The 121,896-nt window shown below is 42.7% G+C and overlaps 11 protein-coding genes and 3 long non-coding RNA genes across 23 annotated transcripts in view; 8 read left to right on the forward strand and 6 right to left on the reverse strand.

Annotated features, from left to right (window-relative positions):
* The window catches only part of ltb4r2b (leukotriene B4 receptor 2b), a 4,708-nt gene extending 1,860 nt beyond the window's left edge, over nucleotides 1-2,848 (forward strand). The window contains exons 2-5 of the mRNA XM_052088310.1: nucleotides 1-274; nucleotides 879-1,079; nucleotides 1,164-1,207; nucleotides 2,176-2,848. The exon at nucleotides 1-274 is cut by the window's left edge and continues 294 nt beyond it. Of these exons, the coding sequence (XP_051944270.1) occupies nucleotides 1-274; nucleotides 879-1,079; nucleotides 1,164-1,207; nucleotides 2,176-2,422 (766 nt within the window). The 3' untranslated portion in view covers nucleotides 2,423-2,848. The remainder of the gene's footprint in view (nucleotides 275-878; nucleotides 1,080-1,163; nucleotides 1,208-2,175) is intronic.
* Nucleotides 2,849-2,899: 51 nt separating this feature from the next.
* LOC127616635 (uncharacterized) lies at nucleotides 2,900-4,150 on the reverse strand. Its single transcript, XR_007967138.1, has 2 exons — nucleotides 3,483-4,150; nucleotides 2,900-3,389 (listed from the first exon to the last, which is right to left on the reverse strand). It is a non-coding gene; the product is annotated as an uncharacterized LOC127616635 (long non-coding RNA).
* Nucleotides 4,151-4,607: 457 nt separating this feature from the next.
* LOC127616581 (supervillin-like) lies at nucleotides 4,608-34,574 on the reverse strand. 9 transcript variants are annotated; one of them, XM_052088246.1, is made up of 39 exons: nucleotides 34,485-34,574; nucleotides 34,305-34,362; nucleotides 28,198-28,304; nucleotides 27,190-27,281; nucleotides 27,062-27,119; nucleotides 26,345-26,493; nucleotides 25,440-26,274; nucleotides 23,403-24,533; nucleotides 22,715-22,888; nucleotides 22,585-22,622; nucleotides 22,343-22,407; nucleotides 22,128-22,264; nucleotides 21,623-21,721; nucleotides 20,320-20,551; nucleotides 18,853-19,345; nucleotides 16,831-17,305; nucleotides 15,406-15,532; nucleotides 15,147-15,203; nucleotides 14,490-14,567; nucleotides 14,058-14,214; nucleotides 13,795-13,890; nucleotides 13,623-13,703; nucleotides 13,197-13,553; nucleotides 12,805-12,963; nucleotides 12,603-12,739; nucleotides 12,359-12,506; nucleotides 12,144-12,289; nucleotides 11,890-12,065; nucleotides 11,599-11,746; nucleotides 11,213-11,492; nucleotides 10,989-11,140; nucleotides 10,158-10,263; nucleotides 9,881-10,088; nucleotides 8,611-8,744; nucleotides 8,096-8,251; nucleotides 7,867-8,010; nucleotides 7,365-7,486; nucleotides 6,840-6,995; nucleotides 4,608-4,998 (listed from the first exon to the last, which is right to left on the reverse strand). In XM_052088246.1, the coding sequence occupies exons 5-39, from the start codon at nucleotides 27,067-27,069 to the stop codon at nucleotides 4,912-4,914; spliced, it is 7,248 nt and encodes a 2,415-aa protein (XP_051944206.1). In that variant the 5' UTR covers nucleotides 27,070-27,119; nucleotides 27,190-27,281; nucleotides 28,198-28,304; nucleotides 34,305-34,362; nucleotides 34,485-34,574; the 3' UTR covers nucleotides 4,608-4,911. The 9 variants fall into 9 exon arrangements, with proteins under 9 accessions (XP_051944206.1, XP_051944202.1, XP_051944203.1 ...); XM_052088242.1 differs by lacking the exons at nucleotides 34,305-34,362; nucleotides 34,485-34,574 and adding an exon at nucleotides 30,321-30,860 and having other exon boundaries at nucleotides 25,440-26,271; nucleotides 28,241-28,304; XM_052088243.1 differs by lacking the exons at nucleotides 34,305-34,362; nucleotides 34,485-34,574 and adding an exon at nucleotides 30,321-30,860 and having other exon boundaries at nucleotides 23,403-24,527; nucleotides 28,241-28,304.
* Nucleotides 34,575-41,113: 6,539 nt separating this feature from the next.
* On the reverse strand, nucleotides 41,114-53,209 carry LOC127616586 (junctional cadherin 5-associated protein). Its single transcript, XM_052088259.1, has 4 exons — nucleotides 53,050-53,209; nucleotides 49,070-49,482; nucleotides 43,498-47,214; nucleotides 41,114-43,006 (listed from the first exon to the last, which is right to left on the reverse strand). Exons 2-4 carry the CDS (start codon nucleotides 49,402-49,404, stop codon nucleotides 42,997-42,999), a joined length of 4,062 nt encoding a protein of 1,353 aa, XP_051944219.1. The 5' UTR covers nucleotides 49,405-49,482; nucleotides 53,050-53,209; the 3' UTR covers nucleotides 41,114-42,996.
* A 2,268-nt stretch (nucleotides 53,210-55,477) lies between these two features.
* kcnj9 (potassium inwardly rectifying channel subfamily J member 9) lies at nucleotides 55,478-63,690 on the reverse strand. The gene is made up of 8 exons (XM_052088296.1): nucleotides 63,436-63,690; nucleotides 60,932-61,317; nucleotides 60,649-60,862; nucleotides 58,397-58,598; nucleotides 57,993-58,185; nucleotides 57,572-57,769; nucleotides 56,729-56,859; nucleotides 55,478-56,487 (listed from the first exon to the last, which is right to left on the reverse strand). The coding sequence occupies exons 2-8, from the start codon at nucleotides 61,215-61,217 to the stop codon at nucleotides 56,224-56,226; spliced, it is 1,488 nt and encodes a 495-aa protein (XP_051944256.1). The 5' UTR covers nucleotides 61,218-61,317; nucleotides 63,436-63,690; the 3' UTR covers nucleotides 55,478-56,223.
* A 352-nt stretch (nucleotides 63,691-64,042) lies between these two features.
* On the forward strand, nucleotides 64,043-66,242 carry eif3f (eukaryotic translation initiation factor 3, subunit F). The gene is made up of 7 exons (XM_052088318.1): nucleotides 64,043-64,210; nucleotides 64,524-64,594; nucleotides 64,855-65,072; nucleotides 65,148-65,239; nucleotides 65,515-65,651; nucleotides 65,881-65,994; nucleotides 66,098-66,242. Exons 1-7 carry the CDS (start codon nucleotides 64,066-64,068, stop codon nucleotides 66,173-66,175), a joined length of 855 nt encoding a protein of 284 aa, XP_051944278.1. The 5' UTR covers nucleotides 64,043-64,065; the 3' UTR covers nucleotides 66,176-66,242.
* A 454-nt stretch (nucleotides 66,243-66,696) lies between these two features.
* LOC127616621 (MICOS complex subunit MIC26-like) lies at nucleotides 66,697-67,622 on the reverse strand. Its single transcript, XM_052088325.1, has one exon. The coding sequence runs from the start codon at nucleotides 67,490-67,492 to the stop codon at nucleotides 66,845-66,847; it is 648 nt and encodes a 215-aa protein (XP_051944285.1). The 5' UTR covers nucleotides 67,493-67,622; the 3' UTR covers nucleotides 66,697-66,844.
* A 74-nt stretch (nucleotides 67,623-67,696) lies between these two features.
* On the forward strand, nucleotides 67,697-70,131 carry dnaaf6 (dynein axonemal assembly factor 6). Its single transcript, XM_052088333.1, has 6 exons — nucleotides 67,697-67,938; nucleotides 68,021-68,087; nucleotides 68,150-68,255; nucleotides 68,398-68,494; nucleotides 68,995-69,080; nucleotides 69,299-70,131. The coding sequence occupies exons 1-6, from the start codon at nucleotides 67,843-67,845 to the stop codon at nucleotides 69,426-69,428; spliced, it is 582 nt and encodes a 193-aa protein (XP_051944293.1). The 5' UTR covers nucleotides 67,697-67,842; the 3' UTR covers nucleotides 69,429-70,131.
* A 114-nt stretch (nucleotides 70,132-70,245) lies between these two features.
* On the forward strand, nucleotides 70,246-77,960 carry ralbp1 (ralA binding protein 1). The gene is made up of 10 exons (XM_052088277.1): nucleotides 70,246-70,361; nucleotides 71,049-71,333; nucleotides 71,852-72,295; nucleotides 72,864-73,213; nucleotides 73,663-73,824; nucleotides 74,511-74,642; nucleotides 74,746-74,856; nucleotides 75,311-75,432; nucleotides 75,502-75,622; nucleotides 76,228-77,960. Exons 2-10 carry the CDS (start codon nucleotides 71,084-71,086, stop codon nucleotides 76,552-76,554), a joined length of 2,019 nt encoding a protein of 672 aa, XP_051944237.1. The 5' UTR covers nucleotides 70,246-70,361; nucleotides 71,049-71,083; the 3' UTR covers nucleotides 76,555-77,960.
* A 632-nt stretch (nucleotides 77,961-78,592) lies between these two features.
* On the forward strand, nucleotides 78,593-86,753 carry rab31 (RAB31, member RAS oncogene family). Its single transcript, XM_052088332.1, has 7 exons — nucleotides 78,593-78,823; nucleotides 79,937-80,016; nucleotides 80,886-80,967; nucleotides 82,057-82,128; nucleotides 82,381-82,487; nucleotides 83,162-83,271; nucleotides 83,732-86,753. Exons 1-7 carry the CDS (start codon nucleotides 78,788-78,790, stop codon nucleotides 83,827-83,829), a joined length of 585 nt encoding a protein of 194 aa, XP_051944292.1. The 5' UTR covers nucleotides 78,593-78,787; the 3' UTR covers nucleotides 83,830-86,753.
* On the forward strand, nucleotides 80,974-81,890 carry LOC127616641 (uncharacterized). Its single transcript, XR_007967143.1, has 2 exons — nucleotides 80,974-81,310; nucleotides 81,351-81,890. It is a non-coding gene; the product is annotated as an uncharacterized LOC127616641 (long non-coding RNA).
* Nucleotides 86,754-87,589: 836 nt separating the features above from the next.
* Nucleotides 87,590-97,036, forward strand: vapal (VAMP (vesicle-associated membrane protein)-associated protein A, like). The gene is made up of 6 exons (XM_052088323.1): nucleotides 87,590-87,793; nucleotides 94,702-94,854; nucleotides 95,186-95,289; nucleotides 95,577-95,657; nucleotides 96,127-96,351; nucleotides 96,688-97,036. The coding sequence occupies exons 1-6, from the start codon at nucleotides 87,736-87,738 to the stop codon at nucleotides 96,820-96,822; spliced, it is 756 nt and encodes a 251-aa protein (XP_051944283.1). The 5' UTR covers nucleotides 87,590-87,735; the 3' UTR covers nucleotides 96,823-97,036.
* Nucleotides 97,037-101,276: 4,240 nt separating this feature from the next.
* On the reverse strand, nucleotides 101,277-115,834 carry LOC127616598 (protein APCDD1-like). Of its 2 annotated transcripts, none has more exons than XM_052088295.1 (5): nucleotides 115,118-115,834; nucleotides 105,630-105,807; nucleotides 105,036-105,561; nucleotides 102,461-102,782; nucleotides 101,277-102,345 (listed from the first exon to the last, which is right to left on the reverse strand). In XM_052088295.1, the coding sequence occupies exons 2-5, from the start codon at nucleotides 105,719-105,721 to the stop codon at nucleotides 101,903-101,905; spliced, it is 1,383 nt and encodes a 460-aa protein (XP_051944255.1). In that variant the 5' UTR covers nucleotides 105,722-105,807; nucleotides 115,118-115,834; the 3' UTR covers nucleotides 101,277-101,902. The 2 variants fall into 2 exon arrangements, with proteins under 2 accessions (XP_051944255.1, XP_051944254.1); XM_052088294.1 differs by lacking the exon at nucleotides 115,118-115,834 and adding an exon at nucleotides 110,795-111,186.
* LOC127616645 (uncharacterized) lies at nucleotides 111,603-111,953 on the forward strand. The gene is made up of 2 exons (XR_007967147.1): nucleotides 111,603-111,702; nucleotides 111,835-111,953. It is a non-coding gene; the product is annotated as an uncharacterized LOC127616645 (long non-coding RNA).
* Nucleotides 115,835-121,896: the final 6,062 nt, after the last annotated feature.

Consider the following 121,896-nt stretch of genomic DNA (forward strand, 5'->3'; position numbering starts at 1 on the left):
CAAGGGCCTCTTCTACCTCTGCAATGTCAACATGTACGCCTCCATCTTCCTCATCACGCTGATGAGCGTGCACCGGCTGGTGGTGGTAGTGCTGCCCCGCAAGACGGCGGCCAGGCTTAGCAGGAAGCTGGTGCGCCGCGTCATTCTGGGCATGTGGCTGTTGGTGGCCATCACCGCGTTGCCCTCCCTGGTGTTCCGGGATGTACGGGAAGACAAAGACGACCGGAACAAGACGCGACACGTGTGCGTGCCCAACCACACGCTGCCTCGTTACGTAAGCACCCATAGCCAAAGTTGATAATGGTCGATGTTATTTTGTGACGGTTGCGACGGGCAGAACAGATAAGATTTTATCTTCGATTTTTAATATAGAAGGCAATTTTATCTTCAATGAACATCCATCCATCGTCCGCTTTATTCTCACAAGGGTGGAGGAGCCTATCCCAGCCGTCTTCGGGCAGTAGGCGGGGGTGGGGGGACCCTGAACCGGTTGCCAGCCAATCGCAGGGCACACAGAGACAACCATGTGCACTCACACTCACACCTAAGGACAATTTAGAGTGTTCAATCAGCCCGTCATGCATGTTTTTGGAATGTGGGAGGAAACCGGAGTACCCAGAGAAAACCCACACAGGCCCGAAGAGAAAATGCAAACTCCACACAGGGAGGCCGGAACGTTTTCAAAAATTTGACACTCTGATCCGGTGACGCGGGCCAATTTAGTTTATTTATTTATTTAGTTTATTAGAATATGCGGCGGGCCAATGATAAACGTACAGTGGCCGTACTTTTGTGATGTGTAGGAAAACCAACCCCATCAGTCAAACATACGAGCAGATCCATGGCATTAAAAAAAAATAAAAAATCACTGTGTGCAGGTGAGGTTCCAGTACTCCTTAGAAACAGTGGCGGGCTTCGTCCTGCCTTACGCCGTCATCATCACTTGCTACGTGCTCATTCTAAAGCGCCTAAGAGAGACCAAGTTCCGCCGGAAGGTCCGCAGCGAAAAGCTTATCCTGGCCATTGTGGTGATGTTCTGTCTCTTCTGGTTGCCGTACCACGTCATCAACATGATACAGGTTTGCCTAATAACTTTTACATCACGATCGTCAAAGCTTAATGGTGCATTCTTTTCAACAAACACTGTTTTGGTCTGGTCCAAGGTGGCGGCCGAATGGTACTCGGAGGGATCACGCAGACGAGAAGTGTGAGTTGAAAGAAATCAAAACATTTTTGACTGTGTGAAACCGTATAGCAAATCGCTTCTGTTGGTTTCCTCCCACATTCCAAAAACATGCCTGGCAGGCTGATTGAACACTCTAAATTGTCCCTAGGTGTGAGTGTGAGTGCGAATGGTTGTTCGTCTCTGTGTGCCCTGCGATTGGCTGGCAACCGATTCAGGGTGTCCCCCGCCTACTGCCCGGAGACAGCTGGGATAGGCTCCAGCACACCCCGCGACCCTAGTGAGGATCAAGCGGTTAGGAAGATGAATGAATGAATGGTTTGAGCGAAGGAATCGAAAGCATGATTTTTGCGAACACAGAGTTCTCCACAAACGTACCTTACATGTTTTATAAACCATTTTCTTGATTTGTCTCGGGCAAACTTCTCAGCTAACCTGACCCTCAAAACATTCATTCATTCATCTTCCTAACCGCTTGATCCTCACTAGGGTCGCGGGGGGTGCTGGAGCCTATCCCAGCTGTCTCCGGGCAGTAGGCAGGGGACACCCTGAATCGTTTGCCAGCCAATCGCAGGGCACACAGAGACGAACAACCATTCGCACTCACACTCACACCTAGGGACAATTTAGAGTGTTCAATCAGCCTGCCATGCATATTTTTGGAATGGGGGAGAAAACCCACGCAAGCCCAGGGAGAACATGCAAACTCCACACAGGGAGGCCGGAGCCGGAATCGAACCCGGTACCTCTGCACTGTGAAGCCCACGTGCTAACCACTGGACTGCCGGGCCGCCCCCTCAAAACATACTGTATATATACATACACACATACATATCCTTTTTTCTTTAAATCAAACCTAATTTGAACCTTGAACACAATTTGCAGTCAACATCTCAGATTGAGATGCTCCTTTCCTGAACATGTTAGCTTCCGACCAAGTACATCGCTTACCTTTGACCTCATGAACCAAGCCTGCTGCGTCTCCCTCGTAGTCTGGAGCACATCTACCAGACGAGCCGTGCCGTGACGTCAGCCCTGGCCTTCATCAGCAGCTGCGCCAACCCCGTCCTGTACACCTTCGCTGGCAAATCGTACATCAAGAAGAACGGCTTGGGCTTCATGGCGCGTCTCTTCGAGGGGACGTCACTGGATCAGACAGGGACCAAGCGGAACAAGGACGTGACGCTCAGCAACGTGGACTCCGGCGCAGCCTCGTCGCCGGCACAAAATGGACAATGACGAGCGTTGAAGGAACTGACGTGCTTGAAAGGAGAGCACAAATAGCGCATGTGGAACATGCAGACTTTTGTAACGATAACCAAACTGACCATTTAATTGTCATTTACAACTCGTCACGCAAGATCCTGGGACATACCAAGGGAAATTACCCGATTTCACTTAATTGCTTGAATTACCAGTTAATGTAGGCAATTTGAAATACAATATAAATTTGTTCCAGTTTACAGAATTGTAGATATTTGGTTCAATTGAACAAAAAATGCCGTTTGATGAAATGCATCTAATCCCATTTGTAATTGACGTTATGACATGATGCATGACACTGGAAGCAGAAATTTGTAAGAGCCGTTTTAGAGTTTGAACACTTCTGTCAGGTAGTGTACCACTGTACCTAATAACATGGTGGCATTCTGTCAACATTCTTCAGTATGTCATACGTCAGTCATGTGCAACAGTTCACAAATCAAACTACACACATTTAAACAAAATTATTTTATTAGACACGTTTGAGGTGTGTACACAAAATTCTAGACTATGCATGACTGAGGAGAAACATTGGGGTGAGGAATGCCACATTCACCTTAAACTTACCACCCGTCAAAAGGAAATTGTCACTTTCACACATTTCATATTAATGTCTTAGTACACAAGATGAACAGTGAAAAGTGGGGGAGGTTACAAAATTAAAGTTCTAATCTCAAGTCAATTTAAACTTAAAAACACCTTCACCCCAAAACAATCAATAGTCCACAATTTATGAGTGCCTTATTTCAAAATCTCAATTCACTTCTCCACCCCCATCTTTTCAGTGTATACTGCCACACAATTACACTTGTAAAGGTAGTATTTGTAAAACTCTTGAAGTGTTGACTAAATGTCATCGCTGTAGGTGGCACTGAAACTTTCAAAATTTATTTAAACTCTACTCAACGTTCTGGGGCAGCACAATACAGCTCAGGAACATCACCTACAAAGAAAAAACAAAAAAGACCTGCATGTAAAAGCTGTAATGTAGATCCATACGTGAATAATAGTGTGCGAAGGACAGTTCGAGATCCACCTTGGTATCAAGGTCACTGCAGAGAACCTAAAAATAAAGAATGGATTTTTCTTTGCATTAGAAACCGTTCAACCAATCATTTAAAAACAAGCACCACACCTCTCCGCGAGGTGTGGGGGTCAAACACATCAGTGCAGTGAATAATAATCATCAGACTCAGCTGAAACACGGACTCACATGCAACTCATCATTGAAAGCTTGACCCACGGGGTTAAAAAGACGACATTTTGTTTGACGAGGATCCAAACGAGCGCTAGAACAGGTGGCGCCTTACAAAAATGCGCTGGATAAATGAGCGGCACTGTACCCCACGTTCCAAGACTTCACTAAGGAGCCGTTTCACAACTCGAAATTACAGTCAAAAGTTGAAATGCATCACTTGGGGTTAAGCTGCCATTTTGTTAGGAGTGGCACAAGAACCACGCGGTGAGCTGCCCTAGCAGGAAGCTCGCCAACAATTCAACACGGAAATAACTTATTAAGCGCACCACAAGTGAACAACGAACAATAAACGGCTATTCGAAGACAGAGAGTAAAACTTGGACATACCATGTGAAAGTGTTGACAATTCGGTCAACCCAACAGTTGTCCACAACTGCGACCAAACAAGGAGGAGAGGGACCGGCGGGCCAGTGACGGCTCCTTTTATGTGGTTATCAGCGTCACGTGACTCCAGGCAGGGGGCGAAAAAGACTTCCTGGGTTGGAGTGGCGTACTTCCGTCGATGTAATTAGTTTTTTAATACTACTATTAACAATACTACTACTACTAATAATAACAGTACGACTAATAGTAATAATAATTATAATAATGGTGCAATAAAATGTTATTTTTATTTCATGGAACTGACAGCTTTTTTCTTCATAGACAATATTACAAAGAATGCATCCTCAATCAAAGAGGGGTTAAAAGTGTAATCAATATAGTGCACCCCTGTACAGTATACTCGTGGGCCAGCATCCATCACGTATTTACAGATTTTTTTTCAAATTGTATTCACTCTATTGTCATTTATTTATTCATTCATTCCACGGAAACGACATAATTTTGTTTAAAAAAAAATCCCAATCAGTTAAAGTGGGCTCAAAAGTGCTTTCATTTATGAAGTAGGACACACAAAATGACTCCATTTTGGATTCTCTAAGCTTTATGCCACCGTCTTTATATAAACTGTACACAAGAAAATTAAGCAAAGGCACTATACATGATTTTAAATCAAACATTTACATTGTAACGATGATGCCAAATCTGCACACTTGTGTAACGTGGTGTCAGCTCAGCTCCACAAAAACCAACACATTTGGTGTTGCGATTTCCCGACACACAACAGGAAGTGCCTTTCAAGTCTTCATGCCATTTCCCTGTAAATTTCCATCTTTCTCTTTCCCTCTTTTTGTGCTTTTCTTGTTCCATCTTTAATGAAACCTGCTTAAAACAGTCCTTTGGCCTTCTTCAAATTGACCTGTTTCCACCCTGGCAGACATTCATATTTGTCCCTCTTCATCTCCAGAGCCTCCTACAAAGTACACACACACACACAAGTGCATAGCAAAGTGAAAATCAAAACAGCAACTGTAACGCACAAGGAAAACAATTGGTAACCATAAATCCATTTGACAGCACCTCTGTCAAATAAAAAACATCCAACCAATTCTTTGTTTGTCAGTAGTGCTTGTCCTCTTTCGGGTTATACTGCACGTAAACTATCCGAGCCGACTTTGGGCAAGAGGCAGGCTACACGCTGGACTGGTCTCCAGCCAATGAGCAAGGGTATAAAAGACAAACAAGCATTAATGCTTATATTCACACCCACGGACACTATGGTGAAGGGAATGTGTGTTTGCGAAAGGTGAGATGGATGAATTACATCGAGAAAACCTACACAAGGACAGAGGGTAAAGCACATAGCATGGCCAGAGCCAAAATTGAAACTCCGAACCTCAGATCTGAGGCAAACATTCCATTGTGCTGTCAGGTAACAACCAATCAGCTTTCATGTTTTTTGAGTTAGGTCATGGGACACTGGAAAGCTGAGCCGTGACTGGTCATTAGCTGAGCTAACGACTCTAATGTCATTTGCAGTCGAAAGCAAGTGACAAAATAGCCGCCCATGTGAGATGGATAAAAACGAGTGGATTTTGCTGCTGGATTCACATTCCACAAACTCAATATGAATTAGAATAATGTGTTCAGACTAGTGGGACACCATACAACATAATAAAAATGTGAGCTTAATTTTACCTTTAAAGAAACTAATAATACGCACACAGTGATCGTGACTGACATGATATTTCTTTAATGTTACTATTTTTAGAATGGCTCAATCATTTTTAACACTTAGGTGCCGTTTAAGAAAAGTGTGAGAATTTTTGCGGTATGTGACATGCACCAACATGTGTGGCTAGCTGCTATTCACCATTCATTTGAATCATTGGTCATGCTTCACGTTGTACACTGTGAGAGTGATGCATTCATTTATTAATCTGGAGGAAAGTGAACATCAGGAAGAAAAAGAGTGACACGCATGTGTTTTTACGACAGTAGGGAAAACAATAGCGCAAAGAATGCGAGGAAATCCATAGCTGCAGACAATCACAATGCAACCCACCACACTTCCTTTCCTGTTCAGTTCTTATTTTTCAAGGGTGGTCGTCGTGCACAGAAAATGTGATTTGACAGTATGAGAGTTTAAAGGGTAATCTTACCTCAACACATTTAGTACTTGCTCTGAAAAGTGGGAGTTAAAGGGCACATATAATGGAAATGTGAGTCTTTAATAATAAATAATAACTTTTTTTCTGCCTCTTTGTCTCAAAACCTGTCTGTGAACAAATCTTTCTGAGTGATTTTACCAAATTGTGACATCGACGTCCACATCTAACGTTTATGTAATGAGGAGACGGGACCATGGAATGTTGTGTCATGGTGTGGTAGGAGGGTGTTAGCCAAAATAGCAATATGACTGAAATGTTTTTAAAAATTCTAATCGGGAGTGACATCAGACAGAACAACGTAAGAACTTGAACGCCTATATGAGCATTAGTCGTTATCTCGGGCAAGTTACTGAGTGATTATGACTAGGCCCATTTCTACTGCTACAGCAAAGAGTTAGCTAGCTCTGCCTTCAGTCCGATAATTCATCTTTCTTGGATGCAATAATTTCCTGAACGGCTACCTCTGCGTCGTTCTCTAAATTTCTAAGCAAAGAGTTGACGCCACACAAGCCTGTTAGCTCGTTGGCTAGCTGGTGGGATCTGTGGAGTTTGTCTAACATTAGTGATATAGAGTATCGTTGGCAACCATATGGGGTTTGCCCCATTTTTCATTAAAAGCAACATTAACGTCCATTTTCCTGACCTCGAAGTCACGGTCTGACAAGTAGATCTCCAGGCGTAGTGGGTCCACACCCTCAGGGAGCGGCCGGGCCCTCAGCTGGTCCAGCGGGAATGTGTTCCGACTGAGCCGGGCCAGTACGTCCTCGACCAAGATGATCTGGTTGCACACCTCTGCTTCCTGCAGACACAGCAATGGCTTTTTAAGGAGAAGCTCTTTGGTCCAAAATTTCATCTGTTACTTTGAAATGTCGGTACTGTTGTAAACGATAGACACATGTAATTGTAACCAGTCAACCCACTTTAGGTTCCCGACCCAACAGTTCAGAATCACTGATGTATTAGTTACAGCTGTAGCTGTTGTGAAAGCGCTATATCAATCAGGATGTATTGTATTGTATTGTAGTGTGTTACATCAGCCATGTCATGTTAGCTGATCACACTTTACACAACAATTTACTTGTTTGCTGTAGGGTCCTGGGGAATCCAAAAGGTGGGTTCTCATATAGGGCGCCATTCAAGCTAGGACTGCCATTGAACGTGACATTACCCTCTCTGAGATCTCGGCGACATCCTCCCGGTGCTCCCAGCTAGGAAACATGTTGGTGAAGGTGAGCGGTTCCAGTCCAGCGTGTATCAGGTAGGACTTCTGAGGTTTCCGGTCACTCTTCTCTGCCAAAAACACAACAGACTGCCATTGAAATCCACTGGAAGTTTATCGTGGGAGATAGGTTGTCAGGAGGAAACTTAAAAACGGAATTATTGTCAAGGTATCTGTTTGAACCCATGAACTGGGATCAATGTTCTATTTATTTCAGATTTTCTGTTTAGTATTTTTTTAAAATAAGTTTTAGATACCTGTAGCTTCTATTGGGTGTCTGTTTCACATATTGTTGAATGGTAAACCTTGGTTGCCCTTGTGTTAATTAAGTAAGCTGCTTTATTACTTGATGTGATATTTTAAAAAGCCATGCTAAAATAAAATAAAATAAAATATAGAAATTGGGTTAGTAGTATTGGGCTGGGGAAGGGGGGGGGGGGGTTAAGGTTACCCTTGCAGTACTGTAGCACTGTCTCCATGGCGCACTTCCTGTCCACATCCCAGCGCATGCGAGCTGATCCACTGCTCTCGCTGTCCTGTGGCCACCAGCCTTGCCACAAATAGACCTCATGGAAGTTGTCCACCAGGAACAGCGCTGGGAAAGCCACACATTCCAGTATTCTTTTGAGTCTAAACCCTGAACTAAAGAAGGAGAAAACTGGTTCTGAGACGAGCCTCACCCGGTTGCACCACGTTGTAGAGCTCCTCCTGCAGGAAGGGCAGCGAGCTGACAAGGTCCGGCACACGGGACGGGTGGAAGAACTCGGTCGCCACAAACTCTCCTGATGTGCTGGTCAATTGGAAGAGCCGTGGAGTGAAGTTGAATTTTCCAGGGTCTGCAGGAAGAAATATTTCATTGTTACTTTATCCCAATAATGTCCTCTGAATTCCACATGTTCACTCACTGTGTACAAATACTTTTGTCAAATTTCACTTTTTTTTTTTTTTACCTGCATGTGTCACAAAACTTTTGTCCTAAGCTCACATTGTCTTTACTTTTTGTCCTTACGGAGTTGTCCCAATATCGTTGATTTGGGAATTCTGATTCTGAAGCATGTTGCCTTGTGTTGGTCTGAGGTGTGAAACATGACCTTGTATAGGATTGTAAACTCTAAATTACCCTTTTAAGGACAAAAGATCAAAATTAATACTATGTATCATGAGAATACAGTTGTGTGAGGTGGACATTTGTCACCTTGCAGCATGCAGTCGTAGGCCTTCCTGTCCTTGTGTCCCAGAGCCTCCCAGAAGCCCGGCGGCTCCACGCCCTCATCGCACTCGTGGATGGTCACCTTACTGCTGCTGTGGAGTCCTGCTTCAAGAGGACACCTGAAGGGAAATATGTCCCAAAAGTATTTTGATATTATTTAATCATTATATTGAACATACTGTATTTAATCATCTTCTCTCTCTCTCTCTCTCTCTCTCTCTCTCTCTCTCTCTCTCTCTCTCTCTCTCTCTTCACACCTTAATTTATAGAATATTATTTGTATTTATTTATTTAACTGAAGTTTTATTTTTAAGGACATTGTGTCCCAGTGTGGGACGAATAAAGGATATCTTATCTTATCTTATCTTATTTTACTTCTGTTTCGATGTATTTATTGATGTATTAATGAATTTATCTGTATTGGCATTTGTATTTATTCAATAGTATTTGCATGTATTAAAATTTCTTTAGGGCGGCCCGGTAGTCCAGTGGTTAGCACGTCAGCTTCACAGTGCAGAGGTACCGGGTTCGATTGCAGCTCCGGCCTCCCTGTGTGGAGTTTGCATGTTCTCCCCGGGCCTGCGTGGGTTTTCTCCGGGTGCTCCGGTTTCCTCCCACATTCCAAAAACATGCATGGCAGGCTGATTGAACACTCTAAATTGTCCCTAGGTGTGAGTGTGGGTGTTTGTTCGTCTCTGTGTGCCCTGTGATTGGCTGGCAACCAATTCAGGGTGTCCCCTGCCTACTGCCCGAAGACAGCTGGGATAGGCTCCAGCACCCCCCGCGACCCTAGTGAGGATCAAGATGACTCGGAAGATGAATGAATGAATGAATAAAATTTCTTTAATAAGGTTTGCATTTATTCAATGACATTTGTATCCAGCAAATTTTATTTAGGGACATTTGTATTTATTTGAATGAATTTGACATCTATTACATGATAACTTTCATCATTAAATGAACAGTATTTTTCCATTGACAGGTATTTTGAACCAAAAAAATAGAAATTTTATTCATTCAAATGAAATTGTATTTTCCATTATTATTATTTTGTAATTATTGAAGGACATTTGATTTTTTTAATGGTATTTGGATTATTTCAGTAAAAGTTAATTTAATATTTGTGAGCATTTGTGTATTAAATTAATAGTATTTTATTTGCAGAAACATCTGTTTTGCATTTAAAAATCAATCCATAAAGATGGTGTGTTCATATCATACAATTAAAAGAAACAAAAAAAAAAACAACCCTTACTGTTCTTTGATCTTGAGCGCCGCCATGCTGGCCACACTGCGGGTATGCACCTGTGTCTTGCAGCCGTGCCACAGGTAGATGGCTGCCTTGTCGACACTTAGCAGGATCATGGATGTTCGGGAGCGCAGGCTGCTGCAGTGGCACGCCACTTCTAGCAGGTGGCCCTCTGCCAGCACCTCACCACGCACGCAGTACAGACGCCATTCGCCTAAAAAAAAAAGCCAGTGAATGCCACAAATCGATAGGCATGAATCATGAACTAAAAATACGCGTTTACTTTGGATATTCTCCTCCTCTTCTTCCCGCTTTCCGGCGTGGACGATCATCCCGCCGTTGAAACACTGCAGGAAACATGGAGGCTCTTTGCCCTGCTGTACTTGCACCTGATCAGCACAAAGAACAAATTTTCACACCCAGATCCTTAAAAAAATGTTGCATCATGAGTGCGAAGATCCACTTCATCTACAGAGAACTTCTATATAACACCAATCAGGAAAATCTATTTACAGTACGACTCTGCATTTTAAACAAAACGCAGCAAAGGTAACAATTGCATTTGGCCAATTTAATCAACAGGCCAGAAAAAAGCGGCAGACGTTAAATGGGACACGTCTGTCCCGGCAGCCGCTTCCACGCAGATGTTTCCGCGACTCTGATACGGCTCGGATACTACCTCGGAAACTTGGAAATTGCTAGGTTCCCTGTGTGCCCCACTTTGTGCAGGCAAAATAGCATCTTATACAGACACTAGTTTTACACAGAGATCCATAAAAAAGTTGGCGCATCAGAGCAAATGACAATCCTGACAGTCCGTTATAGAGAACACGGTGAACATGACAAATGCGTTTCAGCACAACAACGCGGACTGATTGGGCATGTAAATATTATTTATGGACCGATGAACCAGTCACAACTCTCGATGAACTCTGTCCGACAACAAGTGTCATGACCAGAAAAAAAAGCTGAATTGTTGTTGATGTTGAAACAGTGCATGGGTGTGGCCAGCACATTCCATTTTTTTAATGGACCAATAGGCTAATCACAAACCCTATGAACTCTACCTAGCAACAAGTGATGTAAAAAGGAAAAAAGATTCCTGTTTTTCTACCTGAGCCCCTCTCTCCTCATCCAGCTCAACCGTCATCAATGCCGACGTTCCTTTCTCGCCAACAGTGGAGTGTCGGCCTTGCCAGAAGAAATAGCAACATTTCTCCCGTCCCGGTCCAGTGCTCCTCACCTCTGGGTTATTTCTGCGTCCCACTGAGGCAAAACCAAGCTGTTAAAATCATCCACTGCGTGGAAACAGAACCCAGAGTGAAAGGCAGGACTTACCTGACGTGCTGACCATGTACTTCCATTTGACCACGTAGGCGTCACCTTCGTGGAACTGGCCGATGCTCTGCCGTGGTAGGCGGCTGTAGTCGAACTCCAAGATGTGCCACACGTCCACCGAAATGGTGCTGATCTCTTGAGTCCTCATGTGGTCCTCTGTCTCCACTGATCCATATCCGCGGCCCACATTCACGCCATCCAAGATAGTGGTGACAGATGACTGGAGGAGCGGCAGCATCAGGCTGGCGTCGTACGGCCGGCACTCACGCTTTGTGGACTTCTGGAAAAATGGCCCGGTGGTAAATAAGGCTGAAAAGCAATCACTTAGACTCCAAGTTGTGGTTTCTAAACCTGGCCGGTACAGTCAATCAGTATTCGATGCAAACCTGTTCTGATAGCTGATCGTTCACTTCTGTCGGTGACAGTGGCGGCTTCACTTCGGACCAGTCCCCAAACTTCTCCTTGAATAAGATGGTCTCATTGTACTCGGTGAGCCTGCCGAATATCGCCCATTCGGGACGGCCTCGGCCCTTCCTGTGGCAGATGATTACCGTATTGACGAAAAGTGGTTCAAGGCGAACCACGTCAGCTTGGGTAGTTTGCATCCTTTACATCAATTACAAATGTGTCCGGCGCCAGAGACTTCAAAGCTCCAAACAATAATCCAGGGTTTGTACCTTGGTATTAGGGTGTTGCAGCTTCCGGGGTCCAGGGGGTTGATGTCGCAGCAGGTGTAGTCAAAGGTACCATTCCAGAGATGTTTGGCCAGCTGAAAGGCCACCTTCCTCTGGGCCAGCGTCACTTCTTTGCCATGCCACACGTATACCTCGCTGCCAAAGTCCAACACCACCACCTGGTGCGCAGACCGTGAGCCACAGTGAAACTTCAACATATGTGATGTCCAGAGTGTTTTTGGCGCACCGGTGCTGACCTCGTTCGATGACAGCAAGGAGCAGCGAGGCACCTTCCCCCATTCATCATCATCAGGCATCAGTTTGTCATCGAGCAGGCGAAAGATGCAGTTGGTCTCCACGATGGCGTTCTCAAACCGGTCGTCCTCCTCTGGCGGACCAGCAACTAATCGCCCAGACAGGATGTGTGTCAAACTTTTTTCCATTCGTAGATAAAACTTGGATAATTTCTTACGTTGATAAGGAGTCTGTCCTCCGAGAATGGTCCAAAACTCTTGTGAATCTGGACTCTGCACTTGGGCGCCTTCCTCGATGATCTGTACCTTGGTTGCCCTGCAGCCCAAGTCTTTCTTCGTTTGGATGTACAAGGCCAGGTCCATAGCCTAAAAAAAAAAACAAAAACATCCATCCATATTTAGGACAGGGCTTATAGTCATGATGAATTAGACGTAACCACGTAATGTAGAACTAGAGATCACCTTGGCCCTCTCAATGACATTAGAGAACTCTCCTATCCACACAAAGCAGTGCTCGGGTGTCACGAGCAGGAAACAATCCCCGCTGTTCAGTGACGATGCTCTTGGCTCGACTAGTCTGGTCTGAACGTGGCGACGGCCTGAAAGAGAATATCGTAGATAAGACAAGAGCCTGGGTGGGTACCTCAGGTAAGAAACTTACTACCTTTGATGTGTAGAAGCATGAGGTTTTTGTACGGGACAGCGCTGTTGTTAGATGTGGGCGTGTCCGCTACGTTGACGCTGCGCAAACTCACAGTGCTGTAGTTCTCCTTACTGGACAAACCTGCTAGAGCTGCATCGGAATATTCTGATCTTTTAATCGCTGCAACATAGAGGAGGACCACTTTGAAGCAGATTGACACACAGCGGGGTTTTTAGGGGGGGGCGGGGGGGGGGGTTGTTGCTAATTTCATATAACAGCTAATCTAATTTAACGAAACCACTTTAGTAAGTAACTGACTAACTCAGATTGACAAACTAACTAACTCGCAGTAATATGAGAAGTTAAAAGATAATAATGTTGTAATGTCAGGAGTGTGTCTTCCATGCACTCACTCTTGTCGGAGGACATCCTCTTACTTTCCAGCTGAGCCACATTGAGCCTCTGCTCGGTATACTCGTGTCGTATGTCCTGGCGGGCGGCCAGCATCTTGACGGGATTGCGGGAGGCCTGCACGTTCCTGGATGGACGCACAGAGCGCTTGTGCTGCACCATGGCCGACGTCAACCTGCCAGAGCCCTGCTGTGAGCCGAAAATGGCGTCGAAGTCTTCGCTGAGCTCGATACGCGAGGGTATGTTTGGCAATTCAGCCACGCGGCGGTAGAAGTTAGAGAAGATCTCGTCGTCTAGCTTCATCACTTCCTTAACCGCCTTCTCTGTGACTGTCAGAGTGCTCTCCTGCAGTTCGGACACTATGGACACGAGAAGCCAAAATATTACGGACAGCTAAAAATGACCGCTGCCAAACAAAAAAAATGTACCTTTGCTGTTGAGGCGTCCCAAGAAGGTCTCCAACTTGTCCAACTTTTTATCTGACTCCATGTCTGCTCTGGCTTCAATGCCTACATAGAATGACCAGATACCAATCAAAGTCATCTTACCGAAGACAAATGCTCTTTAGTGAATATGATGTGTGACAAAATTCAAACGCACCCTCATGAGGTTTCCCAACCAGTGCGGTGCCGCTCTTGAGCTTGGTGGAGACGGGGGAAAGGATCGGCCCCATGACCGAGGAGGAGGCAGCCAGGCCTGCACAAAAAACAAAAAACATTTGACCAGGTCGGCCCTCATCCAAACAACGTGATGAAAAGCATATTGTTTCTAGCATAAAATGGGGTGTATAAAATATAACCAATGTAAGTGAGATACATTCCGTTTCACAAATTCTACAAACCAAAATCAAATTTTCTACGGACCTTTCTTCACCATGCGCGCTGCCACCGTGTACTGGCCGGAATCGTTGGCCGCACCCTTGCCCTTGCTCTTCCAGGCGTCCTCTCGCATTGAGATCATCTGTTTCCTCTCATCAATGGTCATCTGGGCTCCCTTGTCCTCCTTTGTGGCCGGCTGAGCCTGAAAACATAGGATAATGTCTGTCGACGTCTGCGAGGCTCACATTTAGCTTCGGTGGGATTTGGTTAACTCTAATCCCGAAACAAGTATGTCGCCTCCCTGTTAAGAACAATCACAGGAACGGCGTCGAACCAAGCAGAAAATCTGATGCACTCAAGCATGACAACAAAAAAAAATCGTTTCTCCGGGATCTCATCTCCACCAAAATAAAGAAATAATTTGAAAAAAAAGGTTGGATACCAAGCGAGGCAAATCAAAGCCGCCACCCCGCTTACCTGAGCGTGATGCTCAATGTACTGACACTTTTGTCCAAGGGAGAAAGGAGGAGAGAAAGTGGAGGAGAAGACAGGTTCCTGAGGATGGAGAGGTGGACGGATGAGTGAAAGGGAAAAGGAAGGAGGAAAGGAAAGAATGCACGAGCACGTACGTCAGAAACGTGAGAAGTTTCATGCCTCGCTAATTGGAAAATAGAAATCTTTTGGAGTCTTTTCGTGTATCTGGTCTTGACACTGTTACGGGTCCTCAAATTACACAAAGCCACCCTCACCACACCCCCACTTAAAAAAACAAACAAACATACAATTGATATTTTGCTCAACCCTTCATGACACGGAGTGCCACCCACCGACTCTTTGACCCAATCACAAATCACACTCATTCACCTTCACTGTCTCATAGTTGTTGGATCTGAGAGAACTCAAGCAACAATCCACGTAACATATTGCATAAGTGCAATAAATTATTAATATAGCATAGTACAGCAACAACGAGCGGCCCTGCTCCTTAATTTTCAAACTTGTATTGGCCTCTATTCCCAAAAAAGTCATGCCAGTGCTCTGAACAGCAAGCAAAGGAGGTGCAAACAATCTGCAAACGTGATTGGATGACACGGACGCCCATTTGAAGGTGATTGGCTGAAATGCGGGCCTTACCCACAGCTGATCTGACACGCACCCTCCCGAGTGGTCATGGATGACCATCTCTTCCTCCTGATGGGAGGGATGGGGTAGGGTGGGGGTGGGGGTTCAGGGAGGATACAAGGAATGGTAAGAGAGGGGGGCGATATTTGGAGAGGGTGATCTTGTCCACAGGGTTTATCATGTGACCAATTCAAAATGGCAGACAACATGAAATGCTTGTGGCAAGTGTGTGATGGGAGATCTGTATTGTCGCGGCGTGTTGACGTCACACCTTCTGATGCGTTGGCTCCGCCTCTTGTTGCCGGGGCGATTCGACGGATGCCACATTTGCCACTTCCTGTTTTTTGTTGATCCGATTCCTCCAGTCCTCCTCGCCGCTCTTCTTCAGCAGGGCCACTCTGACACAAATGCACAAATACTTTTGAATCATTACCTGTCAAGGTTAGTGGCTCAAAAACATCAAAAGCCATTACGTTACGCTTCCATCAGGGCCATGTTTATTCTCACTCGCCCTCCGTGAAAATTCTGCGGATAAGTCTACACACTCATTGTTCAAATGTTTGACTTTTGAGACATTAAAAAATGAGACTCTGATGGCAGATGATGTTACGTCAAATGCCTGTGTCAAAAACAATATATGTGTAAGAAAAACATCCACAATTTTCAATCAATTGGCCTCCAGACCATCAGGGGGCGACAATATGCCACAAACCACAATCTATTGAGCACATTCAGGATGTACTCCAAACCGGCAAAGGGTGATCACACTAACAGCTGATGGAACTAAAATCTCAGAAAGTGCTACCGCATAAAGGGAACCACGTTCATCTGTGCACCCGCTGTGAAAAGCATGGCATGAAATGTTTGCAAGCAGATCGGGTAGCCCTCTCAACTGCTCCTGCAAACAAGACATTACTGTAACTCTTGATGAATGACAAGACGTAACTTTTTGTAAAAATAACTTTGACTTTGGATGATTTGGTCCTTAAGACTTTAGGAAGTGCAATATAATGTTTAAAAATACTTTATTGAAACTTTGTGTGAACTTAGCACTCGAGTATGATGTGCCCGTGAATCGCCCCAAATAAAGATCAGTTGTTCTTGCAGCCTTTCCTGGCTTTGAAATTATTTTTCTTGGTGTATTAAAAAAAAAAACTGCCATTTGGGTGTGTAGACTTTTTAGATCCGTGGTATTTCTAGTACTACTAGTTCATGGAAATAGCAATCACTCAAGGGTGATAATTCAGGTCACATCAAGCACGCCTGAACGAAGAAAGATGATAGAAGAGAAAGTGTGTCATCACATCTCCTGAGTGAGTTTGTGGATGCATAAAAGCTAATGGAGCTCAAGTGTCTGATTCAGTCATTTTCAACTGCTTCTTGAACGGTCACAGACAGCAACATCGAAAATTCAGCCTAACACTAAATACATTTTAAACCAAACCGTAACCTTAATACGTAAAAATAACAGTCGAGCCTTCTCCCTTACGCTTAATCCTAACTTGTCAAATTCCAACACAACCTAGGAATGGTATTTTTGGAAACAATATGCAATAAATCCAGCGCCTCGACGCGAATCCCTTACGCCTTGAATGTTTTCCATTTCCTTTTGACTTGGCCCGTTAGTGGTCGCTACAGCGTTTCGTCCTTTTGATGACAATCGATGTATTTTGACCTACGGCATCTGGATACTCACCTCTCCTTGATGGACATTTGTTTGCTGGACATGCCGTAAGGTAGCCGGTCCGCGGAACCCGTGGGAGACAGCCTGCTGTAGTCGTCGCTGGGGCTCTGCTCCAGCGGCAACGACTGAGACTTGACCAGCGCGTGGCGGAAACCCTGTGGTTTTGGCGGCGTCGGCGGAGGCACTTGCAGTCTGGGTAGGGGCTGAGGGTCCGGTTGAAGGTAAGGCTTGGCGAGGACTTCCTGAATTTTGGCCTGGCTCTGCTGGGGCTGAGTGAATGGTTTGGGATAAATTGGCGGGGATTGGGATGGCTGTACGTATAAGTGGGGCTTTGGTGGCTCAGCGTGGGTTTGCGGCAGGAAGGATTTGGGTGGAGTCGGGGGAGGCTGAATGACAGGATGGGTCTGCTGGGCGCTTGAGACTTGAAATGTTGTGGAAGACACTGTGCTGATCAAAGGTCTTGGTGACACTGTGCAATCCCGCAGATCTGAAAGATTAATACACAAAATATGTGGCTGAGGTTGTAATACCACAGCAAATACTCCAACCCCTAATGCCTAACTCTACCCCTGATACCAAACCCGAAAACATGACATGAGTTTTTATCCATCTTCCCCAGAACCCAAAAATCTCCGAGGTGCTGCTTTCCTAGGTGCTGCTAGGCTGCTTCTGGGAATAAGGCTAGCTAACCCAAAGCCCAAACGCTGAAACAAAACCCAAACTTTGAACCCTAACCTGAATGCTTAACCCTAACCATTAAATCCCCGGCTACTGTAGCTGTATTATAATTGGAAAAAAAGACACGCAAGAAATAAAAAAGGTGTGGATACTTGAGAAACTACTGCCAATGATCAATCTTTGACTGCACTTGTGCAGAGACCCGTCATGTTATCACTTTTCAGACAGTAAATTATGAATATAGTACATAGTATTATTGTATTATTATTGAATATAGTATTATTGTAAAACACAATATAGCGTATAAACTGTTTTAACCGGCTTGGCAGTGGGCTTCTGGATTTCACTTCGGACCCAGAATCAAATTTTTTGTTTGCGAAAGCTCATCTGTGACATTGCAATGCTATTCATCTGCAATTTCAATTTCAAATTGCAGCAAAACTTGTTTCCGACTGTTGGCCACTCATGGATCCAAAAGTTACATCAATAACTATGGTTCTTACAAACCCCAAATACCTGCCAGAGCGTCTAGCCACTCGGAATTTTCATGTTAAGTGAGATTCCGTAGGAAATAAACTTCTGGTGACGCCGTAATTTACACCCGTCCAGGGTCATCCAAGGGTCACGGGTGACTATTTTCCATACAGAAATCCGACTGCACATGCGTGATGGGAACATTCAGCACTGCCTCAGGCGGTCAGTCGGGATGAACTAGTTACACCATCCCCAATAAACTGGACAACAATGAAGTTATGTTCGGTCATGTCACATTGTTTAGTGTTTGGGTCGAACCCTAACTCTGAACAATAAAGGGATGGGCCATCCTGGACTATTGGCTAGTAAATGGCATGACACATACAAAGAACTGTTGACACGTTGCTACACCATCAGCGACAGTTAATTGATGGGCGATTTCTCAAAATTGTCATCTGTTATGGTGCTGATCTTCCTTGGCGGAGGTTAGTCTGATCCAGTAAAATCTATTCAAGTCTGACTGATTCCCCTTCTAATGATATTCCATTTGTAAAACAAAGCCGAGATAACTCAGGTTTTACGTCTCTATTGTGTCCTTGCATAACCAGTTGGCGTAATCCGACTGACCGCAACTGGCTGCCTTAAGGATGAAACGTGTTGCTAGCACAGTCTTTTTGGGGACAAAGGGATCCACGCGGTACAGCGAATATTAATGAGATGCGTCCCAAATAAATACAACTGTCCCTCCGGCTCCTTTGCCGCCCACCTATAAGAGGCAAGCTCAGCGAGCAATAATGTGTGGGAGCACAATGAGGGTAATGAGGAGCGTCCACCGCCCTTTCTCGGCTTCCCTTTTGTTCAGTCACCAAACTGGTCTCCTACCTGAGAGTCTTTCTTGGTTGATGCTGCCACCATCTCCCGCTGCCTCTTCTCCCAGGTGGTGGCTTCTTCCTTCTTGTCTTCCTCCCTGCTCTGCGTTCTTCTCCTGGGTATCGCCGAAGGCTCTCGGGCTGGGTTGCGCCTCCTCCTTGTCGTCCGCCTCCGCCTGATGCCGGCGAAGAGTGCCGGAAGAAGGGGCGGGAGAAGGGAGTCCCCCCAGTTGTTGTTCAGAGCTATTGGGGCGGAGCTTGGGGTGGCCTGGGTCCCCCTTGCTTTGGGTAATTGAGAAGTACCGCGATGCCCTCTCCTGGTGGTCTGCAGTGGTGGTAGGGGTCTGTTGTTGGGTGATAGTGCCCCCCTCGTGGGTTATGTTGCTGCTGCTGCATGCAGGCGTCGCGGTTACCATGGTAATGGAGGCATGGGAGGGGGCAGCTGCCACAGAGCGGACCACGGAGGCGGGGAGGGGCTCTAGTTTGACTTGACTGCTGTGTTTTAACTATAGGGAAGGAAAAAAAAAATCATAACTCATAAATATGACCAAAAGTATTGGAACACCGACAATAAGTGAAGGGATGCTTTTTGGACAAAAGTATTGGGACACCTACAAGAACTAAAATGTGAAGTGTCAAAAGTATTGGGACAGGTGCAGGCAACAAAAAGTAGAGTTTGGACAAAGGTATAAAGGCAAATGTATGATGTAATTTTTTGTGTTAGGTCAAAAGAATATTGGGAAACCTGCATGAAGTAAAACGTTTTGAGACACCTAAAATATGTTAAACTAGCTGGTTCGCCGCCCTCCGGGCGGCTCATCAGCTAGTTCCTGCGGAAGGCTGGTAAGGTGGTGGTTCGCCGCCCTCCGGGCGGCTCATCAGCTAGTTCCTGCGGAAGGCTGGTAAGGTGGGCCTTAGGCCCACAAAAGTGTTGTTGCTTGGTTCAACTTTTTGTTCATCTTCATTGCTTATCGCGAAAATAAAGAGATGTTTAGCTCTACTAAATAACTAACAATTTCATTGCAATGCTTGTGGGTAGACAACATTTTTTCGCTAAGATGCCCGCGCGATCGTAGTGAGCCACTGCCTGAGCGGAGCAGTGGCGGCGCGGTGAAGTAGGTACGTTTTGAAAAGGGACAGACGGATGGACAGACCGCGTGCGGGACGACGCGCAATATATATATAAGAAGTGAAGTTTGGATAAAATTATAGGGACCCACAAGAAGTGAAAAGGTGAAGAGGAAAATGTGTGTTCTTCTTGCTTGGACTCAATAATGTCGACTGAGGAGCCACTGGAGGCTCAGTCACCTGTGAGGACACCATCTTATTCATGGCATAATTTGACATTATAATCTGTATTTAAAAGAAAAAAATTAAATCCATTGAAATGTTGACAGGTGAAATGAATTTTACTTCATTCAAGAAAGCCCAGTATCCTTAACTTTTTGCGAATAGTGTATTTAATGCATAGAGAGGGTACCCATTCCACTTCGCTCTGGGTAATGGGCTGCGTCTGAAAGCGGGCAAGAGCGCGGCGTTGGCGGGCGGTGTCACTCTTCGGCGACACATCGTCCGCCGGATGGGCGAGTTGGTTGAAGAGGGCCATCTTCTCGGCCAAGCTGAGAGTGGATAGGTGGTCCCCCTCCACTTCAGGGGTCTCGTCCTCCTGGGTCTCCTGGACCGTCTCCTGGGGGGCTGGAGCTGCTTGGATACTGAGGACAGGGTCCAAGTGTTAAGGCCAGGCAAATGTATTTATATTGCACATTTCATACACAAGGCAACTCAATGTGCTTCACACAAACAAAATACTATATAATAAGCTCAATACATAAAAAAAACAATCAAACAACGGCAGCTCATACAAATCACTGCAGCTCGGGTTCTGACCACAACAAAGAGATCAGAACACATTACTCCAGGCCTGAAGGCTTTACACTTACTCCCAATTAGCTGTAGAATAGATTTTCAAAATTCTGCGACTTTTCTACAAATCATTGAATGGTCCTGAATATGTTTAAAAAAAATCTGATTTAATATAAACCCTGTAGGAGAACTGTAGACTTGGGACAGTTAGTGCAGACCAGAGATCAAAGTAAGCATGGTGAAGCTGAAATTTAGCCGTTAAGATGCGCATAAATGGAATCAATTTTTTAAAGAAAAATTATATTCTTCATTAATTTTACGATACTTTTAAAACCTTTTGTTGATGTTTTTCATGGTTATCAATGTACATTTTCGTAATTTGTGAAAGCGGTCTCAAGCCTGGGTTACACTAACAAAATAGGTTAGGGTTTCAAATACAAATACTGGAAGACCAAGAACGGAGTGTCCGAGTGGGCATCATCCAGTTGCCCAGGATTTACGTCATATAAAGTTGCACTGCAAATCACTTGTTAAGAAGTGCGTGAAATGGCTCAAGAAGGATTCGTGTTTGTTTGTTTGTTGTGCCCAACTTCTGACATCTGAACCTTGTAAGAATGCAAAGAACGCAGGAAGCGGGAATGCTGGGGATCATCATTGGTGAGTTAGTGTGTAAACAGCAGCTTCTTTCCCCTATAAGGTGCAGAAAGGCGCTCATGCGTTGGGACAGCATATCAGCATAGTCACCACCAAGGGACAACAGAGTGACATATGTGTACAGTCTTCCTCATTTCAAAAAATATCAACTCAATAAAAGCATTATTATTGTTTATGAGGCCATTTTTTGTACTGTAATGGATAATGGGATGTAGCTGTCTGCTTTCTTGCATTTTCATTGGATCATTCTTGTTTTATTGTATTACCGGGTGGTGGTCACAGTGGCGCTGACAACAGCTGGACTGGCGGTGCTGGCGCTGGGGCTGGTGTGGCTTCCCACAGTGTGTGATGATGTCGAAGGTTCACTTAGAAGAGGGGGTAAAAAACAACTAAACTCAAATGAAGAAAACTACTGCTGATGCAAAATCGACACACTCTGTACTTAAGCCTGGCAGAGATAGACGTACAGATTCAAAACATTCATTAAACGTAAAAAGGTACATACTCTGAAATGTAAAAGGGAATTTTTCAATCACCCTCTTTTATTAACTTGCAAATATACATCGTGTTCTGAGAAGGGGAAAAAAATCACTGGGCACAGGATAGTAAAAATGCCAAATTATCTGAAAACAACTGAAAAAAAAACAGACAGTATCCGCATATATTTTTTCAGGTTAGATGTCGAATTGAAAAAAAAGAGCTTTTAAACTTGACTGAACTGAAAAATAAAGGTTCTACAGAGTACCCAAATGTGGATGGATGTGTTTGTACCTGCAAGCGTCGACCACTTCCTTGCCGGTGACGGGCTGAGTGTGCGAGCGATCCAGGACCCTGCGTAGACGACGTTCCACAGCAGCGTTTCGAGAGCGAGGCTTGGGAACACCACCCTCCAAAGTCTTCTCCAACTCCTGACGAGAGAGACAAAATCTTGACTTGCGGACGCAACATGACATGAAGATGTGTGCAGATAAGTGGAAGTCATTTACCCTGAAAAGGGACCTCTTGGCTGCTACACTCATCTTGGCTCGCTCGTCCAGTTTTTCTTCATCCACTACGAAGCGGAAGAGTAAAACTTTAGGGCTTGAAGTCAGGGTTAGGGTTTCAACCAAAGTTTCAGATTTTGAATGAGGGTTAATGTTTCACATGGAAGCCAAGATTATAGTTACAAAGGTTTCAAACAAGGGTTAGGGTTTGCAGCATATACATGAATGGTCAGATTAGAAATCACCTTCAACATCTTGCACCAGTGCTGGACTAAGATAGGACCTGTGTAAAAAAAACAAAAACATGATAGCTTTTCAACATCCAAACAGAATTTTAACTTCTCAGAGTATTGTGTGAGGACTGCCTTCTCGCACCTGTCAGTCTCCAGACGTTCCGCAGATGTGATTGGTTGAGTCCGACTCCTTTCAGACATGCGGCCATCCCCCGGTGTAATGTAGCGGCGGGGCCTCCGAGCAGCTCGGTCCCCCCAGGGATCCATGCCACTCGCTGCAAGATCTACTTCCATCGCTGAGAAGTGGGTACTCTCGCTTTGATTGACAAAGAATGAGGCAGAGTGCAAGTTCAGCTGCGGGTGCAAATATAACAATGGCGGGTAGCAGTTAGCCACACTTAGCATGCAAAACTGGGTTGAGGCTTCAGACATGGATTAGTGTTTGAGATTAAGGCTTCCCGTCTGGGTTAGGGTTTCAAAGAAGGGTTACGGTTTGAAATTAAGCTTCCAAACTAAGGTTAGGATTTGATGTTTGGGTTTCAAAGTATGACCATCACATTGCCTCTACCGCAAAAGTTCATTGGTTTATTTGTCCATGTGAATGCGGTGTTGGAAGGTCCATTCTGAAAGAGTTTGAGTTTGAATCCTGATTTGAAGTTCAGTTGAGTTTATGCCAGGGGCCTCGGCCTCCTATCAGAATCCCAAATGTTAGCCTTGGTGGAGGTCTACATTTAACTGCTCTTGTTTGATGTGTTATGGATTGGAAAAGCATCCTATTGCTGAGTTAGTCATGCAACCGAACACGACAGAGCCCATGCCAGCGAACCTACAAGTCAGGCTTTCTGTTGGCGTTCTCCAGGTAAGAGTGTCGCAGCTGGGCCACTGATACTCGAGTGTCCAAGGTTCCCATCTCGCCATTAGCCGCCCCTGATGAAGGCACAGGCCTGGAGGAGTTCTCGTGGGTGGCGGTAGCCCTCTGTCTCCGGTACATGACAGAATCCTCGCTGATACCGATGTCTGACATGGAGCGGATTCGTGTTTTGGGTTTAGGCCCTCCTCCTGCTTCTGTGCTTCTGTGCTTGGCCTGAGGTAAAGAAGAACCCTTCTGAAGATAAATAGCTGAGCCACTCCTCTGCAATTCTTGCTGCCTTTGAGGCTCTGAAACTTCATACCGCCGGGCCTCTTCCACTCTCATCAGATGAGCTTCTTGTCGTGTCTGCTGAGGCTTCCTTGAGGAGTTGTACTGATACTGTCGTGGAAGATCTTCCTCAGCACAACTTCTGATTTCTGTCTGAAGCATGAGTGACTCTGGATGGTTGAAGGTTTCCGAGGCATTCTCCGTGTGCACTAGTCTTAACACTCGGTCCTCTTGAGGCTCATGACCAGAGAGACGATGCCTCCTTCGTTCTCGGATCTTCTCTGTGTTCCTTTCCCGTCTTCGCTCTCTGGGTGAATGCCAGGGTTCCTCAACTTCTCGACTAAGTATCATCTGTTCCGGGCTGTTAGTTTGACTCTCCACATTTTTGTTTGGTCCTCTGTGAGGATCATCTGCAGTCTTTTCTCGCTTGCGGATTTCGGATGGCAACACCGCTTTCCGGCTCTTCAACAGACCTTCCGTGTGGACTTCTTCTTTGGAGGCTTGCTGGGTCTCCAACCTTGCCTCCAGCCTTGCCTCCTTTTGGGCTGCGTGGATTTGGTCAGCGCTCACTCGCCTTCTTGATCCCCCGATCACTGGGGGACTCTGGAGTTGGCCGGTGGACATAGGGAGGTTTTGGTAGTCAATGGAAGGTTGGTAGTCGTGAGTAGAATGAGAGTGACCTGGACTGGGGCGAGGCTGAGGAACAGTTCTATACTGTCCGGGTTCCGGGCCGTGTGCAAGCGGGTTCTCCTGAGTTCGGTGTCTGGTACTGTGGTGTCTGTCTGTTCTCCACTCAGGAGGCCTCTGTGTACTGCCTCTGATTCTTAGGCAAAGGAATGTACAAGGGGAGTCAGTAAGCATGAAAAACAAAACACGCTCAAAGGAATTATCCAGTCAAGAAATTCAATCCTGGTGTAAGGTAGGTGAACTGCAAAATTATTATTTTTTAACGTTTGGCTAGAAATCTCACCAGCGCTCCATTGGTGGATTAATTTGACACAGACGCTACCGATGGCAACCCCCCCCCCCACCCCCCCCACAAAGGTAAGGACTGTTAGGAAGGAGTCTTTGGATTCAAACCGTCTGAAGTGATTATGTGAGGTACAATCAGTCAAAGTTAATGTTCAGATGATTGCTTGTTACTTCCTACCTTGACGACCAGCTGACGAGTGTCTGTGTTATGAGTACAGTCGCTCTTTGACAGGACAGCAAGGCTACGGACAATGTCAAACTGTCACCGATACTTCTTGTCATGATCGTCAACTGTTTGGTCAAGCTAGTTATGTCTTCTGGTACAGTCAGGGTCAGAATCAGATGGTTACAGAGGCAACACTTCGGCAGCGAGGCTTACTTCGGCATTGAAAGCTTGATAAAACTATTTACTACAGATAATTGGGTTTCGTGATGCATCTAATTGTCGAAATCAATGATTCCCAACCCCTGCACATTAGTGTGTCAGGAGAGATCAACAGGTGTGTCCAAAACAAATAAATGCTCTTCAACGAGATGTTAGAATGCACAGTTAAACAACTAAATAGTCTCAGCTTTCATACCGAGAAATAGATTTGTGAGAAAACTGAGATCATTATTCCAGTTCTTCAGTAAAAGGTTTTGAAAACCATGTTTGAGACATGTGGTTTTTACTTGGTTCGTCAAAACCCCAAGCAAGCGGAAAGAGCCCTCGGCCTTGAGACCAGAACAAAATCAAGGTGACATTTTATGAACTCACCCCTGCCTGTTGAGGATGCTTTGTGCCTGCTGTTCAATGAATAAATCCCCAGGTGAGATACCGTAGCGGGTTGATGGCAGTGAGGCCCGGCGGGCAGTGCGAGGAGACCCTGGCACCGCTGTAACGTTGGAGTCCCTGCTGGAATTGAGACTCTGCTCTTTATGTGTTGCGTCTATGTGGTGGTGGTGAGTGGGATTTTGCTGCTGCTGCTGATGATAATGATCTTGGGGCTGAGGCACATGGTGCTCCTGGGCCCTGATTCCAGATGTGCATTCTTGAGCGCCGCCTCTCCGGTAGTTTTCTATGTTCATGGCTCTTTCCCGTTCTAAGAATCTGGTGTCTTGCATTGGGGCTGAAGCTTGGTTTGTGCTGACTGGGCCTGGTGGAATTGCGGATGCAAGGTCTAGGTGAGTCCTCATGTAAACTCTGCCCACACCAGAGCGGTACGGGCCACCAGTTTCATCTTCTGTCGGTTCTGTTTCTGGTCTATCTTGCCTTCCAGCTGAGTGTCTGTCGGCAGCGGAATCTTGGTCGAGTCGCACACGGAAGCGAGATGCATAATCAATGTCCGCTTCCTGGTCGAGAAGGATGCCGTACCGCTCTGAGAGCTGCTTCCGTCTCTCGGCTTTGTAGCGGGCGATGCGCTCGGCCTTGGATTTCAGATCGGCTGCGTCTGAGGGTGTGGACGCTGGTGTCGATGAGGTAGATAACGTCACAGGGTCGACATACACCAACATTGCCTCTGTGCGGCTGACTCCAGCTCTGGACTGGCACTGTGGAGATGTCAGAGGCTTCTGGGGTGCGTCCAGCTCTTCTCGACTGAGGCGCCTCACTGCTGTCGAGAATAAGCAAATCTTTCGGATATTTCAGTTAACAGAGGACAGCAAGGTCCTGTGTCAACTCACCCATCACACAAGGATCGCAGGGGTCCGAGGCCCTCGTGTACCGATGTGGGTCCTCTTCCAGCATTCTGTTAGCAACCAAACCGCTAGGCAGCAGGACTGGCGGAGCGTCACTTTCAATCCCTTCCAGACGGCGGGCCATCCTCTCCTTCCTGAAATAAAACGTAAAGAGTCATGCTGAATTTGAGGATTTTGTTTTCCTTCCAAATACTGAACACTAAGTAACAGCAAAGGCCATATAGTCAAGTGTCTGAAAGAAATATCTTGTTATTCAGGTCAGTCAATCATAAATGTTTAACTTGTTCCAATATTTATGGCAAATCCTGATGTTTGTGATCTGAACTGCACTGGGATGAACCAAAGGAAGATTGTGAATTGATACTGAACGACTTGTTGCTGAGCACAAGTATAAGAGCAACTTGTTGTGTTGTGTGCTTGTGCAACATGTCGCACCAGTCATTCGCCGCAATAAAAATGACAAGGCCGCAGTTTTTTTCTTCGATTACGATTTTTCGTCCTGTGACAATACATGTTCTCTCCCGGATCACTTTTGGTACTATGACAGACATTTGGCTTGAAGACAAGACTTGGTTCTATGTTTGGTGGTGTACTGGTTATTTTGACTACACCCCGATTATTTTCTTGTTATGAGTGAGGTCTTTCACATTTTTAAAAATTCTGTTTAAATTCCCAGTTTATGTATACTTAAGGAGTCCATACCTGTTCATCTCGAAATCTGTCGGAACAGCTCCCTCGAAGTATTTCTTCAATTCTGAAACTAAATGTTATAATACCGTTTTAAAAAAATGCACAGCACTAAAAAAACAAACAAGGAAACCAATGCGCACCCTTGGGAAGTACCACCAGCAGTTTGGCATCTGTATCTGAAATGCTCTTGACCAGGGCGGCCTTGTCTTGTAAAGAGAAATCACTCTGAAAACTAAATGTCAAAAAATGAGAATACAAATAAAAGAATGAAAACTGACTTGAAAAAAATGAATGCACAATTAGAAGATTAAGGAGTTGATGGGAAATGACTCTTGTCTGAAAGGGTGACGCGAGGTGAAAAGATCACACCGCCACGATTCAACTCAAGAATGCGGTCATTGAGCCATGACATTCTCTATCAGCCTGGCACAATATTTTTGTTAACTATTTTGTTTATACAAAGCTATTTTCAGATTTGGACACATACAGTGATGTTGAAAGGGACAAAAGCAAACAACAACAACAATAAGACTCTTTTAGCATCTTTTTGATATTATACAGTGAAAAATATGGTCAAGCAGGATTGGATTTTTTTTGTGTGTGTGCCTTAATACATTAAATTGGCATTTAGAAACGACATTTTGTGTTTCCTTGAGTAGTCTGTGTGATATTAAAATTGGTGCTAAATATATAAAGAACACCGAAATCGGGAAGAGGGCAAATACTTTTTCACAACACTGCATTTCCTCTTCACTGTGTTAAAGAACTGCAGGAGTAATTATAAACATGATGCAAAAGAGGCTTATGGGAATCATGGTTCGAATGCTATGGATATTTTTTATATGTGTCTGGGAATTTACTGTTCATTTAATGCTGACCCGCATGAGAACATACAGCCGTCTATGCTGACATACTGCATCTCTTGTCTTGATGACCAAGCATGCGGTATGAAGAAGATGGTCAGCGATTCTTAGCTTGTTAACTAAAATGCTAACTTTATGCGATGTGGTTGGCCACATAGTCATTTGAATTAACAGTCTCAAACTTTTGCCATGAACTTCTATTAGAAGTAAAATGACGTTTTGCTGTTGTTAGCTTGAAAAATGTCATTCACACACTCAAACAAAACACAAATGTTTTCTACTTACATGAGGCCTACTTTCTTTCCGTGCCCCAGCTGCTGTTTCTTACCTTAAGGCTTCGGTTGGCAATGATGTTGAGGAGCAAAGTTTGCCCACAGCTTCGGATCCAAATCCTGCTAGGACACAAGTCTCAGTCAAGATCAGTGACCACATAACAGCGTTTGAAATTGAGTCGCTAGTGCCCAGTGGGATGTTTGAAAAGCTATTTTCCCTGATCAAAATGAACCATTAGAGCAATGTCTGTCATGAATGGGCCCACTATAAAATCTCAAGAAGCCACACCTGAAAAGACACAGGAAGTCTGCCATTTTTGTTTGATGTTATCATCGTAGGTCCATTTTGGCCTTTTTCAGCGGTTAGTTCAAAGATAAACTTGTCTTGTCTTAAATTTGGACCTTAGTACTCGACAGATAGGCGATGCCAGATTGTCATTGTGTGTGGGCAGAGCGTGATTAATGACTTAAAAAAAAAATTAAAAGAATAAATATTTTTTCTTAAAAAGAATACTGTAGACAAGGTGTTTTTGAAGACTGTTCCTAACTAAATTTTGTTAACTGCTTATGTCCGTGTTACGTTCGCATTCTAGATGAACCCTTCTAAACTACTAAAATTAGTAGATTGCCAGCACCTCTTGGTTTGAAATATTGACACAATGCAACGCTTAAATCAAACATTTATAGATTTTTGTAATGATCAAGTATGGTTCCTTTTTGAAGATGAAAATCATGTTAACAGTGACATGGGTGTCAATCAAATGGGTGCAAGTTGACATTCCTCGCGGGTCACGTTGCAACGTGATATGACGCAAACTGTCAAGATGGAGGATCAGTTGGTGAGCTTGCTTAGTAAGGATTTAGCGCATTGATCATAAGACTGAAGTCACAAGAAACAACTGCTTTTGAGAATAATGCTCTATGTTTGTTTCTTTTGGGGGGGTGGTTCATTATCATGTCAGTCGCTCTCCACAAAGTCCATAGCAACTCTCACAACAAGCACAGCAGTCTGTTGTGAAGTAGGTTCCTTTTTTTGTCGCAGACAGATTCAGTTACCGCTCCAGACACCACTAGAACAAATCTCAGTCTATTTTTTGGACCCAATGAACCTTCAACAGGACACAAGCAGATTAAAAAAAAATCATATGATCTCTGGCTGTCAAAACTGATCATGGGTATGCTTTTTGTATTCAAGACTTGTGCAATGTGTACGCGACCCGTTTGGAAAGCCCCGTGGACGTCAAGTCAGTTCAATTTTCCTCGGAAACACCCGCATGCTGCCAACCAGGCTAAGAGGCTCAGAGTTGCTGGGGACAGAAAAAAAAACCTAGCCAGTGACAGCTCGGGTTTTCTATTAACTCATTCCGTACCAACCAATTCTGGAGCAAGTCTGAAAAGACGTTTAAAAACGTCTTTGGGAGTGAATGAGTTAATATTCGATGCAGAAAAGTAGTCTTGCGGGGAGAAAAATACAATCAGTGAGTTCTGACTGGCGTGGCCCGACTTGCAAGATTAATGCAGGTGAAAATTAGAAACCATTGGGTCACAGTACAGTAGAGGCACAGTGGTCGACTGGTTAGCACCTCCGCCTCACAATGCACAGGTGCAGTGTTCGATTCCGGCTTCAGCCCTCCCGTGTGGAGTTTGCATGTTCTCTCCATGCCTGCGTGGTTTTTCTCTGGGTACTCCAATTTCCTCCCACATTACAAAAACATACAGCTTATGTTAATTGTTTACTCTAAATTGTGTAAGTTCATCGAAGTGTGCCCTGCGATTGGCTGGCAACCATTCAAGGTGTACCTCACCTACTGCCCGAAGACAGCTGGGATACGCTCCAGCACACCCACAACCCTTGTGAGGATAAGAGGATTAGAAAATGGATGGGTGGAATATTTTGCTTGATGATACATCTTCAAGCAGAAAGCATATTGACAATTTACTTAAATTTGCTGCGGTGTCGGGATACGCAAGAGGACGTCTTTGTGTATGTAAAGTAAATGTTGAAGGAGGAACAATGACGGAACGGTACCCAGGTCGCGGACGGAGGACACAAATAAGAGTAAAGTGCCCATCTCTGCCAAGCGGACGGAGGACGCAAATAAGGGTAAAGTGCCCATCTCTGCCAACAGGCCTTACCTGAGCCGCAGTACTGGACATTGTTGACATGGTAACCAGATATCCAAGGGTTTCGGAACATGTTTAGCACTGTGGATAACGCACAGCAGGAGAAGAGTGGTCGCAAACTGGCACTCAAGCGGTGGAAGCACCACCACCACCACCACCCGGCAATGACACCATGCAGCCTGTTCACAATGTCACCCGAGTCCGAGAACGACAGCGCAGCGGGACGCCAAAGCTGCTCAGCGGCCTAATCAGATTACAGTCAGAAATTAGCCGCGATGATCAAAACAACGGTACAGGGGATTGGACGCGATGTGCCAGCAAAGGCGAGGATATTCGGGTCGTGTGTGTGCTTCCCGGGCCACCAACTGAAGGTGAAGCTTCGTGCTTGTCAATTAGCATTAGCAAGCTAACACATTTGTGCCGTAATCCCGTCTAGGATTGTGTGAGAAGAGGTGTTTACTTCCAGGCTTTCACTGACTTTTTGCTAGTTGCTGTAACTCATTACTCTTTATTTTTCTGATTTCAAGTGTTGTACTTTAATGTGTCAGAGGTCTGAAAAATGAAAAATACTCAGCTTTCTATGAAAATAATTATTTACTTTATTGATAGAAGTATCCAAATATACTATTATTATTATCATTATTGTTATTCATAGTACTAATAGTAGTAGTAGCAGTCATGAAAAAAAATCAACGTTTTGTTGAAAATGTTAAGCAAAACCATCCATCCATTATTTGATCTGATACGCTAATCTTCACAAGGGTCACAGGTGTGCTGGTGCATGTTTTTGGAATGTGGGAGGAAATCGGAGTACCCAGAGAAAACCGACGTACTGCGTGGCAGACGTGCTAACCGTGCCACCCTCCAAAAAAAAAAACAACACATACATGTACAGTGAAAATATATTACATTATTAATTCAATACATTATAAAATATAATCAAATGTTCAAAACATGTCACTAAATGTATAGTAATAATATTAATAATAAACATTAGCTTGATCATTTTCAGTATTTATATAAAAATAACCCCAACAATTTTGTATGTACAGTGTACTGTAGTTTGCATGTACGCAAAACTTTCATGTATATTGTGCGTGAGTTGAAGTCCAAAAAGTAGCCGGGTGTCAAATCACACTGATGTTTTTTCTCACCCTTTCAAACAAGCAGACATACGGACACACACGCACGCACACTTGTCCCAGGCGGCTGTCCCCTAATAAGGCAACATGTGTTGTGAGTGGCTGCTGCAAGGAGGTCATCCTGTCCACCAGCAGAGGTTTGTGTTTACAAGAAGGCAGCCAGCCTTGTGTCACACCCCTCATACTCCATCCCAAGTCCCCTATCTTACTTTTTATACGCTTTTTGAATGTTCCTCTGTGGTTGTGCCTGTATGCGGGATTGCGCAAATCATATTGCTATGATAAGTCTTTACGTGCGATGATCTTTGGAGTGACATGTTATATCTCAAGGTAACGTATCAGGTATCTAAGCGTAGTTACCTAATTCTCCTCTTCCTAACTTACATCATCAGAATCATCATCATCATCATCAACACCACCATCATGGTGGAGGCAAGATGTGCTGCCTAGCGTCCAATACAGTCCTCACTCAAGGCAAAAAATACAACAACAAAAATACGATACTTTGTAAATAACAGCTGAAATCTTTTCGTTTTATCAAAACGCGACATTAAATTGAAATGAAATTTTATACTACACAACAAATAAAATAAACAATGAACCGTATCCAATAACAATACAGTATTTACTAGTACATAAAAGCTGAAAACATTACTTTTTAGAACAGGATATAATGAAATTGTGCAAACTTAGAAGAGTACATTTTCCAATGAACAAAATATTCTCAAATAATGCAAATAATGGGCAACAAAAATAATCAAGGTGTTAGGGAGGGGCCAGCCAGGCAGCCTCCACAGCCAGGGTGCGCTGCACCTCACACCTGAGACTCGTCAGCTCATCACCCACCTGTTGCCTATCTGCTCATTTGGACTGGTACAAATTGACTCACAGACCATTCCTCAGTGCAAGTTTGTGCCGCCACCACGCCAGTGGACTCTGTTGCCATCTCCTGCATGACCTGCAGCTTCTTGTTCCTTGTGTGGACTCCTCATGCTTCTCCCTGAGTGACTTTGTGAAGACTCTTTATTGAAGAGTCTTCAATAAACTACGCCAAGTGTTGGCTTCAATGATACCTGCCTGTTGTCGTGCAATTGGGGTCACATCCAAACCCTAACACAAGGGGGCCACACATTTTCATCAGTGCTACTGGGGTGGCACATAGAACCATGCACTTCTTAACCAGCTATATTACAAAAATGTAATTTTAAATATGGACAAAATATGTGTTTGAGTGAAAAATACAGTACATGCTTGTAATTTAAAGGGTTTTTTCCCCACAGTGCAACCCACAAGCTGGTCAAATGAGTTAAAAACAGATATGTGCTTAATTCAATATTTACATGAACTTTACATTTGTTCTGTGTTGCCTTATAGTGGCGCATTTCAGGAGGACCTAATATATACTTAAAAATGCGGAATCACATTCGTTATATCTACAAAATGCCCCAGTCTTTGTGTTGCTCCGATCATTCATGCACTTTGTATTTGTTCTGTATGTTTCACGTTTAAGAGTTATGGTGACCATATTAAAACATTTATACCCTTTGTGTGTGTGTGTGTGTGTGTGTAGCCATGTGGTCATGTGTGTGCTGATGGGCCAAGCAGGTGCTGGCGTGCTCCAGCCCGCCGCGCTACACACAACTTGCACGACAAACAACACGGTTGGTCGCACAAGGCAGCTTGCCAAGAGCTGTGTGGGAACCACACGTGACATCCTCATGTCATGATGTCATGATGATGATGATGATGATGATGATACCTTGTTCAAATACGAGCATTAAACTTGAGGTCATAGCGAGTCATTTCCAGAATTAAGTTGTCTTTTTTTTAGGACAAAATCAGATATTTTCAAACAAAAGCGTGCTGGATTTATGAAAAAAAAATCACAGACTATTTTCAAGAAGAATAAAGTGAGATATTTTCCTGAAAAAAATATTCGATGAAAAAATGTATATTCTATTATAACAAAAAACTGATTTTCAAGAACACTGAGACGAAGTTGAGTCTTAAAAGAAATAAATCTGGAATTTGCATTATTTAAAATTAATGGCATTTTAAAAGTCAATTTCTTTTGAGAAAAAAATTGTTGATTTTTCCTCTCTAAAAAAGGATGACTTTATTTTTGTTCAAGAAAAAAAACATTGTATGCATGAAAAATAATATGTATACTTTTTAGGAAAAAAGTGTAAACTTCTCAATGTATTTTGGAGAAAAGTTTTTACATTTTAGACTATTTTAAATATTTTTTCTAGAAAAAAGTTGCATATTGTGTTGTGAAAAAACGTTGAATGTACTTTTAGAATAAAGTTGGCATTCTTTCGAAAAAAAAGTTGTATTTGAAATATATACGTATTATGTAAGTATATAAAATAAACAGTACATATATCATTTTAAGCTTAGTTTCTCGAAAGAATTGCACATTTTTGCAAAGAATCTCATAGTTTTAAAAACAACAGATATTTTATGAAAAAAATGGTAGGCTTATTTTAAGAAAGAAATAAGTACATTCTTGAGGGGAATATATCCTATTTTTAAGAAATACATTTATTTTAAATTAGGTTGTATTTTATCATTATTATTATTATTTATTTTTATTTTCAATTTTTGGGGGGGGTGTTTTCTTTTTATTGCGAATAAAGTTAAGTTTTTTTCTCGCGGAAAAAAAGATTGTTTCAAGAAGGGAAGTCTTATTGTTATTTTCAAGTATCAAGTCCTAAACCATTGGAAACCACTGTCGAGCAAAACATAAATGCATGACGTGGGTTTACATCTGCTACATTCTAACTCTTTCTGATGGCGCTTTTGTCCACAAATATCATCATAGGTAGGAAGGACATACTGTTACTGGACTCACGTGTATTCTGCAGGCCGAGATCAGGGCTGACTACACCCAAAATCAGGTGCTGCGGAAGCTGCTGGTGTGAGCAGGTAAAAACCCCCAAAACCAAAACGACACAAAACAACAATGACAGATACAGCTGCAGAAATGAATCCCTAAAAATTCCACACTTCCATAAGATGTGGCAACATTCACAAGGGACTGGAGCGAGTGTGAGAGGTGACCCGCCGGCGGGGAGGGTCACTCGGTGTGCTGGGTAACCCAACCTCGGGGCCCACCATGTATGGGCTCAAACCTGGACCGGCGTCTGCCATAAATAGCTGGGCGGATCCCGGTCGGACCCCCGTCCAATCGGCTGCGAGCCCGCCTGAAGGTCCCGACACCAGCAGGGGCAGGTCCACCCGCCTTGTAAACCGCACTGGGGGGAATGCACCGAACAGGCGGGATTAAATCAAATCTGAAGCACATTGTTCGGATTGCCACAACAGTGGAGTCAATCGTGGCATTAAAGGCACACTCAGTGATTGTAAACATGCACATTATTCGAGCATAATGTAATTCAAGAAGCATGATGCAACATGTGAATGCGCTTGCGAACTCTGAACGCAACTGCAGGCTATTAGTTGACCATATAAATAAATCGAGTCTGCTGAACTAATTGGCTATGGAGTTTCCTGTTAGTCCTTTGGCGCCGCCTAACGGTGATAAGAACTCACACTACTTAATGCGGTTAGTTTATATGAGGGGTCACCAACCTTTTTGAGAGTGAGAGCTACTTCATGTGCCCCGATTGTGTGAAGGGATACCAAATTGATACACGTCTGAAATAACATTCATTCATTCATCTTCCGAGCCGCTTGATCCTCACTATGGTCGCGGGGGGTGCTGGAGTCTATCCCAGCTGTCCTCGGGCAGTAGGCGGGGGACACCCTGAATCGGTTGCCAGTCAATCGCAGGGCACACAGAAACGAACAACCACTCGCACTCAAATTACATTTAATAATATTAGAATGTGTTATTTTTAATAATTAATGATTTTAATTTTCAGGCTTTGATCATCTTAAAGATCTCTCACTATACTGCCCGTGTTTGCATTTTTAAATCATAATTTCTACGAGCAAATCACAATCTTAGCACTGGCGGTCTATTGGTGTGGTCTTCACGGGCTACCTGGTGCCCGCGGGCACCAAGTTGGTGATCCCTGGTCTATATCTATCGATCTATATATAAAAAATATTTTAATTGTTATATTTTTATATTCTTCCATTGACTGGCAACAAGTTCAGGGTGTCCTCGGCCGACTACCCGAAGACAGCTGGGATTGGCTCCAGCACCCCTGCGACCCTAGAGAGGATAAACCGGTTCGGAAAATGACTGAATGAATATTTGTATATTTTAAGTAAACAAAAGATATTGGAAAAAGTACCTTGTATGGCTGTGTCAATATAATAATATTTATAGCGAATCAACATTTTTATCTAAATAAAAATAACTTGTTGTATCCTTATATTGTCCTTTATTGACAGGCACTACTAGCTTCAAACAACCAACAAATCTTCACATTGAAATAGGTTGAAATGAAATCCAATTAAACGTATGAAATGAATTCTATTCATCATTGGATTTTTCTTTAACCTGATGGACGACTTCCTAACGGGCCATTTGAGAGGAGAGAGAAGATGGATGCACTCCAAGCGTGGCCGCCACCACCAACTCATTCACGCCAGCAAAATGTGCCAACTTGTCTTACACTGTGATGGCACTCGAGTGCGGCGCGGCGGGACGCCGTCATCTGAGTGGAACTGGCTGGACAGTTCAGACCTGCTAATTGGTCTAATGTTGCGGACAAAAGCGTCAACAAAAAAAAAAAAGAAGGGAATTGTTCCCCTGAGCAATGAGTTTGGACAGAATTGGAAAAAATGTGAAAGAAAAGGAGCGATTTTTTTTTAAATTAATTTTTCTAAAAAATTAATATTTACAAGAAAAGATAGTGGGGGAGGTCATTATATCTTAAGAGGGGGAAAAAATAAAGATCTTTAAAAAAAAGAAGATTTTGGATGCTATGTGATGATCCATGCTATTTTACTTTGGTGTTCTTTGGCACGGTCTGCTCTGGGCCTGTGAAAAGCAGTTCACCCACATCAAAGCCCGATTGATGAGAAAAGAGGCAGTTTCATGCAAAGAGTTTATTTGCGAATGGGACTGCAGTATCATACAACAGTAGCACAATCATCATGACTCTATGGATTTTCTTGCTATATGTAGATACAAAGATCAAAGGCATGTCGAAAGGAAACAATGAACGACTTCTCTTCCACGTTTTTTTCCTTTTAAGTTACTCTAAAAATAGCTTTTAAATACTTGGTATAGTCTCGTAAATTAACCTACGAAACATCCACATGTTTTGCCTGTCATCGCATTGTTTTTTTAAAATACTATTTTAAATGTAATTTTTACTTCCGAGAGAGTACCAAATGCAAATATACTATACTGAAAAAGAAAACATTTGTCCCCCCCGCACCCCCTCTCATCCAGCTCACTTGCACTCCATGCAAGGAAGAAAAAAAAGATGTAGAAAAAAGCACTTAAATCTCTTATGAAAATAGAAAATATTACAAGTGTGCATAATCACTGCTCACGTTGCACATCAACCTGTCGTAGAAAAAAAAGTCCAACGAGACTCTTTTATTGTTTTGACGTTCAAGTAGCGCTCACATGCCAATCATGGGGGCTGTTCCTGTGGTCCGGGATAGTTTGCGTAACTTTCAAAAGAACGAGTGGCTCGCTCGTTCGACAAAAAACAAAACAAAAAAACAAGGCAAACTATGCTCGTTTTGCTACAGCGCCCCCGGCTGGTGGGCCCGTCGCTCACAAGTAAAACTGCCAAATGACCTGTGACAACAGTGTTGCGTAGACTCGGAGAAGATATTTGGCTGCAGTGGAATGCAATGCTTGTTTTTGACAAGGAATATTTGGGCCACACTCTAAAAAAGAAATGATTGCATTGTGACTTTCAAGTTGGATTTTCACAAGTGAAATAATGAAGTCATGTATTTTTGAGGGGGAAAAAAGTTGTTTACCGTATTTTAAGAGTTTTCAAAAAAAAGTGGTGCATTTTTGAGAAGTCATATTGTAGTTTTGAGATATACAAAAGTCTAATGTTTTCAAGAAAAAAATGATATTTTCAAGACGATGTCAGACATTACAAAAAATTGTTTAGTTTTAAGAAATAAAAAGTATTTTACCTTCAAGAATAAAGCAAAAATATTGTTGGGAAAAATGTACAGTATACATTTTTAGAAAAAAAGTTAAGAAAGTTGTAGATTTTCAAGAAATGTGATATATAATCATATATTATTTAGATAACTTGATCATTTTAAAATACTTGTGTAGATTTTCATGAGAAAAAAACTTCAAAAAGTCTTCACTTCATAATGACTGAAGAAACCTTTTATAGTATTTTTTGACAAAAAGGCTGTATAGTGTTTTTAAGGTGAAAAAAATGCGAGAAAAAACATGACTGTTCTCAAGAACAAAGTAATATAGTTTGAGATAAATTGCTTATATTTGAAAATATATCTTTCCATTTTCAAGGTCAAAAAGTTGTGTATTTTCAAGAAAAATGTCCTATACTTTCAGGAAAACATTGTTTATTTTGGGGAGAGAAAAAAAACCCGTCACATTTTGGAGACATTTGTCTTCAAGACAAAATCTGAATATTTCCAAAGAATAAAGGCATACATCTGTATTTTTTAAGTTTTAAAAATAGTTTTAAGAGCAGTCGTATAATTTCAAGAAAAAAAATGTAATCTTACGAGGAAGAAAAGAGTGCACTTCCGGATAAAAATGACAATTTCGAGATCCATCCATCCATCCATTATCTACCGCTTATCCGGGGCCGGGTCGCGGGGGCAACAGCTTTAGCAGGGAAGCCCAGACTTCCCTCTCCCTAGCTACTTCTTCCAGCTCTCCCCGGGGGATCCCGAGGCGTTCCCAGGCCAGCTGGGTGACGTAGTCTCTCCAGCGTGTCCTGGGTCTTCCTCGGGGTCTCCTCCCGGTGGGACATGCCCGGAACACCTCACCAGGGAGGCGCTCAGGAGGCATCCGAATCAGATGCCCAAGCCACCTCATCTGGCTCCTCTCGATGTGGAGGAGAAGCGGCTCGACTCTGAGCCCCTCCCGGATGACCGAGCTCCTCACCTTATCTCTAAGGGAGAGCCCAGACACCCTGCGGAGAAAACTCATTTCGGCCGCTTGTATCCGGGATCTCGTTCTTTCGGTCACGACCCATAGCTCGTGGCCATAGATGAGGGTTGGGACGTAGATCGACCGGTAAATTGAGAGCTTCGCCCTTTGGCTCAGCTCCTTCTTCACCACGACAGACCGATACAACGTCCGCATCACAGCAGACGCTGCACCGATCCGCCTGTCGATCTCTCGCTCCCTCCTGCCCTCACTCGTGAACAAGACCCCAAGATACTTAAACTCCTCCACTTGGGGCAAGATCTCCCCCCCGACCCGGAGGGGGCACTCCACCCTTTTCCGACTGAGGACCATGGTTTCAGATTTGGAGGTGCTGATTTTCATCCCAACCGCTTCACACTCGGCTGCGAAACGCTCCAGTGAGAGTTGTAGAGCCCCGTTTGAAGGAGCCAACAGCACCACATCATCTGCAAAAAGCAGGGATGTAATACTGAGGCCCCCAAAACGGACTCCCTCAACGCTTCGGCTGCGCCTAGAAATTCTGTCCATAAAGGTTATGAATAGAATCGGCGACAAAGGGCAGCCTTGGCGGAGTCCTACCCCCACTGGAAACGATTCCGACTTACTGCCGGCAATGCGAACCAAACTCTGACATCGGTGGTATAGTGACCGAACAGCCCGTATCAGGGGGTTCGGTACCCCATACCCACGAAGCACCCCCCACAGAACTCCCCGAGGGACACGGTCAAACGCCTTCTCCAAGTCCACAAAACACATGTAGACTGGTTGGGCGAATTCCCACATACCCTCAAGGACCCTGCTAAGGGTGTAGAGCTGGTCCACTGTTCCACGGCCGGGACGAAAACCACACTGCTCCTCCTCAATCTGAGGCTCGACTTCCCGACGGACCCTCCTCTCCAGCACCCCTGAATAGGGTGGAATAGGGTAGAATTCTGTCCTCCAGTATTTCAAATATCTTCACTGTCCCATCTTCAGACAATTTCGAGATTTTTTTTTTTATTTTTGAGAAAAATTTCACAACTTCATTCTCAAAAATATGCAACTTTTTTCTTGAATAATTATGACTTCACTGCAAAAAAAAATTCTATGTGGCCCTTTTCCTTCTTTGTATGTTTTATAATAAGGCGATGTCGAAAATTTACAAGAAATGCTGAGACACAACCGCTAAAATGCTACAAGAGTAAAAAGGCTACATAACAATTATGTTCATTCATGATAAATAATTTGCGCACATTCGTTGTTGACTTGTTACAATGCAATGCTGTATAATGCAAAAACACACAACTTTTCAAACACGACTACCGCTATGCTATTTTTTAAAAGTCTTTTTTTCCATTCTCTATTTAAAAAGTCTTATCTAAAAACCCTGTATTTATTGAAAATTCAAAGATATTTTTGCGCATTTGTGTTTTAGTTGCAGCATTGCATTGTAGCATTCAAGTACAACCACCAAAGAATTGCGATACCCCCCCCAACCTCCCTGGAAATCACGTGTGAATGCTGAGAGCAAAGCACAAATATTAAGAATGATTTTAAATGTTATGCGGAAAACAACGGAAGTGACTGGACGTGATGTTTTTGGGGATACTTGTATTTCATTGGACAGAGATATTGTGCACAATAGCAGCAGAATGTTTGCTAATCTCTCAACCTTCACACGAGTTTCGAAAACCAAGAAACCATTTATGGGGGCGGGGGGTTCCCACGGGATCACCAGCAGATGAGCCGGGCGAGTGCAAGCTGGAAGACAAGACGACGACAACGCGACACTAACAAAACACGGCGGAGACGACGCGACAAACGCCACCAAACAAAACTTTTCCATTAGCACACTACAAAATTAGGGACGCTCTCTGTATGTTTATAATCTACAGACACATGGGTGGAGAAAAAAAACTTGAAGGCGAAAATACAAAATACCTCTTAAAATATTTAAAATATATATACTTTGTATATATTAATTTTTTTGTACACTATGCAAACACATTAGAAAGCTGATGATAGGAAAAATAAATACTCGGTGAAATGTATGATTATGCAATGCTTAACAAATGCATTAGACCACCACCAGCATTGGTCATCATTAAATTTCTTTGCCTGTAATATCTTAAAAATTGAGCCCCCAAAGCCAATTTCCCGAATGAAAGGTAACAACTCTGTCTGTCATGACTAGACTGACAAAAAGACTCAGGAAGCCTTTCCTGAAAACACAAATAAAGCCTATCATTCATTCATTCATTCATCTTCCGAGCCGCTTGATCCTCACTAGGGTCGCGGGGGGTGCTGGAGCCTATCCCAGCTGTCTTCGGGCAGTAGGCGGGGGACACCCTGAATCGGTTGCCAGCCAATCGCAGGGCACACAGAAACGAACAACCATTCGCACTCCCACTCACACCTAGGGACAATTTAGAGTGTTCAATCAGCCTGCCATGCATGTTTTTGGAATGTGGGAGGAAACCGGAGCACCCGGAGAAAACCCACGCAGGCCCGGGGAGAACATGCAAACTCCACACAGGGAGGCCAGAGCTGGAATCGAACCCGGTACCTCTGCACTGTGAAGCCGACGTGCTAACCACTGGACTACCGGGCCGCCCTAAAGCCTATCATTTATGTTTAAAGAGACCATTTTAGTCAAAAATGATGGAGCAAGTTTCCCTTAGCAACATTGAATTTAAAAGCAATGTGTACCATGAGTAGACCAACAAAAAAGCATCACAAAACTATGCCTGAAAACACACATGAAATCTGCCATTTTGGTTGAGAGTGGCCATTTTAGTAAAATGTTTAGGTTGCGGGTCCTGGACTTCCTTGAAAATCAGCTTTCCCCCCCATCTCCCCTCAAGCCTTTCGCTGTGAGAAATTTAATAGCAATGTCTATCAAGAGAAAAAAAAATCACAATTAGCCTTGCCTCAATACGCAGAAAGTCTGCCACTTTGGTCTTCAGTGGCCATTTTAAGATCATTTTGATAGCAACTCCTGAACTATTTTAAGCCCAGCTCCAACCCACAAAATCAGTTATCATTTAATACCAATGTCTTTTGAAAGAAAACTCAAAAAACGTAGCCAAGGCTGAAAGACCCAGGAAGTCTGTCATTTTTCTTCAAAGTGTTAGATTCATTTTGGTGGAAATTTCCATTTGATAGCAACCTCTGGAGTAATTTGAAAATTCAGCCCCACAAACCAGTTTCCCTTAGCTACATAAAATTTAATACTAATCTCTATCACGTGTCAACCAAAAAAAAGTCTCAACAAGCCATACCTGAAAAGACACAGGAAGTCAGCCATTTTGTTTCCGGCCATCATTTCCAGGGCATGCGTGCCATTTCCGGGGTTGCTTACAAACAAATGTCACCTACAAATTTTGGCAAATTGGAAGAATCCTGTAAACTAGGCAGATTTTTTTTTAAATGCTAAGAATTTAGTTTTTATATTTGAGTGTAGGCAGAGCTGAAAGCAAAGTTTGATGACTTCAACCACAAAAATCTAATAAGTCAACTCCACTCATCCAATAGGTGGCGGTGGTCTAATGAACATGTCAAGCGCTGTACATAGATGATGTACATCTATATGATGACGTAAAGCAGCAGCCTAAATACCCTGACACCAATGTCCCTGTAGAACGATCACAAGACAACGCTTCCGACAGGTAGCTCCACGACACCGCTCAGCTTATTTGTATAACAATATTGCTCTATCTCGCTTCCTTTTTTTTTTATGTGTTCTATTTGATCTTTTTATCATTGTTGTGATAGAGTTGCTGTCAATCTTTATTGCTTCCTGAAGGTACCTGCGCGGCGGGAGCTGCACGGATCCAGTCAAACTTCACTTCAGAGCAAAGCAACCGGCATGCCATAGACTGAGCGGGCGATCATGTGATTAGCTTACCAACTGGGGGGCGGGTGGAGGGGGGTGGTTTGGCGAGGGCATAATGTCACAGAGGTAAAGAAAGGCAGAGCCATGACAGGAAATCAAAAACAGTTCTCGAGCCGAACACAGTCGCAATGAGCGGTGGCGCCACCGCTGCAGTAGTGACTTTATTTTGGTACAGCAAATAATAGCAAGACCCTCAAATTAATGCTTACATTCGTAATGCGCAGATTCTCGAGTGTATTCACTGTCGTCGTATGCATGGATGAGTTGCTTAATGTCTGCCAATGAGAAAAGCATCGGGAGAAGACTGGGGGGAGGTTGAAGAAGTTGGTTATTGGGGGTAGGCTGGGTTGGGTAGTGTGTGTGTGTGGAGGGGGGGGGGGGCACCTCCCTTTTGGCAGTGGAACAGCACTCTTAGAAGTCAAGCCGAGGGTGAGGGTGTTTACACAATGCTCTCGTCGGACAAGAAGGCCATTTCAGTGTCAAGAGATGAAGATGAAGGCATTCTAAATTAGGCAGCCAGTTCACAGTGTTGTGTGGAGCGCTAAAACCTTGAGATGGGGGCACGATGGACGCCGTCTTTTTCCACGCCATCGCCGCTGTCTCCAGTTATCACAGCGTTCTACGGTGTAAAAAGAGGAGTCGTTACCTCAGTCACCACACTGTGTTTTTTTGGGGGGGGGGGGGGGGGGGGGGGAAAGGTCCAAAAGAAAAATTGGGGTGTGAAATTTTGCGGTGAGATTCTATTCACTCAAGACTGTGGAGTATCAGGGTATCAGAGAGTATTGGGATTAAGCCGCTCCCAAAATATACAGGGGGTCCTCAGTTTACAACAGAAGTAGCAAAATTGAGGACCTCCTGTACATCGATGTCTAATGTCCTAGAGCTTGAAGTAAGTTAATTTTGAAATCTGAAAAAAATCCAGTGTCATAAAGCATCATGCTATGCTGTTATTTGGGATCGTCCACTTCACAGGACACATATACAGTAGGTAATTATTCACACTGAGTGGGAATTGAAACCATGCTCCCTGGACCAAAATCAAGCGACTGAACTACTACACCACAACTCGTGACACAACTCCAAACTTTATTTCTAATGTCCTTATCTTACCTGAAAGTAGACTTGTCACCGTGCCTCGCACTTTCGTCCAACAACTGGCAGGATCCAGCCACTTCTTCATCTTTGCTCTCCCCACCTCTCTGCAAAGCACCGGAGGGATCCCGGGAGTCCTTGCCCTCCCCGTCTCCTTCCCCAGAGTCAGTGCTCCTGATGCTGAGGCGTCTCACGCGATACATCACGTCCACCTCCCGCATCCTGCCCAGGCGTTCCACGGCCCCTTGGCCAGGAGAAATGGCTAGCTTATTCTGCAGAGCTTCAAATCGGTCAGGTGGCGCATTGCCCCGCCGCTCCCCTTCCAAGCTCAGAGACAGCCTGCGGTCGAGCTTTGGCACAACTGAAAGTGGCAGTCTCTCTGGTGGGAACTCTGGCAACCCGGTGTGATCTCGCCCTGGATGGGTCCATAGAACAAGTCTATGTTCCGCGAGCGCAACTGGCTTCCTCTCTTGCTCCTGCTTGTCATCCGAAGCCATGTCGGTTTGTCCCACTCGCCCTTGTCCAGAGTCAGCATTGACACATTCGGCCGTTTCCTCCTTGGTGACTTCACTCTGTGCTGACTCCACCAACTCCGTTTGACTCAGTTCCTCGGAGTCTGCTAGCTCATCTGTAGATCCATCTACAGTTTCTGCAACCTCTCCCAAATTGTCTTGTGTTGATGAATCCTTTTTCCCTGCATTCGTGCTCGTATCAAACCCTGTCTGGTCGGTACTTGAGTTCTGCAGTTCTATTTTCCTCGCATTCTCAGCTGGACTTTCAACTGCAGCACGCTGTGGTGGACTTCCATTTGGATTTACCGAGCTATCCGAGCTGTTCTCCTCATGGAGAGGAGGCAGCGGGCCCTGTCTCAATTGGTTCTCCAGCTCCCTTTTGCAAATAGGACACTCTTCCTCTGAATCGAGATCTTGAGGACCCACCGGGTCATTAGGATCGTTTGAATCCCGAGGGTGCCGCAAAGTCTGGCATATGTCTTCATAGTCCGGAGGGCTCGTGAGCGTGGAGGCGTCCTGCATGGGTTGTCGGTCCGCCCATGGCACCTCCGCCGCTGCACTTTTGGTCGTTGGGCTGAAGTCGCACAGTGGCGTCTCAATGGGTTCGTCCGGGAGGTCCAGTTTCACGGTCCTACCGTCGGTGCTACGTCGACGTGGAAGATGAGGGACAACCCTGTATTCTCGAAAGCCTGACTCCCGAGGGGGCACAGGAAGTTCTTCCCTTAGCTGTTTGCTGAATGTGACCGACTTTGTGGCAGGCCTCGAGAAGGCGCTCTTGACTTCCCTGTATTCGGGATCAACAGACCAGCTGACTGCACTGCGCCTAAGGCTGCTGGGTTTGTTGAGAGGTTGGGATGTCAGCCGGATTTTGATACGCTCAGGGATTTCAACGGACCCATCTGGGACTTTATTGCTGGCAGCGCCGAGCTCCAAGATATCTTTGTAGGCCTCGTTGAGGTCTTCGATGCACTTGTCAACGCTCGGCTGTTTGTTGCTCTGTTTCTGATGCTGCTGTTGATCCTGGACCTCTTTTTGGATTGCCTCAAGCTCTTTGACTGCATCCCATGGTCGCTGGCTGACGATCGGTTTCAGCAGGAACTCTGGAACCTTGAACACCTCCTGCCCGCTGTTCGCTGCTGGTTTGCTCTCCACATTTCCTGAGGGCGGCACTGCTGGCTGCTGAGCTGTGCTCTTGTTCAGCTGGTTGGAGAAAGTAGTGGTCAGGGAGAAGGCGCTGTTGCTGGAAAGTTTTAGACTCTTTACTCCCTTGATAGGGAAAGTGAAGGTGGTTCCCCCCACACCGCCACTATTTGCAGGGGCTTCAGTGGCAGCAGGAATAGGGTCCTCTTGTGCTTCCTTGTTTTCAGGGTCAGGTTTTTCGGCCTCAGGGCTAGTTTGCGTCTCCTGGTCACGGTATTGGTTTGCGGGCCAAGATCCTGACAACTTCAGCTCTTTGTAATGGTTGATTTTAGGGGGTCTGCAGGGCAACTTTTTGAACATTTTGCTGCTTGCTCGGCTACTCGTCTTGCTGCTCGCAATGCTACCAGTTAATGCTTGCAACTCTGCCTCGGCTGAAGATGTGCTTTGGAGACTTTGGTTCGTTAAATGGCCTGTTTTGTTGTCACTGGGACTATCGGCTGGGTCCGGTGACTTCTCATTATTGTTATTCTGATCACGGATTGTACCAGTTAACTGCGGGGTGACCGGAACAGAAACCAAACAAAAGATGGTCTCGCTGAGTCTCTTTTTGAGATTCTTGGATTTATCTTTCTCCAGTAGTTCGGGCTGTTCGACTTTCTTTACTTCCGGTACAGTTTCAGAGACAACCTGTTCAGATGGCTTGCACGGGGGTGGTGGTGGTTTCCCCAGAATAGACGAAGGGAAAAACTGACTACGATTTTGTTCAGGACCTACACTGTCACTTTTTTTGTTCAATCCCCTGTTGCTCCATCGAGTACTGCTATCATTTTCAGTTAGGGTCGTCTTGCGCCCAGCATTGAGAGATTGCCCCTGTTGGGGAGGAAAGGCACTATCACATGTAGATTGTCCTAAATTCTTAGCGGATGGATTCTCTTTGTTAATGTTCCGGATCTTGTCTGAGTCGGTCAGAGAATTTCCACCGGACCCTCCTGAGATTTGATTTGCTCTTGTGTCTTCAGCTGGTACTTGACGAACTTGACTCAGTTGCTCTTTGTGTCCAGAGGGTGTCTGTTTTCGATAGGACGCCCCACGATCTCCATAGTGTTCCAGCCATGAATCACCCATCTGACGTGTTAGCCATCTGCCGGGGTCTGAGCTGGGCTGCAGGGAATCTGAGCGCCACCGCAGGTTTAGCATTTCGTTACGATTGATTGACACAGCTCTTGGGGGTAGGACTCTTTTATAAGACGGGGGAGGGATGTAGCCTGGGGGCTCCATTCCAGAGAGTGAGTGTTGTGCAAAATAGTCATGCCGCAGCTCCCCGCCCCTAGAATAAAAGATAGGCCTGTCTTTTAGCTTGAGACCCTGGTCTATCGCAAGCATTTCTGCGCTACCCCGAATTTGCTGGTGAATCTCATACGATGGCGGCTTCAAAGGCCTACTGAACCTAGGCTTTGGTAAAAGTGCAACATGACTGCTTGGCCCAGCATTCCTGCCCCACCGGTCCTTGCCAATCGCGCTGCTATAAATATACCGGCTATAGGGCCCGGAGAAAAGAGTGCTGCTTAGCCTTTGCGGTCGATCTGGTTGGCTTGGTCTGGATGGAATAAGCTCTCTGCTGTTTATTCCATCAGGTGACAAAACTCTTGGGAGAGACTGAGATTTAGATTTTGTTCTCGGGTGAAAAAATCCTTCAGGCGTCCTCAGGTGATACTGCTCTAAAGCCCACCTTTCCCCGTCCCCATCAGACAACTGCCTGCCCAGGCCCACAGCGGGCCTCCACTCCTCAGTGCCAAGGCTCTGACACTTACGCTCCCCAGTCACCCTCAGCTGACCGGGTGCGTCTTGGTCCCGCAGCCAGGAAATTTCCTCCCACAGTTGCTGCGCTTGCCTCTCCGCCCTGAGTTCCTCGGCCGCTATAAGGGCCTGTGGTCTCCATGCTCCAGCAGAGGCCCTTAGCTCCCTGCCATCAGCATAGTCCAGGAGAATGCTAAAGTCTTGTCCTCGTCTCCGCCAGTAAGAAATATCCCTCTCATCGTGGCTTAGTGGCTCGGAGTAGGTCAAACTTGGGACATCATAGAAACTGCAAGGAAACAAAAAGAAAAAAAACTTCATTTTAGTAAGAGTTCTTCTTGAAGCATTCATCAAATCTGCAGGCTTTTCACTTTTAGTGCATAGTCACCGCCTGGCCTCTTACGCCTTTGTTGGCGGGAATTTCAAATGTTGACATTATCCCCCTAACCATTCTTGTCAGCCTAATCAAAATCTGTGGATGGAGCAGAATGAACTGTTATCGGAATATTCTTCCCTCGTCATCATGTCGAAAATAATCGTCAGATAAATCAAACCAAGCCAATACACTAACATGTAACTGATAGCTTTCCACCACACATTGACTTGCTTTACATGAGAGACTTATTATACCATGCATGTGTGTGCGTGTGTTTGAGTGTGTGTGTGTGTGTGTGTTTGTGTGCGCATGCAATGGCTTTTCCAACAAAGTGTTGAGGTCAGCTACTGCTCAGCCATCCCTTAATGACGCAAATTGTGATGTTTGTGCAATATGAACTGCATTTTTAATTGTGCCGACCTTTACTTAAAGGGCTGTCGTTGAAAAATAAGGCTTCAGTAGTGCAAGTCTGGATAAACGCAACCCATCAACATATCACAAACATTTGGATCCACCATAACCACTATCCCTGCACACACCTTGTTGTTTGAAGCAGTTCTTATATTGTTATTTTATGTTAACTGTTCTGTGAAGCGCTCTGTTACAGCTGCAGAAACCAAAAAAAAAAGAAATCAAGAATATGCATATAAGGGAGTGTGAAGCGGCGTCATTGATTACAATTCGATGCAATATGATCTGATACGATAGATCATGATACGATACACTGAGATATATCACAATATATTCCCATACATTAAAATACACACTACCACGTGATTCATTGCGATATATGACGAGATATACATATGATACATCAAGATACAATACATCGCTTATTCGTTACGAAACATTTCAATACTTGGTGATCCATTACAATTCATTAACAGTACAGTGAGAAACTATGCGACACGATATATTGTGAGACACCGTGAAAATAATTTGATACGGTACGGTCCGATAAATCGTGATATATATTATCGCACGCATTATGAGGCATTATGACATATCTTGATCAAATAGGACGCCATGCAATATCATAATGCATTATAATACAATAAGATATCGTATGAGGCAATACTTGCAACATTTGGCTTTTTTTTAAATATTAAAATGACTTTAAAAATTAAAAGAAATTTATTATGAACAGTACAACAATAAAATCTATTTTTGTATATTCTGAAATAATTAAACTATTGAATGCCCGAGCACTTTAATGTTTTCTACAAAGGGTTAATGATTATTGGAGGTGTTTTTTTTTTAATCACTATGTATTAAAAACTATTCAACACGTGTCAAATAACCGCGACAAATGAATGAACATGCCATGTGTGACCCGCGCTGTACGTGCGTGTTTGAGTCACGAGCAGCATATGCTAGTGTATGGCTGAGGGGGGAGCCGCGCACACTTGCCCAGCAACATGCTGACATCACAGAGCACGTGCCGGATGGGATTCGGTGTGCCAGTGTTTACAACGGAGTGACACTGTGCTGTGCCTTGACGCAAGTTCAATTCACCCCCCGACCTCCATTTTCACTCTGCTGTTGTTTTCATCTGTCACCAACCGGGTTGATGCTAGCTCTGCGCACACAAATGCATCAAGCTTTTGTCAGAAAGCCGGCCCGAGATATGTCAGCTGTGCTGCTGCAGCAAGGCGGGTGCGCGGTGGGAGTTGGGGGGACCTGCAGTGCAGCTTTTGCATGCTGACGAAAGGAAAGGGAAAGGTGTAAAAAAAATAAAATAAAATAAAAAGTGGGGAGAAGCACTCACCCGCTGTCTGTAGCCAGAGAATCACCCAAAGCCTGAGCGTCACCTAGGATACCGAGGAAGGCCTCCTTCCTCCTCCTGTCACCCTCATTGTCCATATAACCCTTGAGGGGCGCCGGCCTGCTGCTGTATAAGCCGCTGCCGCCCGCCGAGGCCCCGCCACGCTCCACCTCATAGCCGTTGAGCGTTGCCACCGCCGCAGCCCGGCCCGCCCGGTTGTCCAGCAGGAGCTCACGCTGGCAGTCGGCAGGCCGTTTGTCATAAGCTGTGGCCGACGGCGGGCCGCTCCTGGGAAGCTTGTATCCGTGCGAGATGAGCAGGTCCTCCACGCTGTACATGGCGGCGCACGTCCTGGGGCGGGGGGCGCGAAGGTCTGTATTTGCCTTAGGCGCTGCGCTGCTCAGCAGAGGCCATCACTTTGGGGGAAGGGACCCCAAAACAAAAACAGAAATAACGGGATAACACATTATTCCGCCACCAGCCTACATGAAACACAACACCGTGTGACACAATCAATTTAAATTCAGACGTGATTCATTCTGATACGATTCATGTCCATACAATATGATACGACACGTGCAACGTGATGCGGTGGGTGGTCGCGGGGGGTGCTAGAGCTGGAGCCTATCCCAGCCGTCTTCGGGCCGTAGGTGGTGGACACCCTGATGCACCGGTTGCCAGCCAATCGCCAGGCACACAGAGACGAACAACCATCCGCGCTCACACTCAAATCTTGGGAAAATTTAGAGTGTTCAATCAGCCTTCCGTGCATGTTTTTGGAATGTGGGAGGAAACCGGAGTACCCGGAGAAAACCCACGCCGGCCTGGGGAGAACATGCAAACTCCACAAAGGGAAGCCGCAGCTGGAATTGACCTGTACTGTGAGGTCGACGCGCTAACCACTGGACCACCGGGCTGTTTGTTGCAATATATTATGAGATATTGCTATACACTATATTAAATGAGATGAGATACCGTGCAATAGGCTACAAATCCTTGGGATGCGTCATACGACATTTTGATACACTACATTTAGACCATACATTTACATTTGTGATTAAAGGCAATACTGTGTGATTTGATGCGATTGCTTCTATGCTATATTTCAACACACTATTAAAATACAATAAATTACAAGATGTAATATAAATAATTAGGTAACAATTGGGTACTCGGCCATCACACTTAAAAAAACATTCTCATAAAGCCTGATTGGATGTATTGGATGAATTGGATGATCACAAAATGAGTTATATGAACCCAATTTTGATCATTAATGACTTGAGACATTCCTAAAATCTTTCTGCGACTAGCTGGGAATCAGTTTAGGGTGTCCCCTGCCTACTGCCCGAAGACTGCCGGGACCCGCGGCCCTCATGAGGATAAAGTAGATTAGAAAATAGATGGATAGATAAAAAACATTCTCACGTATTATCCTGTTTTGACATTTTCCCCATTTTATATATAGAGTATGAACATTTTGGTCCTTTTCTTCGGACTTTCACTTCAACGATGAGTCATGATGTCATAAAAATGACAAATTGATACAAGCTCCTTCAAGGTGACCTGGACATTACTACTATTATGATTTTTTTTTTTTAACTTTAGCAAGATTGCATTTTGGAAAATCTGAGGAGACTTTGCAGTTCACTCCGCAATGAAGCGATTCTTTACATGTACAAACTGCACTAGAAGCATCAGACGCTGATGTCATATAATTTAGGGAAATATGAGCCATAAAAACGCATAAACTTTGGACTGGACATAGATTGTATGAGTGTTTTGTCTTTTGGGGCGGGGGACTTTATGTGTATTTTTTCTGTTGACGCTCCATTTAGAGAAAAAGAAACATTAAATGAATGAAAAGCATTTCTCCTCACGCCTTTTTACACTTTCATGGCAGTTAAGAATGTTTAAATGTGACTTTAAGCATTGCTTGTAGCCGTAGGTAGAAGCACATGCTTGGTCACTTACTCCGTCCTCGTCTCTTTGTCAGCCTGTATTAACGAAGGCTTTATCAGATGGGTCTTCCTAGCAATAGTTACATTTGTCATAGATTTCCATAGTAGTAAGTTTCCGTGCTTCGGGTTCCAAATCATTTCCAGAGACTCAGGCATCACAGCTCATTTGCTGCACAGACGAACCACTTGTTGATTTCAGCGATGCAATCCGTGTTGTTCATGTTAAAACATGTGATATATCAATTTTTAATCGTCCTTTACACCTCAAAGTGGATTACTCATTTGACCCATCTTTTGGGGGTTATATGACTAACCTCAAATGTGGTGTACATCCCTTTTTGACCAATATTGAGTTCTTTTTTTTCTCCCAAATGTTTTAAGAGTGTATGATACGGTATGGCATAATCCAATATGACAAATTATGATATATAGCAATATTATATGATGGGACGCAATAAGATACAGTACAGTTTTGTATAGGGTGTAATATATTCCAAAAGATCATGATATCATGCATGATGACATGTGATGGGATAAGATATATTATGATACGACAGCATACAGGATGATATAGTACGATAGGTTGTGATATGACACGATACAATACAACACAACACCGTACATACGATACATATGCTCGGATATGATGTGTTAAATTACAATCGATTATAGCAATAGATGCACTGAAATGTGATACAAGTACAATATGATGTGATACAATGCTACATGAAACCTGACGATAAGATACCATTTATGGTATGACAATATGGTCCATTACGATATGATGTAATATGAAGCCATGATTGGATGGTATATGATTAGTTACATCACATAAAGTTGTATTCAATTTGACAATAAAGTTGTATTCAATTCAATTCAAATTCAATTCAGTTCAATTCAATTTAATCACATTGCGATAAAATATGATACAACTCGATGTGGTACAATAAGAGGGCCATTCAACTTGCACCACCGCCATTCAACTTACTCACTGTAACTGCGGGGGAGCGAATGCACTGATTCAGTATATGCTCGAGAGCAAGTAAATTCACCAGATGACTTATTCTCGGAACCGAGGGGCAATGAATACACCACCACTTGACTTTTTATTAAGTGCATGACTACTTTTGGGGCGTGAGGCTCACTGAATGCACCACCAGTCAACTTACACAAGGTCATGACTTCAAAGTCCCTCTAATTCGCATAGCAACAGCCAAGGTATTACTGTTTGCTTCCACACGGGCGGATAAAAAAGAAAGAAAGGGAAAAAAAAGCATGTGCAAACTTATTCAGACTAAAAGTGTGTACATGTTAACATTTGCCACTATCTCAAAGTTGTTCAAGCAGGAGCTCACATAAGGTTCACTTCTGATGTGCATAAATTAACACTCCACACGTCCCAAATAATGTACATACACATGTATCAAAGCATGGGGAGTGTACCTGGATCTTTACCTAGCAACCCACACACCATCACATATGCACACTCACTCTCAGTTCGTGAATGCCTGCTCATCCTCCTGCCATGAATGAATCATGCAGGTGAAACATGTATCATAGCAAAGAGCCTTCAATAATACATGGTTAACGTGCACCACGCCTCACGGCTGCATGCCATACCATGCTATATGCTACTATGCTATGCTATGGGAGGGGGACACCGCAATATGGCAACATCATGAGCCCTATCATCTACCTGCCTGGAGACAGCTGCATGCACCTGCACTTCAAGTTGCACATGCGGCCATGCTGCGACCCAACCCCTCCCCGCGAACGGGAGGAGGGAAAAAATACACCACCAAAAATAATGAGAGGAATCATAAGAATTAAAGCCAAAACGCGCAAGTTGCAGATGCGCTAAACTGGGAGTGTTTACCGACGCTCACGCGCGTTCACACGCGCACAAGCATGCATAGCAACCCCTCCCTAGAAACCATGCAGCCGGCGATGGGCTCTGCACGTTGCTCTGGAAGAACGCATACATGAAAGAAATGAAAATGTCGTTTTCGTGTTGAGACATACCTGGCGAGATGCGTGCGTGCGTGCGTGGCCGCTCGCTGCGGTTCGGCTTGCTCACAGAGCGCGGATCCCGAGCCGAGCATGCCGATTGGTAGGCGGGGAGGACGCGCCGGTTGCTGGCTGCCTTGGACTGCATGGGCTCCCCGAGACACACGCAGGGAGGGAGGAAGGCTGGAGGGGGGGGGGTGAAGGTAGGGTGGGGTGGGCTGCCGCTCCTCTTCACTCGCTGCTTGCACAAACGATTCCTTCCAAACTCTCTTTTCAACTTTGCTTTCTAACAACAAGAGTATCGTTTGGACTCGAGCACCACCGTCTGCTTTTTGGAAGGTCCCTTCCAAAGTTTTCCACTATTCCACATGAAATTAGGTAGACACGTCAAGAATGTCAGGACGCTTGAAAAACTTTGAAGTAGCTATGTCCAAAATTCAACAGGAAGTCGGCCATTTTGGTGGAAGCGGCCATTTTGGCGGAATTCCAGAGTTCTTATCAGTGAATTCTCACAAGTCAATTTCAAAAGGAAGAAGACATTCTTGGAAGCTGGGCGATGAGAAATTGTTAAACTTTTTTTACCGCCATACCTAGTAGGCGGCGCATGCGGTGAAACTTCGCTCCAAGTATTTGCATTGACAATTGTCATGACAATGGAACCCCAGAGCCAATTTCACACAGCAACATGCTTGTGAGTCTTTCCATTCAACCAGGTCATTCCAATCTCATAGCATTTAATCGATTGCAGCTGGACTTATCCGGTTGTCGTAAAAGACGTTTCACCTCTCGTCCCAGAAGACTTCATCAGTTCAGTACATCATCAGTAAGGTAAGTGTAGTCCTAACCGAGCCTTGTTCCAAGTGGGCCTCATAAAGTTTTGAAAATACTGCTATAACTTGCCACACTCAATGTCCAATGTGGTTGGAGCAGTCAACTCAAAAGTTTAATTACACTGCTCACAATTTTTACATTTTTTTTCTTGAATCACAGATGTCTTTCAAGATCTTTCTAGTTGTGCGTGTGTGTGCATATTCTGAATTTGCCCACATTTTTTTCATTGGCACATCAGGTTTTCATAATATTCATAACAATAACATAATTATCCAAACCAAAAAAAATTACTATCATAAACCAGATGTGCGAGAGTAGCAGTGTCAAAAAAACAAGTAACCCACGCAGAAAAAGTAAACCACAAAAATACCAAATTGTGAACTCACACCTTTCTGTTATAAACGTCACACAAGCAACTTTTTAAAATCCTCAACAGTCTTACAAAAAAAGGGGAAATAATCAAGTCAATTTAATGTATGTAGCCTTTTATTACGGAGAACTCTCAAAGGGATTCACATGCCCACAGTCGACAAATATAAATGGCATCCTCTGATATTAACCCCCAGAAGAGCAAGAAAAAAACTCAAAAAAATACCATCTGCGGAAATTTTGAGAACCCTTATGAGCGGGCCGCAGATGGGGGAGTCCCCTTGCCAGGATGACTTACCTGTATGTGCAGGATTCACCGTTTCTTGACTAGTGCAGATTGCGTCTTGTCTTCTTGTGTTGTGTTAAGATTAAAAAGATGCACAGAACTCATTTGACAGCCAGGAGAGTGGCACTTGTTTGCCGATTTCTATTTAAAATGAGTTTGAATGTGATTGGTTAATTCTATACAAAGCCAATTCCACAGGTATGAGAGAGTGTCCACGTTTGTGCAACCTCATCATCTCAGTTGTTTGATTTGAATCTGCCCTCTATAAAAAAAAAGATGTTTTCAGATCTGAGTTGAACAGGTTGAAGATCGTGTTAATAGTGGGAAAAGTTTGAAAATTATTTAAAATTGATGTCATTTTTATATCACATCAACCTGGCATTTGAACAGGAGAGGGCAGAGATTTTATATCACTGTGACTGTAGACTTAGACCCTCGTAAACCTCGAAGTCACCTGCTTTGCCTCCTCCTGTTCTATTTTGGGACTGAATGGGTCACAGATGACTGCTATTGTCTTTTTTTGAAGTCATCCCTCCATGGCTCTATGTTGATGTCAAGGTCACTTTGCATGTGAAGGTCACTGTGGTGAAAAACAATGCTACCACATCTCATCAAACATCACTTCTTAATGACCTCCCCTTAGTCCATGAACCCTTTTGGACGTCTGCTTCCAAACACGCACACACACTTAGATAGATATACACACTCAGCTCCACACTCTCTTGTCCCCAGCCCTGGTTGCCTAGGAGACAGCTGATGGGTTCCCCATCTCCTAAAAACAGCACCAATAAGGCCGCGTGGCAGCCAAGATCAGATTCCAGCGTTGGGGATATTTGTCTTCCTCTAGCGGTCAAATTGAAGTACTGCATTAGCTGTGATTCTGCCTAGTAACCCAATCTGCTGACTTCTCCTGTCTGGAACCAATATCAATCTTGACAGATATATTCAAGAAGGCAGTTACTCTGGAGTAGACTTTATTCGAAGTGATATATTAGTATATGATATAGACTCCAGTTGTTATTAAAAGCATCAATTAAAAGCACCACATTTATAGACAGCAGCGGGTAGCAGGGTGTGACTTGTGCTGTGCTATCTTCTTTATTTTCTATTTCTAACTTTTGGCCCGGCCCTCCACAATATTTTCTGCTTCTCATTTGGCCCGCCCGGGAAAATAATTGCCCACCCCTGCCTGAAAAGAATCTGAATATGCCCATGGCTGACTCCAAAGAAAAAAAATATCTCTGCATTATATACGACACCAGAAACAGCCTTATGTGTTCACCTGATGTCCCGCGGTGTTAGGAATATCTTAAACAAACAGCGCCCTCCAGTAGCCTGGGAAAATGCTAGCGGAGCAATGCAAATTAACATAATTACATATTTGGTTTTCCCCTGATTAATAAAAGTACCACCATCGCCTGTGTGACATCACACAGAGAAAAGTGCCCTTGCTAGAGCATAGGCGTTAATGTTCAATTCTTTTTAACATGTGCAAACACTTCCTAAACTATCTACAGGCTAATCAAACGTGAGCAAATCTGCCAATGTACAATATCCTGCCTCATTGAAACCGTGATAAAGGTCAGGGTGGTTTAAAAAGAGGAAAGTCCATGTATGATATCTAGAAAGACAAAAAGAAAGAAAATGTCTTCTTGTGGAGATCTAAGCAAATCGTCCGAATGTCTTTGTGCACATTCTGTCATCTAAGCCTCGCACGCTGACTGGATGCTGCCGTTTGGCTCGCCGAGCGCCGGCGGTGGAACGCTGTTGTCGGTCATCTCGCCGACGATGAAGGTGGGTGCCTCGTCTTTGGCGCTGTCGGGCGGCGCCGCCTGCGGCTCCTTGGCGGCCTGCTGGGCGAGGGTGGGCTCCTCATCTAGCCGGCTAGAGATGGACCAGTAGAGGTGAGCGTCGAGCCTAGCGGCAGCCAATGACAGCTCTCGTGCCGAACAGGAGGGTGTGTCCACCTGGAGTGGGATGAAAGGGTTCCAATTAGTTTTACATCATCAATGAAATGACTTAGATTCAAAGGTGTAAAACATCGTCACCGCAAGAGTCGTCGTTGTTTTTTTTTTTTTTTGGTGTCTATGTCAGGAATTACAGTAGCCCTTCTGACACATTACAGTAAGCCATCTGACACTATATATGAGTCGGATGGTTGTCATAACAATTAGAAGAATATGAAATTATAACCAGGTGAGACGTTACCTCAAAGGTGTGATGGAAAGCACCGTAGTCAATATCGAAGAAGCCTTCAGCCAGCGACATCATGGGACTGAAGCGGTGCCCCCATTGCACCTCCTCAGCCAAGTAGGAGCTCCGGGCTTGGCAGGTCATGCCTTGCACACAGGCAGCGGACATCACATGCGTTACTCAGAATCGCTTTGCGCCGCAAACCAAGACCGAATAATTTGAGTGATGCAACGGGTGATGAACGATGAGCCCCTTTTATGATTATTCTCTGCGGCAGAGTTACGACTGAAAAACCTTCGTCGGAAGTTGCTGAGCAAGGAAATCAAGAGCCAACTTCACCCCCGTAGCGTCAAAGAATACCTCGAAACTTTTATCATGCTCCTCTGGGGCCATTTTGCCACAAGGCAATAATATAAAGAGCTTTGCTAAGCCACATCTTGTGCAGTTTTTATACCACCTTGAATTAAAATGACCACAATACTTTTTTTTATTACGTATGTTACTGGATGAAAAAACAATTGGGGCAGCCTGGTGGTTGACTGGTTAGCGCGTCAGTCTCACAGTGCAGAGGTGCAGGGTTCGATTCCGGCTGCGGCCCTCCTGTGTGGGGTTTGCATGTACTCCCAGTGCATGGGTGGGTTTTCTCCGGGTATTTCGGTTTCCTCCCACATTCCAAAAGCATGCATGCATAAGCGGATTGAAAATGGATGATGGGATATTTTACAGTTATGTTACAAATAACCAAATAAGCAGAGATTTGAGCCCTCAAGCCTCAGAGCTGTGATGCAGACTGGCCAAACACTTTCCACCGTGCCTCTTCACAAAATAAGAAGGTTGAAATTTCTGTCATGATCTCACCTGTTGCCTCCACCATTCCTTCCAGGATAACCACAATCTCAAAGTCCTCCTTCTCCAGCTGCGCATGCGACATGTCCCAGAAAGGAGAGCGGGCGTCGATCTCATGTGAGATTACCAGCGGCGACACCAGGAAGAGGCGGTCATCGCCTGTCTCGAAGCCCACGCTTATGTCTGTTTGGTCCAAGGGGATGAACTCGCCTTCAAAGAAGGGATGCAGAAGGTAAAAGTGTGAAATACACAGCTCGCCACAGCATTATGACAAACGAGAATTGATTTCATAATGTCCTAAAAGACCAACACACTCCACAGATTTCGGACACGTATGAGACTGCTTTGGTCGCCATGTGCATATCTGATGTTGCTCACTGTGGTCCAAGAAATGCTCAGGAAAATTGAAGGAAACATTGGTTGGCGGACTTACCTTCCTGCGTCTGCTTGGATTTGATGAGCTTGGCCCGCATGTTGGCGCCTACAATGTGTGAGCTGCGCAGGTCGCCCACCCGGAACATCAGGCACAGCTGGTCGTCCCGCAGAGAAATGACGGCATTCTTGGAAAACACCAGCGTCTCGGCCCGCTTGTTGGGCTGTGAGATCTTCACGAACATGCAGCCCACCTGCACCGACACCACATGCTAGTTTTCATCACCTGGTCAAGTCAGACTTTGATTGGGTGCTTGTTGCTAGGCAGATTTCCTACAGCTTGACAATTACAATTGTGAAATGAATTTATATTGGTCAGCCACACTAAAATAGTTTGAAATCACTCCAAAATAACATCAACCTGAATGACGGTACATCTACTCTACATTAAGATGCAATAACTACCATAAAAGCGTTGACCATTGATCCCAGAATGGCCTGCAGCAACAGCAGCATGGTGCCGACGGGACACTGGTCAGTGATGACGCGGTGGCCGTAGCCAATGGTGGTCTCCGTCTCGATGGAGAAGAGGAAAGCTGAAATGAAGCCATTGACATTGTTGACGCACGGTGTCCACGTCTCGTCCTCAAGGTGGTCCAGATCGCCCCTGAGGATGATAATGGCAGCAAACGCCCAAATCCAATTCAAAAAAGGCTGATTTGAAATGTATGGATGACACACAACTGCAATGTCAATTTGTGAAAATGGCAGATTGGTTTTATTGACACACCTCAGAAACTGGAAAATTGGCATACTAAATTTATTTATTTATGTATCGGTGTATTTATTTATTTATTGTTACAGTCTACATTACCAACATGACAATAAACAGTATAAATGTGCCGGATTTAGCGTAAATGCTAATTATCAGCCGTAGTCCCAAGGCAAGTTTCTAAAATACTGTAGCACAGTGAGACACATAAAACTTTAAGACCACAATGACAGAAATTCAACCCCATCCTTCTGTGTCAGTACCTTTCACACTGAGTCGCGAAAACAGAAAGATACGGTTTCGACGGGTAGTATCAAAGGGATTTACAAAGGTACCCTGACCTCAAATGTTGGAAAATTAGTTGGTTAGCTGGTTTGCCGACTTTATCCAACACCATTCTGTGTAGCTATACTTCACACAGAACAGTGACGAGAAAACTGGCCAAGGCGCGACATTAACGGTGGCCCGGATCCCCCATTAACCATTCTGTGATTGTACCGTTCATGAACATCAAACTCAAACTTAAACCTGCCCACGAGTGAAGCTTTTTGCAGCTCCTGATCTAAACTCAACAGAGCTTTTGTGTCTTTTCGAACACACAGCATAAAAGAATGCTAACAGCATGAGATGGACACACACTTCTGCTAACATGATTTAAACGTGTCTGCAGCCATTCTGCCGTCATAAAGCAACACCACTGGGACAAAACACTTTGTGTGACAGGAGCTAATGTCTCTTAATAACCGAGGAAGATAATCCATTAAAGTGGTGTTCATTTATACAATCCGTGTCTTTTATATGAAACGCCGTCGATAGCAAGGAAGCGCAAAGGTAGCAGCTCTGTGCCGCAGCTGGCATTGGTGATCCATTGATACGATAAGGTCAGGATTTTACGAGGTGAACCCCTTAGCTAATTTGAGAGCCGCATTCTGCAGAAAGTGCCATGTGGCCATTATGCGGCGACTGCTTCTTCTTTTTCTTTTCAGCCTTCGCAGCAGAAACCCATCGGAGGCCTTGTCGCCGGGCGGTTCAGAGAAGGTGACGCAGCCCGCGTGATAGTTCAATTAATATATGTGCGCTTGTGTTGTATTGATGTCGTGCCAAGTGTCATATTGGGGGCTCCATTAGTCGTGTTTGGCGATAAACAAGACGGCACCAGGCGAGTACAGAGCAGCTTTGCTTGACGTACGCCGCTGCTAATGCTCGCTAAATAATTACCTACTGGTAATTGTGTTGAAGATAAATGGTGAGCTGATTCGCATTTTGAACACGGCAGCAGAAAATAAAACGTTATAAATATTGTTGGCAAGGTGTCATAAGTAAAGTGATATTAATTTTGGGTTATTTATAGCATTGCATCATAACTAAAGAGCAGGTTTGCCACATTGTTTAGGTCAATGAGATGAGTCAAAATATTGCTTACACCTTTCACGATGATGCAGCGCAGTTATGAATGAATGGAACACGAAAATGTCAAATGTAGGAATTAAAAAAAAAAAAAATCTATCTATATATAATCGAGAATCCCCGAAGTTTGATTTTAAACAAAAATGTTCTCAATGTAATAATGGTCATTTCAAATATCACATTTTAATATCGCGGTGATTATAAAAATGGTAATTACAAAAAGTAAAACATTTTGAATGTGATTATTTCTTTTAATACATAAATATTTTCATCTTAGTTAAACATTATTACATATGCTGTCATTTTTAACTTTGTCAATTTTCATTGTAAGTGCAAAGATTTTCATTTTAAACGGAATTTTCTTGATAAAAATACATGTAATTTTCATCCTACAAGGTTTAATTTTGAATAACAAAAAAAAATCATTTGAAACATATTAAACTAATTTTAATGGACAACATATTTTTTTTAAATATTTCATTTTAAACGTAAAAAGTATGTATGTCAATGAAACAAATGGATCAAGGGCAACACTAACCTGCAATAGGCGATGAGGTACCAGATGGCGCCGAAGAAGAGCCACGTGACGGCGTACGCCATGACAAAGACGAAAAGTGAGCAGCGCCAGTTGAGGTCCACCAGAGTGGTGAAAATATCGGTCAGATAGCGGTACGTCTCCCGCATGTTGCCGTGCTGCACGTTGCAGCGGCCGTTCTTCTCCACGTAGCGCTGTCTCTTGCGGCGAGTGCGAACTGGTACAAAAATATCAAGACAAATGCCATCATAGATTGTATTCACACTATCACCATGAAGTCACTTACCCCATCCGAATCGCCCTCTCTCCTTCTCTGGCCCTTGGATTTTCTTCCTGGTCTGATTGACTGTGGCCTCCCGCTCGGCCATCTTTGATTGGAACGACCGGTTCACCTTGACCGCTTCGGTGGTGACCACGTGACCCAGCTCCTCGGACACGTTGAAGACACCACGGCTGTCCGCAGGGGTCATCGGGGCCTCTGTGACCACCTCCTGCCCCCCTTCCGGCTTATGGTCCACCGGCAGTGAGAGTGAGTCCGGACGCGGGGTCAGGACAGAGTTCTCCACAGCCATCACTTGACTGTGTGTGTGTGTGTGTGCGTGTGTGTGTATGCGCTTGTTATTGAAATGTCACTTTGGCGAACTGGATATTTGTTGTACTACCATTTGTTTGCTGAAACATGAGAAGGAAAACAAGCAAGTCAGACTATTGTTGTGTCACAATGGCTGATTTGTCCATCTCAAAACAAATACATCTACAGTATGAGCAAAACTACTCAGGTGACAGTAGACCTCCACCAAGTCCAAATAATTATTTGCATCCGCACCATTGTTTTTCCATGGTTGAAGACTGCAAGATTTTGAAAGAATAAATACCTGTATTTCATTTTTGTGATTTCCTTCTAAATATATTGACTATGCTTAAACTAAACTAAACTAAAAACATGTACTAAGACTGAGAACAATTTAGTACTGAAGTGCTGAGCGTTAAACTCTTTTGAGATGTTTTCTGGTGATATGGGAAAGACATACAAAGGTTATAAGTCAAGTCAAGTCAACAGTATTTATAGAGCACTTTCAAACAGCCATCGCTGCATACAAAGTGCTGTACATGGAGCAATTTAACATGCACAATAAACAGTAAGACAAATCGGTAATAAAGGCGGTAGAAAGCACCAAACAGTAAAATCAAGAACAAATCTAAGTCATGCCGTGTCAAATGCCATAAAATACAAATGAGTTTTGAGACGAGTTTTAAAGATTGGCAGTGAGGAGACATGCCGAATGTTCAGTGGGAGGTCATTCCAGAGAGAGGGACCAGCAACAGAAAAGGCTCGATCCCCTCTGAGCCTCAGTTTAGTCCTTGGTACTTCTAACAAAGACTGGTCCACAGACCTGAGGCGCCGGGCAGGTGTGTAGGGGCGGATGAGCTCAGAGAGGTAAAGTGGCGCGAGATTATTTAGAGATTTGAAAACGAAGAGGAGGATCTTGAAAATAACTCTAAAAGGAATGGGGAGCCAATGAAGGGATGCCAGAGTAGGAGTTATATGCTCCCTCTTACGAGTACCAGTCAAGAGGCGAGCAGCGGCATTCTGGACCAGCTGAAGGCGCTTAGTGGAGGACTGGCTGACTCCAAAGTAAGGGGCATTGCAGTAATCGAGCCGGGATGTGATAAAGGCATGAATTACTGTCTCAAAGTGTTCATGTGAGAGGAGAGGTTTTATTTTGTCCAGCTGTCTAAGGTGAAAGAAGCTGGATTTAGCAACAGCACCAATTTGCCGATCGAGTTTGAAATCAGTGTCCAGTTTAAGGCCCAAGTTTGAGACTGTTGACTTAAGATAAGGAGACGGGGGGCCCAAGTCTACAGGATGGAATGTACAAGGGCCACCGGGACCAAACAATATCATCTCTGTCTTCTTTTCGTTGAATTTCAAGAAATTTACTGCCATCCAGGACTGGCCTGAATGAGAAGGTGTCTTTCTTGCTCAGTGGGACATAGATCTGACAGTCTAATAATGCTAACTATAGATGACAAAAACTGCTTGCCATTTTTTAAGAAATGGAGTGGGAAAAAATCTACATCCCGCACAGAGTGTATTCATGTTTGTATTATAACATTTTAGAATTGTTTTCCCATTTTGTGCTTATCATGACACTTTTCGCCATGTCTGGTACTCTGCTGCACTTCCATTCCATGCAATTTTCTGAAGTCACACATAATGCCAGTTGGAAGTGCAAATTTTGGTTGATTTTTGAGGCGAACCATTTTTTTAAACAGAATTCGAGATTGTTCTGTATTGGGCATTGCATTTGCATAACCCATTGTGGTCAGCATATTTTAAATGTTTTGAATTGTGTGAGCGTGTCAGTCAGTGCGTGTTTGTTTGCGCGCGCGTGCGTGTGTGTGTGTGTGCGTGTGTGTGTGAGAGAGAGAGAGAATGCGAGAGCGAGAGAGACAGAGAGAGAGACTGATAGTTTATGTGCGTGTGTGCTATTTTCACTGTGCATTGCTATCACAGCAGGCCGTCTCAGGTATCTTGCATAATGCGAGCAGCAGGCCTGTCGTTCTAAAAAATATATATTTTATTATTATTACAAATAATAACGAGTCTATTTGTATAAATCGAATGATTCCTTTTGGCGTGCGTCCATCGTGAAATTGATGGGGAAAATCACAATGACGCACGATCACAAATTTGATACAATCTGTGAACGAGGTTTATGGACCCAAGCAACGGTGCGCATTTGGTCAACAAAAGTGGCTGTACATTCAAATAACGAAATATCGCACCTGATTAGTTTAACCTCATTTGCCGAAGAAGATGAGTATTCGTCGTGCGGAACGGTGGTTCGACGAGTCCGTCCATATTCGCCATCAATCCGGTGGATCCTCCGGGACCGAGAGGACAAAAGAAAATCCCTCAACCCCGAAAATGGACCTTACGTGTCCGCCTTTCCGAGGCTAGCGTGTCGCCGTGGCTGTGAGGTGGGGGAGTCTTCCGTTGTGCGTGGATGCGACGGAGGCGGGCAGGTGTCGTCAGCCCAGCCCCTCTCACCAAGCATTGCGTTTCCTTGATAAATGGTGCTGTAATTGCATCCTTTGGCATTATTTATTCAGAATAATGTACATCTGACCCATTTACGTGTTCAAAACTACTGTATGTGCTTAAGCCTCTTTAAAGTAAAAAAAAAAAGCTGTGTGTAAATTTACGGTATACACTGACACTCACTAGACACAGCATGAGGAACACCAATACAAAAAAATAAGACACACCAAACACTCTTAATATAATCAATTTATATTCAAAAAGTAATATATTCTAATTGCACCTATTTGCTCGTGTCGAACACACTCCGAATCAGCAGAGGGCGCTATAAAGCTAATGTGGCTAAAATACTAGACTGGTCGTCGAAGCTGGAGATGAAGAAATCCCTCATTTCCTTCTTTTCCAATATGTCGGTTTTCGGGCCGGTTGTGAAGGTTCATCCCGTCGTCCTAGCTTCCATTTGCGACTCGTACGAGCGACGAAATGAGGGAGCGAGTCGCGTGATTGGCACCCTGTTGGGTAAGAAGCCATTATGTTGGTGAATAGCCCATTTTGTCACTTCGTCCAATCGTTGGCGCGTTCGCTGGTTTTAGCATGCCTGCTGCTAACGCGTGCGTGTTACCTAGTCTCACTAGTACATCACTTGAACCAAACATCTGGTACTGTCATGTACTCGTAAATATCACTGTGTTAAGTTTAGTTAATATTGGAAGATCAAGGTGGATAGTAACGTTTCCGATGCGTTTATAATGTGAGTTGTAGGTGTACTGTGGCTAAATGTAATTAGTTGATACGTTGACGTGTTATTTGAAGGTGTGTCGTCCCCCTCCAGGTACCATCGACAAGCACTCGATCGAGGTGACCAACTGCTTCTCGGTGCCCCACAATGAGTCTGAAGACGAGGTGCGTTGTTCATATCTCTTTACTCTTTATTGTTGTCACCGTAGTTTATTTTTAAACAAGACAGTACTCAACTCCATTTTGAAGAGCACTTTTGAGAACAACTCAAGCTAAGAGAAAGAGCCGCGGACTCGCTGGAACCTATCCCAGCTGTCTTTGGGTAATAGTAGAGGGAATTTTAAGCAGCAGCAACCTCGAGAGCGCTGATGAGACTCTTTCCTTAAGGACAGTTGTGAGACTTGATATTCCTTGTCCTCCCTCAGGTCGCCGTTGACATGGAGTTTGCCAAAAACATGTACGAGCTACACAAGCGTGTGTCGCCCAGCGAGGTCATCATCGGCTGGTACGCCACAGGCTTTGATATCACTGAGCACTCTGTGCTCATCCACGAGTACTACAGCCGCGAGGCAACCAACCCCATTCACCTGACCGCTGACACAGCCCTGCAGAGCGGCAAGATGAATATTCGTGCCTACGTCAGGTCTGTCTCACCGTCTTTATTTCCTCGCTCATTTTATGCGAACGAACACTTCCTAACACCTCATCTCTTACATAGTGCACAAATGGGCGTGCCCGGGAAGACGGTCGGCGTGATGTTTACGCCACTCACAGTCAAATATGTCTACTATGACACAGAGAGGATAGGCGGTAAGGAAAGAAACACTCTTCAGTGTCAGCGTTTCCACCAAGTAGTCGGGGAACAAATGACAGTATTTTTTTTTTGGTGGGGGGGTCGTCTTCCCAATTTCTAATATATCTAATATGATAATGACTAAGTTACATTTAACTTTGTAAGACATGCATCTTATCCTGCAAGATCTCTGCACGTTTTCCTTGAATACATCTTTTTAATGTTCTGTGAATAAAAATTAGCCTTCATAGTATTGTCTTTATATATTGTTTTATTTGTTTGCTTTTTTAAGTGGACCTTTTGCAGAGGACACGCCTCATTCCTAGTCGCGCCAAGGGCCTAACGTCGGACCTCTCCCAGGTGGCCGGCTCAGCTGCACGCGTTCAGGACATGCTGACCACCGTGCTAGCGTACATCGAGGACGTGCTGGTCAGTCTCTAGAGACATTTTGTCAATCGCCTCTATCTCGTGCTTTGAGAACGTTAACCTGGGCTGTGTTTGGAATCTCTCTATCCACTACATAGTGCCCTATAAAGCAAGGTCGCCATTTTGCAGTGTTGTTTGAATGTACTGCACCCTCACTGTATCTCACAATGCACTTCCTAGAATTCCATATTAGCAAGCATTGTGCTGAATGTGACCTCTTTATCCGTCTCAGTCTGGCAAGGTGACTGCAGACAACAGCGTGGGCCGCTTCCTGATGGACCTGGTCAACAAGGTACCCACCATCTCAGCAGAGGACTTTGAGACTATGATCAACTCCAACATCAACGTATGTTTGTCTTTCTTGTCACGGTTGATTAATGGGTAATGTTTTCTCTCCGAATTGGGTTAACCACACGTCAATAAATGCCATGTCAAATGTTTCTTTACAGGACCTCCTGATGGTAACGTACCTGTCCAACCTCACCCAAGCACAGATCGCCCTGAATGAGAAGCTGGTGCTGCTCTGAGGCGCTATTTAATTTTTGGTTACAAGTTGCCCTTTTCTGAGATGAATAAAAGCCAAATATTCCCAGAGTCCATCCCCTCCTTGAAGCAGCTTTTGGTGTCATTTGATCACTGATTTGACTTTCTAGGCACATTTGTGATACAGTACTCCAGGAAACAAACGGATAGCAACACAATTTATCTGTAAAAACTGGTACAGGTGTAGTCACGATGGGAATCAATGACACCATTATCTCAATCTCATGCTGAAGTGACGATTGATTTGAAAGTGCTCGAGTACTTTACATATTTGGTTTTAATTTGGACTGTATTGTTAGTTTGTAATATTGATACTACAGTGATAATTGATAAATTTGAAATAAAATCTAAAGTTGGTCAGTGTACTTTTAAAAACTATCATTTTACTGCAGTACTACTTTAATGAATGGGATGTTATTATTGGATTATTGTATTCGAGATGGTGACATTGATCATTTGTTCCACTAGTTGTTGAATGTTTTTTGAATAACACAGTAGTCTGTGAAACGTTTGACTGTTTATTATTTATGTCATAATTCTCTGCATAAATATACATTCTAATTGTCCAGCCTGAGTTATCTTCATACAAAAAGTAGGCATAAATAAGAGCACCCAGTTGTTTGAGCTGCTGGTGTCTTCCTGCTTTGGTGACCTCAACGTTTCCCCGGAGAGTCGACACCCGGCTGGGCCTTTTTGCTTTGCGGTTTCAGGATGCTCTCAATGGCGGCGTAGCCGTGCACGGCCCCCTCGTATAAGGTGTCGCCGGCGGACTTGGCGATGGTCGCAGCACGATCTGGGTAGTAGAGGGAGGCGCTGGTGGTCATGAGACCCGCCGGGTAAATGACCCTCTTTACCCGCGAGCGTCTGGCCAGAAGTAGCCCCAGTACGCCGGTACAGCCAATGATACCGGCACGCGCGTAGAAGTCCCCCGGTGGGTTTTTGAGAAACGCCCAGGAGTTGCCCGCCAGCTGTGCCGCGCTTTGGACTTTAGGTTCAATGCGGTCGTAGGTGGTCCGACACCAGGCAGCGTACGGCTCCGCAAACTTCCGTAGACTGGCAACACTACGCTCCAGTTGCCCGGCTTTCGGCTCCTCGGAGACGGCTTTCTCTTGTCGCGGCGGGGCGTACAGCGACAGGTCTTCCCGTTTCAGCTTTGCAGGCGTGGGTTTCTTTACGTCACCCGCCGCGGCGTAGACGGTGGCCGGCCACAAGGTGAAGGCTCCGGCCATGAGTCTACCCGTCACCTTCAACATGATCCCTGGTAACCATGAATGGCCAATACGGCGACTCGGGAGGAACATCCTTCCCCAAGGCGAACACGTTCGACTAACCCCACAACCACAACACAAAATACCTCATTTAGATTTTGTAGTATGTATTTCATCCAGAAATTGAGTTCGTCATATGGCAGAAATATCTCAGTAATTATAGCTATTTTTTGTAAAAACGCGACGTTCCTATTGCCTGTTGTACGGAGTGTCGCTTTAAACGTCACGTTACGAGTTGACGTATTGTAGCATTTGGTCATGTGACGTAATTGTGCCCATGGTAACAACAAAGTCTCTACGATACAACAGTGGCACGCCGCTTTCTGCTGGGAAGATACTTTACAAAAGTAGAATAGTTGTGATATTTCTTCAATTGAGAAAAAATGGAATATCATGACGTTTCATCCGTTCAGAACATTAAGGCGCTGTCTGCCTTGCTTTCCTCTCAACAAGAAGAGGAAAATGATGAAGATTATCAAGTTAGTATATTTTCCCATGTCAGTGTTCAATAATTTTTTCCCCTGGTTCTTGAAGTCTATTTATCATTCAAAATATTTTCAGGATTTGTCTCCTTATGCAAAGATGGGCCCCGGACATATAGGGCCACCGACCAAAAAAGAGAAAGAAGGTACAGTACTAATTTCTCATCACGAAATAAAACGGATAATGCAAGTTGTGTGTGCATTTTAGAGTCGTCAGTTTACGCGAAAAAGAACAGCAAAGAGGTGTGGAGCGAAGAGGAGGTGGCCGACGGCCCGCAATACGATGATGTCACTGACCCACGGCCGCAACCTCAGTAAGTTCACACAGCAACATATGGATTTACAGTAGTCACGTTTTACTGCTAAATGAGACGTATTCCCCTATTTTGGAAGTCACTAATCAAGCCTTAAGACATGAAATATAAAGTGCTTTCTCCCCCCTGTGACTATGCGCAGATATGAAATCATCCTAAAGCAAAGTGTCGGCACAGAGGATCTCTTTTTGGGCTTGAGCAGAAAGGACCCTTCCTCCATGTGCTGTGAGGCAATGCTGGTAATGAGGTTTCTGTCTAAGTGGGAAATTCCACAACCAAGAAATGATCTGCCTATTTCCAGAATGAGAGCAATTCGTTCAGAATTTTGCGCTGTAACAGTGAGGGTAATTTTACTGCCTCCAAACTTCATGACTTGGCAATGAGGCGATTAGAAAATCTCTAGTTTTAAAGTGATGGCCACACTACTTGGAAGCACTGTCATGTCAATAAATAAATAAAAAGAAATCAACTCTTCACTCCACACCTTAGTAAAATTGCTCAGACATTGTTTCAGAGACACAATTGCATAATCAGACCTTCCCTGTTGACTTTGACAAAGGGGAGGGAAAAATGTTCATATTTGTCCCAACTGTCGGTATGTATGTGTGCCCCGCTCTACAGGTCGCAAGAGCACTACAATAAATAAACACAAGTCATGTGCGTGGTCCTCATATCCTGGACCTATTTCACATAAACCACAACAGTCCAAAATGTTGATGATGGATATTTCTACAACCAGGTGAAAATCAAACTCCCGGACAGCAAAGCGACGGACGTGACTCTGGACTTGAAAGAAAAGTTCCTTGATCTTCGGACACCAAAATAGTAAGTAACATTATTAATACCTTTGATTACCGGTACCTCTTGTAATGCTCATGACCCACTTCTGTCAGACTTCACCTCAGATCAGATTTAATTTAAAACATGTTACATTATAACATGTTTAGAACAATGTCTATCATGAGTGGACCCACAAAAAGTCTCAACTATTTTGGTTTCTAATCTTAACATTAACCTGCACATTTTGTGTCTTAATGTTGTAGTCGACTAGGCCTTCACCTCCCCCACCCGGTCCACCACCAGGAGGGTAAGGCTCAGTTTTTTAGCGAAAGAGAGGAATTAGAAGTAACGCTGGTGATGAATCGACCATTGGATGCCATCAACATGCAGTGAAACTCGATGGCTCGCAAGATCACACCTGGAATGGATCTCCAAAGTCTCTTTTTGAAGACAAAATAATGCTCAGATGATTTTTTTTAAAGACAGCATGTTTAATTGACATTCAAAACAGAGTGGGGCAAAAGTAGGTGTAAACATTTTTTTTTCTCATTTATGTGATAGTCCAATTTTTCATGGAATATTTTTGTCTCTTACATCTTGACCTTCCTTCCTTTCCTAAATTGCTTTTTATTCTTGCATCTTTCCTTCAGTGAAACCTCCTTTCTTTCTGACCTCTTTCCCCTGGCATCTTTTCCATCCTTCAGTTCTCTCATTCCTTCTCTTCTTTCCCTCAGACCTGTTTTCTTATTCGTATGTCCTTCCTCCTGTCATTTAAACGTGCTTTTCTCCTTTCCTTTCATCTTCCACTCCAGACCTTTTTCTTCTTCCTGACCTCTAGTGCTCCTTACCACCCTCCCCTTTGGCATCCTTCCCCCCTCCCTTAGCTCTGTCCCTCACACCCATTTATTCTGAATCCTTCCTTTGTTTAGAACTATTTTTCTGTCTTCCTTTCTTCCTTAAGCATCTATCCAATATCCAATTTTGTAGATTGTGTACTTGTGCTGTACTGTAAAACACCCTCATAAAATGTATCCACATAGTCTACATCCTTGATCAAGAATGTCTAGCGTTTTTGAGCCACCGGGTGGCAAATGTCATTAATAAAATGGAAAAAAAGCCAAAGTTGAGTAGAAAACGCTTCATATGACTATCAATTGTTTCTGTATACAGTACCGTACAGTGTATTTATTACTTCCTCATTAATAAGGAAGGAAACTCTTGGTTTCCCGGCGTGCACTTGTTCCACTGCGCAGGCGCAGAGGGCTTTATTTATTTCACGACCCGAGACAACCGGAAACTACGAGGCTGTGGACTTGACCGCACTTGGTAAAGTTTGTCACTTAAAATACTTCACACATTCCTATAGTGTTTTGAACAAAACGGTGTTGAAAGTCAACATTTTTTTTAAGATAAGCGGAAAAAAGCTAACGGCTCGCAATGCTGGAGTATCGTTAGCACACACGGGCCCCTTCATTCAGTGCTTAGCATGTCCTTTTTAAAACACTTTCCTGACTATCCTGCTTCTACTCGCTTATATTGTACGCCGAACCTGTAAAATCCCCGAGAAAACATTATTACTGGCCACTTGCCTTTATTAGTTACGTCGAGTGGTGTAGTGAAGGATTAGCATCTTTAAGGTCACTATACATAATTAAAGCTGCATTTTACTCTGGGGAGATTCCACCTTTAATGACAGGTTCGTAAACATTAGCTCATAACTCGCTTACATACGTTCAGTCTTTTTTTTCTGTTTTAATGTTTTGACAGACTCACTGGTGTGAATAAGATCATAATTCACTTTGCAAGTGTCAAAGGAATTTGAATTAATATCAAAAGTCTTGTAAAGCTGTACCTTTAGTGATTGTTCTTTTATTAATCTTCATTTTTCATCTGATTACTCTGTTATGTAATGTGATAATTAATTATAAAATTTTCTGATACCTGCCACTCGAGGCGCCCACCGTTGTCCTAAAAGCAAAATGAGTTTATGACTCATGGATAACCTTTTCACAGTTGTGATGGCAGCAAGGGCGTGATCGGCAGCTACCATGACCGAGTGCTTCCTGCCACCCAGCAGCAGCCCCGCCGAGCAGCGGCGGGCTGAGCATCCGGGTGGCGTGGCGCGCACCCCTAGCTCCGAGGAGATAAGCCCCACCAAGTTTCCCGGGTTGTACCGCACCGGTGACCCATCGCCACCGCACGATGGCCTCCACCATGAGGCACCAGATGCATACGTGTCAGATGAGGACAAAGAGCACAGCAAGAAGAAGAACAAGTTTAAGAAGAAGGAGAAGCGCAGTAAGTGGTACTTAATATGGATTAACTAGATGGATGGATGGTGTTTCTATTGCCTGTTTTTAATTTTTCATCCCAGTTTTACTTATTTCCATTTCGGGTTCCCTTTTATGGTGGCTTCATAAAAGAAGCCAAAGAAAAAGCTGGTGGGGGGTGGAAAGTGCGGGATTGTGGGGTCCGGTCTCCACACCGCCAGCTAGATTTATGGAATATTTGTTAATGTACTATTAAGAATATATTTGACATGTTTTACAATATTGCATTATATTAAATAACTTTTTTACTCACCAACTTTTGTTTTCAATACCTGGTGGCATAAGTGAGCACGAACTGCCTTTTTTAAAGACATTAAATCATTTAAAAGTAGGGCGGTTGAAGCACAAGGGAGTTGTGCCACATTCGTGGCTGACCTCTTTTTTTTTTCCAAGCACCCCCCGTTTCTCCCCCCTCCCTTCCTGTTTCTCATGTAGAACAACTATCCAAAACTCTCCCTCACTTTTGCTCTCCCTCTCTCGACCCAGCGGAAGGATATGCCGCCTTCCAGGAGGACAGCTCGGCAGACGAGGCGGAGAGCCCGTCCAAGATGAAGCGCTCAAAAGGCATCCACGTGTTCAAGAAGCCTAGCTTCTCCAAGAAGAAGGAGAAGGACTTCAAGGTGAAGGAGAAGGGCCCCAAAGAGGCAAAAGACAAGAAGTCCAAGGACCTGACAGCTGCAGATGTGGTGAAACAGTGGAAAGAGAAGAAGAAAAAGAAGAAGCCTGGCACTTGTACCGTCCCTGCCGTTGACGTGGAGGCATTGCCAGCAGAGATGCCCGCCTTCAGGCCCATCTTCGGTGCCCCCCTAGCGGAGGCGGTGAAGCGGACTGCGTTATATGATGGCATCCAGCTGCCCGCAATCTTCAGGGAGTGTGTGGATTACATCGAGAACTACGGCATGAAGTGTGAAGGCATCTATCGCGTCTCAGGTATGCTTCACACCATGAAAATAGTTATAAATCTGCTTGATTGTATATACCCTTGTAAGAGAGGACAAATAGGGAGAAGTGAGAGAATAAACAAAAACAACACTTCCTAAGATGGGTTTTCAAACGGGACCGATGGAGGAAAAAAAAATCGCCATAACAACTCTTTCTTAGTTTTAGAGGTGACAGGCAGAGAGGAAGACTACAGGAAGCAACATTAGCATGTGCCAATATGAATGAGTGGGGACAGATAGAGAGAGGAAAGTCAAATAAAAGAACAGGCACAACCACAAGTCCCTGTTAATTTGTGGCTTTTCGAGGGGGATAGATAGATTGAGTTAAAAGACGGAACAAAAAGCAACAACAACACAGTAATATTAAGTACATATATTGGTCCTTAGTTTGTATTGAGACAGAGCAATAGCAAATGAATGTAAGGAGACCTATTTTATTGTTTTGGAGGAGGATGGCAAGAGAGAAAAAAGGGGGCACAGAGAGAAGATGACCCCCCCCCCCAAAAAAAAACAATAACAAAAAAACTAGAATGAATGATCTTTCGTGTCTCTGTCAGGTATGAAGTCCAAAGTGGACGAGCTGAAAGCGGCATATGACCGGGAGGAGTGCCCGTGCCTGGAGGAGTACGACCCTCACACGGTGGCCAGCCTGCTCAAGCAGTACTTGCGCGAGCTGCCCGACAACCTGCTGGGCCGGGACCTGGGACAGCGCTTCGAGGATGCGTGCGGTAGGCAGGCGGAGGCCGACAAGGTGAGCGAGTTCCAGCGGCTGCTGGTAGAGGCGCCGCCCGAGAGCCGCCTCCTGCTGGGCTGGCTGGTCACGCACATGGATCATGTCATCGCCAAGGAGGCCGACACCAAGATGAACATCCAAAACATCTCCATCGTCCTCAACCCCACCATACAGGTCCCTTTTTACATTGCCATAAATTAGGTCTGTTTATCTTTGAAGCTCCGGCCTACTTTAGAGCATTTATTCTGATGTGGGATATCGATTGGGCTGCTCCACTTTTTCCCAATTTACCAAGTATGCAATTTTGACAATTTTTAAATTTCTTAAATCATATTTTACACGAAATTACAAAATAAAATGAACCCCGTTTAATATTAGAGATCACAAAAGTGCATGTGGGGACAGCAAACGGCAAAGTTACTCCTCTAAGTATATGGGCCACTGTTAAATGGTAGTTGATTGTTGAGACGCGACGAATTATGTTCAATCGGAGAACATTTGTTGAGTTATGTCTAATAGATGTGAACTAATTTTTGTGTGTGATCGAAAACGCCCTAATAATAGAGGGCTTCTCCCACCTTGTGTTTAGTAAATAAACGTTGACCCTCTCACCATTATTTCAGATCGGAAACCGGGTCCTCTACATGTTTTTCACGCACGTGAAGGAGCTGTTCGGTGACGTGGCCCTGAGGCAGGTGGTGCGCCCGCTCCGCTGGTCCAACATGGCCACCATGCCGGCACTGCCTGAGACTCAGGATAGCATCAAAGAGGAGATTAGGCGACAGGTGAGAAGATAAATGTTTGCCGTCTGTTGCGTTGCTGCCGTTAGTCTCCTCTTGAATGAAAATTCCCATTTTAAGGTTAGAGGGGACACAAGGCTGGAAGTGATAAAAATATATGCTATACTCTGCGGTTTCTATTTTGCTGCACAGGCCCATTTTCTTGCTGCCCTCCATTTCCTTTTGAGGAACATTTGTCTAGTTGATCTTTTGGGTGTTTATGGCTAGAAACTCTTGAATGCAATAAGTAGTCCCACCACAGTAAAGAGAAAACTAGCTTCCCTCGCTGACAGTTTTGTCTGTCACTCCAGCTGTCGTCAGAGCAGTCACCACTTTGTAATGTCACGTCACACTAAGAAGTGGTGAAGCTGAAGTGACAGGCGAAACTGTCAGCAAGGTAATAGAATTTTCTCTTGACTTAAAAAAAAATCATGTGATAAAGAGACTTCAAACCAAAATTGGCCTCTGTTAAATTTTGAAGACTTATTACTAGAAAAGGAAAAAAAAAAGTAATGCAATACTCTCCTGTCGCCACTTTGCCGCTGAAGTCCATTTTCATGCTACACATAATCTCGTCTTGGATAAAATAGTCTCCTTGCCATTAAAAAATAAATACATAAATAAATAACTTTGAGGCTCTCCTCTATTGTTGTTTTTTTTAGCATCTTGTCCCGACTGATGTATTTGTGTAGGAGTTCCTGCTCAACTGCCTGCACAGGGACCTGCAGGCTGGCGTAAAGGACTTGTCCAAAGAGGAGCGTCTTTGGGAGGTCCAGAGAATCCTCACAGCTCTCAAGCGTAAGCTGAGGGAGGCCAAGCGACAAGTAAGAGGCGTTCATTTTCAAATGCCACGCCCTCCTTCGTTGAACGAGGTTGGCGTCATGGTGGTAACTCTTTTTTGTTGTTGTTGTTGTTGCGATGATTTAGGAGTGTGAAACTAAGATCGCCCAGGAAATCGCCAGCTTGTCCAAGGAAGACGTTTCCAAAGAAGAGATGACGGAGAATGAGGAGGAAGTGGTTAACCTTTTACTGGCACAGGTGAGTGCCTCGCCACCTTACATACAGTTTATAAACCAGCACTGGTTGTGTATATCGCAAGCGTTAGCCTGATACTTTATTCGTCATAATTTGGTCAATGTAATATTTTTGCAAAAAACTATACTTTCAATCGACACCTGTGTACATGTGACATTTAAAAAAATAGGTCACCGATCTTCGGTAATGAAAAATGGCTTGCTTTCTTTGAACGATGCATTTTTAATGATTGAACAAGCACACCGTTTTTGAGGTCAACTGAAAAGTGACAACACGGCACATCAAAGGTATTCGAAACAAAGTCAAAGATAACTTTAATAATAAATAAAACATAAGAAAGTAAATCAAAATATGAGAGGACTGTAAATGTTGTACATTATACTGTATATTAAAAAAGCAAGAACATGTTGATTTCATCACATTTATTTATGACATTTGCTTCCTTATGTCTGGTCAGGAAAATGAGATCCTGACAGAACAAGAGGAGTTAATCTCTCTGGAGCAAGTATTGCGCCGACAGATTGCCGCAGAGAAGGAGGAGATCGAGAGGCTACGGGCGGAGATCGCAGATATCCAGAGGTAAGTCAGTGGCCGTAATATACGCTGTGGTGCCAGAGTATTAACTAAAGCCCTAATCTTCCTCCCCAGTCGTCAGCAGGGCCGCAGCGAGACCGAGGAGTATTCGTCGGAGAGTGAGAGCGAAAGTGAGGACGAGGAGGAGCTGCAGATGATCCTGGAGGACCTTCAGAAGCAAAACGAGGAGCTGGAGGTAAAGAGGAATTGCCTCAAAAGTCAACAGCAAGCGAGTTCAAGCCGTTGTTGTGTGAAATGTCATCAAATGTTATGATGCTTCAGTCAAGTGTGCACGAAAAGGGTTAACGCCTTTTTTAAATCAATTTATCTCATCAAATAATTGTTTCATTTATTTTTGTTGATAATGAAATGAAAAAAAAGTGATTAAAAACATTTTTCTCATGTATATTCTTTATCCTCTGGGGAAAAAAACGACTTTTACTGTAGCTTCAGTTACAGTAGTTGTGAAACTTTTTTTTTTGTAGGTCTGCATAACTGTAGTATTCTGCTCCCTGGTGACAAGTTGTGCACACAAGACAAACCCAGTTATTTAATCATGATGGGCGAAAGTGTTTGTTTACATTGTACTTAATTATGGTATTACTATACGATTTTATTACATACAGTATCGTGGAATGTTGTTGGCCTTATTTAAAAACACATGGGCTCCATCTCAGGATGTATTGTATCTCATTTGCATCCTTAAAGAAGACAAGTACTGAAAATAATGCAAGGATTTTAGATGTTCACTGGGTTGGAATCTCATGAGATGACCGTTACCGACCGACTTTTGCGTCACAGAACAAGAACACCCACCTGAACCAGGCCATCCACGAGGAGCAGGAGGCCATCTTGGAGCTGCGTGTCCAACTGCGCCTCCTACAGAGTCACAAGCTGCAGCATGAGCTTGCTCTGCCGCCGCCGCTGCCGACACCAACAGCAGCCGAGCAAGCCGCACCCACGGAACCCAGCCCGGAAGCTCGAGGCAGTGGCGAGGAGCAAGCCAAGGTTGCCGACAGCAGCACCAGTACCGCCGCTGCTGCCTGCATTGTGGCACCCCCCGGAAAGACAGTGAAGGATCCTCCTAAGCCGTCGCCCAACAAAGATCGGCGGGATGGCAACATGTGAGGCAAAGTTGGAAGAAGTGTTCCCTCACCTAAAAAAAAAAAAATACAAATTACCATCGTTTGTACATCATTGCTTCATCTTATGGTGACATATTGACCAAATAATTACAAATCTGGAAAGTCCTTGCTGTGGCCTTTCGTACGATGTGTGAGTCAATGAGGTTTGTCCCGAATTGATTGAGGTAGCGGTAAATGTTGACATTTTCAACAACAAAAAAAGAAGTCTTCTTTTTCGTCATTATTTCATCATGAGGCAGCATGTTGACTAACTACAAATCTGAGTCCTTGTATAAGCCTTTTAAATGACGTTTGAGTTGATGAGGTTTGTTGTCAATTTATTTTGGACCTGCTTAGTCGCAAATTACAAGTATAAAAAAAAAGATTGTCAGTGCTTCATGCTACATATTGACTAAATAACTACAGATATGGGAGGTTCTTATCATGGCTTTTTATTATGCATGAGTTGATGAACTTTGCTGAAAATTAATTTTTGGCCCGTGGTTAAGAGTAAACGTAGCGACTTTCAAGCATAAGAGAAAAAAACCCCCACTTTACTTTCCATTACTGCTTCATTTTATGCATAAATATTGACAAATTAATTACAGCGCTAGAAAAGTCTCGCTGATGTTTGAGTTCATGATGTTTGTTGCTTGACCTGGTTGGTAGTGTTTGGCATTTTTATTTTTCAAGCAGAAAAACAAGTATTTTGATCATTGCTTAATTTTGGGTTAACATATTGACTAAATAATTACACATCTCGAAAGCCCTTGTAAATTCCTTGAATATGACGTCAGCTGGTTAAACTTGTTTTTGATACAGATTTTTTTTTTTGGGGGGGGGTTTGTTCATCTTACAATACATTGACTAAATTCTTGAAGATTTAGAAACACTCGTTGGATGTAGTCCTTTGGGCAACTCTTGAAAATTAACGAAACCAAGAAGTCCACAAATACTCCTCGCATATAATAATAATAAACATGTTAGTCTGTCATATATTTTCATAAATTCATATGTCAACAATACACTGTGCCAAAATGAAGACTGATTAAACAAAACAAATGCTCTTTGAATACATATGATAGCTCTAAATATTTACATTGAAGATATACGTGGATTGAAATGTTTGTAGAAATGCTGTATATTATAGGTAACAAATGGCTGAAAGAAGTGTTACCGTGCAATCATCTCCATGGGAATTGTCATAATGATTTCTCATATTTTGCTCTGTATTTTATAACACTATCCTGTTATCTTCTGGCAATTTGTTGGAGGCACGGGTGTGACATTTCATATTTTCATTTTTTCCCCCTCGCCGTGTAAATTATTTTATACACACATTAATTGACTTGTATGCTTGCTTCTTGTCTCATGATCTGTGTTATTAAATAACGCTGTGACTGAAACATTTATATGCTGTGAGGAATAAGGAAAAGCATGCATTTTTAGTGACTTGTTTGCGTTATGCCCAACACGGCCAAAGAATTTTTCCTTTTAATGTTTCCATTCAGCATTAAATATTACTAAATATACTACAATAATATGATTACAATGAAAACCTGATGTGCTCGAGAAAAAACTAGGGCAGATTCAGAATCTACAACAATAAAAAAAAAAGAATTCTTGAAAATTTACTTTCATCTCAGATTTAAAACATTTGTAAAAAAATCTATTGACCATTTCGAAAGAACTGTAGTTATATTAAGGGAAAAATAAATACAAAATAAGACAAACGAGGGATGACATTAACTGATATTGATATTTTTTTTGTCCTTTGCCCATTTCAGACATCCAGTTATGCAAAGTTACGTGTAGTCACAAAAACCCAATACAGGAAGTTAGCAAAATGAAATTATTCATGTTGAAAATAATGTGTGTACGTATATTCTAGTAATGTTTTTAGAGGAATTTGCGAGGTGACAAACAATGAATTCGTATGCTGTTCGCAATTAAAAACAGGATCTCTTCAGTTTAAAATTGTGTCATTGTGCGCGCTTCTTTCGCCATTTACCAGTAGTTCTTTATTTTGGAATCCGTCACAGGATGCGCATCACATTTTGGTGCGAGATGTTCTTGCTGATGGTCAGCAAGTCAGACAGTCCGGGGCTGGGTTTTTCTCTCCTACGTAGAGTCGGGGACTGCCGCTGAAAAAAACACTTTTCAAATATGACGAGACAAAGACAGTAATGGAACACTAATGTACTGTACAATGATTTAAGTCATTTTGGCGATCCACCATGGCGATAAGGGAGCTCAAAGTTTGTCTTTTAGGGGTAAGTGACACCTATTTTATCTCCCTCCATTTTGGGGACATTCTTTCGCTGTAAATGTGTTTGTTATTTGTTTAATCTAACTTTATGTGTTGGACTTCACGAGACCCTGTACTAACTAGCGATCTGAACTGTCGACTTTTTTTCCATGAAAATCGTGAAACCCGTTGTACCCCTTTGATGACAAACTGTTGACCCCAAAAAAACAAACCTCATCAGGAGCAGCTGACAATTCGGGAACATTTTGGTTACCTTCTGACGTTCTATGACGTAATCGCACCGACTCGACATTTAACTGTCACTTCATGAGAGAGCTGACCGTTTGATTTTTTTTCTTAACTCATTAACTACTTAACGTACATTTACAGTATTGGGCAATTGGTTGCCTTTTGTTTTGTTTAAAAACACAGGAAAAGTACAACATTTACTCTGCGTTTTTAATTAATTAAATAACAAATTTTGAATTACTTTTTGTGACTTTCGGCTTGTCCCCTCAACGCTCACGACAGCGACTCACAAAATAATACTGTACATTAAGATTAAATTATTAAATATTGAAAATGGTCCTAATGTGCATTCCAAATAAATTTTTTCACCTAATGTTTTTGTAATATTAAAAAAACGCTTTACTAAAAAATGGAATTTAAATTTGACTGAGTAAAACCCTTTAAATTAATACAATACGTTCAAATGTAATAATTAAACTTAAAAATAATTTTCTTGAAATACATTTCACTATTTTTGTATTTATTGTAAAATTATTTAGCATTCTCAACACAAATGTTAATATTTTCAAATTATTTGTATTTGTAAATAAATAATTAACATGCACTTCTCTTGAGGCAAGTGCTGCCATTTTTAAATGGAAACACTTGAAAGAGTGCTAAGTGAAGCACTGGCTTGTCACTTCTGCTAAGTGAAGTTTAATGCTGGTAAGGTTTAACAAGTGAAGTCAGCTGTGTAAATACATTATTGTAAAATATTGGGATACATAATGGTGCTCTATGATTTTGCATTTCTCATTGTCTTGCATGATTGGGAGCGAAAATATTTTTCTGAATGAATCATTGTCCTTGCTGACTGCCAATGTTCGTACGTGTATGTATGTGTGTGCAGGACACTGGTGTGGGCAAATCCAGCATTGTATGTCGCTTTGTCCAGGATCACTTTGACCACAACATCAGCCCCACGATAGGGTGAGACCACAGTCAAGAAGAACAGCATAGCAGCTTGTGAAATAAAGTTGGAATTATGGAAATAGCTGAAATAATGTATTCCAAATTCAAAATGTTTAAACCATTAATTATTTTTTAACTACACAGGTTAAAGTTTAAAATTGTTAACCATCACACAAGTGTACAAAGAAATTGATGCGGGGGTTTTGACTGCGGCTAATGCTAAGTTAAGTCTAATTCTAAGCTAAATTTAATGTAAAGCAATGTGAAAAGATATCCCCGATATGACAGTCTGCCAAAATGCTCAGTCTTGTTGGAATGGCCAGAGAAATAGGTTTTTATTTTTTTAAAACTTGTGGGAAAGTTATTGTGTGATATTACCAATAGAGAATCTGCTCTTGCTAATTCTGAATGCCAATGCTGAATGAAGTTAATACAAAGTGAATGTTTAGCCTGTTGCTAAATGCTAAGTGAGGCTGTGAGAAATATAAAACGGAGTGAAAGATTTAACTGTGCTATTGCAAAGTGATGTTTTTGACTATTACTCATACTAGAAACTTTTTGCTCCATCGCAAATGCTCATTCACGTTTTCGACCCTCACTAATGCCCAGGGACGTTTAATGCCAAGTACAGTTTCATATTGTTGCTCATGCAAAGTGAATGTTTCAGTGTTGCTAATGCTAAAGGATGCGTTAGATTGTTGCTAATCCCAAGTGACATGCTCCACTGTGGCTAATGTTAAAGGAATCTTTCAACCGTCCTTAATGCTAAGGGAAGTTTCAGACTGACGCTAATGCTAAGGGAAGTTTCACACTGTCACGAATGCTAAATAAAGTTAATTGCTCAGTGAAGTTTTATGCTGTGGCTAATGCTATATGTTTCTTCTTAGAGCCTCATTCCTGACCAAGACCGTGCCGTCCGGGAGCGAGCTGCACAAATTTCTGATCTGGGACACGGCGGGACAGGAGCGGGTGACCTACTACTACTCTTGTTGTCCTTTTTTAGTTGTTGTTTACATGCCCCCATCATGTATCTTGTTCTCTTGTGACCGATGCACTGTCTGCCGTGAAATGCCATGATCTGCCTTCGTGTTGAAGATCACAAGGACACCGCTAGCCTGGAGTCACATTCACATTTGACCACAGGGAAAATATTGAACACAGTGAACCGTCGCTAATTGTGGAGGTTAATGACAAAGCGCAGAATTAGAATTGCTGAAAGATGCCGCAAGATTTCGACAAAGGACTACTTTTGTCTTTTGCCCCCAAAATCCCGCTTCACAGTCATGAATGACATCCAAATGAAATCAAATAGGTTCTTTTTGTACTTTTCTGAAAAAAGAAAAAAAAGACAGGTCGTCGTCCAACAACTGAAAAATCCAGTTTGATCAAAATAGTACCGGTATACACCAAATGGCGCCCAAGGCACTTTACAAGGCCTCACATTCGCCGATTGCTTTTCCACGGCCACTCAAATCCCAAATCAAATTACCGCCAATTCAGCCGTATTATGTATAAGTGTATAGTAATGTTTGTTTGGTACCGAGATGCCATAAGATAAGCACAAAAACAGCTAATAAGTGTGTTTTTAGAGCGGGATAGGTTCACCCTAAAAATCTGTGATGAGGTGAAGCTGTACGTACTGGAGGCAGTGTAGCCATCAGAATTGCTGCGGAATCTTCAAAATAACAAATACAAGTAAATTAGTACAATTTCATGGAACATGTACTAGCTATGAAGTTGTACACGTTAGGGCAGTGCTTCAGGTAGTGTTCAGGTCAGCACAGAAGGTCTTGCTGAATGCGCATGAGTCATGTTTTTGAGACCAGTGTAATTTGCAAGCATTTCTCTGTTGACAGCGTTTCTTAATAAAGTGCATTGCCGAGGGTTTGAAACGGTCTTCACCGAAGTTCGCTTCATCACAAGAAGCGTCATGGTTTCTAGTCGTCACGAGCTGTCTGTGGGGTCATGGCAGGAAAGCCCACTTGAGTCTAGTTTACGACACATTCTCATAAAATTTCAGTCAAGTTAATGGAAGCCTTTTTTCTTCCCCCTTTGTAGTTCCACTCATTAGCTCCAATGTACTACAGAGGATCGGCTGCTGCTGTCATCGTCTATGACATCACCAAACTGGTAAGCCTCTCATTGAGCACAGCAATAATAATGATAACAAAAAAGAAAACAGAAAACTCACACGGTCTCAAGATCAAAGCCGAGGTAAGACACAGAACGTCAGAACTCTGTGGCAGACTTGCAAACCACAAGGACATCCGACAACTATTTTCCACCCTTTTTTCCCCTATCGCAACTCTGTGCAACTGCATTACCACAGAATGGAGGGAATTTTAAGCTGACCTGGTAATTTTCAGCCAACTGTGTGTGCAGGACTCTTTCCAGACATTGAAGAAGTGGGTGAAAGAGCTGAAGGAACACGGACCCGAGGACATTGTTGTCGCCATCGCAGGGAACAAGAATGACCTCGGAGACATCAGGTGGGAGAGTCATTGTTGTTGGACTCATAAAGTGGTACCATAATGTAGCAAACATGAAAAGTTTGGCAGTGAACAATCTTTGAAAAATACAGGACAGACAAGGTCTTACTTCAAGGCCATTTGAAATTTTACCGTAAAAAAACAAACAAAAGTGAATGACACTTTTCATTCACCAAATCACATTAATTGTCTCACAAAAGTCTGCTAACTTAATGCTAACGCGCCATGCAAAATGTCTCAAATGTTGCAGTAGTTTGAAATCTTTGAATAACAGTTCAACACAAATGGTATCAACATGTGCAGACCGAGCAAATGATACTCACAGTCATATATTCTTTATCCTGTGCAAAAATGGGCTTATATTACTGTGGCTTAGTTGCAACGGTCTTGTTTCTTCAGCATGTCTAAATATGTTACTCTGCCCCCTGGTGGTGAAGGTGTACACACCATGCTTTTGCTTTAATGCTAGTTTTCCTACGTGTTACCAAACATTTTATTGGTGCTTTTGGGTGCGCTGGAATTTAGTATTGACATCTGCATTCATTTCAATGGCGAAAGATGATATGATTTATGAGTGCTTTCAGTTTTGAGCAGTCTCAGAGCAACTTAAACTCAGAGCGCTATTGCATGTCCATAAAAAAAGATCCTCATTGAGCTCATACGTGACATTGTAGGGAAGTCCCCATGAAGGAGGCCAAGGAGTTCGCCGAATCCATTGCCGCCATCTTCATCGAGACCAGCGCCAGGAATGCCGTCAATGTGGAGGAACTCTTCCAGAAGATCAGTACGTTTCATGCCACTTCATACGTAGACTGATATTTATCGGAAAAACGGTTCAAATGAAACAACTGCTTCGATAGGCTCCCCGACCGACCCATGTGTGGATAAACAGTTTGGATTTGGTGCATGGATGAATAGTTTGGATTTAATTGAAGAGCTTTTATATGTTTTTACATATTATTAAAAATGACAAAAGCTATACTATAGCGAATCAAATCGTAATCCCGCTGTGGCGAATCTAATCGTTCCACATGAAGATGTGCCGCTCTCGAATCGTATCGTACCCCATGTATCGAGATATTTAACGAATTATCTTTTATTGGAGAGATGCACCCCCCTGTTGTGTGCCCCTTAGTACGTGTTGTATCACAGGTTTAACGTAAACCATATCGCACGTGAAAACATGAGGACTTTCTGTGCTTCCAAATACAACGTAGCACCGTTTTCACATATTTTTATTTCAGGCAAACAGATCCCACCGCTGGACAACCCCGACGTGGAAAGTACGGAGTCGTTCAAACTGACCCGACAGCCTGCTGTGTCCGCCAGGAGGTGCTGCTAGTACAGCAACAAACTGTCAAGGTCACAAGCCACAATGCATTCATTCATTATGCTTAGTGTCTCATGTCTTAAAAGGTATTAGGGCCACTATGAAAAGGGGGAAAAAAAGGTTTTATATTCTCGATACATTTTATAATATTGCGATCATAAAAAAAGTTAAAAATTGACAAGTCATAATATTAAAAGAAAAAGTTATTTTATCATTTTTATTTTACAGGGAAGAAGTTGTAATATTAAGAGAAAGGTATTGTTCGACAAGAATAAAGTTCTAACATTATGAGGAAAAAAACTAACATTGTTCTATGAGATGAGATTTTTACGAGAAAAAAACATTACATCACATTCTAAAACTGCAACGCAAGAAAATCCTGTATTTAGGGGAGCAAAAATGCAATTTTACAAGATGTATAATGTAACCTTACTTGAATTAAATGGGAAGACAACTAAAGTTGTAACGTCACAATTTTAAAAGTTGTAGTACTATACGAGCAACCATGCTGTGGAAAAAAAATATTCCAGTCAAATTTATGATTTTTACAAGAAAAAGTCTTAATGTAGGAGGAAAATAATTGCAATTTACCAGACAACAGCAGGAATATCCGAGGAAAAGGTGAAAAGGTATTGCCAAAAAGCATCATGTTGGGAAAAAAAATGAACAACAAAAAAACCTTGCAATATTACTAGAATCATATTATTGCAATCAATTCGGGTGTTGTTGTTTTTTTCAAAATAAGGCTTATCCACCTGAAACTGTTTGCCAGTTGGCTGTTTGCTAAGTTGCAGGTTGTCTTGTCAGGTTAAAGTTTAACAAGCATCAAAAGATTGTACAGAATTACAATTTGTGGTCACTTTTGCAATTCTTTCTCCTTTTCATTGTTATTCTATTCAAACATGTGGCGTAATCTCGAATGATCACAGAAAAGAACCCCCCGCCCCGCAAAGCAAATCAGATGTCGCCCTCTGGTGCTGCATTGCAGGGCACTTTTCTCCCGTCTGCTCTCATTACCTTCAATGCACTGCGGGCTCTTCGGTGGCACATCAAACATACAATTTTAATGCACCTGCAGTTGTGCAGCAGAAACACACGTATGCACTTGTGTAAGAGGCAACTGTAATGCTTACAGTACTCTCCCCTTTACTACAATTTTTTACATGCTGAATGAACTGCAGCGGAACCTCCATTGTGGAAACATCATATCAAGAATAAAAGCATTCACCTTTTCACAAAGAGCGAACAGTTGCTGATTGCTTTTTAAAAAAAAATTTAATCCCATCGCGTTAGGTTCCCTTTTGGTTTTTTGGTGATAATTTTCACACACGCTAGTTTTGTGAAGAAAAAGTTTCAAATCATTTGGGCATGAAGTAATTTTATGATGGAAAAAGGTTTAATGACCAAAAAGTGTCAATTTGGCATGAAGAAAGCTGTAATTTTATGTGGAAATGTCATAATTTCGTGTCAATATAATATGAAACTACAAGAAAAAAGATGTAATGTTAATCCGATAATTTCCTAATCTTTAGAGAAAGAATTTGCAATTGTATGTATTTTTATGTTTTATTTTTATGGCACAAAAATTTTGAATTTTATGATTTTTTTTTACTTTACATGGAAGAAGACATAATTTTGTGTGAGTTAAGTTAGTTATTCTTGCCAAAGTTAGAAATTGACAATGATAATATCTTAATATTTTTAAAAAGTAACAATTTTACTCTGATTAATTTGTCATATTCCAAAAAACAGTTGCCTTGTTCGGAGAATTCTTGTTTACTTTCTCAAGGAAAAAAATGTCACCTAACAACAATGAGGGTGTAATTTTACAAGAATTTAAATCGCAATTTTCCGGGTGTTGTTTGCTGTCGGCTGTGTTTCTTTATATCATGCCCATGATAACCATAGAACAGAAAATGGAACTTAATTCGATGTCATCGCTGCTCAGTATTATATGGCGTTTGTGTGAAGAAACTCACCTCACCCGCACAAACAGTAATCAGCTTTAAGCGTCTTACCTGTCATAAAAGTGTAAAAGGAAGTTAATAGCTGTTTAATCAAATGAAAATTAAATAAAAACAAGCGTTCGTTAGCTAAGCTCATCATTTGAATGTTCACTGAGGTGAAGTGTGGTCCCACTTTGGAGGTTCTGCTATTTTAATGTTCTGTGGTTTCACTACAGGGAGGACAACATGTGTTTTCCATGTATTATTTTATATTTTTACCCAAAAAGGGTTACTTTTTACTTTTAAAAAAACTCTTAAGCATGTAAGAAAGTGTTTACATACAATGGACTAACAAACAAACCTTTTTGAAGGGGAAGTGAAGTAACTAGTGCCATCTGTTTTATTGTGTCATCACAAATCCAAAATAGGTATTCTTATTAATATTGTGTTTGTGGAATATGAATTAAGCATTAAAATCCACCAAGGGGTGGCCATTTTGCCTTGTACTGCTATACTTGCTGTTGACTGAAAATGACATCACAGTGCCTAAGCCCGAGGCACTGTGATGTCATTTTCAATCACCAGCAAGTGGCAAAATGGCCACCCTTGAAATTGATTTTTATGCTTAAAACATATTCCACAAAGGCAATATTAATCAGAATTCTACTTTTCGACAAGTGGGCCCACATTGAACACAATATGGTCAAGAAGATTTTTTTTTTTACACGAGTCCACTCTTTAAAGCGTGTTTTTTAAGTAAGTTTTCCTTCGCATCAATACTTTATCTCATCCATGCTGGACTCATTGTTTATATACCATGAAGGGATCATGTGAAACATACTGGATGTCAAATTTGTTGATGTTCCTAAAAGTGCCTTTTCTGTATGAATCATCTGATTTCTCAAAGAACGTAGAGCTTTCTTGTATCCCTCTTACTTGTTTATGCATCTAATCAGTGTACTGTAATAAAATGGTAATTATACAATGTTATACTCTTGCACTTTATTTTATCTTAGTTTGGTCCTTTGCATACAGGATTATGTTCACTGACTTAACCCATTACCATGAAGTTAGGGCCAAGGGAGGACATTTTTGTTCAGCTATCTTGAAAACCTGTGCAGCCGAGGCCTGTGCAAAATTGTTGTCATTTTTTTAAAAAATGTATAAAGAGGTCTCGGCAAGTGCAACATTTTTTTTCAAACCATAATATTTAGAAGATGCACGACAGACATGTTATTGTGAGTGACCTGGAAGGTGTTTTACTTTCATTTCCTCGTCTTTGATGGTCATCACGTAATTGGCATTTTTTTGAAAGACAAAAAATAATCTACAAGATACAAAGTAATAATTTTAAGAGAAATTCCTAATTGTTTTAGAATATAGTTGTCAATGTATGAAACTAAAGTTATTTTATGAGAAAAAAATAATAATTTTATGAGAAAACAGTGGGTGCCAAACCGTGAGTATGCGGGGGTTTACTCCATAGTTTTCGTTTTCAGGGAGTCTGTTATGATCCACTTTATTTTACGTCTAGCCTAAAATAAAGCGGCTCACGAAAGTGTCATTATAGGATAAAATGTCATTAGTCATTAGGTCAAATTGAAGCACACGTGTTAGGGTTATAGTCAGTCAAAAGTCATGTAAGTTGAATTAAAGAGGGCTCTGGTTGTGTTGACAATTTGAACTCATTCTCATTTATTCCTCCTCGGGTTTAACACAATTACTGCGCCCTTAACCACATCTGCTGGGGCCGCATAAGTACGTAAGCACGCACGTACGTACGCAACGGTAGCAGTTGTCGTGCGCGCGCTCTAGTATTAGTAGCCACGAGCTCGCGCACGTCTGCGTTGTGCTCAGTGGACTGAGAGAGAGTGAGGGAGAGAGAGAGAGAGATAGAGCGAGAGAGTAGCAGAGCTTTGCAATAGTCGTAGTGACCCGTTCCCACTCACGCGCCCCCTCCTCTTTAGCTAAAATGTCAAAGTTGGACCAGGTACTCGTTCTCGAGCCCCCTTCCGACCTCAAATTTAAAGGTAAGGTGCGCCGCAATGTGCCTGTTGCGTGACAAACGTCTCGGTGGTTCGTGACGGCGTGTTGTTGGGGCTCCAAATGTAATTTTTACACTCACTCCAGCGGCTTGTCGTAGGCTGCGTGCTAGCAAACGTTCAGCGCCATCTTAAGTTAGCCGCGGACTGGACAGGCCGCCACTTCCTCCTCGCGCTCCGGCGAGGCGGGCGAGCCGAGCCTCGAGGCCACGCTGGCGGCCAAAGGTGGCGGTGTGATGACGGGGCAGGCTGACGTCGCTGGAAGTGAACGTGTTAGCAATGTTAGCAAGGCCACAACAGCTATCATTCAAGTTTGAATGGTTAGGGAATGACTGAATGTGTGCAATGGGAATTGTACACTTAGTCATAGCAAGCAATTTCAGAGACTGACAGTTGTAGAAAAAAAATCTAACTTGGCGAATTATCATTATGCAACTCACTTTTGTGAAATTGTGTAAAACCACCTAGCTTTAGGGTATGTGGAAAAACATTCGGGTGCCAGGCAGTGCTGTGTACCTGCACCTGGTTAGCTTTCAGTGATGTGTCATTTAATCGTTGGCTAGGCAGGCCAGCCCAAGTGTTAGCTTGTCAAAAACGACCCCCTTTTCAACTTCCTTCCAAACAAACCCCGTCTCCCAACCCCCACTTGTAACATTTGTTCAGTACAACTGTTGCTTGTTATGCTGATGAATGTGTACTAGTAATGCACTTTCAGGGAACGTTGTCAACCTATATAATTAATGTACAGTATTCTGTCGTTTACTCAACTCAACTGTATTTATAGAGCACTTTAAAACAACCATCGCAGTACACAAAGTGCTGTACATGGAGCAAATATCATATATACGACAATAGAACAACAAATTAGTCAAGTCAAGTCAACAGTATTTATATAGCACTTTCAAACAGCCATCGCTGCATACAAAGTGCTGTACATGGAGCAATTTAACATGCACAATAAACAGTAAGACAAATCGGTAATAAAGGCGGTAGAAAGCACCAAACAGTAAAATCAAGAACAAATCTAAGTCATGCCGTGTCAAATGCCATAAAATACAAATGAGTTTTGAGACGAGTTTTAAAGATTGGCAACGAGGAGACATGCCGAATGTTCAGTGGGAGGTCATTCCAAAGAGAGGGACCAGCAACGGAAAAGGCTCGATGCCCTCTGAGCCTCTGCTTAGTTTTTGGTACTTCTAATAATGTCTGGTCCGTAGACCTAAACCAGGTGTGTTGGGGCGGATGAGCTTAGACAGGCAAGGCCATTTAAAGATTTGAAAACAAATAATACAATCTTAAAAAGAACTCTAAAATGTATCGGGAGCCAGTGAAGGGATGCCAGAGGAGGAGTTATGTGCTCCCTCTTACGAGTACCAGTCAAGAGGCGAGCAGCAGCATTCTGGACCAGCTGGAGATGCTTAATGGAGGATTGGCCGACTCCAAAGTAAAGTGCATTACAGTAATCCAGCCGGGATGTGACGAAGGCATCAATTACTGTCGCAAAGTGCTCATGAGAAAGAAGAGGTTTTACTTTGGCCAGCTGCTTTTAAGATGAAAGAAGCTGGATTGAACAACGGCACCAATTTGCTGGTCAAGTTTAAAATCACTGTCCAGTTTAAGACCCAAGTTTGAGACTGTTGACTTAAGATAAGGAGACAGGGGGCCCAATTTACAGGATGGGCTTAATTTGGTCAAGAGCCTAGGTTAAGGAAAATGTCCCCACCAAAATATAAAAGCTATGTTTAGTTCTTGTGGTACAATCTGTGTTTTACACATTTGTAAACCTCCATTTATTTGCAAATGTTTCTTTAGAACATGTTAAATTATTGGGTGAAAAAAAAAACCCATCTACTCGAGCCAAATTGTGTTCACGTTTTTGTGTTGAGTTGATATCGTCTATAGAAAGTCGGGTGTCACAACTTAAGTAGTGGACATTGAACATTATTTATGAGAAGAGTGGTGTGGGCAGTTGAATAAATGATCTAACACTACTATTACTTTATTCTTAATAATAACACCCTTTGTATCCCAATAACTAGCAAGTCAGTGTATTGACGATGTAAATGTTTTCAGACAAACTTGCTTAAAAAAAAAGAAGTAAAATAATAAGTAATAATCTTAATGGCTGTGACTTAGGACAAAACTGAAATACATATTTATCATTGATGTACAAAAAAAACTATATGTAAATGCGAGCAAAGCCTAAACATTGGTGATTGTTGTCTTTTTTGGTTCTGTGGTAACGGCGTGTGTTATAAAAAAACAAGATTGACATTTCAAGTTATCGTGGGTGCCATGTTTGAGCATATACCGAACACCACAATTAAATAGGATATAAAGATTTAAATTGGCTTTGAATCATTGTTTCATACATGAATTGTGCATTGACGTGTATGTCGTCTCCGGGGCGCAGTGTAATGCGGATAAACGTGAGATGCACAAAGATATGCACAGCTACCCAATAAGCTGCAAAATAACTTGATTGTTGCAGAGGATAAAGAATAGATGCAATCTGTTGTCTGCTCTGACTGCATGTTATGCGACAAATACACGTTTAAAGGTGCATCATTTCCACAAAATTGAGGCTAGTTTTGTTCGCCTGTTTATGGCTTTTGCATCAAGGGTTAGCTTTAAGGTAGTGGACTTTACTATGGGAAAAAAATTGTATTCATTTTAAAATGCACATGTAATTCTTTGTTTTTACGGATAGTTCGACAATAAACTTCATCTGGGCAGGGCAATAAACTGAAGTTTTTTTTTAAAATTTTATAATTTTTTTAATTGCTCACTTTCTGCCAAAATACTGCTTGCTGTGAAGCTGGCAAAAAAAAGAACTGAAATGACAGTTTGGATTTCAAAATAACTCGAGCAAACTCAAGGTGACACCGATTTTGTGTTCTTTCTGTAACACCTAAATTGTAAATCCTCCGAAAATTGTGAGTACCTTGATTGCGATAAACGTTGCACTGGTTTTGACTACCGTAAACCCAACACCGTGTTTCCCACTGAAGTCAAAACGTAGCATGTTTGAGTTCAAAACATGATTCCAGAGTTAAAGGTCTGAATGGCCGCAAACTATTGGTCACTTTGTTTTGGACGCGGACTTAAATGTATCTCAGGTTGATCCTCTCAAAAATATTTTGTCCCTGAATTGAGCCTTCAATTAGTACTTAATGATCAGCAGTCTGCCATACGGCGTCAATGTTCTCCGGTCGGATTTAATGAATAAGCCCAATTGACATAATAAATCCAAACATCAGATTACAGTATGTGATCGAACCCACCCGATTGAATTAATGAAGCAAAACACGGACTGTTTTTTTTCACTATTGAATAATGCTCAGACTCAACTTTTCAACATGCCAACGAATAACGGACTCTCTCATCACATGTCCTCAGCCATCTGAGATTCTTCTAGTTGGATAGAAGAGGACAGCCCTCTTTTCTTTTTTCCTTTTTTTCCTTCTTCCTCCCTGCTATTTTTAGACCACAACCAGGCCCGGGGCACCCAAACTTGGCTGGCATGCAATAAGATGAGCCAAGGTGTCAGCTCGGGGTTAGGTAAAAGACGGGGAGGCAGTGTGGGTGTACAATGTGCGTATTTATGTTGGAGTCATTTCCATGCTGCCTTGAGTTGTTGTGCTCGCTGTGTATTTTATTTTTTGGGAATGGACTTTCTATACTGGTCCTTTTCCAGTGGACACTTCTTGCCGTTAACTCTTTTCCACTTTGCTGCAGTGTTGCCCGGTGTAATACGCCGCAGTAGGACCGTCAATCAGGGTTCTACTACGGTGGCCCGCTTCCGCTACGCGACCGTGTCGGGCTACCCGAAGTTCACCGGCGCTGGCCTGAACAGGCCAGTACAAATTTCATAAATAAATACAATGCAATCAATGATATGTTTCTTTTAAAATAAAATAAAATAAAAAAATGCAATATTCTATATTTGCAGTCATCAATATTTGTCAGCTGTGGGCATGTGAAACCCTTTCAGGCTTTGTTTGACTTGACATGTCCGTGCTATGCACATTTTTTATTTGTTCCACAAGGAAAGGTTTGAACACAATATAAAACCCAGGAACTATCAAATTAAATATTCAATTAGATTTTATATTGAACAGAAAAAAAAGTAACCCACACAGAAGTACTATTTTGTATGTAAATGTGTAAATAATACAATATAAAAATCTTAAATTTGAAACGTATCTTATTATATGGTGAGGATTACAGAACCAGGATCAGTTCTAGTGGGGTTGCCTCCTCTCAAAAAGGTTTAATTTAGAACCCCATTGATTGTTGCGGCACAATTCATCTATCCAAGTTCCCGCCAAGCCACGACTTTTTCAATTGCTGCTCATCTTCTCCTCCTCCTTCCCAAAACAAGAACAGTTGGGGCTCTCTCGTACCACGATGAACGATGCCTCTTGTCGAGCTGCAGCTTACCTAATGGCAAAATCTCTGTTTTTACTTCTTGGTGGACTGCTACATCAGCACTTCCAAATAAGGACACGCTGGCAACTGGGTCGCCATTGTCGTCGTCATGTTGCCGCGCGACTTTTACACTGAGCGAGAGCAGTGCGCAAAGAGCTTTATTGTTTGTTTGTTTTTTTTTGGTGACCTCTGCTTTGTCCCAGTTTTGTACTCCACAGTCTCCACATGGCTGCAGCATTACAATTCCTCGCTGTCCAGTCTCCTCTGGGACATGGTCTGTTTTCCAGGAAGTGTCCAAGGGAACGTTGAAAGGGTTCTCAATGCCTGTGTTTAGGCTAACAGGCAAGCATAAGACATCAAAAAGCATCATGCGCTTGAAATTTAAAAAATGGAACAACATCTCGACGTGCGCTAACTATTCAAAAACGACAAAAAAAAACATATTGATGATTTGTGCTAATCGGGTTAGATATTTTAGTTTTATCGTGTCTGCTTGATTAGGGTCGGGTGGTTCATATTACTGGCAATGGCCACAAATGTTGGTGTTTATTTCGGAGCACCCGTTGTCCTCAACAGACGGCGTGATTTTGAGGTCGTACCGGTTTGCCGGAATGTCGTGGTTACTCACCTGTGCTCGCTCGCGCGCGTGCGTTTGCCACAACACTGCCATGCTTGTGTTCTGCAAGCGGGTCATGCCTGTCGTCTTATCTTTCTGAGCAGCCAGTGTGAATGTAGCCTTTTGTCAACACTCGCCAAGCTTAATGCACAGCCTTTAATACCTTACAACCTAACATGCACAAACACCGAATTCACGTTTTTTTTTTTCCAGAGAAAAGCCAACACGCGCGTCGTGTTCATCTCTGTCAAAAAACATGCATCGACAAACTCAAACGCATCAAATGAAACGCAAAAAAAGGAAGCACAAATGTGTACTTTAGAATCCGGTATGCTTGCTGTCAGTAGTATCGACGATGCTACAAGACGTTAGCATCAGCTACGCTATTGGCCTCCGCTATGCTTTTGCATGGTGGAAACAGTTTTGCTACTGGCCGTTAGAATTGGCTTTCCGCGTGGTCCAAGTGCGGAAATAAAAGACTAATTTGCGAAAGTCTGTATTTGGATGCGGTTACGTATCCTCGCGAGGATCAGTATTTTTGTCTGGGTCATCTTGTGACCGAGCTTGTCTCCCATTAGGGTCCTAACTCTGTCAGCTGTATTTAGACTTATTGAGTCATGACATGGTGAAAAACAGCTCAATCAGCGCAAGCTCGCCGCGGAGAAAAGGCCGTCTCATGATGCTCGCGTCTGCTTTCCAACTTTAAATGTGATCTATTCGCAAATCCGGCACGCGTTATGATACTGGCTGATGCGAAGTACGGCACTCGAGCATCACAAGTTGTTTTTTTGACCTGATTTGTTAATGAAATCCAGGAGTCTTGGAATCTGAAAATCACGTACCCCTGAATCTTTTTATCAGACCACAAGTACCCACTCACTCATTTGTAGAAATTTCGATTTCGAGCCAGAATTGAACCCTATACTTCTGCACTGTGAGGCGGAAGCGCTGACAGCTGATTTGTGAGGGGATGCTGATTCTCATGCCTGTTAGCGTCGCCGATTCAAATGTCTTGCGGTTAAGCAGATTTACATTGCCTGGTACCGTGGCTGATTATTATATCCAATAACTTGGCTAACTAACGTGCGGTGACTTCGTCTCTCGATTTGTAAATCCATCAACGTCAACTCTTATCGGAACGCGTGTCACCGCGAAAGGACTCTCGAACCGTCTCAAGGCATATAGGTGGTCCCAATCGAGGGGCGCCTTACATCCCGCTTAGTCCATTGAAGTCAGTCGGACGCTTTAATGGCAGGACGTTCACCCGAGCTCCATCCAGAAAGCCTCGATTCAATTATTCCTTGTAATCACATCGGCCTAATCGAGTTGCGCCACTACTGTTCAAACGACCTCTTGAAGTTCTTTTTGAACTCTTTGCCAACCTTTGAAATACAGAATTTCCACTCTGATTAGTATTGAAACGATGGCTGCCACTAACATATCTTCTAACATACCTCTTTTTCTATCAAATACACAGTGACCTTGACATTGTGCTAGTATGTGCGGGCTCCGATTTAGGTTCACACGGTGCTGGATGTTTTTGCTCCACTTTGTAGTCATTTCATAAAACATTCTAGTTGATGTTTGTCCTTTTTTTTTTTTACTTTAAAGTTCCTCCATTGTCTTAATGCGCGCGTCTGCAACAAATGTCCGTGCCATAAACATGGACACTAGCCAAACGTGGTTGCATGTGCCAAAAATGTTTTAAAAATTATTATTGCTTTGAAGAAATTCTGTGGTAGACTTGTTTTTTTTTCTTTTTACCGCTAGCCTTAGTTGAAACTGTACAAATCAGTCAAAAAGATCTGTGGTTGTAACTCCACACTTTTGTCATCCTGCCCTCCGCCAGGTCCATTCACAGATGTCGTCACGACCAACCTCAAGCTGAAGAACCCCTCCGAAAGAAGAGTGTGCTTCAAAGTCAAGACGACGGCGCCGCGCCGGTATTGCGTACGGCCCAACAGCGGCATCATCGAAGCGGGAGCCGCCGTCAACATCTCTGGTCAGTGAAGCTTGCGCGTTTTCCGCGGAGTTCCTACAGTTTGTTTGCCGTAGGTCAGCTCGGGTAACTGCGCTTTATACACAGAAGACAAACACGAGCCCATTAGGAAATATATATATATATATATATATATATATATATATATATATATATAACTTTTCTATAAGATATCCGCTCTTAACTCATTCACTCCCAAAGACGTTTTTAAACGTCTTTTCGGACTTGGTTTAGAATTGGCTGGTACTGAATGAGTTTTAATATTATCTCCGACCCAATAGACGGACGGTTTCACCCTAACTGTGTTGACTCTGTTTTGCCGTCCCTTCCTCAGTTATGCTACAGCCCTTTGACTACGACCCCAATGAGAAGAGCAAACACAAATTCATGGTGCAGACAATCTTCGCTCCACCCAACGTCTCTGACATGGACTCTATGGTGAGGAACATGCATGACGCGTGACGGTTCAAGTGTGCCCTTTCTGCCACCAGAGGGAAGCAATATCCCAGTGATATGTTCTCACACCGGACTCTTATGATGATGTCGTGTGAGATCAGCTTGTTTATCGTGTTTCTATGAACGCATTCCTTGTGGTATGATTGTGTAAATGTGGCAAGATGTTTTAGATTTTACAGAAGTGCGCATTCACATCGCAGGATAGGCGGGAAATGTGACGATGTATAACGTTTCCCCACTCTGCTTTCTTTCTCTGCCGCCGCCGCTAGTGGGGAGACGCAAAACCCGGTGACCTCATGGATTCCAAGTTAAGATGCATCTTCGAGTTGCCTTCTGAAAATGATAAGATGGTGAGAAAGAGGCTGTTTCTTTCACCATGAGTTTCAAGATAAGAGGATGGAGGGAGGGGTGGGGGGGCAGGGAATGTGTAATGGGCATCTCCAATTTATTCGGTGCTGGTGCTTTTCAAGGTGTACATGTGGATACATTGTATTAAAAAGTGAAATACAACTGAACTGTACATAAGCGGCAATTCTTTGGCGTAACACTAAAGGAGTCTGTGTGCTACGGGTGGTGCTCGTAGTTCACCATGGTGCAATATTTTGCAAGATCTATTTGATGAACAAAAACTCCCAAAACTTGAAAGCATTCAATATTAACAAATAATAATAATAATAATTGTCCCTCTGAATTTTTTTCTTTTAAAGAAATGAACTCTTCCAGGGCATTTGAATTGATTGAATGTGACTGTTTGTACATGCTGATTGTAAACACCGCCCCAAACGTGATCCTACTCGCTGTCCCCCTCCCTGTTTTCAGAATGACGCCGACTTGAGCAAATCTGCCCCGGTGATGAACTCCGCCAAGGCTGACCTGCCCTCAGCTGCCGCCGCCGCCGCCGCAGCAGCAGCACCAACCCCTGCCGTTTTGGCCAGCGCTTCTGCCTCATCATTGGATGACAACGAGATGAAGAAGTTGCTGGAGAAGTGTAAGCGGTTGCAGTCCGAGATGGGCAAAATGGCCGAGGAGAACCGGCATTTAAAGGTGAGACCCGCCCCCCCCCCCCCTTTCCCCCCAGTCCCCTCGCAGTGACGGTTAAAGTGCGTTCTCGCTGGTGTGGTACCAACCAGGGCCTGGCTGATTTCGGGGTATCTTAGAATATTCTAGAAAGATGCCAAAAATATGCAGCTGTTCTTAAGAAAAAAAACCCCCAAATATTTGTAACAAACTGTGAATGGCTTGTGTTCCACTGTAATCTCATCGACATTTGTCAGTCAAGCGGTTAAAATTGACATCACATTTTTGTGCGAAAATAAATGGGGTGTTGCCTTCCAGTCCAAGCCCGAGTTGACATGGGCACACTTTGCTTGTCTCCGCCAGGACGACGGCGCTCGCATGAGGAAGATGGCGCGCTCGGATCACGTGAGCGCCTCCTCAGCCGCTTCGCTGCCCTCCCTCCTGGTGGTCATCGCGGCCATCTTCATCGGCTTCTTCCTAGGGAAGTTCATCTTGTAGACTCACGAGTTGGCGGCGGCGTCTCCGCGCTCCTCCTTCCTCTCGAACCAAGTGTTTGTGTTGACGTCTGCCATATCACCGACAGCGTGGGCATCCGGGCCAACACGCGTGTACAATAAAGGGGTTGCCTTTTTCCCCTCCCCCTCCCCCCACACGGTTAAGTGCGCGCAAGCGTCCAGAAAGCAAAGGTGAAGAAAGTCTTTTTTTTTTTTTTTTTTCCTTAGAAGGCTTCACGTCTTGTGACAGTTCTGTCAGTTCACATGGAAGTGAATCATAACCACCTCTCTCTCTTTTGTTGCTTTTAATCGGTGTGGGCTCACTTGTTTTAATGAAATTGTTTTTAAAAGAAAGACAGAAGAACCTACATCACCTTCATTGGATCACTTCTTTCTTGCTTCTACTTCTTGGAATGTTCACGTCCAGTTGGGGCTCAAGGTGCCTCCTTCCTCCTTGTACATTTTGTCTATTCTTTACCCATCAATGCAGACTTTCTATTATCATACAAATATTCTATTCCCATCTGAGGCAAACATTGACTGAAATGGGTCTCCATTCTTAAATCATGTTCTATGATATTAAACATTGAAAATAAAATGGAGAAAAAAAGTGGTGCTTTCCATTTGAGTCGATTCCTCCTTGAACTATAATCCTGAAGCATCAGTGTGCAAGTGTATTGCTGTGTGTGAACGGAGTGTATTGTTAGTAGTGATGTGTCGGTCGCGAACGAGCCGGTACAAAGAGATGCTCTTTGACGTGAACGATGAGAGCCATTTTCCTTCTCTCTTATGCCTCTCTCTCTTTTTCACGTGTTTGAAGTGAGGTTTGGCAGTCGCTCAGCATGGAGTGCACGCTGAGCACATGCTCTGTCGCGTCTGCGCAGCCACAGACAGACTGTAGGAATTGACTTTCCCAGTTCCAACTCGTCCAGAGGATCATAAACACAACAACAAAGACCAACATGGTGAGACAGCACCTGATAAAGGTACCCAAGGAGTGGAATTTATTTCGGTGGGACTGTACTTATAAAGGTGAGAGCCACTTCAGGCGAAGGTTTGTCATTCCCATTGGTCACCAGTAGACGGTGCCCTTATGGTTCGTAAAGACCATGTCAATACTAGTGATGGGATTTTCGGCTCTTTTGTACAGCAAGGCGTGAAAAAAACGACCATGTATAGTCAGGCGTTTTTCGACAAAAAAAACCGACCACGTATAGTAAGGCGTTTTTAGCCAAAAAAAAACGACCATGTGTAGTAAGCCGTTTTTAGCCGAAATAAACGACCATGTATAGTAAGGCGTTTTTCGATGAAAAAAAACGACCATGTATAGTAAGGCGTTTTTAGCCGAAAAAAACGACCATGTATAGTAAGCCGTTTTTAGCCGAAAAAAACGACCATGTATATTAAGGCATTTTTAGCCGAAAAAAACGACCATGTATAGTAAGCCGTTTTTAGCCGAAAAAAACGACCATGTATAGTAAGGCATTTTTAACCGAAAAAAAACGACCATGTATAGTAAGGAATTTTTAGCCGAAAAAACGACCATGTATAGTAAGGCGTTTTTAGCCGAAAAAAACGACCATGTATAGTAAGGTTTTTTTACCCGAAAAAAACGACCATGTATAGTAAGGCGTTTTTAACCAAAAAAAACCCGACCATGTATAGTAAGGTGTTTTTACCTGAAAAAAACGACCATGAAGAGTAAGGTGTTTTTAACCGAAAAAAACCGACCATGTATAGTAAGGCATTTTTAGCCCAAAAAAAGGACCATGTAAAGTAAGGCGTTTTTAGACAAAAAAAAACGACCATGTATAGTAAGGCGTTTTTCGATGAAAAAAAACGACCATGTATAGTAAGGCGTTTTTAGCCGAAATAAACGACCATGTATAGTAAGGCGTTTTTCGATGAAAAAAAACGACCATGTATAGTAAGGCGTTTTTAGCCGAAAAAAACGACCATGTATAGTAAGCCGTTTTTAGCCGAAAAAAACGACCATGTATATTAAGGCATTTTTAGCCGAAAAAAACGACCATGTATAGTAAGCCGTTTTTAGCCGAAAAAAACGACCATGTATAGTAAGGCATTTTTAACCGAAAAAAAACGACCATGTATAGTAAGGAATTTTTAGCCGAAAAAACGACCATGTATAGTAAGGCGTTTTTAGCCGAAAAAAACGACCATGTATAGTAAGGTTTTTTTACCCGAAAAAAACGACCATGTATAGTAAGGCGTTTTTAACCAAAAAAAACCCGACCATGTATAGTAAGGTGTTTTTACCTGAAAAAAACGACCATGAAGAGTAAGGTGTTTTTAACCGAAAAAAACCGACCATGTATAGTAAGGCATTTTTAGCCCAAAAAAAGGACCATGTAAAGTAAGGCGTTTTTAGACAAAAAAAAACGACCATGTATAGTAAGGCGTTTTTAGCCGAAAAAAAACGACCATGTATGGTAAGGCGTTTTTAGCCGAAAAAAAACGACCATGTATAGTAAGGCGTTCTTAGCCGAAAAAAATGAACATTTATAGTAAGGCTAAAAACGGCTTACGATACATGGTCGTTTTTTGGGGGTAAAAACGCCTTACTATACATGGTCGTTTTTTTCGGCTAAAAACGCCTTACTATACATGGCCGTTTTTTTCGGCTAAAAACGCCTTACTATACTTGGTCGTTTTTTTTCATCAAAAAAACGCCTTACTATAAATGGTCTTTTTTTCCGGCTAAAAACGCCTTACTATACATGGTCGTTTTTTTCGGCTAAAAACGCCTTACTATACATGGTCGATTTTTCGGCTAAAAACGCCTTACGATACATGGTCGTTTTTTTCGGCTAAAAACGGCTTACGATACATGGTCGTTTTTTTCGGCTAAAAACGCCTTACTATACATGGTCGTTTTTTTCGGCTAAAAACGCCTTACGATACATGGTCGTTTTTTTCGGGTAAAAACGCCTTACTATACATGGTTGTTTTTTTTCGTCGAAAAACGCCTTACTATGCTTGGTCGTTTTTTTTCATCAAAAAAACGCCTTACTATAAATGGTCTTTTTTTCCGGCTAAAAACGCCTTACCATACATGGTCATTTTTTTCGGCTAAAAACGCCTTACTATACATGGTCGTTTTTTTCGGGTAAAAAAACCTTACTATACATGGTCGTTTTTTTCGGCTAAAAACGGCTTACGATACATGGTCGTTTTTTTCGGGTAAAAACGCCTTACTATACATGGTTGTTTTTTTTCGGCTAAAAATGCCTTACTATACACGGTTGTTTTTTTTCGTTGAAAAACGGCTTACGATACATGGTCGTTTTTTTCGGGTAAAAACGCCTTACTATACATGGTCGTTTTTTTTCGTCGAAAAACGCCTTACTATACATGGCCGTTTTTTTCGGCTAAAAACGCCTTACTATACATGGTCGTTTTTTTCGGCTAAAAACGCCTTACGATACATGGTCGTTTTTTTCGGGTAAAAACGCCTGATGATATATGGTTGTATTTTTTCAGCTAAAAACGCCTTACTATTCGGCTTGAAACGGCTTACGATACATGGTCATTTTTTTCGGGTAAAAACGCCTTACTATACATGGTCGGTTTTTTTTCGTCGAAAAACGCCTTACTATATACATGGTTGTTTTTTTTCGTCTAAAAACGCCTTACTATACATGGCCGTTTTTTTCGGCTAAAAACGCCTTACTATACATGGCCGTTTTTTTCGGCTAAAAACGCCTTAATATACAGTACATGGTCGTTTTTTTCGTCTAAAAACGCCTTGCTATACATGGTCGTTTTTCTTGGCTAAAAACGCCATACTAGATACATGGTCATTTTTTTCGGCTAAAAACGGCTTACGATACATGGTCGTTTTTTTGGCTAAAAACGGCTTACGATACATGGTCGTTTTTTTCGGCTAAAAACGCCTTACTATACATGTTCGTTTTTTTTCGGCTAAAAACGCCTTACTATACATGGTCGTTTTTTTCGGCTAAAAACGGCTTACGATACATGGTCGTTTTTTTTCGGCTAAAAACGCCTTACTATACATGTTCGGTTTTTTTCGGCTAAAAACGCCTTACTATACATGGTCATTTTTTTCGGCTAAAAACGGCTTACGATACATGGTCGTTTTTTTCGGCTAAAAACGCCTTATTATACATGGTCGTTTTTGTTTATTATTTTACTTGAAGCAGTGGGTACAACTTCTCCCACTTTTTAAAATCTAAGGTCAGCACCACACAGACAATCAAGATATTTGTTGCAATTTTTGTATCTTGCTTAACAAGAATGTCAAATGCCAGACTTTCCCATATTATCTTAAAGTCTGAAGTGTGTTTGATATCCATCTCAGGGTGTGTCCATTTTGCCACTTGCTGCTGACTAAAAACGACATCAAAATGACTGAAGGGGCTCGGTCACATTACCAAACCCAGAAAACACGATTGGTTGAAAAATAAGCGAAAAATAAAATGAAAATTGAATTTAATAGATAACTGTTGCATGAGTCCATTGATAAAAAAAAACCACACCATCTCATTACAGTAATTTCATTACCCTGCTGTCTCGATAACATACATACTCCAGTCAGTGCAATTGTGGTCATGTTTTTATGTATGACTGAACATAAAATGTGACTTTTGTGTTTCTAGACAGTACAAAATAAATGTCGGATCTTTCTGGAGAGTGAAACCAAGTGTGGGCAACATCCGACACATGAGCCATACATGAGCCCCACAACAGCAGTGGCACCTCACCACTTGGCCGCACAGATCGATTGGGGCTCGCAGGGCTGTGGACAATTACTTTTCTGTTTTGTAGCGGAGCATATATGCAGCGGAGCATATCTGCATCGGGTATATTTTCCAACCAATGAGGAATGTATGTAAGCACACACCTGTGAAAAGAGTACATAGCACCTGATAGGAAAATGGCCCCCTGCCCCATATCTGTACAAATATGGATCTGTACAGTCCGTCTTAGGGTCTTTCCGCCTAAAGTGCATTTTTTTGGGGGGGGAGGGAAAAGTCTCGCTCCTGGCTCTTTGAGTCTTCAGCCAGCAATGCATACTCAGCGGGCAAGTCTTTATCGGGGGCTTAAAGCGAGAATCCTTTGACAATGATCGCTACGAGCACTGCCGCAACACCGACTCGGTGGCGGTCCCCGCCGCCATTACTGAGCCGCAGGGATGTATCGTCCCCTCCATGGTCGCGTCCCGCCACCTGGCTGCTGGTTGAGCAGCGCACCAAAGGCAGCTGGTAGGACGTAGCCCGCTTGTCCGGGTGGTCCGGGCTGGATCCGTCGCTCGGCCGCTGGCCATTGAAGAGCAGATAGCGTCCATTGGCGTCGCGCTCCATGCGGAAGAGCTCGTACTCAGTGTGCGGCAGGCGGATCCCCAGGGCCACGCATCCGTTGGTGGCCGTCACGTCCTGCTCCACGCCCAGCTGCCATGACCGCTCGGCGCCGCAATCATTGCCGCTGAACACGTTGAGCAGCGAGGTGGTGGCGAAGTCCATCGGTGTCACTCTCATGTGGTTTACTGCGGGAGGGAGGAAAGGGCGAGATAATCTCAGGGCTACGATCTTCCAAACTGATCCATGTAGTTGGTTGGAGACCAAATTGTTTTTAATCGTGCACAAGGTAAAACATGTCACCTTTGAAGACAAAGTCGGTGCCGCCCATGACGCGCATGGAGTGCAGGCCGCGTGAGTAGCGCCCGCGGGCGTAGATGGTGAAGGTGGGATGCTTGCACACGGGGTCGGAGAAATGGTAGTAGTAGCCCTCCCACGTGTGGTTGTTATCATGGAACAGGAAGTGGCGAGTGAGGAAGAGCACCTCCGGGCGCACTTCGCACCGCTGGCTCACCCACTGGCCGTACAGGCCCACCGCCAGGTCGGCGCGCGGCGGCAGAATGGGCGGGTGAAATTCGTCCGAGCGGTAGATGATGCGGCAGGCGATGCAGCCGTGCGCGTGGTTCTGCAATGACAACACATCAAAGCTTGCAATTCCATCTTAAATGCACAAATAATGCTTTTCACACATACAGGGCAATAATAAGTCAATCATCTTTGTTTGAGGTTTAATCCCGGGAATAGAGAGCTAGTGCAAGAGGGAGATAAATGTCATAAATGCTATAAAAACTACCCGTGGCATGGTTTTGTAACATTTACGACCCCACTCTCCCCACCCTTCCAAAAACTCTTTAACCACACTTTTAAAACAGTACAAACACATATAACTGCTTATAACAAGAGAGCAATAGTAATAAATAAAACAAAAATATTGTACAGTACACGATCACTCTGTTTACAGTAAACAAACCATTTGTCCGCCAAACTAACAAACTTATCATCTCCCAATATACATCAATACAACAATCATGCCCAAAGGTGTACATTATACAGTCGAACTGCAGCTGTCACTTTCTGTAGGCATAAAAAGCAGGATTAAAGAGAGATTGAAACTTCAGGAAAAAGTAGTCTGATCTTGAAATAGGCCTGCTTCCCGTTTTCACCAATTTCAGATTTACAATGTATAAAATAGTGTGCCACCCTCTCGTGGCTGGCAGTGTAAATGCAACCAAAATAAACTGCTGGCACAACAAAAATGAGTTATGAAAATGTGGAGGGAAAAAAAAAAGTCAAAAAATTGTGACGCGCAAACCCAGGACTTACAATGCATGGGGTTTGACAATATATTTTTTATCCCCATTCAGTCACTTCCAGTAGTCAAGTTTTACTCGTTTGCATCTGCATGACTATTATACAACCCCCTCCAAAAGGAGCCACGATGGTTGTATGATGAACAAACAGCTGGACTCTTAAAATATTTTTTCAATACTGAATGTTTGAATAAAGTACAATAGCATTATATTCCCTTTTAGAATATACATTTTTAACATTTTGTTGGTTTTTCAGCGAGGCTGGAACAGATCATTGGATTTCCTTCATTTCAATTGGGAGAGATCATTTGCGACGCAATCGTTAGGAGTGACGAGCATGGTCACAGAACAAATTCAAGTCGTATCTCAAAGTCAAGTTATTTGGCAACGAGTTGACTTGAACGCCAACATTTTGCCTGACTGCGGCATATTTTTCCAAGACAAGATAAATCGTCCCACTCGGAATGCGTGTTTTGTTTGTATTGAGGGATGGGGAAAAAAAATGGATGTTTCCCTAAAGAGGCCGAAAGCCATTTTTGTTGTTCTTGAAAACAAGGAGGAATGTTCACAAATATTGTTGCAATGCAAACAACCATCATGTATTTCATATTTGTCCAAGAGAACAAAGCAACCATTTCAGCATCGCTTTGTGGTCATGTTTAAAAAAAAAAAGTTTTAATGTCTCAAATAAAATGGTCGCTAGACCACAGTGGATCTTGGCAGGGCTCTGCCTCTGGGGGTGCGGGGGGATTCCCGCCATATTTGAAGGGGAGACAACATTGTTGAGTGCGCGTCCCGATTAATTAGCCTTTACGAAGCCTGAAAATCGTGTTTAGCTATGCGGACGTTGCAAGCTAAGAAGCTTCAAGCATCATTTTTTTTTTAAAGCGAAGTTTATCAAAGAAATAAGAAAACTATTTTTTTAAAGTCTCACATGAAGTTAGTCCAAAACAAATGAAGTCACAAAAATTAAAGCAAAATCTAAAACAAAAGTTTCCAAAATGAAGGTATTAGCATGAAAAAAAAAAAACGTTCTCAAAAAGCAAATGGGGTTCTATGAAAGTTTGGGAAAAAAAGAAATAAATCTCAGGAACATCAGAGTAAATAAATGAAGGAAACATTATGAACAAATCTCAAAAATAAAGGAACACAAAAATATTCAGTCAAATGAAGGAAAAATCGCCTGTGTCTTCGGGTAACGCGAATAATAAAGGCAACTTTGAAAATAAAATCACCCCCCGCCCAAAAAAAGGAAATGGTGAATAAAAAAATGACAAAAAATGGAAAGAAACGCGGAGAGGAATTTCAATTTTTGAGCTTTGCTCACTTAAACTATGATGTTGCCCTTCTTTTTGGGTGGTTGTAACATCAAAAACAGCACAGGAAGCAAATTCAGGAAATAACTTCAAAAACAGTCACAGAACCTCAAACACAGTGGAAACATGAAGAGCAAAACCGTCCAAAATATGAATGAATCAAGACGGAGCAAAGAAGAAAACAATCGCCAAAAAGTCGTGAAAAAAGCAACGTGAAAAAAGCAACATGAAAATGACGCGAACAGAACTGACCATGGCGTTTTGCAGGGGCGTCTGGTAGCTGGAGGGCTTGTAGTACAGCCTCTGCGTGGGTTCCGTGTGGATGTCCCCGAGGAAGAGCTCCTCCACCAGGTGATCCGGGTTGTGGTGCATGTACTGCTTCTCCACCCGCAGCAGCTGCAGTTCGTGCATAGCGAAGTTGAGCTCCCTGGAGCAGTTGTAGCCGCCCTCCTCGCTCCACAACTCGTAAGGGACATCGGGCTCCCAGGGTCCCCTCACGGCTCCCTTGCAACTCCGGTTCAGCCTCTGGCTGAGCTCCTCGGCCATTGCCACTCCGTGGGACATGATCTGGACCCGGTGGAGGTGGTACTCGGCCTCGGTGCCGCCCCGGATGATCCAGGAGGCCTGGCGCAGGCGCAGGCGTCCCCGTACCAGCAACGTGTAGGTGGGCTTGGTGCAGTGGTTGTCCTCATAGTAGAACTGGTGTGCCTGGAAGGTATTGTTGGCGTAGAAGCGGTAGGAGCGTGTCAGGAACTCCGGACCGGGTCTCACCTCGCAGCTGAAAGGGAAGAAACGTTAACTGGCCGAAGAACCGGGAGACCAGCGGAAGATCAGAGGGAGACTTACCTCGTGGATACCCAGTGACCCTCCACATTTGGGGGCATCTGCACTGTGATGCGGGCCCCGTCGTGAAGGTGCTTCAACATGTGGTGGCACATGTGGGAGTCCTTCACCGAGCGGCCGTAGATTTTCTCCAAGAAGAGGTGACGCGACTGCTCTTCCGCGGAGAAACATGCCGACAAACCTGCACGACCAACAAAAATAACAATGGGGTTAGAGATTCATTTTTGGATCGGGTTAGTTTTAGGGCTAGGGTCATTTCCATAGGAAATGAATGCAAATTCCACCGCACCGCATTTCAGATATTTGGAAGAGAAAATGGGAACTCCAAACTCCAAATCATGGAGGTCTGGATGGGGGTGTAGGACCATGAAGCATCTTTCCCAGGTACAAATCCCAGGCCCTTGCCAGGGGCTTGGAGCACCTGGATCAGGCTTATGTTTACCTCCCCAACGTTTTGAGACAGAAGGTTGGATTTACATATTAGAACCGGTCCAGGACCACCGATTGAGTTTAAGGCAAGAATTGGAACCTATAGTTCGGGTTTCCCCTCATTCAGGTTACGTTTAGTTCCAAGGTGAGGGTTAAGGATTAGAGTTTGGGGGACATAGGGGATAGTCAAGAGCCAGTTAGACATTTTCGGTTACAGATTTGGGAGTTAGGGTAATTTTACAGTTAGGGAGGGCTAGGAATATTTAAAGGATAGCATGTTAGCGGGGAAGGTGAGTGTCCATCACGAGTGGTCCCTACCCGACAACATAAAAACTTAAACCTTTATTCGCATCAGTGTCGAAGTTACCAAGCACAATTGTGAGTTACTTAATTTTTATGTCTAGGTCAATTTTTACAGTGTGGAGGTAACTCAGTAATTCTAAACCCGGAAACTGCACGTTCTCTGGATGCCACCATTTACAGGGCAGCCCGGTTTCCTTAATTAAATTCCCAAATGAGGAAGTGTATGACCACACCACACACACACCTGCCGAACGAGAAGATCCCAGGAAGCTTGCTAGCTAGCTGATGGCTAGCGCCTCTTGTCACAGTGTGGGAAGCCCCAAGACGACCCAGTGGAACATATTACGGCCACTTGAGGTTTTGGTGTTGGGCGTTAAGGTTGATCATAGGGTTCGGGTTTTTGACGGCTTCGGTATTAGGTTACAGTCAAGTGTTCGGGTTAACTGTTAGCTTTGACGTAATTTTAGTGTTAGGCATGAGTTGTAGGATTGTGGGGGCTTAGTTCTTCTTTTAGCTTTACTGGTTCAACATTAGGGGATTACGGTCGTTTTTGGGTTGGAGTTAAGGCAGTCTTAGTGAGTGAGGTACTATTGTGGTTCAGATTTTATGTTAGGTTCGGTTTAATTTAAGGGTTAGGGTTTCAAGATTAAGGTTAGCTTTAGGGTTATAGTTTAGGGCACAGGTGTCAAACTCAAAGCCTGTGGGCCAGATCTGGCTCACCACCCACGTCATTTTATGTGGCCCCCTCCGAAGAAAATCTTGTGTGGCAACTTGCATGATGCTTGCTAAAATCTATTAAACATCTTTGTGGTTTCACTGCCCTCTGAGGGAAGACGTAACTTGGAAGTGGCCCGCAACAAAATTGAGTTTGACACACCCTGGTTTAGGGGGTTAAGGTGATGTTTGGGTGTTACAGTTGGGTTTAGAGGTTAGGGGGGGTTCAGATTTCTTTTAGAGTTGGAAGTGATGATCTCGTTGTAGGTTTTGGGGGTCATTTGAGTATTACAGGTTCCAAAATGTGAATAACAACAACAACAGCAAAGAATGGAGGACATTTTGAAACATGATTGAGAAATCTTAAAAGTTCCTCCATGATGTTAACATTCTCTCCAAGCAAGCATCTATGAAGCAGCTCTCAAATGGGACAAATGAGAAGAAATAAAGATGATGAATGAGCTCTGCGCCACTCTAGTGAACTGGAATCAAAGGGTCTGTAGCCCCCCCCCCCCCCACCCCTTTTTTCCGAGTGTAACCAAACTAAAAGTGATTTGAGACTTGCCAGGCAACTTTTTGAGAAGCTAGCTGACTCAAAAGTCATGTTAACCCTTTATAAAGTGGAGAATCAAATCTTTTGGAAGACTTGCGTGTGTGTTTCCAGCCGTTACCTTATGCTGGGTTGAGACATGTTCACATTCAGAAACTAAAATATCATGTTCGCTAGACTTTTAGTAGACTTCCTGATTACAACCTTTTTACCCTTCCACTGTGATGCTCGATGGAGTCATGTGAGCATTTAAATGGCAGGAACAGGATTGAGCAAGACACCTTGAAAAGTTTTGTTAGTTGTTGTGTTGTGACGCTAGGTGCTAGCATGAATTAGAGTAGCCAGAACTAATGCTAGCTATTGCTAAATAAGACCACGTAGCCTGTTTTTTTTTTTTTTTACACCTTCTGGTAATGCCCCGTTTTCCACACTTACCCCTGGATCACGATAGTCGGTAGCCAAGTTTGCAATAACAATGAATAAGGAGTAATAAGTTTAACATCAACTGTTCTCATGGTGTTAAAAAAAGCTTCATTAAATAAGAGGAAATAATCAAAAGTGGGTGGCTTTAATTCTTCAGAGGTCACAGGAGTCACTGGCGTCCCAGCAACAACGACAATAGTAAAACGCGCCTCTGAGCTCTCTAAATGTAAAAATCAAAGCGCCCACAAGACTCCCACAGCTCAGAAAGCACACGCAACATTGCCAGCTGGCTCCAAACCGCCGACTGGTGAGGTAACGTCAGCGCGGACCCTGACAAGCACAGACACTGCAACCCAGACAAAGGGTGAACAATTCCCTCTTGTATACTTCAAAACATTCAAATATATGATTGGTTTCATGTGGAAAAATACTATAATGGAATCCAAAAAAAAGTCTGTTTACGACAGTGCTAGCAGAGCTAATGCTAACCATTGTCGACTGACAATGGGGAAAAAAGGAGGTCTGATTTTTTTTTTTTGAGGGGGGCACTCAAATTATTCGATTGATAAATTGGTTGATTATCAATTGATAGTACATGATTTGAATTAATTGATTATCTTCACTGTGTTTGTTAAATTGATTCTTATTCAGCACTTTTAGGCAGCAATGGTTGTTTTAAAATCCCATAAATATTTTTTTTTTCCTGTAAGGAAAATTATTCGTTCCTAGAAATTGTTATTATTCTGGTAAAATACACCAAAACATAATTTTTGTTGAAAATTCTGACTTAAAATGTTTACTATTTCCTCATGACTAGAACAAAAATACAAATTGAATCTTACAATCATTTTTTTAAACATACTGTAAAATGTTTTTCTAAATTTATAGCTATATTCTCTTAAAATTACAGTGCAGCCCACCCAAATCTATTTTTGAAAATAAATTAACGATCTTAAATTAACATTCTATCTCAAGAAAGCTTTTTTTAATGACACAATTTCACTTTCTTTTTTTAAAGACATTATCCAATGAACATGATGATGATTTGTTGAAAATGAATCGACTAATTTTATTTAAAAATCAAATTCTGCTCTCAAAATCTCACTTTTGTGTTGTAAAATTAACACTTTATTCTCTTAACTTCAACCCCCTCTTCGAAAATACGACTGTTCTTGGAAAAGTATGACTGTTACGCCATAAAATAACAGCTATGCCATCAAATTAGCACACCAGAACGATGAGCCAGGCCATTCAAAATCCATTTATACACTAAAAAGAAATCCTATTTTTAAATCAGTGGAGCAAGTTCATCAGAGTTTGTTTTGTACACAATTTCAATGAAGTGATGCCCTTGAAGCCATCACAGCACTGAGCACCAAAGCAAACAGAATTGGCCTGCTTTGCCCCACCAAAGTGTGTTAATAACACTGATTGATGGCGTTTCGGGGAAGTGAAAAGCTACAATTTCACATGAACTTCCTCACATTATCGACTTGTCTCATCGGCCGCTCGTCCGTCATCAAGTCAAGTACGAGCAGAAGACACTTCACCTCTTCAAGTTTCTTCCCCCACAACAAAGTCGTCTTTTATCTTGAAATGGAAAAGTCCCACAATGCTCTGCTGCTCAAGTTCAAACTGCGCCCCCCCGGCACTTTTTTTTTTTACTTCAAACAACCCACATATCACGAGCTACCCCGCTCCCTCACCGCCTCCCCCCTCCACACGCACAAATAAATGAACTTGTTTGAGGCTGGCATGCCAACAGGTGCTCACTTCTTTCAAAACAAATATAAAATCTCAACAAATCAAGTCATTGTCACCTCCATTTGCCATGTTATGTTTGTAGAAGACACATCAAAAATGATTCAATAAAGTATCAAAAAAATAAATACAATACATGCTGATTTATATAGCGTTTTTACAACAGCGGCAGCTGTAACAAAGCGCTTAACAAAACAGTTAACAAAGTAAAATAAACACAACACATAACATAAAACACAGTATTACTGTAATATAACACCAAATACAATACGCAAATTATTTCTATATACAGTAACTATAAAAGCGGCAAACAATGCAACATTTGTTTCTACAAACTTAATACACTTTATGTCAAGTCAGCACTCTGTCAAGAACACAATGAGTCCCCATTCCTCTAAATCTGTGTGAGTGATTACATTTTCAAATGATAACTTGCACACTTTTCCTAGGAATTCACAATGTCCCATCACTGGTACATGATTTTAACGGGTCTGCAAGCTGCTCATGTGGCCCTCAGGGTGACCCTTGTGTTAGCGAGCACCAGGTTGCTGAGCCCAGACGACAGGTTTGTTGTGTTAGGATTAATTTTTCAAAAAAATTAAAATAAATAAGATAACTTTACTTGTACCTCCCCTTGCCTCCTAAAACCTTTTTTTAAATCCAACTTTATTCTCATAAACCCATGTTGTTGTTTTTTTTTGACGGATATTGATCCATGTATTCTTACAAGATTTTCTTTAAAATAAAAAATATATTAGAAAATGTTCCAAATTAGGCTTTGGTGGAGATCCATTTGTAGCTAATTTGCATGTAAAACAAAGTATATTAGTAAATAATACATCTAATCTCTCCCTCTCGAGCTATTTGGAGCTGTTGTCACGAAGTATGTTATGAAGGTGAGTACGTGCTTTATTTTTATCATGACCCAAAATTCTAATCAATCCAAAATTCCTGATCAAAACACACGCGCGCACGTCGAGTTGCTTACCGAAACAGGAGGAAATGATGAGTAGGAAAACCGGGTCCATTGCGGTTCCAAAAGCTTCAACTTTGTCACACACTTGAACTGCTTTTTGCTTTTTTTTTTTCAACAAGCCCGGTCCGAGTTTTCTGCTTTTTCAGGTGAAGTTAAAAAAAAAACAAAAAAAGGGGGGAAATTATCATCACATGATGGTTTCGAGAACGAACAAGATGGTGGCGCTGGATATCAACGTGGATGCTCCTTTTTGACATGAAATAAATCAAATAAAATCTAGCGGGTAGTACGGCGACAGGGGACTGCTGAGTTGAGCAAACTCTTCACTGTTGGATTGGAAGAGAGCATGTTGCGCTGCAGCCTGGCAGCATTTCTCGTGGGTGGGCGTGGAAAGGCTTGAGGTCGTGGGTGTGTCCTCCACGTGAAAATGTCAACTTGGATGCAAATTGCCACGAACAACTCATGAGTTGGAAATCATTTTATCCCCTCCTCCCAGTATTAAGAGATTTTATATTTATATAAAATTTTATATATATTTGTTTTGTTTTAACAGGTTTGTTTTTAACAGGAAGGCAGATATCACGGCAGAGAGAATGAACAAACACAACCGTTCTAAATCCTGACCGTACTTTGAAACCAGAACCCTGCTATGAAAGCATAACAACATCACAAATGTAACTGTAAGATGACTTTGGGCCTCTACTTGAAGAACTTTGCATTTCAAGCCGATTATCAAAGTAAATACAACTCACCAACGTGTGAAAACACGCCATGTTTGTTGTTTTCAGTTACCGGGAAGTAAATCAACGCCATTATCTCGCAATGTTTGTGAGGGGAAAATGTTGCATTCTATGGCAAAAATTGCAAGATATCGCGAACCTTTTTTCATGGCGTTAGTGTACTTCCGGGTCATCGTCCAGGTAACTGAAAACAACAAACATGGCGTGTGTTCACCCTTTGGCGACTTTCATTGAATTTTCCTTCGATAATTGGTTTGAAATACAAACACATTAAATCTGTCGGCGTTAGTGTACTTCCGGGTCATCGTCCAGGTAACTTAAAACAACAAACACTGCGTGTTTTCACCCGTTGGCGACGTTCATTGAATTTTCCTTCGATAATTGGTTTGAAATACAAACACATTAAATCTGTTCTTGATTCTCCTCCATGATTCTCTCCTTTCCGAAGTACTGTCGTCTCTCAATCAGCCGTGCATGAGAGTGAAGCGGACATGAGCCAAGCTGACCCGGGAGTACAAAAATCGCACATTTAAACAAAAGTACCTCCTTACAAAATATAAAAAGATTGCTATATCTCACATTCTTTGCAAGAAAATGCAAAACTTTGCGAGGGAACGCAAAGGGCTTTTTTTTTTCTTCCACGCCCCCGTAGGGGCTTCGTAGGAACACAATCAAGACAGACAAGGCAAAAACACCAACCCTACTTTTAAATCCTCACACTACTTGAAACCCTAACCCGACTTTGAACCCATCCTTGGATACCTTCCTTTGAAATGCTAACCCTAATTTGAAACCATACCCCTACTTTGAAATCTTAACCCCACTTTCAAACCCTAAACCTACTTTGAAATAAGGATTTCAAGCAAATACAAATAAAAAGTTCCCTCAAGCCGATCAAATAATCTTCCCTAATAATGACTCTGGACACTTTGGAGGCTTAAGACGCTCCGCTCCACGCTCTGTGCTCTTTTCCGGCACAGTGACTCAATCCTCCACCACCACTTCCTCCTTCTCTTTCAGATCCCCCGGAAAAATCGGGATGTGGACAAACACCCTGATGGGATTTGCAAGGAGGCCGGAAGGGGCATTCATGACGTGACCAGAGTGGGAGCCTTGTTCTTGTGTGTTGACCCCTGCACAGTCACAGCATCACTGCACCCTCTTTGTGCGGTGGAAAGGAAAAAAAAAAGTCTTAACTTTACTATCAGGTCACCGCGATAACTCGGGAAGGTCACGAAATATTCTTTCATCCCCTGGAAAAAACGTCGCTTCTATCACCTTGTTCAGAAGAGATTGCCGACAAGGTGTCAGCTGACATTTGACACTCATTTCATTGAACCCATGTGGACAAACGTGTTGGTACCCCTCAATGGAGGAGAAGACCAACACCGAATGCCCGAGACCTTCGATCCCTCAGTGCATCAAAAACCGACATCAATGTATATATCATCCCCATATGGGCTCAGAAACACTTCAGAAAACCAATGTCGGTAAATAGCGTCCGTCCGTGTATGAGCTGTCTGTTTTGCGTTTGCGTCTGGTGGTGGCTCCCCGAGGACGTTTGTGTCATCGGCAAAAGAATGGCCCAAATGAGGAGGGAGTGACTAAGCGCGCACAGCAAAAAAATAAAATGAAAAAAAAAAAAAAACAGTCAGGATGGCTAAATGCATTCTTTCAAGTGTTTATTGCGAAAGGCCCACCGGGCCAGAAATGACAAACAGATCATTTCACTCAACTTAAAAAAAAAAAAAAAAAAAAAAAAGATCTGTCTCTGGGTTAAACTGTCACCACTGTAAAACTGACATGAAATGTACTGTCTAATGGTACTGGATAACACTTTTTTTTTTCAAAACGACACGAGGTGTAAAATTTCAACCTGTCTTAAAATGTCAAGTGTCTTTCCAAAATTACAACTTTAGTTTTTTTCATGACAAGATTGAACTTTTGCGCACAAAAAAAAATCCATAAAAATGATTTGTTCGTTTCTCAAGACGCAAGTCAAGTTGATTTATTCCAGCTTTTAAATTGCTGTCCTGGGTTAAGACCCCCTGGGCCCCAGGACAAAGCCTTGAGGCGCACCATGCAAAGCAATCCTTTGTTTTGCATGCCACTTCGCTATCTGACCCCAAAATGTGTTTGCGCAAACAAAGGCTGTGCTTTGGCTACATTTTGACATTACGCAACTGTCTGAGAAGACAAACCACAACAACACTAAAGTGATTTTCACAGTTGTGAACACCACTAGCCCTAGTCTGCACATTTGTTCCTTTCCCACCAGACAGGCTCCGCGGCCAAACTTTGTAAAAATCAATAACACAACTTTGTTTTAATAAAGATCAAAGACCATTGAAGTTTTACTGTGAACCTCATACGCATCTGACAAAAATCAAAAACCTTTTAGCGTCTTAAATGAACAAATTGATTCCAAATTTAAAATCTGAACACCAAAACAAATTCTAGCCTTCAGTGATTTAAACATGCAATCTATTGTTAACATCAAAGAAAATGTTGTGCCTTGAATTAAAGTAATAATTGTTTATATGCACCTCCAAGACAGACAACGCGGAGACTTCATTGAACTTAGGTACACCTTTTTGTAAACATGACAGTTTAGCTTCTACATTAGCCCTGTTTATCTGTGTACATGACCCAAAAATTTGAACCAAACATTTGTGGTTCCCTAAACATCAAAGACAATTTAGCGTTTTCAATGAACCCTTTGCATCCATAAACATCTGAACAATTTAAAAACTGAACAGGTTTTGTGAACATCAAAAACAAATTCGTTTTTCCACGAGTCTTATATAAAGCTTACCATATTTTCCACGCGACAAGGTGCTTTGGAGTATAAGGCGCACCTTCAACGAATGGCCTATTTTAAAATTGTTTTCATATATAGGGCGCACCACATAAAGAATAGAAGCTGCAGTTGCGTTATGCATCCACTAGATGGGGCGACACTCAAGGGATAACAATATAATACAATACAGCTTTATTCAGATCACGCTTTCACAACCGCGGCAGCTTTAACAAAGCGCTTTACGGGACATTTACAATTCTTCATCTAAAACACAGTATATCGATCCATATATAAGGCACATCGGATTATGAGGCACACTGTCGGCTTTTGAGAAAATTGAATGCTCTTAGGTGCGCCTTATCGTGCGGAAAATACGGTAAATACTTTTAAAGACAGGGTGAGGATGTATATAATCCGGATACAAACCAAAAGTTGTGAAAATATCACGGATAAGGGTAAAGTATGAGCCTTAATGGAGACTTCTTCTTACTTTTTCTTTTCTGATTGATATAAAAATGATTTAGTAGATATAAACACATAACGGGGTAGGACTAGATAAGTTTTTTTACTTCATCCTACTCCCTTGAACATAATAACTGTGTTGAATGAAGACTGATTTCTTTCTTTTACTTTTTTATCTACCTTATTTTCTGTCAAATTATTACTGTATATGTATTATGTTCAATAAACAAACAAACCAAAGACCTTTTAGAGGTCTGGAGTCGAACAAACATCCACGTTTTCCTAAACATGAAAGAAAACGATAGACAACCAAAACAAAACCAAAAAAATTACCCAGACACTGACTGATGACGGTGGTTTGCTACACCCCTTGACCCTCATTCTGTCCAACACGCCATCCATGTTTGTTCTTTCTTACTGCAAAGGGAAAAGAAACTCTTTAGCCAAAGTGTGACAGTGAAAAGGCACAGCCATCTTTCCGAGTTCAACATGGCCGCCATCTGCCGAGGCTAAATGAGATCCAGATAGGATGAGAGGGACAGAGAGAGAGGGAGAGAGAGCGAGAGAGACGGATGGCGTGGCCAAAACGTTTCATGGGGTAAACATGTGTCCCATGTGCAATGAGGGCTCCTCTCGTTTGCGGAATAAAACAGCCAGCGTGTCATCCCGTGATGAATTGGCCCTGACAAAAGTGCACAAGTGGGCGGGAATGATGGGAGAATGGAAGCTGGGATGGGAGGGAGGGAGGGGTTAAGTGCGCTAGAAGAAAATGCATGAAGATGACACCCAAGGCATTTTTTTTCTGGGAGGGGTGGAGGGTGCCATCTTCTCTGGGGGAAACACAGTTTATCAGCCTTTTTTCCATGTTGCTGTTTTGTATTAATCACATCAACACGGGATGGTGGAACGTCGTCGCTTTGGGCAGAGAATTCGGCTCAGTGAATTAAATAGAATCAATGTTTTGGTGGACATCAAAGACACGGAGAATATTAAAAGCAAGCAAAAACAAAATTGCCAAAGATACAAATCAGCCAGCAAACAAAAAAATTAATGAACATAGTTTGAACCCCCCCCCCTCCACCCCAAAAAAAGAACCCCAAGAGCAGTCACAAAGTTTGGCGATTAAATGATTTTAAATGAAGTTTAAAAAACAATTCCAAAGTCCAATGTTTTTTTTTTTTAATCGCCAAGACAAACCCTTGAGTTTTCAATAAAAAAATTTTTTATAGGTGAACATTAACTCTTTCAGGGACAACATCACTACAGTGGACGGCTCATCAGTGGACGGTTACAGGTTATCTTTATCGGTGCATGAAAAGGTTAAATGCAATTGTGTCTCATGACAATTTTTGGTTAACATCAAAGACAATTTTTAAATAATTTTATTATATATATATACATTTTTTTTTACAAACATCCCCCCAAATCTTGCCTTTGAAAAAACGAATAAGCACGTTTTTTGTTCCCACCAACATCAATACAGCTCAGACTTTAACGTAAATAAAATGTATGTTAGCTTCATCAAAGACAAATTTGATCCAGCCATAAAGCAAAGATGGAATCATTTTGCGGTAACTGTGCGTGAAATAAGCTGCAGGCGACATGTGATCAAAGTCGCGAGCACCGCCCTCCCCTCCCCCCAAAAAACATGTTAGGTGCAGCTTAAACGATCCAAGCGGTCAAGGACACACAGGAGAGGATGTCAAGTCCTTGCCATTCATAGAAATCCATGACACAGCGCAACTCTTTGAGGTATCTAAAAGAAGCCTGGACCGGACTGCGGCGACACAGTCGGGATTCTTGTGGCTTTGGTGGCCTCGGCTCCTTCCGCGTCGGGCCGCTGCAGCACGGCCAACACGCGAGCTGACGCTGTGCCATCCTGCGAGAACACGCCGGAAAACACGTGGGAGCAATCGGAGCAATCGGAGCAAATCCGAGTCTGCGAAACCTGCTCGGCAGATTGCAACGCGCGCGGGAGTAGGAAAGACAACCGCCATTTTAGCGAGCTTTGACGCTGTTTTCAATTGAGAACAAACGCAGAAAATTTATGATTTGGAGTCTTTGGTGGCACTACATCAACATCAAAGAAGCTTGAGAAGACAATGAAAGAAACCGAAGATGCGATGGGCTGGCAACCAGTTCAGGGTATACCCCGACAACTGCGCGAAGTCAGCTGGGCTAACGTACAACTAAGCTAGCATACTTTTTCATGAAAAGCATTTGGTGAGGCTTTTCGTAAACCTGGGTGAAGCTACCATATCCTTTTCGTATAAACATCAGTCTTCAATGTACAACGTAGCATATAACAAACCTAGCATACTTTTTCATCAAAAACTGAGACTATTTCTTCAAACTAGCATTGTTTTCAGAAACTTTTGTTGAACACGTTTCCTTTTAAACATCGAAACCAATCGAAAGTTTTCATTGGCCCTCACATGCATTCCGAAACACCAAAGACCGTTGAGTCTTCAAAAAGCTAAATTTCACTTTCATGTAACGAAGAAAATGTATTCTTAAATCAAAAAACATTTTCCAAATATTCTATGACCCGAACATTTTGTAAACATCAAAGACCCAACGTGCTCTTTTTCCATAAACTTTGAAGACAATTTAGTCTTCAACGGCCGTAACATTTTCAGATTTAACGTTTACAACAAAGCTAATATGAGCAACATACATGATCCGCAAACATCAAAAATATTTTCAAAGTCCTTGATGAAGCTAATATTGTGTAATCATCCGACAATTTAATCTTCGGTGAGCTTAACACGCGTTTCTTCCGTCCATTTTGAAAACGATTCAGTCATCAATGAACTTAACACTTTCTGGTTAACATCAAAGACAATTGAAGGTTCATGTGTTCTTTGACATCAAAGACACTTTTTGTAAACATACGTTTTAAAACTTCAAGGACAAGTTTGAGTCGCAGTTGCCTCTTTTTCGTCAGGAAACGAGGCGTGTTAAAAAAAATAATAGCACATCTTGCATATGTTTATTCTATCATGAAGAGAAACAATTCTTGGCAGCTTTTGGAAGTGACGAATCATCTCGCTGGGGCCCGCATCGCTTTCATCTGTTCTTAATATAACAGGCGGGCTTTTAACACGGCTCCCAACGTGTCCCGGCACAACATAAAGAGCAGCGCTGAGCGGCAGGTACGCTCACGCTTCTTCTTCTACTTGTCTTTTTTTTTTTTTTTAACTTGACAAACAGCTAAATTGCTCAAAGGTCAAAACATACCAGCACGCCCCCGAAAACATTTGATCTTCATGCCTCTCTTGATGTTTGCGTGTGCGTCCTTTTCATGCACCCCGCAACTCTGTCATTACCTCCGCTGAGGCTTTCATTTCAGATACAGTAGCATCTATGATGCAAGAAAATTTTATATATACAGTATATATACATTTTGCAGTTGATTGCATATAATTAAGTATATATATTTTTTATCTGTAACATTTAACTTTTTAAAACATTTTGAGAGTGGAATTTGTGTCTATAGCGCGCTACATTTTTACAATTTTATTTAATTATTTATATATTTTTTATTTAAACACGTGTTTATGCGAGTTATTGATGTATTTTATTTTGCTCTATTTGAAATTTTCGTTCACTTTAATTTATTATAATAGATATAATAGCAATCATTGGTTTTATTTATTTTTACACATTTTACACATTATTTTATACATAAATCTTCTCCATTTAAAATTATACAATTATAATTTCAAATTACATATAATTCAAATCAAAAAACAAAAAGTATATTTTTGATGGTGCAGAAAAAAATAATTATTAAAATAATTATTATTATGTGGTTTTATTTGAAAAAAATCAAAGACAATGTTGTGTTTTGAAAGGTGAATCTGGATCGATACTGGCTGCTGCTGCTGGAGCTACCCGCTTGCACAGAATTCTGGTAGATGAAAAAGCTATTGTAGCGAAATGCTAAGCGTATGAATCAAGTATTAATAACGGGCAAAAAACCCCCTCAAAACAAAACAAGGAAATTGACTATTTTTACATGCCTAAACCCAGGGGCTGAGCTACATGGTGGCCAGGTTGGACCTTGGCCACCCATGGTCACTCTCTGGCCACTCCTATAGCCCAGCTCACATTTAGGGGACATTTTATATATATTTTATCTATATTTTTAGAATCTGAAAAGACAATTTAGAATCTTGAATGATTCTTATTTTTTTTTTTTTGTCTTCAACGACATTCAAAATGTCATCCCAAATCTGTCGATGCCAAGGCCAAACATGGGAGCCATCCTTTACAATACAATACAATACAATACATGCTGATTTATATAGCGCTTTCACAACAGCGGCAGCTGAGAGTTTCCACCAATGCAGACACATTACCAGTGTGTGTGTGTGTGTGTGTGTGTGTGTGTGTGAGAGACACCAGAATTTGTCCCAGATTTTTCCCTCCCCCTCTTCGATTTCTTCGTCATCGTCGTCGTCTTCTGCGGGCTCTCTGACAGCCAGCTTTGATGTGGCCTTCTCACTGTTGCAACCGCAGGCGCAAAAGGAACCAGATGATCTACAGGCTTTGTGCCTCGTGGAAAAGTCAGGAAAAAAGTCCACCAAAAAAAGAAAAGGAAAAAAAGAGAGAAAAGAGGAGAAAGGATTAGGGGACAAACGTGTTTTAGGAGCAGGTAAACAATCAAGTCATCAGGGAAGACGGAAGGTTTGGTGGAGGGGAATCCAACTTGAGAAAACAAGAAACAGATGTGTCGCTGATGTCTCCTTGATGTTCTTCTTCGCATCGACACTTGGAAATGGAAAAATGCATGAAGTCACACAGTTCCCACCATTCCGAAGGAGTTTATCTTTACAGCCCTCGTGTACACATTGGAAACTTTTTTTCTTGAGTTCCCCAGAGTTTGACAAATCACGCTAGAGAACGACTTGTTGAAAAAAGACGTTTTGATTTTACTGAAGATGCAAATTTGTGTTTTTTTTGGTTTGAATAAAAAACTGGGACCGCTCATGTGCTCGGTTCAAATGTAAAATTCTTTTAAAAGTTTATGAAAAAGTATGTAAGGTTCCTTGAAATCCAGGGTGTCTGATGTATGCTAAAACATATTCATTAGCATAAATGTAAGTAGATTCCAATTTACTCAATGAATACCGAAGTTCCTTGAGTTTTTTAGATTTGTTGTCTTAAATGTCTATGAAAACACAGAAGAGCAATTTGTCAATGATGTTGACAAAAACGTTTTGAACTATGAAAACACGTACGAAAGTTTCACCTGAGACAGTCCTGGTTGACAAAAACGTATGCTAGCTTAATGGAACGCAAAATCGTCTTTTGACAGTTGATGAACATAAAAATTCCAAGTTCTCTTCCTCAAAAATGTCTTTGAAATGCGTACATTGTGTTCGAAGGAGTAACTGCCTTTTACAAACATTTAGTTCATTGAAGACTGAATCGTCTTTGATGTTTATGAAAACACATACATGCTAGTCAGGTACTCACTTGCCTTGAACTACATTTCCCAGCAGGTTTTACGACAGCAGCACTTGTCTGGCCTCATTTCTTCAGGCTGAGCCCCCCCCCCCCCCCCACTTAGCCACCGCAGGCTGTCAAAATGTTTTTTATATATATTTATATATAACGATTTTGTGATATTTTAGTTCTGCTCATAGCGACAGCATGTTTTATTGCCGCACTGCTAATTACACACATTACACACAATGGAAAAGTCATTACAGTCAACAACAACTATTTAAAACGTCTTCCTTTCATGTCTTTTTTGTCGTTGTCTGCATTCGGACACTTTTAACAAATAAAAATAACAGATGGCAACTTGGAATTTTTTTTTTCTCCCACCCTTGTTGACCACCCATACACTAACGCCACACATACTTACTGAGATAGCACATGGGCACAATGCTGCTTTGTCTGACCACCAACATTCCCAACCTCATATGTGGGCATCGAGAATCAAAGGGACCCAGAAGTAAAGTTCAGGTTCTCTTTTAAACGATGCCCAACCATTATTCATGACCCTTCTGAGACACCGTACATTTATCTGCCTTGAAACATGTCATCGTTGAACTAATGCACCTGTATCGTGATACTATCGGTATCATTGGAAAATTGTTGACAGCAATGTATCACAATAAATCAAGCAATTCCTGTATCAATGGAAAAATGGCAAACTTCAATTTTTGCAAAACTATTGATATCACTGGGAAAACATTGCAATGCCATGACCATTTGCTTCCTCTCAATACATCAATCAATCGAATCAATAGAATGATATTCTATCGTCTGTAAAATAATGCAACAATACCGAATGATTTTTTTTCTTTATCATTTATCGTCGTATCATGATACTATCGGTATCATTCAAAATGTATCGTCATATCGTGATTTTCTTTTAATTAGTTATTATTGTGTGCTGGTACTATGATTAACATCGGAAAATTATTGTGATTACGACAGGTCGATTACAACACAAATCAAGATGACAAGGGAAGAGCTTTCTTTTATAAAGTTTTCCATTGTATAAAACAACATGCAAATGTGTTGCGATTTTCTTTCAATACACTGATGATTGCTGTATCATGATACCAGTGGTATCACTTGATAATACTGTATTGGGGTTTAGTTACACTATAGCAATTTACATGCTGCATTAGGACAGTTTTGATTTTTAGATCCATCGATTAGAGCTGTATCGTGATACAACCAGCCTGAATAGAAAATACAACAAGTTTTTCTTCTATATCAACTAGCCTGTAATTGCCATGTCCTGTTACGATTGAGATAAAGGGACATCTGATCTTATCTTAAACAAGAAACATTGTACATAGCGCATCACGGTTTTCTTTCGACAACCGCTTTACATCTAATTAGTCCCCCAAAAATTTTTAATTTTTTTTCCCTCCCAAATATCGCTCTACCAGCATGGGAAAGTTACAACAGCAATAAAAATGCTTCGCTTTGAGGAGACACTAATTACAGGAGACTTTGACTACATTTTGAAAAAAGTTGAAGAATAGTGATGATTCAGGTTTGACTACAAAAACTTTTTCCCTTGTGTTTGACTGAACATATTAAAAAAAAAAAAACAACTCGGCGACATCCAGATGGACCAC

This window comes from Hippocampus zosterae, chromosome 15, assembly GCF_025434085.1.
Source record: "Hippocampus zosterae strain Florida chromosome 15, ASM2543408v3, whole genome shotgun sequence".
In the NCBI taxonomy this organism is placed as follows: domain Eukaryota; kingdom Metazoa; phylum Chordata; class Actinopteri; order Syngnathiformes; family Syngnathidae; genus Hippocampus; species Hippocampus zosterae.

Excerpts from the sequence above, each read along its gene's own strand:
- LOC127616581 (XM_052088241.1), bottom strand. The coding sequence starts at position 30,381 with ATGTTCCGAAACCCTTGGATATCTGGTTACCATGTCAACAATGTCCAG. Across the intron at positions 19,346-20,319 it reads CCCAGAGCGAAGTGGAATGG|TTAAAACACAGCAGTCAAGT; the intron begins GTACCCTCTCTA and ends CCTTCCCTATAG. Across the intron at positions 12,964-13,196 it reads GAGGATGTCCTCCGACAAGA|CGATTAAAAGATCAGAATAT; the intron begins GTGAGTGCATGG and ends TCTATGTTGCAG.
- LOC127616586 (XM_052088259.1), bottom strand. The coding sequence starts at position 49,404 with ATGTACAGCGTGGAGGACCTGCTCATCTCGCACGGATACAAGCTTCCC. Across the intron at positions 47,215-49,069 it reads TCTCTGGCTACAGACAGCGG|TTTCTATGATGTCCCAAGTT; the intron begins GTGAGTGCTTCT and ends GTTTCCTTGCAG.
- kcnj9 (XM_052088296.1), bottom strand. The coding sequence starts at position 61,217 with ATGGCTGTGGAGAACTCTGTCCTGACCCCGCGTCCGGACTCACTCTCA. Across the intron at positions 58,186-58,396 it reads CAATGGTCAACGCTTTTATG|GTGGGCTGCATGTTCGTGAA; the intron begins GTAGTTATTGCA and ends GTGTCGGTGCAG. Across the intron at positions 56,488-56,728 it reads CTTTCCATCACACCTTTGAG|GTGGACACACCCTCCTGTTC; the intron begins GTAACGTCTCAC and ends ATCCCACTCCAG.
- eif3f (XM_052088318.1), top strand. The coding sequence starts at position 64,066 with ATGAAGAAATCCCTCATTTCCTTCTTTTCCAATATGTCGGTTTTCGGG. Across the intron at positions 64,595-64,854 it reads ACAATGAGTCTGAAGACGAG|GTCGCCGTTGACATGGAGTT; the intron begins GTGCGTTGTTCA and ends GTCCTCCCTCAG. Across the intron at positions 65,652-65,880 it reads CGTACATCGAGGACGTGCTG|TCTGGCAAGGTGACTGCAGA; the intron begins GTCAGTCTCTAG and ends TATCCGTCTCAG.
- LOC127616621 (XM_052088325.1), bottom strand. The coding sequence starts at position 67,492 with ATGTTCCTCCCGAGTCGCCGTATTGGCCATTCATGGTTACCAGGGATC.
- dnaaf6 (XM_052088333.1), top strand. The coding sequence starts at position 67,843 with ATGGAATATCATGACGTTTCATCCGTTCAGAACATTAAGGCGCTGTCT. Across the intron at positions 67,939-68,020 it reads AAAATGATGAAGATTATCAA|GATTTGTCTCCTTATGCAAA; the intron begins GTTAGTATATTT and ends AAATATTTTCAG. Across the intron at positions 68,088-68,149 it reads GACCAAAAAAGAGAAAGAAG|AGTCGTCAGTTTACGCGAAA; the intron begins GTACAGTACTAA and ends TGTGCATTTTAG.
- ralbp1 (XM_052088277.1), top strand. The coding sequence starts at position 71,084 with ATGACCGAGTGCTTCCTGCCACCCAGCAGCAGCCCCGCCGAGCAGCGG. Across the intron at positions 71,334-71,851 it reads TAAGAAGAAGGAGAAGCGCA|CGGAAGGATATGCCGCCTTC; the intron begins GTAAGTGGTACT and ends CTCTCGACCCAG. Across the intron at positions 73,214-73,662 it reads TCCTCAACCCCACCATACAG|ATCGGAAACCGGGTCCTCTA; the intron begins GTCCCTTTTTAC and ends CCATTATTTCAG.
- rab31 (XM_052088332.1), top strand. The coding sequence starts at position 78,788 with ATGGCGATAAGGGAGCTCAAAGTTTGTCTTTTAGGG. Across the intron at positions 78,824-79,936 it reads TCAAAGTTTGTCTTTTAGGG|GACACTGGTGTGGGCAAATC; the intron begins GTAAGTGACACC and ends ATGTGTGTGCAG. Across the intron at positions 80,968-82,056 it reads ACACGGCGGGACAGGAGCGG|TTCCACTCATTAGCTCCAAT; the intron begins GTGACCTACTAC and ends CCCCCTTTGTAG.
- vapal (XM_052088323.1), top strand. The coding sequence starts at position 87,736 with ATGTCAAAGTTGGACCAGGTACTCGTTCTCGAGCCCCCTTCCGACCTC. Across the intron at positions 87,794-94,701 it reads TTCCGACCTCAAATTTAAAG|GTCCATTCACAGATGTCGTC; the intron begins GTAAGGTGCGCC and ends GCCCTCCGCCAG. Across the intron at positions 95,290-95,576 it reads TCTCTGACATGGACTCTATG|TGGGGAGACGCAAAACCCGG; the intron begins GTGAGGAACATG and ends CGCCGCCGCTAG.
- LOC127616598 (XM_052088294.1), bottom strand. The coding sequence starts at position 110,834 with ATGGACCCGGTTTTCCTACTCATCATTTCCTCCTGTTTCG. Across the intron at positions 105,808-110,794 it reads CATCATTTCCTCCTGTTTCG|GTTTGTCGGCATGTTTCTCC; the intron begins GTAAGCAACTCG and ends TTGGTCGTGCAG. Across the intron at positions 102,783-105,035 it reads CGCCCCTGCAAAACGCCATG|AACCACGCGCACGGCTGCAT; the intron begins GTCAGTTCTGTT and ends TTGTCATTGCAG.